Source organism: Scardinius erythrophthalmus (genome assembly GCF_964197995.2).
Source record: "Scardinius erythrophthalmus genome assembly, chromosome: 15".
Classification (NCBI taxonomy): Eukaryota; Metazoa; Chordata; class Actinopteri; order Cypriniformes; family Leuciscidae; genus Scardinius; species Scardinius erythrophthalmus.
In genome coordinates this window covers 39358853-39503031 of record NC_138235.1, presented here as the reverse complement: position 1 = coordinate 39503031, position 144179 = coordinate 39358853, and the positions used below count along the sequence as shown (strand labels likewise).

The 144179-nt window shown below is 40.6% G+C and overlaps 5 protein-coding genes and 1 long non-coding RNA gene across 6 annotated transcripts in view; 5 read left to right on the top strand and 1 right to left on the bottom strand.

Moving 5' to 3' along the window:
- The window catches only part of LOC308703260 (E3 ubiquitin-protein ligase TRIM39-like), a gene marked incomplete at both ends in the record, with an annotated part of 10067 nt that extends 4005 nt beyond the window's left edge, over window positions 1-6062 (top strand). Inside the window, 4 exons of the mRNA XM_081386581.1 lie at window positions 1-132; window positions 4883-5027; window positions 5399-5425; window positions 5524-6062. The exon at window positions 1-132 is cut by the window's left edge and continues 102 nt beyond it. Of these exons, the coding sequence (XP_081242707.1) occupies window positions 1-132; window positions 4883-5027; window positions 5399-5425; window positions 5524-6062 (843 nt within the window). The remainder of the gene's footprint in view (window positions 133-4882; window positions 5028-5398; window positions 5426-5523) is intronic.
- Window positions 6063-22718: 16656 nt separating this feature from the next.
- On the top strand, window positions 22719-52003 carry LOC308703395 (uncharacterized protein). Its single transcript, XM_081386839.1, has 7 exons — window positions 22719-22840; window positions 23350-23903; window positions 24133-24189; window positions 24310-24444; window positions 42781-43081; window positions 43533-43628; window positions 50152-52003. Exons 2-7 carry the CDS (start codon window positions 23352-23354, stop codon window positions 50208-50210), a joined length of 1200 nt encoding a protein of 399 aa, XP_081242965.1. The 5' UTR covers window positions 22719-22840; window positions 23350-23351; the 3' UTR covers window positions 50211-52003.
- A 6196-nt stretch (window positions 52004-58199) lies between these two features.
- LOC308703381 (E3 ubiquitin-protein ligase TRIM39-like) lies at window positions 58200-77471 on the top strand. Its single transcript, XM_081386821.1, has 7 exons — window positions 58200-58441; window positions 67326-67882; window positions 68788-68883; window positions 69342-69575; window positions 71253-71403; window positions 76384-76410; window positions 76530-77471. The coding sequence occupies exons 2-7, from the start codon at window positions 67328-67330 to the stop codon at window positions 77081-77083; spliced, it is 1617 nt and encodes a 538-aa protein (XP_081242947.1). The 5' UTR covers window positions 58200-58441; window positions 67326-67327; the 3' UTR covers window positions 77084-77471.
- A 4157-nt stretch (window positions 77472-81628) lies between these two features.
- LOC308703407 lies at window positions 81629-96122 on the bottom strand. Its single transcript, XR_014031714.1, has 3 exons — window positions 95855-96122; window positions 94221-94663; window positions 81629-86323 (listed from the first exon to the last, which is right to left on the bottom strand). It is a non-coding gene; the product is annotated as an uncharacterized lncRNA (long non-coding RNA).
- Window positions 96123-97905: 1783 nt separating this feature from the next.
- On the top strand, window positions 97906-109457 carry LOC308703389 (E3 ubiquitin-protein ligase TRIM39-like). The gene is made up of 9 exons (XM_081386831.1): window positions 97906-97934; window positions 98018-98150; window positions 100667-101216; window positions 101468-101524; window positions 101645-101755; window positions 103051-103155; window positions 103232-103352; window positions 106802-106828; window positions 106932-109457. The coding sequence occupies exons 3-9, from the start codon at window positions 100668-100670 to the stop codon at window positions 107465-107467; spliced, it is 1506 nt and encodes a 501-aa protein (XP_081242957.1). The 5' UTR covers window positions 97906-97934; window positions 98018-98150; window position 100667; the 3' UTR covers window positions 107468-109457.
- Window positions 109458-114639: 5182 nt separating this feature from the next.
- On the top strand, window positions 114640-141618 carry LOC308703259 (E3 ubiquitin-protein ligase TRIM39-like; the record flags this gene model as incomplete). Its single annotated transcript, XM_081386580.1, has 7 exons — window positions 114640-114711; window positions 116792-117348; window positions 122976-123071; window positions 125096-125326; window positions 139209-139356; window positions 140919-140945; window positions 141068-141618. Exons 2-7 carry the CDS (start codon window positions 116794-116796, stop codon window positions 141616-141618), a joined length of 1608 nt encoding a protein of 535 aa, XP_081242706.1. The 5' UTR covers window positions 114640-114711; window positions 116792-116793.
- Between the last annotated feature and the right edge of the window lie 2561 nt (window positions 141619-144179).

The following is a 144179-nucleotide window of genomic DNA, read 5'->3' as shown; positions in this document are numbered from 1 at the left end:
CAGCAGAAAGCAGCAGAGAAACAGGCTGAAGATCTCATTAAAGAGCTGCATCAGGAAATCACTGAGCTGAAGAGGAGAAACACTGAGCTGGAGCAGCTCTCACACACTGAAGATCATCTCCATCTCATACAGGTCTGTCAACATCTGTCTCAGTCAATATGTACAATATTACAGGACAAACAGTCTGTTCTTTAAGGTCCACCAAATTGGCCCAATGACGGTGTCCAATCGTGTGGCTAAAGGTTTCCTGTTTGTTCTGTCTTTTCAGTGCGCAAAGTGATTTAATTTCAATTACAGTTTTATTTGACTCAATTTTATCTGACTCAATTTTATCTTGACCTTGAATTTAGGTTGGAATGCCAATGGATTATTGGTCATTTATAATTTATCTAGATTTTTGATTATTCTATTTAACTCTTTACTTTAGATTGTACTTGTTAAGTCGGATTCCAATGTTGCTCAGAGTCTCACACCGGCCGTTAACGTGAATCTCACTGTCACAAACTCGCCAGTCTGATCATTAGTCAGAGGCAGGGCTTGACAAACCGGGTTGATTTCAGCAGTGGTGCAGTCACTCCTACTAGCCACTTTGGTGGGTTGAATTTTAATTTTTTTTTTCAAATGTAGTCTTTTAAAAAGGCATCTGAAATAAAATTAAAAGTAATATTGCAATCTAGTGTTGTCAAAAATATTGATTTTCCTTTCAAAGGAACTCGCGCTGCATCGAGATTAACGCTATGGGAAAGCTCTGCATGATTGAGTCGTGAGGCACGCATGAAATCGGGCACCGAATTGGTTGCTCGAGTAACACCTAGACCTTGACCTAGTCTTGAGAGACTGGTTCTCTTAGTAGGATTTTTGGCAGTGTGGGAACTTCTGCCAAACATGTCTCAAAAGAAGCAGAGTGTCTGCTCCGGAGCCCCCACTAAAAGACTGGGGGTCGGGGTGGCGCTCTCAGCTGAAGTCTTCCCGAGGTAAGATCTGAGGACCGTCATTATCTTCAATAATGAAGGCTTCGGGGAAGAGATCCTGACACCAGTAGCATCAGGCCTCTGAGGGCAGTCCCCTCCGGGGGGAAGTGGTTAACACCTCACTATACGGTGCCCATTTCCCTTCGGTGCCCCGCCACCTTGTGTGCTTAGGGGCGCAGTGGTCTTCGGCAAGCCCATATCTCAGTGTCCGCCGGAAAATTAGCGGCACTATGATGCTAACCTCCTCTGAGGAGGGTCTCAGAGAAATCAGTTCGGCTGTTCCCTGCTGCTTCGCCGCTTCAGGGCATCGAATTGCTCGCTCGTGTAACATCAGAGACCAGTCTTGAGAGACTGGTTCCCTTATTAGATTTTAGCAGCGTGATTATGGAACAAGAGATAAAGGTGTTGCTAGGGAAAGGGGCCATAGAACGTGTTCCTTCCCCCCACAGAGAGTCCACGTTTACAGCTGGTATTTTATCGTTCATAAGAAGGATGTGGGGTTGCGTCCAATTCTAGATCTGTGCGCTGAGGCGAATCGTGTCACAATCAGATACAAGGACTGGTTTGTCACGGTAGATCTTTAGGACGCATACTGCCATATTCCATTCTTCCTCAACTCAGGAAGTTCCTCAGGTTGCTTTCGGGGGCAAAACGTACCACTATTGGGTTAGATTAGATTAGATCAACCTTTATTTGTCTCACAAGTGAGAATTTTCAGCATTTACAGCAGAAAGTAGATAGCAAGGAATACAATAAAATAATAAGTGACATTAACATAATACTAACAATATCAAAATTCAAAATAAATTATACCAATACTAAAATAAAAGAATATATATTTACATCTATAAAACAAATTACCAAATATAAAAACAGTGCAAGTGAAAATATTAGCAATATAAAGTGGCATTGTGCATTGATTTCCATTGTGGTTTCTGTTTAACACTTAACAGTACTGATTATAAAGTCTTACAGCCGCAGGAAGAAAAGATGTTCTGAATCTCTCCTTCACACAGCGTGGGTGTATCAGTCTGCCACTAAAGAAGCTGCGCAGTGATGTTAGTATCCCATGAAGGGGGTGGGACGAGGTCTCCAACATGGATGAGAGCTTAGCTCTCACCCTCCTCTCTCCCACCACCTCAACTGGCTCAAGTGAGCAACCCAGGACAGAACCAGCCTTTTTAATCAGTCTGTTTAGCCTCCTCCTGTCTGCCATTGTAATGATGCTACTCCAGCATACCGCACCAAAAAAGATGGCTGACGCCACCACAGAGTCATAAAAAGTCCTCAGGAGTGGACCCTGTACTCCAAAAGACCTTAGTCTCTTGAGCAGGAACAGTCTCTTCTGGCCCTTCTGATAAAGGGCCTTACAGTGTCTGTACAGTCCAATTTATTGTTAACCTGGAAGCCAAGATACCTGTTGGAGTCAACAATCTCAATGTCCACCCCCTGAATATTCACAGGTACCGTGGAAACATGCTTACTCCTGCGGAAGTCCACCACCAGCTCCTTAGGCTTTGTAGCATTGATAAGGAGGTGGTTTAAATTGCACCAGACCACAAAGTCCTGATTCAGTTTCCTGTACATTCTGTAATCCCCATCAAAGATGAGACCAACAACGGCAGAGTCATCAGAGAACTTCTGGAGGTAGCAGTCTGAGGTGTTGAAGGTGAAGTCAGCAGTGTAGAGGGTGAAAAGGAATGGAGCCAATACTGTTCCTTCCTCCCTCAGTAAGAGCATTGAAGATGGGTCGTGGCTGGGTCTTCCAGCATGACAATGACCCGAAACACACAGCCAGGGCAACTAAGGAGTGGCTCCGTAAGAAGCATCTCAAGGTCCTGGAGTGGCCTCGCCAGTCTCCAGACCTGAACCCAATAGAAAATCTTTGGATGGAGCTGATCGTCCGTATTGCCCAGCAACAGCCCCGAAACCTGAAGGATCTGGAGAAGGTCTGTATGGAGGAGTGGACCAAAATCCCTGCTGCAGTGTGTGCAAACCTGGTCAAGAACTACAGGAAACGTATGATCTCTGTAATTGCAAACAAAGGTTTCTATACCAAATATTAAGTTCTGCTTTTCTGATGTATCTAATACTTATGTCATGCAATAAATTGCAATTACTTAAAAACCATACAATGGTGATTTTCTGGATTTTTGTTTTAGATTCCGTCACTCACAGTTGAAGAGTACATATGATAAAAATTTCAGACTTCTACATGCGTTGTAAGTGGGAAAACCTGCAAAATCGGCAGTGTATCAAATACTTGTTCTCCCCACTGTAGCTGCTTACTACGCACCTTTGGGTGGTGTCTTTTGCATCAGCTCATGTATACAGTATGGCGGCTTTGTAAGCCTTTTATTAGGGGTATCCCTACAAGTGTGTGATGCATCGGGCTAGTCCTTTCCACACACATTCATCGGGTTTACAACCTAGATTTGGGCTTTGTAACTGAAGCGTTTTCGATACTTATCGATACTGAAATATCTGAAACTCTTCCGCAGGATGTACAATACCAGCTGCGTGATCTTGCTCTCTAATCTCTCCGACATTGACACACAAACCTGCATCCCTTTACTCACTCGTTTCATTTGCTCCAGATGAATATTGTTGGTGTTACAGGGCTTGAATTTTGGCGAGGGATTGCTCATAATGAGCATAATTTTACTCATTACAGCAGACTTCGTGCTCACTCCCAAACTGTGTGTGCAGATAGACAAGGCTAAATATTGGCTAAAACAGTATAATGGGTCAGTGTGTCAGGTCTTAAAGTGACAGCAGCCTAATATACCGGCTGCCAAATTATGAGATAATATTAAAATATCTATATGGCAGTTTTTCCCTATGGTATCTATGTCAAAATTGTGGCCAGTGTAAATGCTGAGTGGTTAGTAACTTTGGAAAACCCCTAGCCACAGTGGCTGATAAGCAAAAAAGTTAATGTCAAGCCCTGGTCAGAGGTTATGACAAATACTATTTAATTGGCCACCCATGCTTGCCATTATTTAAATAGTAATTCCGTTTAGTCCCCTACAGTCGCCTATGTAACAATTTAATTAAAGCTCAAACAATGAACAGAGGTTATGGCTAATACTATGAAGGTATACCGCCCCATGCTTGCTATTATTTAAATCGTTTTTGAAAACGCTCTCCGTGTAAAAAACTAAAACGTGAATTTCTGAAGATGATGACGTCATGCACATACTTAATACGTGTTCAATCTATAGTGTTTCATTGCCATCTAATGGCCTGGCAGCAGAATACAGCGTTTTTAGTCGTTTTCGTAGATCCGTGTGAATGGGGATAGTTTTGACAACGGTGTCGTCTGCATGCGAAAAAGTTAAAGGAAGAACTTTTCAGTTTTAAGCATATCGTTGTCGTGTAAATGTAATAATTGCATCCTAGTTATTCTCCTTGGTTACTGATTACATTCAGCTGTCTGTCATTAAGTTTCCCTGAGTATTTATACTCCCACATCCACAGAGTTTTATTCCTGTCTATATTCCCGTCTTAAAAAAGTTTTATACTGAGGGGTTTGTTTGTACATAATTCACTGGATTTATACAACATTTTATTCCTAAAAACATGGTGACAAATCTTTTTTTTTCTGTCTTCAATCAATCTTTTTTATGGAGTGATAAAAAGAGAATTATTAATTATTATTATTATAATTTCAAAATCCCCTCAGTAAAAACCTTTAACTCATTTGCATATTTCAATATTTCAGAAAGGTTTTAATACAGAAAATATCGAATTGATTAATATCTAATATATTTAGAGGAAGTACGATGATATCATCCATATCCATACAGAGGTTTTGCCTCAACTGTGTTAGAAAGCTCCTAAAACATATTGAATTAACTGCTTTAAAAATAATGATCATATTTAACAGTCTTCTCTCTCTCCTGCTGTAGATGAGCTCATCCCTGAACACTCGTCCACACACCAAGAACTGGACTGAGATCAGGATTGACTCTGATGTGGACTCTCTGAAAAGAGCTCTGATTCAACTGAAGAAAACTCTGGATGGGACTCTAAATGAAAAACTCAGTCAAACTGGTATGTGAATATCAAATACAGTGTATAGATGTTTGTTAGTAACTATATTTTTCAAGATATATTGTAGGTTAAATAAAATTTAAGCACCGGTGACCTGCTGGTGATAACTTAAACTTGCCAAGTTAGTATTAGACTGACATGATAAAATCACTAACTAAACCTAGTCTATTTAAAGTTATATCCAAACTTTAACTGATGCCATAACCAGTTATTGCAGTATTACTTTAACTTACTTTAGAGACATGTAAACAACATAAAATATATCCAGTTTCACTACATGCCATTGATGCTGCTAATAGAGAGAAACTCAGTGTTAACTTGAAATTATTGCTATAAATAATTCATCATTATATTATCATCAGTTTCCACAGGGCTGAAATTTGTGCAGGAGTTTGCAGGTACAGTGTGACTGACACCATTTTCTTCAATACACTTAGAATACTGTGTTAATCTGTATTATATACTGTACACATTAATATATTTTGTTCTCTCTCAGTGGATGTGACTCTGGATCCTGATTCAGCGAATTCATATCTCATCCTGTCTGATGATGGAAAACAAGTCAGTGATGAAGACTTTGAGCAGGACGTCCCAGAAAACCCAAAGAGATTTGATGTGGGTCTTTGTGTTCTGGCAAAGCAGGGATTCAGTTCAGGGAGATTTTACTATGAGGTGCAGGTGAAGGGAAAGACTGGGTGGTGTTTAGGAGTGATCAGAGAATCCATTAAAAGGAAGGGGACGATCACACTGAAACCAGAGGATGGAGTCTGGACAGTGATTCTAAGAAATGAGAATCAATATGTAGCTTGCGAACATCCATTTGTCTTTTTATCTCTGAGAGTGAAACCTGAGAAGGTTGGTGTGTTTGTGGATTATGAGGAGGGTCTGGTCTCTTTTTATGACGTGGAGTCCAGATCTCATATCTACTCTTTCACTGGTCAGCCTTTCACTAAGAAACTCTATCCATTTTTTAGCCCATGCGATAATGATGAGGGTAAAAACTCAAACCCACTGATCATCACTCCTGTCAGATGAAACAGACAAAATAACTTTAAAGTCTGAAAAGATTAACTATGGATGCGCTGTTTTTAGAATATGTAAATAAAAACAAAAAATAATTTCTACTAACCACAATCAAGTAGATTGTACTTACAAATATAAAGAAAATTAACGTGATACTAGTGCAAAAAAGAAATGTATATTCAGGCCCTTAAAAAAAAATCAGTCATTGACAAAACATCACCTATAATAAAATATTTGTTCAAATTAGCCATTTACACGTATATATTATGTGTACGTGTAAATGGCTAATTTGTTAAAAATGCCTCATCCCCTCTTGGGATCTCTCCGTGGTCCTGACGGCCTTACAGAGAGCACCCTTTGAGCGTCTGCAGTCAGTGGAGATTAAAATCCTGTCCCTTTAAGCTACACTGTGTAATATTTTAAGTTGATTTTTAGCCAAAAACACTTTGTTCTTTCAAAATGATACATTCTCATTAATGTGTAATCACTTCAACCAACTAATTAAGTATTCTTGTAAGTGTATAATCTGCCATTTAGAATACATATGAGCGAGTCGCTCGAATGGCGGCAGCCATGTTGCGCATCCATTTTGAAAATATATTAGACAAATAATAATAATAATAATAATTCATTACATTTATATAGCGCTTTTTCTCAGCACTCAAAGCGCTTTACATAGAAGGGGGGAATCTCCTCAACCACCACCAATGTGCAGCATCCACTTGGATGATGCGACGGCAGCCATATTGCGCCAGAACGCTCACCACACACCAGCTTACTGGTGGAGAGGAGACAGTGATGAAGCCAATCAGTATATGGGGATGATTAGGAGGCCATGATAGACAGAGGCCAAGGGGCAAATTTGGCCAGGATGCCGGGGTTACACCCCTACTCTTTCGAAAGACATCCTGGGATTTTTAATGACCACAGAGAGTCAGGACCTCGGTTTTACGTCTCATCCGAAGGACAAAGAGGGACATACCTGGAAATTCAAGCTTCGCCTTTCGCGTTTTTACACTCAGTGGCACCGTGACGAATGCGAGGGGGGGATTACTCGCGACTGCCGTCAGATTTGAAATAATACGGCCACCGTAGGAGTTAAAATGCCCTCGGAATGGGAGGGGCTAGAAAGTAATATTCAGTTGGTAGTCATATACAATTTCACCGCTAGATGGGAGAGAATCCTACACAGTGTAGCTTTAAGACAGTGCTCCTGACTGCGCTCACTTCTATGATGAGGGTGGAGGAACTGTGGGCATTTTCGGTCGACAAAGTTTCAGGACTTCGCAACAGCTCTTTGTCTGCTATGGAGGACAGCTGTCTCCAAACAGAGGTTACCCCACTGGATATTGGATGCCATCTTCTTGGCGTATCAATCCCAAGATCAGCCGTGCCCATTTGGAGTGAGAGCTCACTCAACATGCGGTGTGAGCGTTTGTGCACGGCACGTCTCTGGCAGACATATGCAGAACTGCACGCTGGGTGACACACAACACATTCGCCAGATTTTATAATAATACAAGTAGATAGCCACGGGTCCTGTTTGCAGCGCCATTCCCCGCCAAGGATGGGATGCAAGCCCCTATTTTGCTCCTCAGATGAGCTCCCCAGACGGCGAACCCTGTTGGAGTTCCTCCAGCATCCTCGGCAGTCAAGTGTTGTGAAGACACAACTACTCGTGGATATGCCAGGTTTGCCGGCCCCTGTACTAGACTAGATGCCCATATGTTGTGATTCTCCTCCTTAGGTGATACAATATGTGTAAACTCCGTGGTAAGGGAGTTACTCTTTCCCTCGTCAGACCCTCTCTGCCATCTCTGTATAGCATTGAGTCCTCCCCTGAAACAGGCAGGATCTACTTCTGAGATACTCCACATGTAGTACTGTCCTGACGGTCAGTCCATACGAGTAATTCCACGTTACCTAGGGCAGGTTGTGGCATCTTCCATAGGGATCCCAATTCATCAGTCACTGACGATTATGTCAGATGTGACTGACTGATAGGGAACGTCTAGGTTACTAATTTAGTTAATACCCGTTAATACCCGTCGCAACAACTCCTGTCCCTCCGCTGACAGCTGGGACCTCGTCTCGGCTCCTCAGCGGAAACCGAATGCGAGTATTGCCCGCACGCCCTTATATACCCGGAAGCGGTGGTGCGGTTTGCAATGCAAATCTCACTTGCCAGCGTGCTATGGTAGATATCCCCCTACGCACCTGACTTAAGTTTAACCAAAAGTCCCTGACGCCTGCAAAATTATACCCAAGTGACTTCCCCTCTGACCGTGTTGGTTGATGCCGAAGTGTAGCTACTCTGACCGCATAAAATGCCTCAGAATTATAGTTTTCTAGAATTATAGAATTACCGCATCTAACCCGACCTAAGAGTCCGTCGTTCCTTTTTGAAAAGTATCATTTGGGAATAAGGTCTCTAGTGTTCCACTAACCTGCTGCGCAGTAGCCTGACATCGTCATACTCAGATTATAGTCAGAATATGAGTCTGATCTGCTCCATTGGGCTGTGATTAAGGGGCGTTTCAACCGAACCAGGAAAGAAAATGCCTCTGCACTCAATTGGATAGACCTACAACCAATCAGAGCAACGGAGTAAGTGACGTATGTTCTTCATTCATCTTTCCGATCCAATCGACAAATGCCTTGATCGCGGTTCTCTGTTCCTCTTTTAAAATTAATGCGCTGTCGATATTTTCTATAACAGACGATGGTGGAATCTACACATGATGTTGGCGGGGCTAAGTTCGGCTGGCATCCAGGCTAGCTGCACAGCATTGACTAGACAGACTCCAGTAAATGCCTTAGAACAGTGATTCTAAAACTTTTTACACCAAGTACCACCTCAGAAAATATTTGTTTTTTACAACATTTGGTTCACCATAATGACCAATATTAAAATAGAGTAGTAGGCCTAACTATTCAGCTACGCACAGCTCATAACTCTGCTTCTAACCACAGGTCGAGAGCTGTCATTCCAACCACACAACTTTGCGATGCTGTTTGTGAATGTTCATTGTGCCTTTCCCAAAAGCATCGTTAGCCAACTATGGTCGCAAGTTCTGTCGTTATCAGCAGTTCAACAAGCCTGTGTTTCCCGAAACAATTGTTCCAACGAACATTTGCCAACAGCATTGCAAAGTTGTGTGTTCGGAACGATCTGTGGTTAGAAGCAGTTTCTTGTTTGCAAGAACCAGCCTGGAAATAAAGCAAAATAACTGAGAAAAATGAGAAATAGTCCTCAGATGCCATGTCCGTAATTAATAGCAAAACATCTAGCATTAATTCGATCTCAAACAGATTCAATAAAAGTAGTTATTATTCCACCACCTGCATGACGTCAATTACCAGCGTGGTTGAATGATCAATTTGCGACCAGTTAAGCATCGAGTTACTTCATTGTACAGGAAACACACCCCTGATCCGCACTCTCTTGCCAGATTGAAGCCACGATAGCAGTTTCATTGAAATTTTCATAATTTCATCATCCACCAATAACATTAATTAAAAATGTATTCAGTGATTCCACTGCATACCACTAGAGAGAGCCTGCGTACCACACTTTGAGAATCAGTGTCTTACATTATGCTTTAATCACGACCGGAGGACCTCAGACAAATTTCAGAGAGAGTCCCACCTGAAAGAAAAGAATACAACAGTTTTTATAGAATAGGAGCATGGCAAAGGTGACATGATACATTACATAATTTTTCTGCAATATGATTGGTTCTTCTTCATATAATTTTGAGCTCTTTCTTTAGCGGTTGTACCGGCGGGTAAAATCAGATTTCCCTCAGACGGACCGCCAACATATCCGTTAAATTTAAAAGTCTGAGATTCGTGCTTTAGGATCCAAAGGATATTTTGGCAGTCCGTCTGAGGGAAATCTGATTTTACCCGCCGGTAAAACCGTGTGTGTGCACTCGTGCAGAGGTCAGACAACGGACAGCATTGCTCTTGTATTTTCTGCAATCAATTCTGGTATAATTTCCTTATAGAGGTGTGTTGTCATCAGTTGATATGCCCATAATTAACCCAACTGACACAGTATGTGGTAAAATTTGTTTTTTTACAGTCCAAAAACAATAAGAAATCTATTCGTTCTCTATTTTTAAAGGAGGTTGTCATCAAATCTTGCTCTATTGCTTATTGGACTAAATTTGTTAATGACCTTGATTGGGAAAGTGTCTGGTTATTACCTCATAAGTTTTTTGTTACAAACAAATCAAAGAAATCTTTTTAAAGATAATCATTTTTCTGCAATATGATTGGTTCTTCATATGTATAATTCAGCAAACCATTCTGTTACTTTGTTACTTGAAGTCATAAGTTGATATATTTTGAAATCTGTCTAGTTTAATTTCCCCTTTTGTTATATCCAGAGATGATTCACACACACACACACACACACACACACACACACACACACACACACACACACACACACACACACACACTAACTGACTGAATGTTTGGGGACATTTCAGGTTTCAAAAGCATATAATTGTTAATCCTGCAAGAACAATAAATGTTAGTTATGATTAATAAAAAAAAAATCCATCACAGTGCATTGACTCGTTCTGTTACCACCAGGGCTGGACTGGGACAAAAAATCGGCCCGGTCATTTTGGCCCAGACCGGCCCACTATATGATCATAAACACCACCCATCTTTGCACGCCCTTAATTATTTGCATACCAACTCCTATTCATTAAAACCACTAATGCCATGTAATGAGTGAGTATAGGAACGAGTGAGAGTTTACAGATGAAATAAGTACAAATTTGACATTTATTAGTACAGTCGAACTATACTCCAAAGTGGTGAATCCTAAAACAAGCTATAAGCGGCTCTGGCATAGCAATACAAGTGTTTCTTACAAAATTTTGTGCATTTTAATGCATGGGCGTCAGTTTGGTTTGAAATGTGCTGGGGACAGAGACGCATTCGGAAGTGCATTTTCAGAAGTGCTGGGTACAATGACGCATTCATTTTTTTCTCTCTTTCGCGCAGGTTATGTTTTGGAAGACGATGTCCTGTAGCTCAGGCACGGCCCCACTTTTCAACAGGCCCACCCAAAAAAAAAAAAAAAAAAAAAAAAAAAACGTTTACTATATTCTAATTTTGTCAATAATTATAAAAAAATCGCCAATGAGCTCATAATTTGTGCTAAAATAGTGTTTAGTTTTAAAAAAACATTTGAAAAAGCTGGTTATATTTTGATGTTTCTGCGCAAGTTCAGCAGACAGTGAGGTTCGGGTTTGTTCCGAATCCGATCAGAGCTCGTGAGTGGAGAGCGCATTTCTGAATATTCCGCTCCGCTCGTCCACTTCGTAAAAGTAATGATTATGAATGATTGTTAATAGGCTATATCTTCATAGAGATATAATTAAACAAAAACTAGTCAAAACACATCTAACAGAACATAGCCTAAGTTGTTTATTTTTTACACCTTGTGTTTTTATTTTGTTTAATTAACGAAATGTCAATCTTCGTGTTTATAACAGAAGATACAATACAATACAAAAATCTTCAAGATGTATAACGGATTGTCACCTTATAAACAGTCCCTTTTTTAATGGAATAATACACCCTTATAATAAAGAAAAAGCTTCAGTGATAAAGAATATGAACTCAATGCATTTAATTATACATTAAGCGTTTTCCTTTCGTAGAAACCCTTTATTATAAGGAAAATAGGTGGCTCTTAATGTGTCTTTCTATGGGAGGATGGCATAGCGGTGCATAGCAAATATTCAATGCATTCAATGAAAATATGCAATGGTATTCAATGCAAAACAAATAAAATAAATAAATTATTGTGGCATTAATTAGCCCATAAACAATATTTATTTTAAAGCCTAAACGAATTTGTTTAAAGAAAAACACCAGCGTTGGGCGTTTGTCTGTATAGGCTAAGTGTTTCAGCCGCCCTTTTCAAACTGCCGCAATAAAATGCAACAACATTTGATTAGTTAAACATAAAGAGGATTATCCGTCTGGCATGGCCGCTCGCTCTAACGTTAACCTAGATAAATGTTTGCTATTAGGAAGCGCATATCCAAGTGTTTGTGCGGAGTATGGAGCGCGCACTATAGCCTATGTGGATGGAGGCGCCGGTGCCATCACTCGCATTTTCATATCAACAGTGGAAACAACTTAAAATACTCAATTTCTGGTCATACAGAATATAATAATACATCAGTCGCAACTACTTTTATTTGTGTAAACTCACAACAACAAGAAAACGGTGTGCCTTTGTAAAATAAAAGAACACGAACAGGGCGCGCTTTCATGATCTCTGTGAATTGGAGCGCGCCTCAAAAATGAACTGACAAACAGTGTATAGACAAGCCTCACAGACATGAGAAATATAACTATAAAGTTACTAAAAAAATGTCCACCAACGAAAAAAAATCCAATCGAAAGCAAATACGGTAGCTACCATCTGATTATGTAATCCTGTCCGTATGAAAGGCGCATCTAGGCTACATTACAGCGGAGATGTGGAGATAAGTATGCAGGCAGCCTACACTGATTTAGAAAAGACTAGTTCATTAATAAACAATTAAAATGCATAGTTATTTTAAAACGACATAAGATCTCGTTAGTAGACATAATTGAGGTGAAAAAATAATATGTATGTGGCAGCAATGCGTCACGTATGATTCTGCTATATTTACTTTTTATAGCTATATTAAATCCATTGGTTCATGAAACATTGATTAAAATTAAGATATAATTAATACAAAACGAAATTCACTTTAAAGAAAGGCAGCTGTTCTGTTTGATGTCTCTGTGAAAGTTTTAAAGCAGTCTTTTAGTGCCGCTTTGGCGCTTTCAGAGCGCTCTGGTCCGTAACCTAAACTGACACGTTGTTTTTTCCCTCATAAATGCGAACACGGAAAATAAAATAAAATGAATATTATAATGTTTTTTTTGTTGGGTCAGACAATGATTACCAAATTTCTCTCCCATATTGCTCCTCACAACCACTGAAAACGGTCAAAAAAAATCGAACCAAAAGTCAAATTAATATGGACGGAAGTTAAAAGTGGTGGGTACAAAATGACTCATGACGAAATCTGGGGGGTACGCGTCCCCCCCGTCCCCCCCGAAATCGACGCCTATGTTTTAATGTTAAATTCATCAATCTGGTGCACTTTGAGAGTTAAAAATTAAAAGCTCCAACCCATATTCAGTGTCCAAATTAAACAAAGAAAAATTCAAACCTCTTTTAGTTACAGTGTCTATTTACATTACACCTAGGCCTACTATATAATAGTTATAATATTAATCCAATGACAGTAATAGCCATATTTTGTAAAACAAATGCACTAAAAAATAAAGGACACTTTCATAATTAGTTTTGTAACAATTTCTATACTTGAAAGAGATAAGCACATGATCTTTTATTTTGACGCAAACTGCATCAAGCTTTTATTTTGGCGGAAAACATGGTTTACAAACGCCTGTCATTAAATTTCTAGTGAATTGCGGTAATCGTCAACTATGCAGATGTGGAAATAATCTGTAACTGGGTTATGGGTTCCTACACTCCATCATGACATAGCCTAAGTGTTTTGAAAGTAGTTCTGCTTACCGCAGGCTCTACACTCTCTCATCTCTCTCCTGATCCTCCGTCCTCACTATCATCATCTGCCACAGGAGCTGACGAAGGTCAGAAAACATATATTTTGACACATAAAGCGTCTGCTTTAAGGGCCTGGTTCTATTTTTTCACGCTATTTCTCTGCACATTCCTTGCGTTTCTTCTCCATCTCGCAGACTATTCTGGCAGATATTACACACTGACACTGCTGCACGCTCGCTCACTCGTTTAAAGTTGTGATTGGGCCAGCCCAGTGTCAATCAAGGAAAGAACCAATGGGCCGCTGATCTACGTTTTTCATGGGCTGGTCTGTCAGAAAAAAAACTAACACTGACTTTTTTTGACCAATGCATTACACCGGCACAAACCCAAAACGCAAGCAAAAGAAAACAAAACGAATGGCCCGCCGATGTACACATATTATGGGCCGTAAAAAAAAAAAAAAAAAAAATAATAAAAAAAGTATTTATGAGATGTATCGGCCCAAAAAGCACGTCGGCCCACCGGGCATTTGCCCGGTATGCCCAATGGCCAGTCCAGCCGTGAGAGATTGTGCAAATAGCATACAACACACAAACAGAGTGCATGAGACTCTCAGCAGGGCACCAACGGACAAAAAGGCACCAGAGCAGAGGTAAATTGAGTGCGATATTATAATAAGGGAAATCAACATGTGCAACGAAGAGGAAAAAGCTCTGATAGTCGTGCTTTAAAAGACGTGAGAGAGATGGTGTTCTCAAGTTTCATAGTCTTTTGTAACTCATTCCAGTCGTGTGCAGCTGCAAATTGGAAGGAGCTACGGCCGAAGGAAGTATTTGCTTTATGGGTTACTAGGGAAATGTACCTACTAGAGCGCAGGTTACGGACCGGTAAGGCAATGGTGAGTAAAGAGTTCAAATACAGAGGGGTTTTGTGTAGAATTGACTTATATATCAGATGATACCAGTGGGTCAAGCGCCGAGTATGTAAAGAGGGCCAACCTACTAATGCATATAGATCGCAATGATGAGTATTAAAAGGTGCATTGGTGACAAAACGGATGGCACTGTTGTAGACCACATCTAACCTTTTCAGAAGAGAGGTAGAGGCAGTCCTATAAATGACATCACCAAAATCTAATATCGGAAGAACAGTCATTTTTACCAGCGTATGTTTGGCAGAATAAGTGAAAGAGGTTTTGTTTCTGAATAAAAAGCCAATTCTAGATTTAATTTTGGATTGAAGCTCGTTAATGTGGAACTGAAAAGAAAGTGTATTATCTAACCAGATACCTAGATATTTGTAGGTGCTAACATAATCTAGACTTGATCCATCCAGGGTCAAGATGCTAGTCAGGTTGGCAGGTACGGGCAGTGTGCGATTGAACAGCATGCATTTAGTTTTGCTGGAGTTTAGGAGCAGTTTAAGTCCGCAGAATGCATGCTGAATGGCCTCGAAGCTCTTTTGAAGATTAGTTAGCACAGTATCCAATGCAGGGCCAGATGTATATAAAATGGTTTCGTCTGCATAGAGGTGGATCTGCGAGATACCAGCGGCAAGAGCAACATCATTGATATAAACAGAAAAAAGAGTTGGTCCAAGAATCGAACCTTGTGGCACCCCAGTTGAGACAGCAATAGGTTCAGACAGACCCTCAGATTTAACATGTTGAACCCTGTCCGAGAAGTAGTTGGTGAACCAGTCAAGACAGTTTTTCGAAAAACCAAGGCTACCAAGTCTGCCAATGAGGATCTGATGATCGACCGAGTCGAAAGCCTTGGCCAGGTCAATAAATACGGCTGCACAGTAATGTCTTTTATCAATGGCAGTTGTAATATCATTTAAGACCTTGAGTGTAGCAGAGGTGCAGCCATGACCAGCTCGGAAACCTGATTGCATCGCAGAAAGCGTATTGTTTGATTCAAAATGTTTGATCATCTGTTTGTTGATTTGGCTTTCGAAAACTTTACTGAGACAGGGCAGGATAGATATGGGTCTGTAACAATTGGGGTCCAGCGTGTCACCCCCTTTAAAGAGGGGAATGACTGCTGCTGTTTTCCAGTCTTTAGGTATCTCTGAGGATACGATGGAAAGGTTGAACAGACTGGTAATAGGAGTTGCAATGATTGCTGCTGAGAGTTTCAGGAAGGACGGATCCAGATGATCTAATCCAGCTGATTTATAAGGGTCAAGCATTTGCAAATCTTTCATGACATCTGCTGATTGAATTTGCATGAATGAGAAATTAGGGGGACTAAGGCAAGGTGATGCGGGGGGTGAAGAGCTTATGGCTGCATGGGTAGCCAAGTTAAACACTTGGCCAGCCCTAGCAAAATGCTTATTGAAATGTTCAACTATAGCAGTTTTAACAGTAGTAATAGTGTTATCTAGCCACAACGCAGTAGGCAGTTGGGAGGAGGTGTTCTTATTCTCCATGGTCTTCACAGTGTCCCAGAACTTTTTTGAGTTGGTACTACAGGCCACAAATTTCTGTTTAAAGAAACTACTCTTGGCATTCCTGACTGCCTGTGTGTACCGGTTCCTTACTTTTCTGAAGAGTTGCATGTCGTGTGGGTTTTTTGAGACTATAGCAGTTCGCCACAAGGTGTTTTTGTGCTGGGCTAGAGCGGTCAGATCTTGAGTGAACCAAGGGCTGTATCTATTTTTGGTTCTAAACTTTTTGAGAGGAGCGTGTTTATTTAAGACAGACAGGAAAGCATTTTTAAAAAATGACCATGCATCCTCCACTGTCGGTATAAGGTCAACTTTCTTCCAAGGTACCCGGGCTAAGTCGATTAGGAAGGCTTGTTCACTAAAGTGCTTCATTGAACGTTTCACTCTAATGAGTGGAGGTGGTTTGATTACTGACCCATTACGGATACATGCAATAAGGCAATGGTCACTGAGATCCTGACTGAAAACAGCAGAGGTATATTTTGAGGGCATATTTGTTAAGATAATGTCAATAAGGGTTCCCTTGGTCACATTTTTCAGATTGTACCGGGTTGGTTCATTAACGATTTGTGTAAGATTTAGGTCGTCTAATTTCGATTGTACATTTGCAGGAATGTTGAACATGTCCCAGTTTAGATCACCTAATAATATGAACTCAGAGGATAGGTGGGGAGCTAACAGTTCACATATGGTGTCAAGGGCACAACTAGGGGCTGAGGGTGGTCTATAACAAACAGCAACAATAATAGACTTATTTCTGGAAAGATTGATTTTCAAGACAAGTAACTCAAATTGTTTAGCCACGGACTTGGATAGAACAATAGAACTCTGAAAACTATCCCTACAAAATACAGCGACCCCCCCTCCTTTATTAGCTCTATCTTGACGAAAGATGTTATAGTTGGGAATGATTATATCAGAGTTTTTTGTTGTTTTTCTGAGCCAAGTTTCCGAAACTGCTAAGATGCCAGGGTTAGCAGAATGTACTAGAGTAGTGAGTAGATCAAGTTTGGGCAGTAAGCTTCTAATATTCACGTGCATAAAACCCAAACTAGTATGGTCGCAAAAGTCTTTAAATGATAATATTAGAATGGGCTATTGGGCCAGGATTTGTCTCTATATCTCCAGAGGATATGAGAAGGGCTAAGATGAGTGATCGAGTAATGGCTTTAAGAACTGGTCGTTTAATACCTTTATGAAAGTAAAAGAGGGGGAATGATTTCGGGACAAATTGAGTTAGATTTATAGCATTAAAAGCAGAGAGTGATGATACATACGTATTGACCTGAGATGGTAAACCAAGGTGTTTAGTGATGAAGAAAGAGGCAGCCTCTCTGGAAAAACCAAATGAGCCCGAAGAAGTCACAAAGAAGTTTGGAGGGGGTATCATAAATTTAACTCGTGTTTGATGAAAAGGACATCTATAATAAGAATAAGCTAAAAAAGTTAACAAAAGCAACCAAAAACGGGCCATAATGTCCGGATGTAAAAATTGTCCAAAACTATCACAAAAAAAAAAAAAAAAAAAAAAAAAAAAGAGCTTCTCCCTTTCTCCTCCCCAGAGAGTATACTGCGCATGCACTCTCAGAGCGGGGAAATCAAAACAATGCTTCCTCGGAAAGGTAGATCGCAACAGTTAATATTGTCTTTAGCCTACGAAATCCAGGCAATGGTCAGACCAACAGAGCATAAGCATCACCCCGACGAAGAGGGATCGCGGTAATCGGCTGCACCAGAAATCCTTCCATCCCGTGGAGCCGACCGAAGAATGAAGACAGAGAGCCGCCGAATCGGGCCCGGGCAGGGGTGGCCAACCGAAAAAAACGGCGCCGCCACAGCAGTCAGCAATCGAGCGGGCAACGGATGAACTAGCCGCAGCACCGAAGATCACAGCACCGGAACTTCAGCAGGGGAAATCTCCCGGGACAAATTGCCTCGTTGGTCAGGTGGAAGGTACGTCGGGCTTAATGCCGTGTTGTTAGCCAGTGATGTTATTGTCAGCTCTGTTGACAACGGGGCTAGTCAATAATAGTAGCTGGTTAGCCGTGAATATTTCTGATGATGAAAAGTATGAGTCCAAAGGCACTAGAAGTAATGATACATCACGCAGGCTGGCTGGAAGTTGTATGAGATCGTATGTCGGCTAGGCATAAATAGCAAGTATATTTTGAATAGGTTCCCGATCTGGTAAATTGAATCCAGGGGAGATCCGTTGTGATTTAGGAAGGATCGTATAAAGAAATAAGTGCAAAAAATAAATAAAAGTGACAGACAGGGACTATACACTGGACAGAAAATAGCGTGACTTGCACCTTACGCCATCTTGGACATCTGCATCAAAAAAAAATAAAAAAAATAATTTGTTGTCTTTGACTCAAGTGAAACCATCTTTCTTGTTACAGGTTCTGTAATTACAAGTGTAAAATATTATGAAAAAGTAATAAAATGAAGAACTCAGTTTAACAGAGTAAAGTGAGTCCTGTGTGTCTCTGGATCTCTGTCTGTTCAGAGGGTTGATCTCTGCCGCTCCACTGAATCCTGTCCATCAGTCACACACACTCAAACCTCTTCCAGCTCCTGAGGAACACAGAATCACAGCGACTTTCAATTTATATAACAACTGTTCCTCTGAAGGAGACTATTTAAAAGAATAATAAACTGTAAGAAGACTGGATGTAACATTTATAGATATGTCAAAACAGCAGGAGAGTCCATGGAGCCGTTCTACACTTAATACACTAAATACACTAATACACTTTATTGTACATACACTGTAAAAAATAATCCTGTAAAAAAACAATAAACTACTGGCAGCTGTGGTTGCCATTATCATACTGTTAAAATATGGTGTGTTACTGTTTTTGAAATTAACAGCTAAATACCGTTTTGACAACTACAGTATAAAACTGTAATTTTACAGCCCGGTATTTAACAGCTATATGCTGTAGTTGTCAAAACGGTATTTAGCTGTTAATTTCAAAAACAGTAACACATCGTATTTTAACAGTATGATAATGGCAACCACAGCTGCCAGTAGTTTACCATTTTTTTTACAGTATCATTTTTTACAATGACACCCCAATAATTTCAATTTATAACCCTGCACATTATTTTTGTCATGGATTACAAAAAAGGAATAAAGCCAAGTTAGGATTTTTTTTATTATTCTGATACAACACCAGATCAATTCTGCTCAATTATTGTGAACTAAAACAGGCAAATAAAAAAAATATAGTAATATAGTAGTCAAGTAATATTCAGTGCATAGAAATAAGCACCCATCAAAATGCAAAAATGGCTTAAGAAAAAGCAAACAAATACACAATATATAGAATTGACTTACCTGTATATAAAATACAAATCTAGTCTCAAATGAGGTTTTAGCAAACATTAGCCCAAAAACAGTTGCACTAAAACAAAGTAATTATTTAAAATAATTAAATCATTAAAAAATAACCTCTTAAATCAGGCTTTAAAAAACACCAGGCCTTTTTAATATCTAAAGAACTATGTATAAACAAAATAATAACACCAGGCCACCATGTTTCTGAAAACAAACTGCATGTGTAGGGAGTGTCAGCTACATTTTAAATGAAGTGCCACTTGAAGTACATAAGTCTTTTTAAAAGATTTGATACTTTGGTACTGACGGTTATGGTCTTCTTCTGCACGGTTTTCCCAGATTTTTTGGACATCACTTTTCCCCTTGCAGCCTTGGTCCCCTTTTCTGGATTAATTACAACAAAACGTCTGAAAAATAAGAGGAGAATATCTTCAGTGAACAATGATTTAAAAGGAATAGTTCACCCAAAACAAGAATTTATCCCACAATTTACTCAATCTCAAAATATGGCTTTCTTCTTTCAGCCAAACACAAATAGAGTTATATTACATACATCCTTCCCAGCTTTGTAATGGCACTGAACAATGCCAAGTTTTTGAAGCTCCAATAAATGCATCAATCAATCATAAAAGTAAAAAAAAAAGTTCTTCTGAAGAAAAGCCATGCATTTTTGTAAGAAAGATATCTGTATTTTATAATTTTATAAAATATAATCACTGGCTTCTGGCATGGCCGTATGTGTGTTCATGATTGAGTTGAGTTCTGGTGGAAGGGTGACCTCTGACCTGACGTATAGCAAAGACGTAGCGAAAGATTAGGTTGGAACTGACGAATGCGGAAGTGCAGAGGATAGAGTAAAACAAAATGCAAGTCATGAATTAGAAGTCTAAAAAGAGACGTTTTGAAAGAAAAGGACTTTGATATAAGATTTCATATGTCGGGTCAGAGGTCATTCTTCTGCCGCAACTCGACTCTATCATGAACTCGTGTACGGCTGTTTCCGGAAGCCAGTGATTATAGTTTATAAAAGTTATAAACATGGATATTTTTAAGCTTCAAAAACTCGGGATCTATTTAATGCCATTGCAAAGCTGGGAAGCCAGTATATTATTTTATATAACTCTGACTGTGTTCGGCTCAAAGAAGAAAGTAATATACACATAGGATGGCTTGAGGATTCCATTGTCCATTAGACACATTTAAAGTATATAAGACAAGAATTTAAAATGTTGTTCATACCTCACTACCATTTACTGACAAAAAAGATTTGAACATGTTTCATAAACACTTATAATTCAAAACTCAAACTTTATAATTCCCTTGCATGCTTGACAGTACAAACGCGTTATGAGTGTGCGTGCAAATCTTACCCATTCACTAACCGGATTCACTGGATCTTTATATATATTGTTATTTTATAATATAGGCCTACTTGATAACAGGGCGATTAAAATAAGCGCAGAGCGGCAAATTAAGTTACACCAGCAGATAATTTGTCTATGTCTCTAGATAATGTCTCTCATGGACTGAATGTGCATGTTAACTTGCCACACAAGAAGAAAAAATATATATATTTCGTTCATTCCATTCATCTATTACTTGGATAAAGTTTGGTAATGCAGGTTGAATGAAAATTAGGTATTCTTACCTGTGTGTGTGATAAAATGGCTGTATGGCAGTCTGGGCTCAATCTCACTCCGTTGACCAATTATTTGCCTATAGTTAAAACACATAATTTAATGGAGCCATCTTATTTAAATCACAGAAGCTTCATTAGATGTTTAAGATGTTATATTTTAAAGTAATAGGTCATTTAAAGATAATAAAATAATAAATCGTTGAAAACCTACCTCATTCAGATAATCCAAAATGTCGCCTTGTGCACATTGGACGAAAATAGGGTATAATACTGTTAAATAACAGTGACAATTTGTTGTTGATCGACCACACAACCCGAAGTGAACAAGTCTTCCCATAATGCATTGTAAAAAAAAGCAAAATGCTGTTATTACATGGAAACAGCAATTTGCTGTTAAATTTCCATGTAAATTTATAGGATTTTTTTACAGTGTATAAACATTGCAGTCAAAATCTGCAGTCATATCAAGATGTTTGGATTGTGAGAATCGAATCAATGAATCAATTTGATTAGTTCATTAGCATAAAGAAAGAAAAAAACGGGGAAAGACAAACAAACACAGAGTTTCAGGTAATTCTGGTATTTAAGGATGAAGTGAATCTTTATTATGTACAAACCTCTCGATTCCTTCAGTTTCTGGTTTGTCTCCATCTTTACCTCCAGTGATGCCTTCTCTTTCTTCAGCTGACAGATTTCTGTGATGAAACTATCAATATCCAGGATGGACAGATATATTATCTACATTTAACAGGTTTACATTTTAAACATGCTATTCTCAAACTTCTACTGGTTTCTTCAGAATCTGTGAGCACTGTGTGAACTCCTTTCAAAAGTGAGCTGCTGCTGCTGCTGCTGCTTCGTTTCGTTTACAGTGGATCTTAAACTAATAAATAGTGCATTAGCGCCACCTATTGGCAGTATATGGACCAGAAAACACCCTTCATCTCTGGAGGTATCAGAGCTCTCAGTCATCGTTTCCAGCTCCTCCTGTATCCACACTGAGCCTCACACACCGTCCAGAGCAAACAACAAGCAAGCACTACACACTATAGCTACTGTTAGCATATTTGAAATGTTTATAGATATATGTTTTAACCTCCAGTGAGCTCTTTCTTTAGTGGTTTTAACAGCGGGTAAAATCAGATTTCCCTCAGACGACAGACGGCTGAGATTCGCGCTTCAGGATCGTGACGTGTGTGTGCGCACTCGTGCAGTGGCCAGACAACGGTCAGCATTTTATTATTGCTTAATATAAATGTATGCAAATCATGCACACATTTTATTATTATAAAAACAACTAACAATCTTCTTCTTCTTTTTTTTTTTACCACGTCTTCATCATTTATTTTTTGCTAACCGAAAGCCTTTAAATGTTTTATTGTTTTACCGATCCAGGAAATCAAGGCAAATTACACTAAATCATATGTTTAGTGTGTCTTTTTAAACAAACTTTTGTATAACAATTGTATAAACTGTGATAACTTTATATTTGTTCTCTTCAAAAATTAAGGAACTGAATAAAACTACACATATTCTAAAAGTTTCTTACACTGTTTACTCACTCAGCATGGATGGATTAGGAACAGTTTAATATTTATGATTATGGGCGGAGCTACAGTATATGACGTCACTGCATGTGTGTAAAGACTTCGGTGAAAATGAAACTGAACAGGTGAACTGGAAGCTTCTTCAAACAACACTTCTTTTCAGAAACCCTGAAATTAACAATCAAATCTGACATTCACTCACAGGTAAGCGATGGAAATGTAAGTTCACTAGTTTAATAGCATGATGCAGTACAAGAACGTTTGTAAAATTAAAGTCTGTGTTCATGTCACATATCAGAATCAGGAAGTATTTGAACTTCAGACAGAATAAACAAAGTTCAATGAAAACCATAACTCTATTAAACAGAAATGACTCTTGGTGGTTACAGATGTTTATTTAGTAAGTTATTTGCTTGAAAAATTACAGTTCCACTCATTTTCTGTGTTTTTTTTTATTTTATTTTATAAATCTTATGATGGTATTAAAATGTTTTTGTGAAAACCTATTATATTAGTAATTAGTAATTATACAGTACCTAGTACTGTGGCTCCTAGTTTCTGTTTAGTTTCTGTATTTAGCTTCTTCAGGTTTTTTTCTACAGGTAACATGCAACATCCACAGCCTAATTAACTATTTAGTTATAGTACATATAATTATCAAAATGCTCTCCTCAGGAATGTAGACAATTTATTGACATTACTTATCTTTTCAGTCATGGCGTCCTCCAGTGGTCCATCACTAAATGAGGAGCTTCAGTGCTCCATCTGTCTGGAAGTGTTCACTGATCCAGTCACCACTCCATGTGGACACAACTTCTGCAGAACCTGCCTGAGCAAGAGCTGGACGAACACACAGACCTGCTTCTGTCCACTCTGTAAAGAAATATTCAGCAGAAGACCTGATCTCAAGATTAATACAACACTCAGAGAGGTTGTGCAACACTTTAAGGAGAAGCTCAATCCAGGAGAATCTGAGGTGTTCTGTGACATCTGTGGTGAAAGAAAGCAGAAAGCTGTGAAGACCTGCCTGACGTGTCAAAGCTCTTACTGTGACTCTCATCTGGAGCCTCATCGCAGAGTCCCACGTCTAAAGAAACACACACTGATCAATGCTGTGGAAAATCTGGAGGATTATATATGCCAGAAACACGAGAGACCTCTGGATCTGTTCTGCACAGATGACCAGATGTGTGTTTGTCTGTCCTGTACTGAAGGAGAACACAGGACTCACAACACTGTTCCTATAGAGGAGGAGAGTCGAGAGAAGGTAAAGAAATACAGACAAAACACTTTAAACACACTGTGAAATGCATCCTAAATCAGGTAAACGTTAATTTTGTAAATCTTTGAGAATTCAAGATGTTACCTTCAAAGCTGACAGACATGGACTAAAAGACATAAAAGACATCTCAAATAAGAAGAAAACAAATTGTGTTTTCAGAAGATCGAACGCTATATTCAGTGATAAATGTGTCTGTGTTTTTCTCTGTATGTAGATGATCCAGGACAGAATTAAGAAGATTCAAGAGATCACGCGCTCAGAGCAGAGAAAAGTGAGTGTAAAAAATTATTAGAATCATTTGGCTTCTTGCAATTTGAGCCGCAACTTATCACAAGCTTTGCGATCTTTCCTCGAGAAGTGTTGCTTGAACTGAATCTTCCTCTTTTTGCAGACTCTCGCCTCCATTGATTGTTCCCTTACTTCGTCACGGGCCGTCCACATTAGAAAATGGATGATTATTGGTCTGGGTGTCCTGTTGGTAGCAACATTGATAGCAACATTGATCATCTTGCTTAAACAATATACCGTGAGTGTGAAGGAGTGTGTAAGTGTATTGGTTTAGGAGTGAGTGGTTTGGTACTTGCGGTTAAGTGTGTCTTCAGCTGCTTCTTGAACAATGTGATGGTCTCAGCAGTTCGGTTGGAGGTTAAAATAAATAAATAAAATATTTAAAATAGGGGAAAACAAAAAGTTAAAAAGAGCAGTAAAAAAATATGTTTTTTTGTTAGTGTTTGCAAATAATTTATATATATATCTATATCTATAAATAATATAATATATATATATTTTTTATATGCACCTATTCAGTCGTATTCATATACCTAATATGTTGAAAATGCAAAATGGAAAAAAATCTAGTCTTCTAGTCTCCTCACAGTCAATGAATTACATACTGTAAATCACATAACTGAAAATTTCAACAACAACAACAAAAAATTGGTTTGCATCACTTGATAATATTGTTGTTCATTTAGCATTTAAACAGTGTCAGTGTTCTGTCACTTTGGTCTGTTTATTCTTGGCTTTGATGAGAGAACTCTGAAGCCTTGTTTATACTTTTGCCTGGCTCTGTCTCCGCTGACTCCTACACTCAACGGCTGTCCGAATTCACTCACTCGTTTTCATTTACTCCAAGTGAAATGTATTAGTGGACTAATCTAGGGAATAGTGATTGAGGATTTAGGGGGCGATTTCGGATTCAGCCGATGTTTATTTTAGTACACTTCATCAAAACCAGAATACAAAGAATCGTGTAAAATATATGGATATGAGAACATATGAATAAAACGACACTCGGTTACTAACGTAACCTCGGTTATCTCTAGAGAGGGAACGAGTGTTGCGTAAGTTTATCTTACGCTACGGGAAAACTCCTTTTCTTGAGAATACTAAAGCAAAAAATTATCCTTAATTTTTAGAATGTAAAACGCATTTGCTGCAGCAGGCTACGCAACACTCGTTCCCTCTCTAGAGAGAACCGAGGTTACTTTAGTAATCAAGTGTCGCTCTCTTACGAGAGTACTCTCGTGTTGCCTTTAGCTTACGCTACGGGAACCCTATGTAAAGCGCCGTGCGTGCTAAGTTTCCAACACTTATGTCCCAAGGGCAGTAGCCCAGGGCTCATGTATAAGTGAAGTGATCGCAACGGCAGAACAGGGCGGGACGACTCTGTGTTATGAGATAGGTGCATACACATATATGTACACAGTTAACCCTCTGGGGTCTGAGCTGTTTTCTGGGCCTGGAGGTGTTCTGACATGCTCTGACATTTGTGGTTATTTCTGTTACTTGTGACATTTTCATGGCTAAAGTCTGATTACACTGTATTCAGCACAAACTCTGCTACAATAATATATCAGCAGCATGTGTGTAAAAGTTTGTAGTTTGAGATAATGACATTTATGCGTGGTTTGTGAAAATACAAAAAAAAATTCTCACTGAAATAAGGTCATGAAACCCATACTGATTATTTCTTCACAAGACTTTTGAAAATTGTATGACGTAGCCTAGAATATTTGCTCTAAAACTATGTGAAAATCACCCTGACTGCTCATTCAGAGAAGACAATATATTGATTTAAAATTTTTACGACGTGTTTTGTGTGATAAAGCTTTATGCGGGAGGGGCGGATCACCTCATTAATATGTAAGTCTTTTCACACCTGAGAAAGACAAAGACACTCCCTAATGGCCCTATCATAATAGAATTGCCATTCTGACCAACCTTGCACAAAGAATGAGGAGATTTAAAAAAGAATGGCTTTTAGATTGTTTGGATTTATTTACAACACAACATAATCCAAATATACACAACAAATGACAAAAAAGCACTCATTGAAAACAATCATCCAAAGAAAGAGACCTTTGTGCCATTCCTAAAAACATTGTACATACATACATACCTTTCATTTCCAAGGTGTTTGATTTTCACTTTACCATGTTCATGTACAGAGACTCATGTGAATGTTGAAGTCAGCAGGACTCAGTGGTATCTGGGTCCTGAAAGAAAAAAAAAAGTGAACATAATGATATCAAGAGGAAGGCCTGCACGATTTTGGGAATACATTTTAGATTTTTCTGGTTAAAATTGCCTTTTAAAATTCACAGAATACACACACACACACACACAAATGTTTCCAATAATATATAATATAATGAACACCAGGTTTGTTGTGCCTTGTAGGCATAGGCTATGCGCAGTGCTGCATAAAATAATAACAATAACCTATAGCAGCATATAAATCTTCCAAAAGATTTCAGTAACAACTAAGCTAGAGAAAAATATATTGATTATCATGTTACTTCAAATGTTTTCATTCGTTATGATGATATGAAATGAGATAATAGTAAAAACATGAAGCCGTTTGTTGCGTTTTGCTTTTCAAACGATCCAAAATATGATACATTCAAACGCGATCGCGCTCAAATATAAAAAATTATGGTTACCATATACATATCTACGTTTGAGCAGATATCCACAAACACAGTAACAGTAAACACGGGTCTAAATATTATAATATTCACCTATATCTAGCAACAGTTCAACTGCAATGTGAAATTTATGCAACAATAACAAACTAATATGTAAGAATTTCTTACCTTACATCTTTCTTGTCTTCAAATCGCGTTCTTCTTCTTCTGGGGGTAAACCCAATGTAAGCTCACGGCGCGTCTTTCAATCTCGACGAAAAGCAGAGACTGATGAAGTGTTTTGGTGTTTTGTTTTTGAGGTAATGAGCGCGTTCGCGTTCCATGTGGAGATTTGCATGTGAATATCTTTTGCGCGAGTGGGCGTGGTCAAATTAAAAAAAATTAGGAAGCGTTTGAGAAGCTGGACATCTTGTTGGTTTTATACAAATTACTTAAACAGAGAATATTTGTTTTCAGTTTGAATCTGATCATTTAAAAGTACACACTTAAATGTTTATAAAGGTATATGGCTGATAAATGTGTGATAAGTATTCGCTGTGTTTTGTTTCAGTTTATAGACGTGCTCAAGAAAAAAAAGTTCACCGCGACGGAGAGGCAGAATGCACAGCCTGTTTATTTTCTTTATTTTACAAAAGCACAATGTTTTGATTTGATTGTAAGTAGACACATACAAAAGTAGAAATATCGAAGATTCTTTTTTTATATTTCTTTTTTCTGTATGACCATAAATGACGGAGTAATTTAAGTTTAAAGTGCTACAATGTGAAGAAAATCCAACAAAACGCGCCGGCGCGTTTTTCGACCTCAGAGGGTTAAAGGTCCCGTTCTTCGTGATCCCATGTTTCAAACTTTAGTAAGTGTGTAATGTTGTTGTTAGAGTATAAATAATATCTGTCAAATTCTAAAGCTCTAAGTTCAATGCCAAGCGAGATATTTTATTTAACAGAAGTCGCCTACAGCGAACGGCCAGTTTGGACTACATCCCTCTACTTCCATCTTTAATGACGTCACTAGAATAGTTTTTTGACTAACCTCCGCCCACAGGAATACACAAAAAAGGGGGCGTGGTCTTGTTGCACTCTCACGGAGAAGAGGAAGAGTTGCGTTTGTAGAGTGTGTTTGTCGCCATGTCATCGAGACGCTGTTATTTTCATCCCGGAGTCCAATCACCTTTGTTTGGCACTGAGCGCATGCATCTCCACGTTATGGTAAGAGGCATGACCTTTTCGGGCAACGTCTGCTAAGCTACTGTCGAATCACAACACAGGAACCGCTGGCACAATCAGAACTCGTTACGTATTTCTGAAGGAGGGACTTCATAGAACAAGGAAGTCATCAGCCCATTCTTAGGACAGTGAAAACAGCGGTATACAGATAAGTAAATTGTGTGAAAAATACTGTGTTTTTTACACGCGAAACATGAACACATGTTATATTGCACACTGTAAACACAATCAAAGTTTCAAAAACACACGAAAAACGTGACCTTTAAGGCAGTATGACCACCTTCAACTGCATAAGCCCACAGGATGTTGCAGCATATCAACAGTCTAATCAAACTGGGTTGGGTAGACAATGTTAATATGGCATAATCACACTGAGAACAGCCTGGCCTGTAAGGCGGGTACTTCCAGGTTATAAAACCTTACAAATGTAGATATCGAGGCCCAGCCTGCTGCCATACAAATGTCATGAAGTGAGACCCCACTTGTCCATGCCCACAACGAGGCCATACCTCTAGTCGAGTGGGCCCTAACCCCCAAGGGGCAATCCAGGCCCTTGGACGAATAAGCTGACGCAACAGTGTCTACTATTCATCTGGACAGGGGCTGTTTCGAGACGGCTAGCCCTTTGACGCGGCCACCGAACGAAACGAAAAGTTGCCCTGTTTGCCTAAAGGCGGTAGAGCACTCCACATAAATCCTTAAAGCCCTTACTGGGCAAAGGAGGTTAACCCCAGCCTCACTGTCAAACGCAGGGAGGGCCGAGAGGGAAATAGCTTGCGCTCTAAAAGGAGTCGCAGGCACTTTTGGGACGTAACCGTGCCTTGGTTTGAGGATGACCTTAGAGTCATTAGGCCCAAATTCCAGGCACGTAGCACTCACCGAGAGCGCATGCACGTCGGCCACCCGTTTTACTGAGGCTAGTGCCAGCAGAAAAGCGGTTTTGAATGACAGGTAGTTTAGCTCCACCGCGTGTAATGGTTCGAATGGTCTCCTGCTATCCAACAGCTCTTGTAGGAAAGAAAGCACCACCGTAACCTCACCATCTAGCGAGTTTAAGTCATGAGCTGAGCATCATTCAGCGAACACTGACCATTTGGACGCATAGAGCCGTCTAGTAGGCGGAGATCTGGCCTCTGTGATCGTGTTCAGCACTCCCTCCAGGAGGTGAAATGGTGATAAGTTGATCGGCCACACATGTAGGGCCCACAGCTCGGGGTATGGATGCCAAATTGCGCCCTGGGCCTTGGACAACAGGTCCTTCCTCAGCAGAATCGGCCATGGAGCTATGTTCCCCAGTTCCGTCAGTTCTGGGAACCAGACTTGATTCTCCCATAGCGGAGCTACCAGCAGTATCGAGCATTTGCTCTCCCTGACTCGCTTGATTACCTGTGGTAACAAGGCGACCGGAGGAAACGCATAGAGAGGGTGTCAGGGCCAGTTTAGGGCCAGCGCATCTCTTTCTTTTGAAAATGGGGGAATTGGGGTGGGATTAAATAAGTTGTCTTCTTCCCACTCGCTTTCAGGCAGAATTTGATCATCATATTTGAATATTGTATATTTTGTTTTGTTTTGTTTTTTTTGCACTATGATTTAACTATATTTTGTCTACCTTGTACTTTTTTTTTGTGCCATTGCCTGAAATAAATGAATAAAAAAAAAAGAACATTGGGCAGCGAGCGTTGGTTTGTGACGCAAACAGGTCTACCTCTGCTCTGCCGAAAATGTCCCAGATGTTTCGCACCGCCAGAGGGTGCAGGGACCACTCCCCTGGGGAGAGTTTTGCCCTGGATAGCATATCTGGGTCCACGTTCAGGACGGCCGGTACATGCGCCGCTCTCAGCGAGCATAGATTGTGCTGGCCCCATTTGAGGAGGTGTTTTGCTATTGCAAGGTGGCTCCGGGACCTGAGGCCGCCCTGGCGATTTATGTAGGACACCACCGACGTGTTGTCCGTTCTGATCAGAACGTGGTGGTTCCTCAGTGTGGGGAGGAAGAACTGAAGGGCATTTTCGACCGCTTTCATCTCTAGACAGTTTGTGTAGACTCTTCTCAGCGTCTGTCCACAGACCCATTGAAGGTCTCCCTTCGTATAGGGCGCCCCAACCCGTGTAGGAAGCATCTGTCGAGACTACTTTAATTCGTTAAGCGATGCCCAGGTTCACGCCGGACTGGTACCAGCTGGCTCTCATCCACGGTTTCAGAGCTGCTACACATGTCTGATTCACTGTGAGACGAAGCAGACCTGATGTCCATGCTCGCGCTGGCACCCGCCATCTCAGCCACAGCTGAAAAGGGCGCATGTGCAGCACCGTCGAGGCTGAGGCCATGAGACCCATCATCCACTGAAACACTCTGAGCGAGCTGGCCGCCACCGCACTCTCTATGGGCGGCTGCCCTGAGTGCGAATAACTCTCAATGTCGACCCTACGGGCTCGACTTTAAGTTTTCGACCAAGCTGTCGCTCCCCCTTTCTCTGCCGGGCCGCGCAGAAAGAAGCGCCGCTCCCAGAGACCACCGGAGACCGAGGTGGCACTGAAAAACTCGCCGGAACCTTTCCCTCAAGCTTCTCTCTCGCTCTCCGCCCCCCCTCCCGGCCGCACAACCGCCGACTCTCGCCCGCGCCACCGCGTCAGGGGATGAAGCGGATGAGGTGGATGAGGACGCCGCCGCTGACAGCTGCTCCATCCTGGCCTCTGACAGTGAGGTGTGGTCTACCGCCTCCTCGTCAGTCCAGGAATCCGGCCGCACTCGAGCCGGCGAGGACGCAAAGCTTCTGCGCCTCCTCACCAAGGCCGTTGACCAGCTTGGCCTCGAGTGGTCACCGCCGAAGGAGCCGGCACTGAACAAACTCGACAGCTGCTTTCTGCAGAATCGCCGCCGCCGAACATCCCCATCCAGGATTGCACTCATGTATGTAAAAGTTTGTAGTTTTGAGATAATGACATTTATGCGTGGTTTGTCAAAATACAAAAAAAATTCTCACTGAAATAAGGTCATGAAACCCATACTGATTATTTCTTCACAAGACTTTTGAAAATTGTATGACGTAGCCTAGAATATTTGCTTTAAAACGATGTGAAAATCACCCTGACTGCTCATTCAGAGAAGACAATATATTGATTTAAAATTTTTATGACGTGTTTTGTGCCACAAAGCTTTATGCCGGAGCTCATTAATATGTAAGCTTTCCACACCTGAGAAAGACAAAGACCCTCCTCTAACTGCCCTATTAGGAGCTATCAGGCCCCTATCATTCTGAGCAACCTTTCACAAAGAATGAGGAGATTTAAAAAAGAATGGCTTTTAGATTGTTTGATTTATTTACAACACAACATAATCCAAAGATAACCAATTATCCAAAGACAGAGACCTTTGTGCCATTCCTAAAAACATTGTACATACCTTTCATTTCCAAGGTGTTTGATTTTCACTTTACCATGTTCATGTTCAGAGACTCATGTGAATGTTGAAGTCAGCAGGAGTGGCATCTGGGCCCTGAAAAAAAAAAAAAAGTGAACATACTGATATCAAGAGAAAGGCCTGCACGATTTTGGTAAAACATTTTAGATTTTTCTGGTTAAAATTGCTTTTTAAAATTTACAGAATACACACACACACACACACACAAATGTTTCCAACAATAATTAAATGAACACCAGGTTTGTTGTGCCTTGTAGGCATAGACTATGCGCAGTGCTGCATAAAATAATAACAATAACCATAGCAGCCTATAAATCTTCCAAAATATTTCAGTAACAACTAAGCTAGAGAAAAATATATTGATTATCATGTTACTTCAAATGTTTCCATTCGTTATGATGATATGAAATGAGATAACAGTAAAAACATGAAGCCGTTTGGAGCGTTTTGCTTTTCTAAAATATGATACATTCAAACGCGATCGCGATCCAAAATATGATACATTCAAACGCGATCGCGCTCAAATATAAAACATTATGGTTACCATATACATATCTACGTTTGAGCAGATATCCACAAACACAGTAACAGTAAACACGGGTCTAAATATTACAATATTCACCATATATCTAGCAACAGTTCAACTGCAATGTGAAATGTATGCAACAATAACAAACTAATATGTAAGAATTTCTTACCTTACATCTTTCTTGTCTTCAAATCGCGTTCTTCTTCTTCTGGGGGTAAACCCAATGTAAGCTCACGGCGCGTCTTTCAATCTCGACGAAAAGCAGAGACTGATGAAGTGTTTTGGTGTTTTGTTGTTGAGGTAATGAGCACGTTAGCGTTCCATGTGGAGATTTGCATGTGAATATCTTTTGCGCGAGTAGGCGTGGTCTAATTAAAAGTAATTAGGAAGCGTTTGAGAAGCTGGACATCTTGTTGGTTTTATACTAATTACTTAAACAGAGAATATTTGTTTTCAGTTTGAATCCGATCATTTAAAAGTACACACTTAAATGTTTATAAAAGTATATGGCTCATAAATGTGTGACAAGTATTCGCTGAGTTTTGTTTCAGTTTATAGACGTGCTCAAGAAAAAAAGTTCACCGCGACGGAGAGGCAGAACGCACACCCTGTTTATTTTCTTTATTTTACAAAAGCACAGTGTTTTGATTTGATTGTAAGTGGACACATACAAAAGTAGAAATATCACAGATTCTTTTTTTATATTTATTTTTTCTGTATGTCCATAAATGACGGAGTAATTTAAGTTTAAAGTGCTACAATGTGAAGAAAATCCAGCAAAACGCGCCGGTGCGTTTGTCGACCCCATAGGGTTAAATAAACGTATCACTTCATCTAAAACAAAAACATGTTTATTAGATCCTATACCCACTAAACTACTGAAAGAAGTGTTACCTATAGTGGAAGAGCCTCTCCTCAATATTATTAACTCATCTTTATCTTTAGGTCATGTTCCAAGAACATTTAAACTGGCAGTTATAACACCTCTCATTAAGAAACCACAATTAGACCCACATAATCTAGCAAATTATAGACCCATTTCAAATCTTCCTTTTATGTCTAAAATACTCTTTCTTGCAAGAAAATGACATCTATGAAAAGTTTCAGTCTGGATTCAGACCGCATCGCATCATAGCACTGAAACTGCGCTCGTTAAAATCACAAATGATTTACTCTTAGCTTCTGACCAAGGCTGTATCTCAATACTAGTTTTACTTGATCTTAGTGCTGTGTTCGATACTATAGATCACACAATACTCTTAGATCGACTACAAAATTATACTGGTGTTCAAGGACAAGCATTAAGCTGGTTCAGATCATACCTATCTGACCGCTACCATTTTGTCAATTTAAATTGAGAAAAATCGATCATAACTCCAGTAAACTATGGAGTGCGCAGGGATCTGTGTTAGGCCCTCTGTTATTCTCAATATATATGCTGCCACTTGGAAATATTATAAGGAAACATGGAATTAGTTTCCATTGTTATGCTGATGACACTCAAATCTATATTTCATCACGGCCAGATGAAAACGCTAAATTATCCAAATTGACAGAGTGTGTTAAAGATATAAAAGATTGGATGACGCGCAATTTTCTTTTATTAAATCCAGACAAGACAGAGGTACTACTTATCGGTTCAAAAAACCGCCCACAAAACCTCTCACAATACAACTTTAACCCTCTGGGGACCAAAAACGCACCCTCGCGTTTTGCTCGTTTTTTTTTAGCAATGCAAAATAAACACTAAATGCTCTGTTCATTTTGATCTTTCATTTTCGTGTTATACATCAAACGATCCTGTTCAGTTTCTATTTTTTTTCTGTATACTCACAATAAAAATAAAGTGTTTTGCTTTTTGCCAAATAAAGAAAAATTAACATGATGCGATTTCTGCACTCTCTCTGTCAGTAAACTCCAATTTGAAACGCGTTCGAAAATGATCTATAACTCCGCGAAAATTCAGTCAAACAGGCAAACATACCCACAGGCATAAAGCTTGAGATCACATCTTTTAAATGGAGTAATTTATATAAAAAACAAATATTCTCAGCTTCTGTAATCTGTATAAAAAGAGAGCGATTCCAATCGAGCTCATTAGAGCTCATTCAAATGTAATGTGACCATGCCCCGGAGAGCGCGTGCTATTCAAACGCAAATACTGAGAACCATTTCAAACCTGTGAAACTCCCACATCAGCTGTAAACACAGCGCGTCGCGAGTGAGGCATAATAAAGCCTACCTTATGGAGAAAAGGTTCCTCAGAACAGTGCTGATATGAGGAGCAATAGATCCCGCTGAGGCAGTGGCGGTTCTACATTGAATTACACCCTGGGCGAGACCCCTTTCGAGAATTTATTTTTATTTATTTCCCCAGAAAACAAGACTTAATATCTTATGTAATTTGACTACTTTAATAAAATAAGAAATGTTTGATATTTGGACTGGAAACAAGACAAAAATACTAAGTAAGAAAAGCATTTTTGCAGTGTAGTAACAATATTATGGTGAAATTAGATCTCGTGTTTGAGTTAAAAACGAATTATTATTAAGCATAGCAAGAATCATAGCAAAAAGGCTAACAAATAAAAGTTATACCCACCAATTAATATTACCCCTTCATTCATGACATGGATACCGTAATCATATAGAGAAAAGATAGTTGCATACCTTTATCTTTCGCTCGTTTCTAAATTGGGAACCTAATGGCTTTGACCTTTCTTGTCCATCTCTTATTTGGCACTCGACATCGACAATCAACCACTGTCTATGCAATCAACAGATCCCCTGATCCCCCCATAACTGTCACTCACGCTCACGAGTCACGACCAGAAGTCAAGACTAAACCAATTCACCTTGGTGGTGGTGACCAAGTAATCGTTTTGTATTACCTAATTTTATTAGCCATTCAGACCATTCAGAAAAACAAAAATGTGCAGGAAATATAGAGGCCCGTATTTATAATATTATGAATGAAATGTGCGTTATTTAGAAGAAAGTCGAGGTGTGACTGACTTCGATAACTATATGGATCCCCCCTCTTGTCCGTTCTATTTGGGAGAGACTCAGAGGTGAACTGTCATCCGCGCCTCTGCGCCTCCTCCCCTTTCCCCTTCTCAAACAAACAGCTTCTGTGCACGGCATCTTCTCAGCAACCAGGTGCGCAAATTTGCCAATTCCCCACACAGTGAATGATAGATAATAGAAACCCGCTTCGCGGCGCAGATTTTTTTTTTCTGCTCGTGCCGGCGGTGCTGCCCCCCCAAAAATGCCGCCCCGGACGATTGCCCGGTTCGCCCGTGCCTAAAACCGCTACTGCGCTGAGGAGTGAGGTAGGCTGTTATCTTTTCTCAAGTGTTAAAGGGATAGTTCACTTTGAAATAAATTTTTGATATGTTTTAGCTTACCTCAAGGGCATCCAAGATGTAGGTGTCTTTGTTTCCACAGTAGTTTCAATTTTGATATTTTTAGGTCAAACCGTTCTTGTCTGTCAGTCATATAATGCAGGTCTATGGTCACTGTCTCAAAACACAAGCACAGAGTCCAAATTAAAACAATTCCCCATCGTCCAAATGAAACAATTCCCCATCATAAGTACACATTGATGGCCTAAGACACGAAACGAGCGGTTTGTGTGAGAAAACGAACAGTATTTATATAGTTTTTAGCTCTTGAAAACAGCACACGTCCAAATGGTCTGACGGCGCGGGCGAGTATAGATGTATACATAGATGCCTCCTTGGCTACTGCAGTTCATTGGAACGAAACCGTAGCAAAGCGACATCTAGTGTATATATCTATGCGGGTATAGATGTATACACTAGATGTCGCCTTCGCTACTGCAGTTCATTGGAACGAAACCGTAGCCAAGGCGACATCTATGTATACATCTATACTCGCCCGCGCCGTCAGACCATTTGGACGTGTGCTGTTTTCAAGAGCTAAAAACTATATAAATACTGTTCGTTTTCTCACACAAACCGCTCGTTTCGTGTCTTAGGCCATCAATGTGTACTTATGATGGGGAATTGTTTCATTTGGACGATGGGGAATTGTTTTAATTTGGACTCTGTGCTTGAGTTTTGAGACAGTGACCACAGACCTGCATTATATGACTGACAGACAAGAACGGTTTGACCTAAAAATATCAAAATTGAAACTACTGCGGAAACAAAGACACCTATATCTTGGATGCCCTTGAGGTAAGCTAAAACATATCAAAAATTAATTTCAAAGTGAACTATCCCTTTAATGTGGAATAACGTTATGGAATAACGTTAGTGTAGGCCTATGTAAACTGCAAAAAGATGAATCGCATTTCTATAATATGAATCGCGTTTCTGTGAGATGAATGAAGGGTAAATATTTGTAAAGACTGTTTAGCCTAAATATGAATCGCGTGTCTGTGTGTGAAAGAATAAACCGCTTTAATCAACTAAAATGCTTTGCTATAGCCTACTGAGATGAGTAAAAATCGACTAAAATATGTTGAATTAAAATGTCTTTGCTTTAAACAACGTATTAAACTGCAAATTAACATTTATATGCCCTAATATTTCATAAAAACAACGTTACAGTCAGGCGAAATATGAAAGACAACATTTTGTTGACTAGATTTGGGTACAGTTTTTACTGTAGTATATACTGCCACATCAAATAAGCTTTTGTTTAGCAATTTCTGCTCATATGTTATATATATATATATATATATATATATATATATATATTAGGGCTGTCAAAAGATTAATCACGATTAATCCATCCAAAATAAAAGTTTGTGTTTACATAATATATGTGTGTGTACTGTGTATAATAATTTTGTATATATAAATACACACACATGCATGTATATAATTAAGAAATATTTGCATACATATACTGTATATATTTATATCTAATTTATATTATATATAAATATAATTTTTTTATATATAAATTACAAATTTTTCTTAAATATAAATACAAGCATGTGTGTGTATTGATATATACTTTTATTTTGGTGTATTTATTTTGGATGGATTAATCGTGATTAATCTTTTGACAGCCCTAATATATATATATATATATATATATATATATATATATATATATAATACTATTTTTGTCAAAAATAAAGTCATAGACTAAGATGTTAGATGTTCCAATGTTGGCTATATTCAAACTAATGAATACATATGATAAAATGTAGGCCTATAATCATTTTTTTTTTTTTACAAAGAAAGAGTACACTTGAAATATTGTTGAAATTGTAATTATTGTTGTAATTGTAACCTTTTTAATAAAATAGCAAAACAGATTTACAAGATAGATGTATGCAAAATCTTAAATGGTCAATATAAGTCTTCTTCTAAATATATCTTTTGTCCTTGCATTGTGGCTCAGTCAGTGTCACACCTGAATGAATGGCTCATTATGCAGAGTGGGTGGGACATTGTATTCTCAGGTGTAAACTACTCCTCCTTCACGTCCCCCTCGCATATTGGCTTTCCAATCAAAACCTGTTTTACACAATTTAAATCAATGTATTGTTTTATGTGAACGATAAAGCAAGACTATTTTCAGATCATTTTGAAGCCAGAACTCGAAGCGACAACATCCATTAGTCAAAAGTCTTGTGGACATATATTTAGTATGTGTTTTGTGGTCTTATTTCAGCAACTTTCATTTTTATTTTTTCCAATAACCACGCATAAACATTATTCTCTTAAAAATACAAACATCTACATACATGTTGCTGGCATATTATGGTAGCCCTGTTTGTGCTATATAGAGTGAATTTACACCTTTGCCATTAACATGTTTATAAATAACTGAAAAAAGCACAAATGTCAAGGCATGTCAGAACATCTCAAGGGCCCCAAAAACACATTGGTCCCCAGAGGGTTAACATAGTAGGATGTCCTGTTACTTTATCCTCTACAGTAAAAGACCTGGGTGTTATTCTAGACTGCAACCTGTCTTTTGAAAATCATATTTCATATGTTACAAGCACAGCCTTTTTCCACCTTAGAAACATTGCTAAGCTACGTAACATGCTATCAGTTTCTGATGCAGAAAAGTTAGTTCATGCATTCATGACCTCGAGACTAGATTACTGTAATGCTTTATTAGCCGGTTGTCCTGCATCCTTAATAAACAAGCTACAGTTAGTCCAAAATGCTTAGCTCCAGTCTATTTAATGGATCTTCTATCGCCCTATAATCCATCGCGCTCTTTAAGATCACTAAATTCAAGGCTTTTGGTCATACCTAGGATATCTAGGTCCACCAAAGGAGGGAGAGCATTTTCATATTTAGCTCCAAAACTCTGGAATAGTCTTCCTGATACTGTTCGTTGCTCAGACTCGCTCTCCCAGTTTAAAACTAGATTAAAGACGCATCTCTTCAGCCAGGCATTCATATAATACTTTAAAATTTTACAGTTAAATCCGACCTCTAGTTCATAAACGCCAGAGGAGAACTGGCCCCCAACTGAGCCTGGGCTCTCCCAAGGTTTTTTTTTTCTCCATTAGGTCACCTGATGGAGTTTTTCGGTCCCTTGCCACTGTTGCCTTTGGCTTGCTCAGTTAGGGATATTTGGGTATATTTAATTTAATGAATCAATCAACAATACTATTGATCAGCATTACCAAACGTGGACGTTTTCCACTAGAAACAAACATTGTTTGTTGTATGTATTATGATGTATTATTTTAATTTAATACTGTGAAGCTGCTTTGATACAATCTGTATTGTGAAAAGCGCTATATAAATAAACTTGACTTGACTTGACTTGACTATTGCAGCGTTCGCGGTGATGACGCGCGGCCATGCGATAGGAAGGAACAAGCTCATAATCCGTTTCCTTAGAGGAGCCGGACGGATGTATCCCCCGCGGCCCCCCTCGGTTCCTATTTGGGATCTTTCTTTGGTCCTGGAGGCCCTGAAAGCTTTTTCCTTTGAACCGCTAGAATCCGTTGATTTGAAATACCTTTCGCTCAAAACTGTTTTTCTGATAGCCCTGTCTTCAGTAAAATGCGCGGGGGATATACACGCGCTATCTGTTAGCCCCGCATGTCTCGAGTTCGGACCAAATGACTCCAAAGTCATCCTCAAACCGAGACACGGTTACATCCCCAAAGCGATTGGCACCCCCTTTAGGGCGCAGATCATCTCCCTGTCGGCTCTGCCAGCATCCGATAGCGAGGACAGTGATAACCTCTTATGCCCCGTCAGGGCGCTGAGAGTTTACATCACGCGTTCCGCCACCTTTAGGTGTTCAGAGCAGCTCTTTGTTTCGTTTAGTGGGCGCACCAGAGGTCTCGCCGCCTCGAAACAGAGCCTGTCCATGTGGATAGTGGACGCTATCGCAGCAGCCTACGCCTCCAAACACCTGCAGTGCCCTATGGGCATCAGAGCTCATTCCACTAGAGGCATGGCCTCGTCGTGGGCTTGGTCCAGCGGAATTTCTATTCACGATATTTGTATGGCGGCGGGCTGGGCATCCCCATCTACATTCGTGAGGTTTTATAACCTGGAAGTTCCCGCCTTGCAGGCTAAACTGTTGTCAGTATAAGTGATATGCATGTTCTGCCCAGTCGCTCATGTGCAGACTACGTTCATGTACTGCTAGTATTTCTGGTAAATGGCACTAAGGGAATAGTTTCTCTGTATACAGACCGGCTGAGCCACTCTGTCTTTTTTCCCCCGTCATGCGCCTGTGTACTGGTGCTGGCCTGCGCCGCTGGCCTCCTATCCTCCTCTCAGTTGCGCTGGAGATTATTCTCTCTATACATAGACCGGCGAGACCGCTCTATTCTCCCTATGATGTGCTTATGTACTGTGCTGGCCCGCGCTGCTGGCCGCATTGTCTACATTTACACATAGACCGGCAGTGCCGCTCTATTCTTATATAAAGTGCTTATTACATGCGCTGGCCCGTTTCTCCGCTGGCCACCTGGTCCAGCATGTGGTTTTCCCCGGTTACCCTGGGACTCATGCACTGGATGCTCGGCGCGCACAGCGTTGACAAAGGGTTCCCGTAGCGTAAGCAACTTACGCAATACGAGAGAACCTCTCGTAAGAGAACGTACTCGGTTACTAGGGATGTCCCGATCCGATCCACGGCATCGGTATCGTGCCGATACTGGCCCAGAACGCTAGATCGGATATCGGAGGGGAGAAAAAAATATATCCGATACCTATGATCCGATACCTATTAGGGGAGGAACGGTAGGCCTACGTGTATTCGTGTTGAATGTACGTTCGGTACGTGCGTCACGGTTCGGTGCATGGATTTACACGGAGAATACAGTATAAAAATAAATAAAACTCGCGTGCTAATTAATTAATGTAATGCGGAACTACTGTTAGATACGTGCATAGACATATGCGGGTTCTTTAGGGACACCTAATCTCTGTAAAAAAGTTCGAGCTCGGCCAGATTCGGCTCGAAGTCGTTCATCTTCGGATGCGGAGCCGCGCACGTCGTTACAAAAAAAGCCGTGCACACCGCCAAGCGAAATGGGGTCTTGCGAACCCAACGCGCACGACTAACCACACCGCAATGACGTCATTTTTGCCGCGCGCACCTTTGCGCTCGTGCGGACGCATCGAGTATAAACCTAGCTTTAACCAAGCTTTAGCCGAAGCCGGTTTCATTTTTTGTGTGCAAAGGCAAAGGCTTAATGGCCCAATGAAAAATAATGAAAACCAGGACATTTTCATCACTTTATAAAAAACAGCCAGGACGGCCAGGACAGGACGTGAAAACAGGACATGTCCTAGGAAAACAGGACGATTGGTCACCCTAATAAAACTTAATTAATAACAGCAATCTCTTAAATATTTTCTTAATCATGGATCTTTATTTTCATTAAAAAGGCTTATTTCTGCTATTGTAGGCACTTTATGTAAATGTAAGACATTAATTTGGACAAACTGGGTGTCTGATGGTAGACAACGATCCTGCTCGGACAGAATCGGCTCAAAGTTGTGTATCTTCGCAAGCAGAAAGTATTTTTTTTTTTTTTTACAAGGTTACAAACAATGCCGTGCACACCACCACGTGAAATGCGGTCTCATGCTCTCAACACACACGACCGCCCGCCCGCACCGTGATTACATAATTTTTTGCACAGGAACTTTCGTGCTTGTGCGGACATGGCCAGTATAAACCAAGCTTGACACTGCTATTCTCTTGTCTTGTCATGGTGAGCCTGTGGTTCCCTTTTAGTTGCTCACTCCTGACGTCAGGTTAGTGACCGACGAATTGGAATTTGGCTAGAGAGGCCAATCTACTTCGAGTGTAACTAAAATGAGCCAATGCATATCACAATGCGATACTTGCTATCAGCTGCGCAGCATCGTGGCACAAGCATATAATGAGCAGAAGGTGCATCGAGCTGAGCGGTTTATGTCTGCTCTCTAGGGTGCTGCAGCGGGGCCGATTTCCTCTTTGTTTGTTTGCCAGTTCACTGAGCAAAAAGGCTGTTTTCACAGCTGGTCGGGTGCGCTGTGTGAGAGGGCGCCTTTAAACAGTGAAGCACACGACAGACTGCACTATTCTCTGTCTGAGTCGCTGTGGCTGTTCCCCTGCGTGCTTCAGCACTGAGAGAGTACTCTCTAAAAGAGCTTACACAGGTTTGAGCTTGCGTCTTTTTAAAGATGACATTAAACCAGTGTGTTTCTGGATGCGGTTGTTACCTGACGCAGAGGGATGGTCACGATTGCTGTGTCACGTGTCTGGGCTTCAAAAACGCTCAAATAGCGTTCATGGATGAGTCATGCACCCATTGCGGGAAGATGATCATCGCTGAGTTGCGGTTGAGACTCCAATACCTCCAAAGAGGTTGGGTCCCCGTGTCTCTGCCTCGATTTAATCCTCCTCAGAGGGGGATGACCAGATGTTGATCGCTGCATCGGACGATGAGCCAGACTTCTTTGGAGGTGACTATTCGGCTATGTTGCCTACTTCGGGAACCATAGCATTGCCTGAGTCAGATCCAGAGATGATGGCTATGCTTTTCTGGGCCGCTCAGATGGCCAGGCTCAAGTGGAACCCACCACATTGTCCCGAGCCTGAATGATTGTCCCTTGAGGCTGGAAGATTGGTTTCTCGGGGTGGGACGCTGAGGTACCTTGCTTTCCGGAGGTGCCTGAGGAGCTCACTACATCGTGGACGGCACCTTTTACTGCCCGAATCTGTCTTGGTAATTCCTCCCCCCCTCACCCTTGATGATGCCCTTGAAGGGTTACACGTCGATTTTCACTGTGGAATGGGCCATTGCTATGCAACTGTGCCCTAACTCCACCTGGCAGGGAAGCCTGTAAGAACTCGTTTGATTTAACCAGCAAGGCCGCCTCTGCCATACACATCATGGCGTGGTTGCAGGTCCGTCAGGCCAAGGCACTGAAGGAACTGCATGAGGGAGGTGCACAAACTTCATTCCGCAACGGACCTCGTGCTTCACGTCACGTCCTGTCGCCACATCTGCTATGCCCTGCTGGTTCAGTTCACCGGCTCGGCTCCTCAGTGAAAACCTTAAAATGCGATACACCTTCTGCTCATTATATGCTCGTACATTGGCATTGCATTGGCTCGTTTTAGTTACACTCAAAGTAGATTGGCCTCTCTAGCAAGATTCCAATTCGTCGGTCGTGATGTCCGGAGTGACCGACTGAAAGGGAACCACACGCTCACCATGACAAGACAAGAGAATAGCAGTGTCAAGCTTGGTTTATACTGAGCTCTTCACTGATCTGATCCGCTCCGTTTAGATATGTCAGTCTGAGCTGCTGAAGATGGAGGAACAGCAGAAAGCAGCAGAGAAACAGGCTGAAGATCTTATTAAAGAGCTGCAGCAGGAAAACACTGAGCTGAGGAGGAGAAACACTGAGCTGGAGCAGGAAAACACTGAGCAGAAGAGGAGAAACACTGAGCTGGAGCAGGAAAACACTGAGCAGAAGAGGAGAAACACTGAGCTGGAGCAGGAAAACACTGAGCAGAAGAGGAGAAACACTGAGCTGGAGCAGGAAAACACTGAGCAGAAGAGGAGAAACACTGACCTCACTCAAACTGGTGAGTTAAAAATTATGTAACTATCCTTGTATAAACTTTATTTGAATTTATATATCTTTATTGTCCACTGGATGTAAATAGACTCACTTGCGATGTAAATCTCACTCACATTGTGCATTGACCTGTTCTGTTACCACTCAAAGGCTCTCAGGCGAGATCCCAATACATCAGTTCAGTCCGACTTTAAGTCTCCGTTCCCTCCTTAAGGGAATGGGGGTTACATTAGTTACCTAGATGTTTTCTTTCCTGTGTCCTGAAGAACCTGTCCCTTTTTTTAAAACAGCTTCATCCAATAGTGTTTCATTACATCTCATAAAAGCTAATTTTGTTACCCTCAAAACTATCAGACATGAATTAAAAGATTAAAAACTATCATTTTAAATGTTTTTTTAATAAGACAGTCAAAGCTATATTCAGTGATAAATGTGTCTGTGTTTTTCTCTGTATGTAGAATCAGCTGGTTCAGACACAGACAGACGCTCATCAGATGATCCAGGACAGAATGAAGAAGATTCAAGAGATCCAGCACTCAGTAGAGCTGAGAAAGGTTTGTGCTTCGATCAACCCAAATTCATATGGTCATTTCACTAATGGTCATTTCACTCATGGGTCCTATCTTGCACCCAACGCAACTGACTTTGTACATAACGCATGCATCATTCCTATTTTGTACCCGACGCACAGCAGATTTTTCCCTCCACAAACGCACGCTGGTAAATTCGGGAATGAACTTGCGCTTCCGGGGTGGTTCAGTGAAAAGAGGCGTGTTCCGGCGTAAACGTTCCCTGGTGCTATTTTGCAGTTCCAGAAAACAATTCCGCCACAGACCAGGAAAAACCTTGTCTAAAGTCAGTGGTGCGTTGAGATGCTATTTTACCCCTCTGGGGTCTGAGGTTTTTTCTGGTCCTGGAGGTGTTCTGACATGCTCTGACATTTGTGCTTATTTCTGTTACTTGTGACATTTTCATGGCTAAAGTCTGATTACACTGTATTCAGCACAAACTCTGCTACAATAATATGTCAGCAGCATGTGCTGCATTTATGCGTAGTTTGTGAAAATACAAAAAAATTAATTGTCACTGAAATATATATAGATATATAACCCATATAAACCATAATCAATATGGGTTTTATGGCTATATGGGTTATGGGTTATATGGGTTATATATGTATATATAACCCATAATATTTGCTCCAAAACTGGTGATTTGCTGAAAATCACCCTGACTGCTCATTCAGATAAGACAATATATTGATTTAAAAACTGTAAGACATGTTGGAACAAGCGCGCCTGCTCTTAAAGGGAATGTGAGATGATGCTCTGATTGGTTTATTTCATGTTACACCCAAACCACACCTATGAGTAATGAAGCTACTTCAGACCAACACATTTTAGATTTGCGTCGGGCGCAAGAGGCATAATTTATTTTCGTCTGTGTTTATTAATTGTATTAATTTTGAAATGTGAGAGATGGCAGAAGGCAGTAGATGTGGCTTGAATTAGGCAGACTAACACTGAGAAAAATCTGGAAAATCATCATGTCCTTTTACGTGCTGTGTCTAGATAACACTAGTTCCCTTTCGTTGTCACTCCGAGTTACGTCGGATGACGACGAATGGGGTTTCGCTTAGAAAGCCTATCATCTTCGAGTATATAAAAACGAGCCAATGGCAATGAAATGCCATGGGTCTGCGGAATTTGCATAGCGTAACTCCGCCCCACCCTGGGGGTATATAAGGAAGTGCGCTGGCAACATGCAGATATGTTTTCGCTTCGGAGCCAAGTTCATTACTTCACTCCACAGCCAATTCTGAGTTATCATTTCTTTCTCTTCGAGACGAGCCTCTCTCCAAGTGTTGGTGTGACAGCGAGTTCCAGCGAGTGCACATTCCCTGCTTATCTGTGCAGTGATTTGCCAGTGTGTGTGTGTTCTCTCCCTGGTCGCTTCAACATTTGCGGAGAAATCTCCTTTCTAAAAGAGCTTACACGGTGCACGTCTTTTTAAAGATGCCTCGCCCGTGTACTTCTGGTTGCGGTCTATTTGTTTCTGATTCTGATGGGCACAATCTCTGCCTTGTGTGTCTGGGTGTCGAGCACGCTAAGGCAGCGTTTGTGGATGAGTCATGTTCCCACTGCGGGAACATGCCCATCGCACGGTTACGGTCGAGACTCAATGATCTGTATAGTAGAGTCCCCTCATCCGCACCCCGATCTACGAGCTCCGCGAGTACAGTCCTCTGACTTGCCGCGGGTCTCATTCGGCGCTCCAGATGAGGATTCAATGTCGATCGCTGCATCTCAAGGTGGGCAGGAGTCCTCGGGAAGTGATGGTTCGGCTGTGCTGCCACCCTCGGGTGTGCCAGCATTGCCCGAGTCAGATCCCGAGCTGACGGCCATGCTTTCCCGGGCAGCCGCGGCCATTGGACTAGAGTGGTCCCCGCCACCTGGTCCAGTGCGCTCGCGGCTGGACGATTGGTTTTTGGGTGCGGCCGCCGACCCCCGTCGGCGTCCAACCCCAATGCCTTTCTTCCCGGATGTGCATGAGGAGGTCACGAGGTCCTGGAAGGCACCCCTGTCTTCCCGTGATCGCTCGGCGACCTCCTCCGCCTTGCCTCCTCTCGATCAGGCGGCCGCCAAAGGGTACACTGGGGTTTCCCAGGTTGAACGCTCTGTTGCGATGCAACTGTGTCCTCAGAGTGCTTCTTCCCGCAGTGACCCTAAGCACCCCTCCAAGGCCTGTAGGTTCTCCTCCACGCTTGTGGCGAAGGCCTATAGAGCTGCAGGGCTGGCGGCCTCCTCACTGCATGCCATGGCGACACTCCAGGTCTACCAGGCCCAGATGTTGCGTGACATGCACGAGGGGAGGTCTGACCCAGGGCTCTTTGATGAGCTGCATGCCGCCACCGACCTCGCTCTCCGGGCGACGAAGGTGACCGCACGCTCCCTGGGTCAGGTGATGTCCACCTGTGTGGTCCAGGAGCAACACCTGTGGCTCAACCTGGCTGATATGCGGGAGGCAGAGCGGACCAGGTTCCTCGACACCCCCATATCCCAGGCTGGCCTCTTCGGCGGAGCAGTCGAGGACTTTGCCCAGCAGTTCTCGACTGCGCAGAAGCAGACTGAGGCTCTAAAACATGTCCTGCCCCGGCGGCCCGCTGCTCCGGCAGCGCAGCCGTCGGCACAGGTGCCTCAGCCTGCGCGCCGCCGAGGACGCCCTCCTACGGCTCCCGCCCCTCCCGATCGGCCCCAGCAGTCCGCTGCTCCCGAGTCGCGTCGTGGAGGAAGCCGTAGGAAGGCGTCACAGCCCCCTCCATCCCCGCCCCCTCGCTAAACGCCAGGCCAAGCGGCGCTCCTGAGGGTGGCTGCTCAGAGATGACACCCAGTTCTGTGCAGGAGACGGTAGCAGGGCCGCTCCTTCCCCCGGTGGAGGGCCGGGGGAGAATCCTTGGTTTTCCCACTCCCGCTGCTCGTCCCTCGACGGGCAGCACCCTAATGTGGTTAAAGACAGAACTGACTCACTCATCTCTGAGCACACAGAGTTCTCGGATGACAGCATGCGCCGCCCACAGGCCACGCTCCTCTCATCCCCCTCTGTCGCCAGTCCCCTGCCAGAGCACGCCCCCGTGGGACGCTGGTCCTCCTCTGGCCTCCTCTGGCTGGACACGGCAAATGACCGTGCCCCCGCACAGGGCCGCTATGCCACCCTCGCCTGGGCCGGTCATTTTGCCTCGCTGCACCACCGACGGTACGTCTGTGGTTCGTATGACCCCGCTGGTATAGTTTCTAGGGGCCTGGCTAGAGCTCCCCAGGCTGTCCCGCTGGGTCGCGAGAACCATCAGGCTCGGCTACGCGATTCAGTTCGCGCGGTCTCCTCCCCGCTTCGCGGGAGTCCGCTCCACTATGGTCGGTGGCAATGCCCCTATCATGAGAGCGGAGGTCGCCACCCTACTGGCGAAGGGTGCGATCGAGACTGTCCCTCCAGCCGAAATGAGGTCCGGCTTCTACAGCCCCTACTTCATTGTACCGAAGAAATGCCGTGGATTACGACCTATCCTGGACCTGCGCGTCTTGAACCGCTCCCTTCACAGGCTGCCGTTCAAGATGCTCATGGCCAAACGCCTTTTCGAATGCGTACGGCCACAGGATTGGTTTGCAGCGATCGACCTGAAGGACGCCTACTTTCATGTCTCCATTCTTCCTCGACACAGACCGTTTCTTCGGTTTGCTCTCCGGGAACACGGGGTTTGCATCCTGAACTATCTCGACGACTGGCTGATTCTAGCTCACTCTCGAGATCAGGTTTGCGAACACAGGGACCTTGTGCTCCGGCACCTAGCTCGTCTGGGCCTTCGGGTCAACTGGGAGAAGAGCAAACTCTGCCCAGTGCAGAGGATCTCTTTTCTCGGTATGGAAATCGACTCGGTCGCCATGTCCGCGCAGCTTACGAGCGAGCGCGCGCAGTCACTGCTGACTTGTCTTCGTCAGTTCGAAGGCAAGAGTGCGGTCCCACTGAAACGTTTTCAGAGGCTCCTGGGGCATATGGCATCCGCAGCCGCTGTAACGCCGCTCGGTTTGCTTCATATGAGACCGCTTCAGCTTTGGCTTCGAGATTGAGTCCCGAGGTGGGCATGGCAACACGGCACGCTCCGAGTCCCAGCGACTCCGACCTGCCATCAGACCTTCACCCCGTGGTCGAACCTCAGTTTTCTATGGGCCGGAGTGCCTTTTGAACGAGCTTCCAGGCATGTTGTTGTGTCAACAGATGCCTCCACCACGGGCTGGGGTGCCATGTGCAATGGACATGCTGCCGCGGGCTCCTGGACAGGACCCCAGCGCCTTTGGCATGTCAATTGCCTCGAGTTGCTGGCCGTACGCCTTGCCCTGCACCGCTTTCGGGCGTTGCTCAAGGGTCAACACGTACTAGTCCGATCAGACAATACCGCCACAGTAGCGTACATCAACCGTCAAGGTGGTCTACGCTCCCGCCGTATGTTGCAACTCGCCCGCCACCTCCTCATATGGAGTCAGAAGCATCTGAGGTCGCTTTGAGCCATTTATATTCCGGGACACCTGAACCAGGCGGCCGACGAGCTGTCTCGAGTTCGGCCTCTCGCTGGAGAATGGCGACTCCATCCCCAGTCGGTCCAGCTGATTTGGGATCAGTTCGGGGACGCTCAGGTAGATCTGTTTGCCTCCCACGACTCGTCCCACTGCGACCTGTTTCATTCCCTGACCGAGGGCACGCTCGGCACGGATGCACTGGCGCACAGCTGGCCGCGGGGCCTCCGCAAATATGCGTTTCCCCCAGTGAGCCTTCTTGCGCAGACCTTGCGCAAGATCAGGGAGGACGAGGAGCAGGTCATTTTGGTTGCCCCATATTGGCACAACCGCCCCTGGTTCCCAGAACTAGTACTGGATATGTGCCCAAGGTTTCTACCACTCCCTTTCGAGACCAGGTAGTGAACCTGCAAGCGCTGCCCTCGGAGGAGGCAGACCCAGCCTTGGCACTGCTCTGTCCAGTACGCGCCCTCCGTGCTTATGTAGACAGAACGCAGTGTTTCAGGACCTCAGACCAGCTCTTTGTCTGTTATGGTGGGAAGCTGAAGGGAAAGGCTCTCTCCAAGCAAAGGTTGTCTCACTGGATAGTGGACGCCATTGCTTTGGCATACCAGCAGCAAGGTCGACCGTGCCCCCTTGGTGTGAAGGCTCACTCCACTCGTGGTGTGGCCTCCTCTTGGGCTCTAGCGCATGGCGCCTCGCTAACAGAGCTGCAGGCTGGGCGACACCAAACACATTTGCGAGATTCTATAATCTCCGAGTAGAGCCAGTTTCTTCTCATGTACTCGCTTCAACTAGCCGGTACTAGATTCTGCTCAGGTGTCTTCACTTGCTCGCCATTCCTCTCCACGGACGGGATACGTGCGATATTCTCCTCAGGTGAGCCTAATAAGCCCTGAGTCTCATCCAGCACTGTTGACGTCAACGCCAGAGTTATGCCACCGGCAGCTCTCGCGCTTGGCTAGGTGCCTCCGTGTGCATGGTTCCCCCTCTGGGCGACCCCCACATGTGTATTCCACTGTAAGCCTCTCTGAGCATGTGTCTTTCCCTCGGCAAGCCACCTTGCCACCCCTGGGGTTGAAATATTCCACCTGCGGCTGGACACCCCAGTGTTTCTCCATATGCAGCCCCTCTGGGTCATATGTGTATTCCAAGTCCCCCCCTTCGGGCTGGGCGTGATTGCATATTCCACTGGGATATGCTTCCCAGTGTACCTTGGTATTCCTGTGTTAAGTAGGAGTCCTTCGTCCGTGCCAGTCTCACGACAGGGAGCTCAGACTTACGCAGGGCACTGGAAGACAGTCGAGAGGTGGCGTGATTACACTGGGAACCCCATTCGTCGTCATCCGACGTAACTCGGAGTGACAACGAAAGGGAACGTCTCGGTTACGTATGTAACCCTCGTTCCCTGAGTAGGGAACGGAGACGTTACGTCTCCCTGCCATTTCCGCTGTACCGCTGTACCGCCTGAGTTCAGTCTCGGCTCCTCAGCGAAGACATATCTGCATGTTGCCAGCGCACTTCCTTATATACCCCCAGGGTGGGGCGGAGTTACGCTATGCAAATTCCGCAGACCCATGGCATTTCATTGCCATTGGCTCGTTTTTATATACTCGAAGATGATAGGCTTTCTAAGCGAAACCCCATTCGTCGTCATCCGACGTAACGTCTCCGTTCCCTACTCAGGGAATGAGGGTTACATACGTAACCGAGACGATATGTGTTGTTAAATGTCTGCGCTTCATAACACAGAGTCAGTTCCCTTGCAGAACTGCTGTAGCTTAAAATAATTATCGCAAATAAAAAGTGCACATGTTAAAAGGTGACTGAGAACTTTTGAAGCTATAATAAAAATCACACTTTTTAGTTTTTTTGAATTGTTCTCTTTGACTCAAATTGCTTCTTGTTACAGGTTCTGAAATTACAAATGTAAAATATTATGAAAAAGTAATAAAATGAAGAAACATACCGGAATGAATTAAATTATCATCATCACTCTGCTCTTCCTCAGCTGTGGTTTCTCTCCTTATCTTCACCATCATCATCATCATCCCTCTGCTCTTTCTTTAGCTGTGGTTTCTCTCCTCATCTTCATCATCTTAAGTGGCGTCTGCTACATCTGCTGTTCTCCAGCATTGCAGTCTGAACCCAGAGACTCTGCAGGTTTGATCGGTGGATCCATGACTGTCACACACACACACACACACACACACACACACACACACACACACACACACACACACACTCTCTCTCTTCTGATCTTTCAATTTATATAACAACTGTTCCTCTGAAGGAGACTATTTTAAAGAATAATAAACTGTAAGCAGACTGGATGTAACATTTTATGATATGTCAAAATAGCAGTATCTATCATAGACCATGGAGCCGTTCTAATATGTCACAACAAGCAGAAAACATTTTCCATTATAACAGAGTTAAGGTGCAGTAAAATGAGCTGTTGTTCTGTGAATTTTCACTGGTGAATTCCAGTCATTTCCATAAGAATCTACAAGATCTGCAATTTCGTGTGTGGTCAGAAATGTGTAAACCCTAACGCTCAAAATAATGAATTGGTTTGAGTAGGACAAACTTAAATTAAACTAGTTAGTTCAGTCAAATGAACTTTTATGAGTATTTAGCACTTTCTTTTTCTTTCAAGTTCACAGAACTGATATATTTTAAGTAAACTGTTTCATTGTTTTGTGTTTTATGAAATTATTTCTTTTAATTTAGACAAACTTAAGTTTAACGGAAACGGCTGGGATATATTACGGCTAAAATTAAGTGTAATATAATGGGTTTTTTTTGTGCAAGATTAATGTTAAGTGGGAGATTTAGTAGTGATTAATGTTTTGTTATGCTAATTTAGGAGAATTTCTGTTAATGTTGGTTTTAGGATAGTTATCATCATGGTGACAAGTGGTGCATGCAGCTTGATTTGAGAGCAAATGAAACCTTTATATTCCTACACTCATACAGCAAGTGCTACTGTATAACATACTATTGTTGACATGTCTACAAACTCGTGTGTTAGCAAACTAGCTTGTTAAAGCTAGCTAAGTTTATACTAATCAAATTGTTCACATTGAGATTGCGTGAAAGTTTTAAGTTAAAGGTGCAATGTGTGATATTTCTGAGGATCTATTGACAGAAATGCAATATAAGATCCTATCTCCCCTTACCTAGCTGCTTTGATGCTCTTATCCATAGCTCTTATCTTATACTAACTAGCATGGAAACAAGCTATGGTAAAGTCAGTGAATAAAAGACTAACTCAGTGATAAACAAGTAAAAATAACAAATCGCAATAACATGTGGTTTTACTGAATAATTAAGTAAATATAATATAGAAAAAACCTCATTGCTTGACTTGCTACTCTCTGCTGACTCAGACGACGACATCTTCCGATCATACGTTGGCCACCGTAGCCTCTCATTCAAGTTTGAAATGTCAAGGAAAGGCCGCGAATTATTGACCGGTTGCAATTCGCAATTCTCACCACTAGATGCCGCTAAAAATCACACACTACACCTTTAAATGTATGAATTTGTGTACTCAAACATTTAAAGTTAAGAACAATTAAAAATCTGCCAGTTCTGCTTAAACTTTGAATTTCTTAACTTAAAGTTTAGGCAACTGATTGCCTTACATTTTTGGGCTTTTGCCAACTTATTCAGGTTTACTGCTTTTGTTGTCAAGGAAAGAAAAGTTGCTGAATGAATTGCTTAAGGGATTACAAAATAATATCTGAATGCATTCAAGTTCTCCAGCATGCATGTATGTTTATAGCACTGTTATTTTAATTGAATCATGTTGCAAAACGGACCAACTGGAGTGAAATGTTCAATAAAGACAGAACTGTAAACTGCTCGTCTGAATTTATTTATTATATATATTTTGAAATGAGTGAAAAACAATGGAATTATACACCAGAAACTTGAAATAGTACAAATAAACGTGTGATGGTAAAGAGAGCTTCAGAAATCAGAATCAAGGCAGATCCAGTGGAAAAAGGTGAAGGCTGATTTGAAAAAGACTACTAGTTAATAGAAGATTATGATGGCAAGGCAGCGCAGGCTTGCATGGACAACTCGATCCGATGGTCAGACGTGAAGTGATGAACCCAGTGTTGGTGAAGACAAGAGTGAAGACATAAACTGCAACGGCGAACTTCCAGACGAAGACAAAGCAGGAAACACGAGGAGCCGAAGAAACGAGGAGCTGAAGAAACAGGAACACAACAAGCAACATCCACAAAACAACGATCTGACAAACACAAGACGCATGAGGTGAGTATAAATAGGCAGTGGTAATGCACACCACCTGTCGCTGATTTCCCCGAAGGATAATCAGCGACCACGCCCACACACACACACACACACACATTCATTCACAAATACACACACACAGCGAAAGGGAGCGTCAATGAATTCCTCAACCATGACAATTATTCATTGTTTTGATCAATTGGCATCCATAAAACGTAGTTATAATCTGCATTCTCATGTATGTATGTGCGCTGAACGCTAACCGGAAACTCCCGATATGCAAGTAGAACGCGGAAGTAGTTGTGCAAGTAGCCCATTGTAATTTGACTAGTAATAAATTAGTTTCAGATATCCTCAAATGTATTTTGGATATCTTTAAAAATGATAAATTAAAGATATCTTCAATTTGATTACAACTAGTCAAAAAAGATAGAGATATCTTGAATTATAATTTTTAGTAGAAATAATTCAGTTAGAGATTTAATTATCACTAGTAAAATTGTAATTCAAAATATCTCTAATTAGAATTATGCCTAGGACAAAATCAATTATTGATATCTTTAATTACAATTTCTACTAATCAATACTCATTTGAAGATATCTGGAAATATTTTCCAATGGAAGTCAATTTAAGAATATGACTAGTCATAATCACATTGTAGATACAGTACCTACAGCGAGGTGGAGGGTAGGGACCCGACTCAGGAGGCATAGCGTTTCGAAGTGGGGTGTGAGTGTGCGGAGCAACACTTACCTGACTCCACGGTTGTGCAGAGGGTGTGTGAGAGAAGGATTGAGAATCTGGGTACCGCTGACTGAGACGCCAGAGATGGAACAGAATTTTGATTCAACAAAAGATTCTCCGCCCTCCGGGAAAAGAGCAGGTGTGTTCAACTCCGGGTCGCCCGTCTCAGGGGTGGCTGAGAAGGGTGCTGCCGTCTTCATGCGAAGGCTCGACGTCACAGTAGAGCTGGCTGTGGCAGAGGTTTGTTTTTAATTGACACCCTTTGCGACGAACAGACTGAGGAGCAGCCCACGAGTGACTCTGATAGCACATCAGGGCAAGTTCTTGGTTGCCTCAGCCTGCTTCTGAACTGCGGAGAACAGCTGGGCACAGTCCTCAACAGTGTCGCCGAAAAGGCCGTCTCGTGAGATGGGAACATCGAGAAAGCAAATGTTGGTGATATCTAGGGTTGGGAACCGAAAACCGGTTCTTATCCAGAACCGGTAGTGTTTTTTGAAAAATACCGGAACCGTGCGAAATTCCTAAGTTTCGGTTCCAAAAACTGTTCTGGGCCGATTTGTGGGCGAAGTGCTGGAAGCTTATAGTTTAATAGCGACGTCTCACATTCACCTCATGAATATTAAAGGAGTAATGAAAGCACTCGTGCTACTCATATACGTTTTAAGAGAGAGAGAGAGAGAGAGAGAGAGAGAGAGACCCACGCGATCTTCACACAGGAACATTCAAATCTGTTTGCGGCGCTGTCGCTGAGAGAGCAGTTGTCAATATGAAACAGCTTTACTTTCACAATCTTTTCAACAACACAGCATCGGTATTTCGGTGTTACAAATATTCAAATGATCACAGAAGTACTGAAATAAAAGTTTAGAGTTCGAGAATAAACACTGATGTCTACAGTAGCAAGCAACCAAAACAGAGTAAATCACCTTTTGAAAGTCTCTTCAAATAACGAAAATTCGCTTCAGAATTTACTAAATGTAGCTATATAATGATGTAACATCATGAATGCCTTTTTTCAAACCGTGTTTTTGTCTTTTCCTGAATCACTACGTTAAGCCTGTAATAAGCGTTTATACTCGGACTACTTTACACCGGCACCGCTGCGGAGTAGCACAGTGCCTGAGTGACTCACGCGCGTCATAGAAATAAACATAGAGAAGTAGCTCCGGCTTCAATGTTCTTCCGCAAGACGCATGCAGTTCTGTTTATTTAACTGCTAGAGAGCTGATTCATCCAGTAATGAAGTGAAGTCTTTATGAATCAATCATTCAAATCGAAATATTATGTTTCACCTGTCTGGATCTTACATGTGTGTTCAAATATATTCTACCCCTTCTGAGAGGGTATTCTCCACTGCTGGAGATACAATAAGCTGTTCAGTTCTGCTCGCAGTTCAACCCCGACTCAGAACTACCCTCGTGCATTATGAGTGTTTTGGCCGTCACATGCAGGGAAGAGGCGGTCTACAGTAGCACTGCAGCCCCACCACTGAGGGTAGTGAGAGAAGAAAAACTTTTTCTGCAGATTTAGGCATGTTTGCCTTGCCATATTGGCACCAATATAACCCTCTCTCAGATGCAGCGATCGACATCTGATCCTCAGCTGGAGCCCCGAATGAAATGCTAGGTCCATCATGAGAAGGACCAACAATCCCATCCGGAAGCTGCCAGGCATGCGAGACAGAGATCGTGGCCATCAAACTCGACAGCACACGGCGCGCTGAACGCTCAAGCGTTAATGAGAAAGGCAAGACGAACAATGTGCCAACAAGGTAATGCTCTCATGAGAGAACATGAACCACCCACGAATGCAGTCTCAGCATGTTTGCGATGCGATAAGAGGAGTGAGGGATCCACAGGTATTGGTTACCGGATGGGGAGGCCCTCACTGTGATCCTCAGGTCACCCTGGCTATTCGCCGAAGAAGCCGTTTTCACAAGTTTACGAGAAAGGTGAGGCGAACAACGTGCCGACGTGGTCGTGGCAGTCACAGCACGTTTAAGCCGAGGCATAGGAAACGACCGCATCCAGAAACACACGGGCGGAATGACATCTTTATAAAGACAGAACATATGAACTGGTCGGCTCTGAAGCGAAAGGCAAATATGAAAATAAATAAATAAAAGGCAGATACAAATTTCGCCAGTCTAACCCGACGTGACGTGGGGAGTGACCGACTGAAAGGGAACACAGAAGATTTCACTGTGAAACATGTTTAGCATGTCGTTTCTATCAAGCTGCAATCGTGTAAACTGTGATACATAAATGTGATAAAATGAGAATATAAACTTGATATTCTAAAACTTTCTTACACTATGTTTGTGATGTGATAAGAGGAGTGAGGGGTCCACAGGGATTGGTTACTGGGTGGGGAGGCCCTCACTGTGATCCTCAGGTCACCCTGGCTATTCGCCGAAGAAGCCATTTTCACAAGTTTACGAGAAAGGTGAGGTGAACAACGTGCCGACGTGCTCGTGCTCTCTTGAGAGAACTTGAACCACCCACGAACGCAGTCACAGCACGTTTAAGCCAAGGCATGTGAAACAGTAATCGTGGCCGTCAAATGAGGATAGGAAACGACCGCATCCAGAAACACACGGGTGGAACGACATCTTTAAAAAAGACGCAACGTCACACTCATGTTTGCTCTCCCTTTACTGGAGCAGCAGAAGAGGAACTAGATCGGAGCATAGGCGAAGGGACTCCACCTCGTTTGAGGAAATCCCCGCTTTCAAATGGTGCTTGACTCCCACACCTTATTAGCCCGCTGTATACTCACACACTCTTTGAAAGCACAACCTCTCTCTCAGGCTTGTAAAACAGCAACTCTTTGAAGGTGCAACAATCTCGAAGAACTGTGAAAACTGCTGTTTATGCAGCTCTCTGAAGTCCCAATCTCCACTGTGAGCGCTGTCACATCAACACCAACTCGAGAGGCTCCTACAAAAAGAGCAACAGACTCGTCTTGGTAAACTCGTCTGTGAATTCGCGGAGCAGAACATATGAACTGCTAGGCTCTGAAGCGAGGCAAATGTGGCAATAAATAAATAAATTTGCATAAATACCAAAACAGATCTAAACATTGGGTATAGCCAGGTGAAAATATCTTGTTGAATCTTGTTGACATTTAACAGTAAAAGACTTAGGGCCCTATTTTAACGATCTGAAACGCAAGTGTCAAAGCGCAAAGTGCAAGTAAATTTGTGGGCGGGTCTTGGCGCTGTTGCTATTTTCCCGGCGGGATAAATGACTCTTGCGCCCGGCGCAAATCTAAAATGGGTTGGTCTGAAGAAGCTTCAATTTTCATAGGTGTGGTTTGGGCGTAACGTGAAATAAACCTATCAGAGCTTTTTCCATGGCAGATTGCTATTATAACGGCGGATTTGCCAGGCGCGCGCCAGGAGCGGTTCACAGCCGAGGACAGCAACGCTCTCGTCATGGCCGTAAAAGAGAGAGAAGTGGCATTGGGGATGGAGAAAGACACCCAAATTAGCTTCGGTTAAACAGGTATATAATAATGTGGGTAAATGTGTAAGCTAGATGTATGCTTTTATAATAAATTGTCTGTCTATCTATCTATCTATCTATCTATCTATCTGTCTATCTATCGTTTGTAATAATATGATTTGCAAAAATGAAAACTGCTGCTTCTGTGTAGATTAGAGAATCAAAGTGTATGTGCGTTGTGCACGCTATACATTATGGTCAAGCATGCACCCTTAAAATAGCATAATGAACAACGCCACTGACTTTAGACTAGGTTTTTTTCTGGCCAGTGGCCCAATTGTTTTATGTAACAGTAAAATCGCACCAGGGATTGTTTGCGCCGGAACACGCCTCCTTTTTTGCGCTGAACCGCCCAGGGAGCGCAAGTTCATTCCCTAGTTTAGCGACGTGCTTCTGTGGAGGGAAAAGCGCGCTTTGCGCGGGTGCAAAATAGGAATGAAACATGCGTCGGTGTACAAAGTCAATTGCGCTGGGTGCAAGATAGGGCCCTTAATGTTAAGGTCTGAATGGACCCATTTAGGCGACCCATGAGCATTAATACATAGGGGCAGGAAGAATTACTTTAAACCAGCCTTTATTAATTATTATTGCAGAGATTAGTTCACCAATAGCAGTCGTACCACAGCTCAATACACATCCAGATGTTCCCAATAAATTTTAGTTGATCACCAGGTATGTTTTATTAATGTAGGTTGAATAATCCATGTAGGAGAAACAAAAGGAAATCTTTCTTACCTGAGTGACAGCTTAGTGACAGTTGATTGACAGTTGAGTGGACCTTGAATGAATGACTGAATCTCTGCCCCTTATGGTGACATTTGTTTGTCTCTATAGTCTTTTACTGAAAGATGGCAACAAAATTCAACAAGACATTTTCACCTGGCTATATCCAATGTTTAGATATGTTGTGTTATTTATGCAAATTAGCGCATACATTATTATGCACCGTTTGTTACCAAAAAATGTCAAAAAACTTGTAATACATTTTTTGTTTGTCTTAATGTAAGTAATCAACTCAGTCATTTTCATGGTGATATCTAAAGGTTAAATTTTTTATCCTATTCACGTGAGAAAGAGAATGAATAGGCGTATGAATAGGGTATATTTGGGTCTTTTTGAAAAAACTTTCCCCTAATGGGATTCTTTGGGGCTTTTTCTTTCTTACTCAGGACATATTGAGTATACAAATTCAGTTGAGTTTGCATCTGTTGCAATTTGTCCTAGGTTGACCCCCATTTTGGCTTAAAATCACTGGATTATATAGTACCGCTGCAAGTGTGTAAAGACTTAAGAGAAAGTGAAGCTAAACATATGAACAGGAAGCTTCATCAAACAGCATTTCATTTCAGAAACTCTGAAATCAACGACCAGATCTGATATTCACTCACAGGTAAGTGATGGAAATGTAAGAGCTAGTTCAGTAGATTCATCAGATTGTTGGTAAAAGTACTGTATGTCTTTTTTTTTGTGGCTGTAAATCAAAGTTTGATTATTTGTGGTCATGTCACACTTAAGATACTTTAGAAACAGGAAGTACTTGAATTGGCGGCAGAATGAACAAATGAAAAATCAGAATGATGACTTCTCTAGTAAAAGTCACGTCTATTAACCCTCTACAGCACAGCGCTGAAAGTTTTCTTAAGCTCTATGTTCAGTATGTTTCTATAAAGATTGCAACCAATTAGAATGGACAAAAAAATAATCAAAGAGCAGTGTAATAACGTGTGGGAGTCGAGCAGCATTTGAAAGCAGGATTTGAGAAGATTTGATATGAGAAGAAAGTAAGTTTATTTGCTTTAGTAATCTTATTTAAAATGACATGAACTGTACATAAAAACGTGTGTGTGAATGAAGGTATAGAGAAGGTTATATGAAGTTTTTTTATTTATTTTGCATGTTCAGTTCATTTAGTCTTTCCTATTGTTGCCTCAGTGCAACATTGTGTGTTAAGGGGTACTTTTCAAGGATGTCTTTGCTAACAATGTGTTTGGACGTTATCACATATTATCACGTATTAGTGCACAATATAAGCTCTAAATATAGTTAGCAGATTTCTTGACATTTTTTTAAAAGATTTGTGATTTTGTATTGCTCTCTTACCATTTTCTTGTAATATGTCAATTAATCATTAGGCAACGAAAAAATGTTCCTAAATGAACCAAGAAATGATGTGGAACACATTTTTATCATGTGCCATCAATGTGTGCAGTAGAGGGTTGAACAAAACTGACACGTGGTATTTACAGATGTTTATTTAGTGGGTTATTTGTTTGAAAAATACACTTTCACCCCTTTCTGTGTTGTCTTTTATTTATATATACATACCTTTTCATGATTGTATAATATGGTGTTGTAAAAACCAGTTACATTTGCTGTACAGTTTCTGTATTTAGATTCTTCTTCTGCAGCCTAAATAGATCTAACTACAGCACATGGTCTCAGACTGGCAGTCAGAGGCGGAGCTTATAGGCTCAGTGAGGTTAGATTTAGAGGTGGAGGAACTTCCTGTCAGAAACTGCTGTCTCACAAGATGACTGCATGTCATCTTCTCCTCTTATTGTTACTTGCACTTCATGCCACATGTTTAGCATAGCCTTCACCGTCAGCACAGGATTTACATGTGATAAATGCAGGGAGATAGACAAGTTGACGGGGAAGATTTCAGAACTAGAGACACGCATCCAAGCTTTAATCAAGGTTAATTGTAAGGGCGTAAGGGCTTTAGATACTGCTTTGGATGCGACTAGCTTAGTGAACTCTTTACATTGTTCAGTTCCGGCTGAAGTAGAGCCCGTGCAGCCAGGGCAACTGGGTGACGGTGAGATGCTGTAGTCGCGGGACAAAACACCGCTCTTCCGTTCCGATTACAACTTCAAATAGATTCTCCCCTCTCAGTGAAACACCCACTGAGAATCCTGTTGATTGTGCCCTAGTTATTGGCGATTCTATTACACGGAACGTGAAAATAGAGACATCAGCCACCATAGTCTCATGTTTGCCGGGAGCCAGAGCACCTGACATCAAAGCAAATTTAAAAGTGCTGGCTAATGCTAATCGTAAATCCTCTAAGATTATTATTCATGTCGGCATTAATGATGTTCGACTCCTCCAGTCGGAGATCACTAAAATTAATGTTAAAGAGGTGTGTGAATTCGCAAGTACGATGTCAGGCACAGTAATTTGCTCTGGCCCCCTTCCTGTTCGCAGGAGTGATGAGATACTTAGTAGATTGTCCTCACTCAATGGCTGGCTGTTTAAGTGGAGTCTGCAAAATAATATAGAATTTATAGACAATTGGAAAAGTTTTTGGGGCAGACCTGACCTGTTGAAAAGAGATGGTATTCATCTCTCCTGGGATGGTGCAGCTCTTCTCTCTAGTAATATGGCACATGGGGCCCTATTTTAACGATCTGAAACAAAGTATCAAGCACGAAATGCAAGTAACTTTGTGGGCGGGTCTCGGCGCTGTTGCTATTATACCGGCGGGATAAATGACTCTTGCGCCCGACGCAAATCTAAAATGGGTTGGTCTGAAGTAGCTTCATTATTCATAGGTGTGGTTTGGGCGTAACGTGAAATAAACCAATCAGAGCGTCATTTCACATTCCCTTTAAGAGCAGGCGTGCTTGTTCTATAGCGGATTCCTATTATAACGGCGGATTTGCCAGGCGCACGCCAGGAGCGGTTCAAGGCCGAGGAGACCGACGTTCTCGTCAGGGACGTTGGGGATGGAGAAACACACCCAAATTAACTTCGGTTAAACAGGCATATGATAATTTGGGTAAATGTGTAAGCTAGATGTATGCTTTTATAATAAAATATCTATCTATCTATCTATCTATCTATCTATCTATCTATCTATCTATCTATCTATCTATCGTAATAATGTATGATTTGCAAAAATGATAACTGCTGCGTCTGTGTGTAGATGAGAGAATCAAAGTGTATGCGCGTTGAGCACATACTGTTTTTTTTTTCGGCCAGTGGCGGAATTGTTTTCTAAACCTGCAAAATAGCATGAGGGAACGTTTGCGCCGGAACACGCCTCCTCTTTGCACTGAACCGCACCGGGGAGCGCAAGTGTATTTCTTAGTTAACCGACGTGCGTCTGTGGAGGGAAAAGTCCGCTTTGCGCGGGTGCAAAATAGGAATGATACATGCGTCGGTGTACAAAGTCAATTGGGCTGGGTGCAAGATAGGGCTCATAGTCTTAGAGCTCAAACATGAATTGGGGCTCAGGTCAGGAAGCAGACAGACTGGCTAAATTGACCGTCTGCTAGCTGTCTCACGTCACCAAGGTCAGATAAATCCCATCACATAGAGCCTCTTTCACCTAGATATCATCATATAGAGATTGTGTCTGTTCCCCGAATTAGGACATACAAAAAACTTCCAAACCCAAGGGTAAAAATGTAATTGATGTTCAACAAATAAAAAAACAGATAAAATACAAATGAGCAAATGATAAAGCTTGGGTTGCTGAATATTAGATCCCTTACTTCAAAAGCACTTATTGTTAGTGATATGATTACAGACTATAATCTAGATGCGCTGTGTTTGACAGAAACCTGGCTAAAACCAAATGATTACATTACTTTAAATGAGTCCACCCCGCAAGATTACTGTTATAAACATGAACCTCGTCTGAAAGGCAAAGCGGGAGGTGTTGCTGTAATTTATAGTCATATTTTCAGAATTACTAAGAAGTCTAGTTTCAAATATAATTCTTTTGAAGTGTTGGTGCTTAATATCGCAATATATAGTGTAAATGACAAATCACATTTGAGATTTGTGCTGGCTACTGTATACAGACTTTACCACAGAATTTGCTGACTTTCTATCAGAGTTAATTTGGCTGCAGATAAAGTCCTAATTGTTGGTGATTTTAATATACATGTGGATAACAAAAAAGATGCATTGGGATTGGCATTTAATTAATATTAATAATTTTAAAATGTATTAATAATCTTCCTGATAAGTTTCATCATCTCAGCATCCCAGATAGCTTAGAAGAACTTGATATTGCGACAGAAACTTTTAACTCTCTCTTTTCCAGCACTTTAGACACAGTTGCTCCGATGTGCTTAAAGAAGATTATATACATTCCAACGTCGTGGTACAACGAGCGCACTCGGGCCCTTAAGAGAGCAGCCAGAAAATTGGAGCTCAACTGGAAGAAAACAAAACTAGAGGTATTTCGCATTTCATTGAAAGAAAGCTTGATTGCATACAGAGAGGCCTTAAAATCTGCTAGATCTGCTTATTTTTCAACCCTATTAGAAGAAAATAAACAAAACCCTAGGTATTTATTTGAAACGGTGGCTAAACTAACGAAAAATAAAGCTTCAATCCCAGAAGTTTCCTATCAGCACAGCAGTAATGACTTAATGAACTTCTTCACTTATAAGATTGATAATATCAGGGAGAAAATTATAACCATGCAACCGGCTACTGCAGTATCGCATCAGGCAGTGCATTATCGTCTCCCTGAGGAAAAATTTGATTCATTCATTGCTATAGAAGAGAAAGAATATCGCTAAACTCGTTAAATCATCTAAATCGACAACATGTATGTTAGACCCTATACCGACTAAGCTACTGAAAGAGATGCTTCCAGAGGTCATAGATCCTCTTCTTAATATCATTCATTCATATTTGTCATTAGGATACGTACCAAAAACTTTTAAGCTGGCTATGTTTAAACCGCTTGTTAAAAAAACGCAAATAGATCGTACAGAAGTAGTCAATTACAGGCCGATCTCGAATCTACCTTTTCTGTAAAAGATACTAGAAAAGGCGGTATCCTCACAACTATGTTCCTTTTTAGACAGAAATGATATTTGCAAGGATTTCCAGTCAGGATTTAGACCGTACCATAGTACTGAGACAGCTCTCATCAGAGTCACGAATGATTTGCTCTTATCATCCAATCGTGGTTGTACTGTATCTCGCTATTAGTGTTACTCGATCTTAATGCTGCATTTGATACTATTGACCACAACATTCTTTTAAATAGACTCAAAAATTATGTTGGCATTAGTGGAATTGCATTAGCATGGTTTAAATCATACTTATCTGACCGTTATCAGTTTGTAGCAGTAAATGAAGAGATGTCTCATCGATCACAGTATGGTGTACCACAAGGCTCAGTACTAGGACCGTTGCTTTTCACTCTGTACATGCTACCCTTGGGAGATTTCATTAGCAAGCATGGCATTAGTTTTCACTGTTATTCTGATGATACTCAGCTCTATATTTCTTCATGCCCTGACGAAAATTACCAATTCACAAAATTAACGGAATGCATAGCTGATCTAAAAAATTGGATGACTAGTAATTTCCCACTACTTAATTCTGAAAAAACAGAGATTCTAATTATTGGACAAAAAACGTCCTCACGTAATAACCTAGAATACTGTCTAACACTTGATGGCTGCTCTGTCAATTCTTCGTCGGTTATGAACCTGGGTGTGCTCTTGGATACCAATCTTTCATTTGAAAGTCACGTGTCTAGTATCTGTAAAACCACATTTTTCCATCTTGAAAATATATCTAAAATACGTCATATGCTATCATTGACAAATGCAGAACAATTAGTTAATGTGTTCATGATATCAAGGCTAGATTATTTTAATGCTATTATGGGTGGTTGCCCTGCACACTTAATACACAAACTACAGCTTGTCAAAAATGCAGCAGCTCGAAATCTTACTAGAACCAGGAAGTATGACCATATTAGCCCTGTTCTGTCAACACTGCATTGGCTCCCTATTAAACATAGTAAACATTCTAAAATATTGCTGATTACTTATGTGGCAGGATAAGTGATGCTGCCCTTCTATTGGCTCTGGTTAAGTGTGGCTTTTGTTTGTTTTGCTTCCTGGCAACATTATCTTTGTTTTGTTTGTTTTGCTTCTCGCCAACATTTTATTAGTTTTGTTTGTTTTGCTTCCCGGAAACATTTTCTTTGTTTTGGTTGCTTTGCTTCCCGGCAACATTTTCTTTGTTAATGTGTGTCTCTTCCCTCTATCTCCAGGAGCCAGTGAGGACTAGGTGTGGAGCAAGGGAGGCTAGCTGCTTCATTCAGTAGTGTGTGCTTCACCGTGTGCTGTGTGTGCTGACAACACTTCTTTATGGTGTGGGCGATTGATGTTTGATCTGTTGTGATTTGAGGTGGGTTTGGACGACCTCCTGAGTTGCAGCCGGCCTGCCTTGTTCCCACTACGCCTGGCCCTGGAGACTTATTTTTGTCATGTTGGGAAATTCCTGAGAGCGAGAATTTGATTGACGCTGTTGATTTTATAATAAAGTGTATTTTTGTATTCTTCCTCACGTCTCACGTCATCTCTGTCTTCAAATGGTAAAACTTACCTGTATGTCCTTATTGGGAGTTATTTCCCTGGCTCTCCACCAGGGTGGCGTAGTCGGATTAATTTAATAGTGAATCACTTTACCCTCCACTCGAGTCTTGCCACATTTTGGCATAGTCGGCAGGGTTTACCGGGTAAGGCAGAGATTATTTTAGGTGAGACGTGGGTGTAATTCTGTGTTTAATTTAATATTGGTTTGTTTTTATTTCTTTTTTCTTTTCAGAAGCAAAACAGCAGCGTGTGTCTCGACCTTGTGAGCAAGCTGTATTTCTCTCTCGGTGGCCCTTTCTATTTTTTGGGGTGAGTGCAGCTAGGACCAGTATGGAGGACAAGATGCAGGAGTTGCGAGAAATAGTGGCTTTGTTGAGAGCAGATAATGACTGTTGTTGTCGTGAACATGAGCAGGTGCCAGGTGAGCTACCTGGTCCTGACACTGTTCCGGTGGTTGCCCCCGCAGCAGTGCCTGACCCTCCCTAGCCAGTCGAAACTGATTTTGTCGTGCCGGAACGCTTTGTTTGGGTTCCCGGGGACAGACAATGTCCAAAATTTAGTGGCAAATCTGGCACCGGTATTGACGAGTGGGTGGAGGAGGCTGAGGCATGCATGCGGGCTCGTTATTTGTCTAAGGCGGACAAAGCGTTTTTTTTTTCACTTCGACCACTTGGAAGGTGAAGCACGGGAGGGGATTAGGCACTGTCCCAGTGAGGAACAGGGGGATCCAGATCAGGTTATCACGATTTTATGTGAATTGTATGGTTGCTCTCAATCATTTGTAGCACTTGCAACAAGTGTCTTTCTCTTGTGTTTTTTCGTAGTGTAGCCGTCATGGCAGAGGACTTGTAACCAGTATCTCTCTCGTGTTTCTCGTTGTGTAGCCGTCATGGCAAGAGGACTTGTAACAAGTATCTCTCTCGTGTTTCTTGTTGTCTAGCCGTCATGGCAAGAGGACTTGTAACAAGTATCTCTCTCGTGTTTCTTGTTGTCTAGCCGTCATGGCAAGAGGACTTGTAACAAGTATCTCTCTCGTGTTTCTTGTTGTCTAGCCGTCATGGCAAGAGGACTTGTAACAAGTATCTCTCTCGTGTTTCTTGTTGTCTAGCCGTCATGGCAAGAGGACTTGTAACAAGTATCTCTCTCGTGTTTCTTGTTGTGTAGCCGTCATGGCAAGAGGACTTGTAACAAGTATCTCTCTCGTGTTTATTGTTGTGTAGCCGTCATGGCAAGAGGACTTGTAACAAGTATCTCTCTCGTGTTTCTTGTTGTGTAGCCGTCATGGCAAGAGGACTTGTAACAAGTATCTCTCGTGTTTCTCGTTGTGTAGCCGTCATGGCAAGAGGACTTGTAACAAGTATCTCTCTCGTGTTTCTCGTTGTGTAGCCGTCATGGCAAGAGGACTTGTAACAAGTATCTCTCTCGTGTTTCTTGTTGTGTAGCCGTCATGGCAAGAGGACTTGTAACAAGTATCTCTCTCGTGTTTCTTGTTGTGTAGCCGTCATGGCAAGAGGACTTGTAACAAGTATCTCTCGTGTTTCTCGTTGTGTAGCTGTCATGGCAAGAGAACTTGTAACAAGTATCTCTCGTGTTTCTCGTTGTGTAGCCGTCATGGCAAGAGGACTTGTAACAAGTATCTCTCGTGTTTCTCGTTGTGTAGCCGTCATGGCAAGAGGACTTGTAACAAGTATCTCTCTCGTGTTTCTCGTTGTGTAGCCGTCATGGCAAGAGGACTTGTAACAAGTATCTCTCTCGTGTTTCTTGTTGTGTAGCCGTCATGGCAAGAGGACTTGTAACAAGTATATCTCTCGTGTTTCTTGTTGTGTAGCCGTCATGGCAAGAGGACTTGTAACAAGTATCTCTCTCGTGTTTCTCGTTGTGTAGCTGTCATGGCAAGAGAACTTGTAACAAGTATCTCTCGTGTTTCTCGTTGTGTAGCCGTCATGGCAAGAGGACTTGTAACAAGTATCTCTCGTGTTTCTCGTTGTGTAGCTGTCATGGCAAGAGAACTTGTAACAAGTATCTCTCGTGTTTCTCGTTGTGTAGCCGTCATGGCAAAGGACTTGAAACAAGTATCTCTCTCGTGTTTCTAGTTGTGTAGCCCTCATGGCAAGAGGACTTGTAACAAGTATCTCTCTTGTGTTTCTCGTCATGTAGCCGTCATGGCAGAGCAATTGTAACAAGTGTCTCTCTTGTGTTTCTTGTTGTGTTGCCGTCATGGCAGAGCACTTGTTGCAGACGACCTCCTGAGTTGCAGCCGGCAACAGACACACTCTGTCAGTTCAAAGCTAGACTAAAAACACATCTCTTTGACCTAGCATACACATAACACATTATAGACTTCTATAATTCAAGGTTAGGCTGCATAGTTTAGGTCAGCCGGGAACCGGGAACACTTCCCATAAATCCTGATGTACTTGTTACATCATAAGAAGAACAGCGTCTACGCTAATATTAGTCTCTCTGTTTATCTCGAGGTTAGCTGCAGTCTGCTGGATCCCGGGCGTATCCAGATCTGATGAAGGACCTGCGCCTGGACGCGACGACAACACAGTCCTGAAGTGTCAACTAGTCTCTCCCCTGTGAAGGCCTCCTTCCCTTCTCTTTACCTCTGTACAGATAAAGCTTTGTCGGGATGATTCCGGTTCGCGTGGCTACGCGGAAGCGATAGAAATTCTGAATTAAAATTTTTAAGGCCAGACAAGTTGTTTGTTGAGGGTTGGTTTGTAGGGAAGGACTACACGCCTGCACACATATATATTCAAATGCACATACTTATAGACTGAACTCATAATGTGCATGTGCACGCCATCAGCGTTCTCACGGGTTCACGTTTTTGAAGTTTGCGCAGAAAGAACTTAGAGTTTTCTGTTAAAACAGTGTTGTGTTAGTGGTCGCTAAGTTAATAACCAATGATCGCGGCGACGGAAGTGAATCAATCATAACTAACTTTAGCTGGACAAAAACTTTATTCTTGAGCTGCTGTAAAGCCAAAACAATCTCTGTTACTTTAATTTCCTATTATCAATGTAAAGCCGATTTGGAACAATCTACATTGTTAAAGCGCTATATAAGTGAAGATTACTTGACTTGACTTGACTTATATGCCAGTTTATGGCACGTATAGCGGCTTTGACTGCTGGACAGTGGTTCAAAGTACAGATTTTAGTTATAATCATTTTTAACCATGCAACATACATTTTAGAACACAAACTAATTTACTCAGTGAACAGTTCTTGCATTATGAAAGTTGCTCTCTTCAGCAATGCAGATGATATATTGTCATCATTACTTATCTTTTCAGCCATGGCATCCTCCAGTGGTCCATCACTAAATGAGGAGCTCCAGTGCTCCATCTGTCTGGAGGTGTTCACTGATCCAGTCACCACTCCATGTGGACACAACTTCTGCAGAACCTGCCTGAGCAAGAGCTGGCCGAACTCACATACCTGCTTCTGTCCACTCTGTAAAGAAAAATTCAGCAGAAGACCTAAGCTCAAGATTAATACAACACTCAGAGAAGTTATGCAACACTTTAAGGAGAAACTCAATCTAGGAGAAACTGTGGTGTTCTGTGATGTCTGTGATGGAAGAAAGCAGAAAGCAGTGAAGACCTGCCTGACGTGTCAAAGCTCTTACTGTGACTCTCATCTGGAGCCTCATCGCAGAGTCCCACGTCTAAAGAAACACACACTGATCAACGCTGTGGAAAAACTGGAGGATTATATATGCCAGAAACACGAGAGACCTCTGGAGCTGTTCTGCAGAGATGACCAGACGTGTGTTTGTTTGTCCTGCACTGAAGGAGAACACAGGACTCACAACACTGTTCCTATAGAGGAGGAGAGTCGAGAGAAGAAGGCAAGAGTTACAAACAAAGCACTTTAAACACCCCATGAAATCCCTATCAGTCAGTCACGTTCGACGTTACATCGGACTGAACTGACGTATAGGGATCGCCTGAGAGCCCAATCACCATCGAGTGGTAACAGAACAAGCCAATGCACATTGGCGAAAGAGATTTGCATCGCAAGCCACTTCCAGCTTCCAGTTACATAAGGCAGTGTGCAAACTCACACATTAAGCTTATGCTTCGGAGCAGAGCAGATGTTGTTTCACTCTGCTCTTCAATCATCGTTCAGTGAGTGAGTTGTTCCTTTGTTGGTGTGACACTCCTGCCGGGTGAATCCCAGCATCTCATTCGGGGCTCCAGCAGAGGACCGGATGTCGAGTGGAATCCTCCAACCATGTCCCGCGGCTGGATTACTGGGAACGTCGAACGTGACTGACTGATGTAACCTAGACACCTGTACACAACGCCTGTACTTCCGCTGAAACGGCCGGGATCCCGTCTCAGCCCCTCAGCAGAAAACTTAATGTCAGAGAGAGAAGCGGAGAGTGGCTTGCAATGCAAATCTCACATTAACTTGTTCTGTTACCACTCAAAGGTGATTGGGCTCTAATGCGAGATCGCAATACATCAGTTCAGTCCAACGTAACATCTCCATTCCTTTCTTCAGGGAATGGGTGTTACATTAGTAACCTAGACATTTTCTTTCCTGTGTCTTGACATGTTGAAGAACCTTTCATTACATCTGATAAAAGCTGATTTTGTCACTCTCAAAACAGTCAGACATGGACTAAAAGATTCAAACTATAATTTTGAATTCATTTGATCTTTAAATGGTTGTAAAAAAAATAAGATAGTCAGAAGATGGAAAGCTATTTTCAGTGATAAATGTGTCTGTGTTTTTCTCTGTATGTAGAATCAGCTGGTTCAGACACAGACAGACGTTCATCAGATGATCCAGGACAGAATGAAGAAGATTCAAGAGATCAAACATTCAGTAGAGCTGAGAAAGGTTTGTGCTTCGATCAACCCGAGTTCATATCCTGACTCACGGTCGTTTCCGATCCCCTTTTCACTTTGTGTTCACTCTCTAACTATCCTAGCAAAAAAATACATTTTAATTATATGCATCATAATAGTTATTTACATATAGTTAAATCTATTTAATAAAAGCGTTGAATTAAATTGTGAGTTCTGCCATCATCTAGTAACCCTCATGTTGCTCCAAACACATATGATTTTTTCCCATAGAGCACAAATCTGTTGTATGAGTTCTATTGGAGTTCTTCAACAGCTCGTCCTCAAGAGCAGCATGCAAAACATTATTTTGTGTTACACTGAAAATCACACATTTCAGGTGACATAAGGCTAATTAAAGATGATAGAATTTTCATTTTGGGGTGAACTATCCCTGTAAATAATATGTGAATACGGAATAGATTAACAATTAGAACTGTTCTCCTTCATCAGAGAAACACAGAGAAAGAGAAATCCTCCAGTGTTGAGATCTTCACTGATTTGATCCGCTCCATTGAGAGATGTCAGTCTGATCTGCTGAAGATGATGGAGGAACAGCAGAAAGCAGCAGAGAAACAGGCTGAAGATCTCATTAAAGAGCTGCATCAGGAAATCACTGAGCTGAAGAGGAGAAACACTGAGCTGGAGCAGCTCTCACACATTAGAGATCATCTCCATCTCATACAGGTCTGTCAACAATGTTAAAGGACAAACAGTCTGTTCTGTAAGGTCCACCCAATTGACCCAACGATGGTATCCAATGGTGTGGCTGAAGGTTTTCTGTGTGTTCTGTCCAGTGGATTATTGGTAATTTATATTTATCTAGATATTTTATTATTCTGTTTAACTCTTTACTTTAGATTGTACTTGTTCATTCGGATTCCAATGTTGTTCAGAGTCTCACACCGGCCGTTAACGTGAATCTCACGGTCACAAACTCGCCAGTCTGATCATTAGTCAGAGCAGAGGTTATGACTAATACTATTTGATTATTCCGTTTGGTCCCTTACAGCCGCCTATATAACAACATAGTTAAAGCTCAAACAATAACCAGAGGTTATGGCTAATACTATGAAGTAATGTTGCTTGCTATTATTTAAATTGCATTTTTGTCTAGCCCCCTATAGTGAATGCAACTATATAGCCACTTAACTAAAGTCAAACAGTTAGTCAGACATCTAGAATCTCACCTGATGTGCTACATGCTCAATCTAACCCGAGATCTATTACGTACTCAACCCTGGACACAGATTAGCAGAAACATGGATACAACATAATCTAGTAGAGTCAATAGTTTCAAAGTAGGACAGAATAAAATTAGACATAATTTCTTTTTAGTCAGGTAAATCTATAATGGCAATTACATAATCATTTTGAAGATAATCAATACAAAACATAAAATGCTCAGAAATAAAGAGTAAAATATGCATACCTGACATCTGAAAGATACATAATGCTGAGTGTATGGAAGACCTTCAGCATTACAGGCTGATCTGAATACAGAATCACTCTGAGCCGTTTGCAAAATTTCTTTAAATACTCAGAACAAGACAAAACATCCTCCAAATGGAGGCACGAACTAACAATTGAAATTTGCATTAATCAAGATCCCAGACTTCGGTAGTTTAGACCTTATTGAGGACAGAAGGTAATTTGCATGAAATACACTGTTAAAGGGCTCTCCCTCCACAGTAAGCAAAGTATTTCTAAACTCTCTAACTTGTAGCTTTTGGTCTATTTCTCTGGACTTGAGACCATTGTACCAATCACACTGAAACATTTCAAATGATACCAAACATGACTGTAAATTCACTTGCATTGACAGAACATTATATTTGTCATGTAATCATTCTGATTGAACAGAGTGAAGGGAAGAATGGGTGAAGGGAAGGGATAAATTGTGAAGAAAGGACAAGAGTGAAAGAAGCTTTCCCACATATTCACTCTGTGGGGTGTGGAGACGGATGCCGGCATGTGTTTGTTTCTTGTGCTTGAGGATGCGTTTACACGACACCGATATGCTGAAAATGGAGAAGTTTTTCCTTTGAGTTTTCTTCGACACCATTATCAAAACAATCCTCATTCACACGGATCCGCCAAAGTGACTAAAAACCCTGTATTCTTCTGCCAGGCAATTAGATGACGATGAAACACTGTAGACTGAACATAAGACAATGCTTTTTAATAGTGACGATATAAGCAATTCTTCCTGTAATCAATCAACTAGAGGAAGTACGGTGATATCCATCCATATTCATACAGAGGTTTTGCCTCAACTGTGTTAGAAAGCTCCTGTGTAAAACAAATTGAACTGCTTTAAAAATAATGATCATATTTAACAGTCTTCTCTCTCTCCTGCTGTAGATGAGCTCATCCCTGAACACTCGTCCACACACCAAGAACTGGACTGAAATCAGGATTGACTCTGATGTGAATGTGAACTCTCTGAAAAGAGCTCTGACTAAACTGAAGAAAACTCTAGATGAGACACTGAATGAAAAACTCACTCAAACTGGTATGTGAATATTGTTTATGCAGCAGTATAATCATAAAATAAGAAGCAGACATGCGAGTGCAGCTCAGCAACTGTATTGACAACAGAACAGCCAGAGAACAAGGCAAAAGCAATCGACTGCCGATCGCACGATTCATTACATTCCGTAACATCCCCCTTTACAAATATAACTTCCCTTCTAAAATAAGAAGTAAATAAGAACAAAATACTATATAAACTTTAGACCACATAACATTTAAAGCAACTGCAATAAACTTCAAATTAGGCACTAATGACCTGAAGTATCGCTGACTGTAGAGTCCTTGTTACACTAACTGTTCTTTTCCTTTCCAAAAACTGCCACAGCAGCATTTATAACCTATTACAAATCAAGCCTCTTGGGTGGCTTGGACAATCGGCCAGCCCTAGTGTAAGTGTGTCCATCTGATGATGAGGGTTTGACAGGGCCAAGTGAAGCCTGTGGCATGGGCTTCGCAGGAGGTGAGTCAGCGGATGGAAGGGCCTCTGCAACAATCCCTTCCAGCATAAGAGGCAATTCGGGTTCAGTACTGTCCAATGCTTGTGTGGTGTTTGACTCTGCCGTTCTTAGGTGCACTCTGTTTCGTCTATATAGGGATCCACCCACATTCACAAGATAAGAGCGCATGCCACTTTCATCCATAGCGCAGGGTTTTCCCCTGGAAGGGGCTTCATGCGTATCCTCTCTACCAAGGGTCAGTTCCTTCGTGCATAGCTTTGTGCCGAAGGTTCTTAGCAATCTTGACGGCTGACTCAGCCTTTCCATTTGATTTAGGATGTCTTGGTGAAGAAGTGACATGCTCAAATTCCCAGCTTGAGGCAAAACGCTTAAACAGAGCACCAAACTGAGGGCCATTATCTGTGATCACTCTATCTGGCTGACCATGTCGAGCAAACTGAGCCTATCAGTGCTTAATGACCGTCTCTGCAGATAGATCAGTAAGCAGTTCAATCTCCCAAAAATCTGAGAAATGATCCACAATTAGAAGATAGTCCTTTTGCCGGTGACTAAACAAGTCCATGCTGACGATCTGCCATGGCCTGCCTGGGTTGTCATGAGATAGCATGGTTTCCTTCTGTTAGTTGTTCGCAAATTCAATTCAAGTCGAGCAGTTACTCACCAAGTCTTTGATTTCTGCTTGCATACTAGGCCAATACAGTGTGTCACAGGCTTGACGATAACATGCGTCACCTCCTATATGGCTTGAATGTATGCGCTTGAGCATCTCTGGACGTAGTGACTTGGGGATAATAGCTTACTGTCCATGGTACAAAATACCATCTTGCACACTAATTTCATCTTGATAAGGCCAGAATTCTCAGATGATGTGTGTTGTTTTTTCTTTCTTATCAGGCCAGCCTGCAAGGACAGTGGCCTTAAGGGCCTGTAGTGCATCATCTCTTTCAGTGTGCTCCCTGATTGTCTTCAGCCGCTGGTCCGTCACATTCAAGAATTCTGCTTGGTTGATGAGTTGTACATCATCTTGCTCTTTCTGCAGATGGCATATGGCGTGCCGCTGGTAAACTGATCCCTTGCCTGTACAGTCAGCAGCGGCCCTGCTCAACATGTCACTGATGAACATTTTAGGCCCCGGCTTGTAGACAACCTTGAGACTGTAGTTTTGAAGTGTCATGAGCATGCTTTGAAGTCGCTTGGGTGCACTGAGAAGTGGTTTGCTGAATATAGTGATCAAGGGTTTGTGGTCAGTCTCTGCTGTGACCAACTCTCGTCCGTACAGGCAATGGTGAAATCTTTGGCATGCGAAAACGATACTGAGACACTCTTTCTCGATTTGAGCATAATTTTTTTCTGTGGGAGTGAGGGCTCTTGAAGCGAAGACGACAGGCTGTCCTCACCCAAGACATCACCCAAGACCACTCTGGCTGGAGTCACTTTGTACTGTGATAGGCTTAGTAACATCATAATAGCGCAGCACAGGCATCGATGTGGCCATGGATTTAAGCTTGCGAACTGCATCGTCATGTTTGTGTAGCCAGTGCCAAGGTGTGTTTTTGTCTAGCAAGCGCCGAAGTGGCTTGCAAACAGTCGATAAGTGGGGCATGAACTTGGCTAAAAAATTATTAGCAAAGCCGATGAGACGCTGCACACCTTTTGCATCTGTGGGGTTTGGCATGTCCATGATAGCCCTCACAGGCTTCAACTTCACTTCAGTGACCTTGAATTTCAATTTTTTTAAGCAGAGTCGTAGCTTGACCTCTCTGCAACGCTCCAACATGGCCCGAAGCTTGAGATCATGATTACTTTCAGCTTGCTGGTCTGTGTCACCGCAACCAACAACAAGAATATCATCAATCCCCTTTAAACCTGTTAACAGTTCATGCTGTTTCCGCTGATACACCTCAGGTGCCACTGAGACACCAAATGGGAGCTTTAGCCACCGTTTCCTGCTCCATGGGGTCCAGAATGTGGTCATGAAGCTGCTCTCTTGGTCCAGCTTGCACTGTAAGAATGCATCTTTGGTATCAACCAAGGTGAAGATCCTTGCTTTAGGCAGTTTGTATAGCACATCCTCCAGAGTTGGCATTATATAATGAGAGCGTTTCAGAGCTTTTTTCAGGAACATTGGGTCCAAGCAAATCCTCAGCTTGTCTGTTTTTTTTACGATCACCATGTTGCTGATCCAATCTGTTGGCTCTGTAACATCTGCAATATGACCCTATGCCTGATACACATCCAGTTGGGCTTTGATGGCTGCTTTCATAGCGGTTGGAACATTCCGGGGGGCACACTGTACCGGTGTAACACTGGTATCCAGCTCAAAGTGGACCTCACCAGGCAGAGATTCCACAGGCAAGTTGAACACATCACTGTATGTGTCAATTAACTGTTCCTTAGTCAGAGGCTTACACCGTTCATGTTCCATTTTGAGCATGTCATCTGGGATTGTAAACTGCATCAGACCTAGCTGTTCACAAGTAGATCCTGAGAGAAGTGGACTTTGATTTGTCTCTACTATCTCAAATGACAGTTGATATCTCTCTCCTTTGACCAAACATTCTGTTTCAAAAACACCCATGGAGTCCAGCACCTCGCCTGAGTACAGCCGTAATATGACGTTACTGGGGCGGAGTGGTGTGTGCGGTGCCACCTTTACTTTATCCTTGTAGCTCATCACATTGCATGTTGCCCCTGAATCTAACTGACAACGCAGTGACTTGCCATGTAATCGCAGGAAACAAACCATTTCTTCCCTTTCATGTGCACCATGCTAATGGACTCAACTGTGTAAATATCCTCATTACTGCCTCCACCCGGCACCTCCGTGGAATATTCCATGCAGTGAAGCTTTCCCTCTGTAGATCTGCTTTTGCTTTTAAGGCACACTTTAGCAAAGTGATTGTCAGTTCCACAGAGTCTGCATGTTTTGCCGTATGCTGGACAATGATCCCTGCCTCTTGAATGCACATTACCACAATATCGGCATGTCTTGCTTGTGTCTAAGAGTCTTGGTGATTTACTCTGCTTCCACTGGTTAGGCTTGAATGGTTTCCTAGCAACAGCGTGAACCGTTTCGGCTGGGGGCATGCACTTCATTTGTAATGCCCAGTACGATTTTGTCACGAATCATTTCATCCTTCAATCCACCATAATCACAAGTTGCAGCTTTTTCTCTCAATCTGGTCACAAAATTATCTATGGATTCCCCTTCGTCCTGTCTACTACAGCCGAACACATACCTCTCATAAATTACATTCCTGGCAGGCTTGAAGTATGCGTCCAATGCATCTAGGATGGTTTTAATGTCTATTTGTTGTGCGTCTGTGAGATTCAAATTGTGCCGGTGAACATGTCTGCATTCAGATCCCATCATAGGCCTACTTCTCAACGTGGCAGCCTGGACCTCCCTGTTCTTTTCAGCCATATTACACATGATATTTTTTGAGTAGTTTTTAAGGCTTGATTTCTTTAATGAAATCTACCTGAATAAATAATGTAAAATCTCCTAAATTATTTAATATATATGACACAATGAATTTAATATAATTTAATCATAAAAAATTTTTCGTTGTGAAATGTGTTTTTGTTTTATTTTTATTTAAGTTGGCACTCAAAAGTGTGTGATTTTTAGTGAACGGAAATGACCTGTTTGAAATGGACTTGTATTGTATTTGACAGTGATCCTGGTTTCTCCAAAGGTTTTTTTTTTCTTCTTCTTCTTTTTTTCTCCATTCTGTCACTGACGGAGTTTTGGTTCATTGCCACTGTCTCCTTTGGCTTTTGGTTTGCTTAGTTGGGGACATTTAATATTCAACAATATTACTGATCTCCTGCATTGACACCATTATATGAGAACTGAACTGAGCTCAACATCACTGTTTTCTCCAGAGCGGCTTTATATATAAATTAACTAAATTAATAACTTTTTACAACAAAAAATAACTTCAATGAACTTAAGCTGGACTGTAACGCTATTTTCTTCAAGACATTTTGTTTTGTTGCATTATTTTCCTGTTATCTCTGTAAAGCTGCTTTGAAACAATCTGTTTTGTAAAAAGCACTGTATAAATAAAGGTGACTTGACTTTAAGTTGTGTTGTACAAGTAAAAGACTGTATCTGCTCAGCACAGCACAATACACACACTTGTTACTGCACTGGCATTAGCAAAGCTATTACTTATTGAACAAAGCAACATATTATTAGTACATGCAGTTATTCATAACCTATCCATAAGCTCTACTCTTCAATGGAAACTATCAAAACATCAATATAACAGAAACTCTTTCACATGTCAAACATAACTGAACATTAAACATTAACTGATGTTTCCCTTCACTCAAAAACACATAAAATAACACTTAACTTCAATATTTACTCTCCATTTCCAGCCATGTGCAAAGCATGCTGGGAACTAACAATGGTGTCTCTAAATAAAACTCACTGTTAAACTCAAACTATTGCTATAAATAATTCATCATTATATTGTCATCTGTGTCCACAGGGTTGAGGTTTGTGCAGAAGTTTGCAGGTACAGTGTGACTGACACCATTTTCTTCAATACACTACATTGTTTATAATCTGTATTATATACTGTACATCTGAAACTGTTTGTTCTGAAGTTGATTGATAATGTCTGTTCTCTCTCAGTGGATGTGACTCTGGATCCTGAAACAGCAGATCCATATCTCATCCTGTCTGATGATGGAAAACAAGTCAGTGAAGGAGACATTGAGCAGGACGTCCCAAAAAACCCAAAGAGATTTGATGAGTTTTTGTGTGTTCTGGCAAAGCAGGGATTCAGTTCAGGGAGATTTTACTATGAGGTGCAGGTGAAGGGAAAGACTGAGTGGGATCTAGGAGTCGCCAGAGAATCCATTAACAGGAAGAAGAAGACGATCACACTGACTCCTGAGGATGGAGTCTGGACTGTGGCTCTGAGGAACGAGAATCAATATAAAGCTTGTGAACGTCCACCTGTCTCTTTATCTCTGAGAGTGAAACCTGAGAAGGTTGGTGTGTTTGTGGATTATGAGGAGGGTCTGGTCTCTTTTTATGACGTGGAGTCCAGATCTCATATCTACTCTTTCACTGGTCAGACTTTTACTGACAAACTCTATCCATATTTCAGCCCAGGGTTTAATGATGAAGGTAAAAACTCAAACCCACTGATCATCACTCCTGTCTCACCTTTAATGGATTAGAAAATGTAAATGAAAACCAAAAAAGAGTTTGCACAAACCAAAATCAAGTAGATTTTACCAGAACACTTTATAATAATACAGTAATAAAGAACTTAAGTCATTTACAAACTATTAGTTTATAATGAATTAATAGTTAATAAACTGTAGTAAATACATTAATAAACTATATACAAATAGTGAGTTCTTCATTCATTGTCAATGTAATTAACAAAGTGTTATTGTAATTCACTCATATTTAAAGAGTTAAATAATGAAAAATGGAAATCTCTTAAGCCATTTTCTCTCTCTCCTCTCCAGCTGTAAACATTGAATTACTTGTGAAATATTGAGGTTCTTGTTTTATATTGTAATAACTGCAGCATCTGAATAAAGACAAGTGTTCAATTCTAAAACTGATTTTGAGTATAATCTAAACTGCTTGCTAATATCTGCTCACAACGGCATTTGCATTTGACATTGCATTTGTAGGGGAAAGCAACCGTTCCGGGAAAGCTGTAGTTTTAGGTTTGACATTCGCTACATATTCGCCGAGGCTGCTAAAGACACCGTCTGCAAATTCCTCTCACAGTCCAAAAATATAAACGTATAATCATTTATTCCAAAGAACGATATTTACAAGGTTATAGTAAATGCCTACAGACTGACATACTGCATGAGCTTCTGCCAATATATGACTTGTAAATTAAAATAATAATAATAATAATGAATTTCTGTAACTCACCAAAAGTGTTTTTCCTCATGTTCCAAAAGTTGTAGTCAGGGCTGTAGACATGGTTTAATAATCACAGAGGTCCCAAATGTGAGCTAGTTAGGGGGGTTCGGGGGCATGGTCCCCCGAGAAAAGTTTGAGTTCTAGGACCTATACAGAATGTGCAATTTAAGACTTTTAAATTGCACATACTCAGGAATTGAGTTCCCCCCCTCCCCCCTCCCTCCCCTATTTTGTTTGTTACACAGTACTTAAAAAAAGTGTAAGGATCTACACATTGAAAACAAGCACACAACTGCATGCCCACATTTCGACCCCAATTGGTTAACAGGGCTTTAAACTCACAGTTTCACAATTGTCAGTCAGGCTACTCAGTTCCCACCACATTAAGGTAATTGACCATTGATTTAAATAAACATATACAGAAAAAATAAAAAAGGAAACAGAGAGTAAATTGTAAAATAAAAAGGAATCTCATACTTCGGGCAATACTTTGAGATTCTCAAAACATGTCACAAAGGGTTGCCATTTTAAGTAAAATTTCTGGACTGACCCTTTCAACGTGAATTTAACTTTTTCTAGTTTAAGAAAAAATAAAACATCCCTTAACCATGCAGCCACCGCTGGTGGAGTAGCGGATGTCCAAACCAATAAGATTCTACGACGGGCAAGAAGTGATGTAAAAGCGATAATGTCCGATTGGTCCCGGGTTAAAGTTAAGGTCTCCTTTGGAATACCAAATATTGCAATCAACGGACAGGGCTTAATTTGAATTTTTATGACTTCGGATAAAGTTTGAAAAACAGATGACCAATATTGATTTAGACAGGGGCACAACCAAAATGTGTGTTAAATCAGCTGGAGAGAGGGAGCATCTATCACAACTCCCGTCCGTTCCTGGATATACAGTGCAATGCATAAGTGAATACACCCATGCTAAAGTTGACTAAAAAGAGGAATAAAAAATCATATTTTGGAAATTGAACTTAATGCCTTAATTTAAAAAATTAGGAAAAATCCAACCTTTAAGGACACCAATTTTCTTTGTGAATGAATAATGTATCGTAAATAAATAAATGTTCTTCCTTAAAATACATGGTGCATAAGTGAGTACACCCCTATGTTAAATTCCCATAGAGGCAGGCAGATTTTAATTTTTAAGTGTTTTTAAAAAATTTTTTTTAGGATACTATGCATCCTGATAAAGTTCCCTTGGCCTTTGGAATTAAAATAGCCCCACATCATCACATAGCCTTCACCATACCTAGGGATTGGCATGGGGTACTTTCCATAAGATCATCTCTCAATGCAAATCAAACTAGCTTTTAGGCTAACTGAAATAAAACCATGCCAATCTCTAGGTATGGTGAAGGCTATGTGATGATGTGGGGCTATTTTAATTATTTTAATTAATTGGTAAGAGCCACAGTTAGTAGGATCCTTGTCCTTTTTGAGGAGTAGTGTAATCTTAGCTTGTGTGAGGGTTTGGGGCAAGGAACCGTTTCCCAATGATTCGTTAAATACTGGGGGGGGGGGGTTTGCAGTTTGCACGTCTCCGATGGCTGCAGCGATCTCTGTCAGTGCAAGAGGTTGATCTAACACTTCCCTGTCTCCAGGCTCAATAGTAGGTAATTCTAAATTATCTAAAAAACTGTTCATATTCGTAACATCTGATGGTAATTCAGATGTGTAAAGTGTAGAGTAAAATGTTGCAAAAGTATTATTGATTTCCTTTGGGTTGGTGACTATGTTTTGACCCTGATCTCTCACTTGGGGTATAAACAATGAAGCAGCCTGACGTTTCAGCTGGTGAGCCAGCAATCGACTAGCTTTTTCTCCGTACTCATAGTAAGTGCTCTGGGTCCGCAGTAATAAGTATTCAGCCTGGTTGGTGGATAGAAGATTAAGCTTAGACTGTAGAGCTATCCATTCTTTATATAATTCTGGGGAGGGGCTTTCAGAATATTTGTGGTCTAAATTAAAAACTAAATCCGTCAGGTCTTGTATTTGTTTGTGGCGTTCCTTATTGACATGTGCTACATAGGAGATAATTTGTCCTCTTAAGTATGCTTTTAAGGTTTCCCAAAGTAGGGAATATGATATACCTTCCTTCTTGTTTACTTCAAGAAAAGTATCTATATTAGTAGCCACATGTTCGCAAAATTTCTCATTTGAAAGCAGCAGCGAATTAAGTCTCCAGAAGGATTGCTCTCTAACGTTCAAAGTGAAAGAAAGGTCTAAGATGAGTGGTGCATGATCTGAAATGATGATGGCCAAGTATTCAACCGATTTCACTGCAGGGATGAACGAGCTATCTATAAAAAAGTAATCTATCCTTGAGAAAGAATGGTGAACATGAGAAAAGAAAGAGAATTGTTTGGAGGTCGGATTTTGAAACCTCCATGGGTCTACACAGCCATTTTGTCTCATAAAGTCTGAAAAGACCCTCGACATTGCAGAAGGTGAGGTAGATTTAGGGCTAGATTTATCGAGCAATGGGTTAATTGTACAATTAAGATCTCCTGCAAGGATCAGTCTTTGTGTATCTAAATTAGGGAGAGATGACAGAAGCTTATTGGCAAATTCAGTATCGTCCCAGTTAGGGGCATACACATTTACCAAAAGAACAGGTGTTTGAAATAGGAAGCCCGAGACAATGACATATCGACCATTCGGGTCTGCAATAATTGCATTTAGTGAGAATTGAATTCGTTTATTAATCAAAATTGCCACCCCTCGTGATCTGTTATTAAATTTGGAATGGAAGATATGATTAAGCCATGATTTACAGAGTCTGGTGTGATCTTCTAGCCGTAAATGAGTCTCCTGCAAAAACAAAACATCAGTTTTCAATTGTTTAAGATGGGAAAAAATCCTAGAACGTTTCACAGGACCGTTCATCCGCTTAACATTCCAGGACATAAACCTAACTGCAGCTCCCCCTACTGGGCGTGTACCGCCTGCGTTATTTATCATAGGAGACATCCAAAATGTGTATGATTAGCCTGAACCACATTATGGAAGTGCATTTGTGGTCATAAGTGATGTCAACACACACTGCATGCAGTTGTGTAGAAGTAAAATGAAATGGTAATAATAATCAACTAAAAATACAGTTTAACATAGCTGTGTGCATCCTTAGAAGATAAGGTTTTGCCATGTAAATAAAATGTTCCCCAGTTCTCATGAAACTTAAGTTGAAATAGAAGAAGAAAAAAAAATCCCATTGAACACCCCAAACCAAGATCTTCTTCCCCAAACAAAGAAAACCGCAGGAATTCCCAGACGGAAAACTTCCAAGACATCTAGCGTTGTCTATAACTCCTATCCTAACTTGAGGATGGCTCCTCTCTCAGTAAGTGATTTGTATTCTACCTATATACAATTATCTATTCGGCTCACCTTCAGAAAAAAGAAAAAAGGGACCAAACTAAATCAATAAATAAAATTGAAAGTAATATTATATATCCCTGATTTGCATCTGGATCACCAGTGCTCACTGTGCAATTACACAGAGAACGATTGGCTGACCTAGTTAAAATAAAATGTATCCAGCTCACTTGGGACAGATATTGTCAGTTAATTTACCTTACTAAAATTGACCAGTCTGTGAAATGGTCATATGCCAGTTATGTGTTAAAGCCACACTAACTAAAACAACCCTGCCATGCTTTTAAAAAAAAAAAAAAAAAAAAAAAAAAACCTTAGCTGTTGTATATTTAAATCACAGAGGCCACTGTGTTGTTATTGTGCCTTAAACATGTACGAAAACCACATCAACGTAGGTTGATGAAAAAAGGTTTGAATTTTTTTTTTTTTTTTTCTTGTTTACATAGATCCCCTATATATTAACCAAGCAAACAAATAGTCCCAAGGAATCAAAGTGTCTAAGCTGAAAGTTAGGCTTACTTTCACCTTCTCGTAAATATTCTGTGCTCCAGCATCATTTAGGCTACTTTCCCCAGTGAAGCTCGTAAAACTCTCTGGCCTTCTCCGGAGTCTCGAAGATCAGCGTCTGTCCGTCGTGAAGGTACGGGACGGGATAGATAAGAGCAAACCTGACGTTCTTCTTATACAGGAGGGATTTCACTTCTTTAAAAGCAGCTTGTTTTTGCCGAGTTCCGCGCTGACATCCTCGTGGAAAAATACCTTATGTCCCCTGAAGAACAGCTGCACTCGTTTCCTCGTTATTATGCGGTGTTTGTTTTGGAAGTTGTGGAAGAGAACGAGGAATATCCTGTGCCGTTTGGAGCTAGCGCTGGAGTCGGCGGTCGGTTTGGGTCCCACTCGGTGCGCGCGGGAGATAATGAGGGGATGCGGGAAGAATTCCTTACCCAGGACTTCTTCGAAAAATTCAGTCATGAACTTAACTGTGTCTGGCCCCTCCATATGCTCCGGGATACCGATAACTTGCAGATTGGACCTACGGGAGCGATTTTCCAAATCCTCCACTTTGTTTTTGAGCCTCTCGTTTTCAGTTAGAAGTGTAAGGACCACCCATTGGCCCAACGACGGAATCCAACGGCCTGGCGCAGGTTTAAAGCGTGTATGTCTTTTCAGCGCTCCAGTGAAGTTCACTTAATTTATTGGAACTTAGTTTTAGTATTACTTTAGCTCTATGCGTAATCTGACTCCAATTTCAAATGATAATCAAATTTAGATCGTATTTCTGATTAGAAAATAATCATACACATTGATTATGAATTAATTTAGATCTTTGATTATTCTGAGTATCCCATATTTTCAGTTATTAATTCATTATGGACCCAATGCCGCACAGAGATCACGTCGGCCAATTCGTGTTTCTCACGGACACAAACTTGTTAAAGTAACACTAAGTAACTTTTCAACCTTCATAATATATTTCCAAAATCCTTGTGATGGTACATCGACTTAAAATAGGTTGAATGACACGTCTGCCATAGCCTGACGGGGTTTGTATAGTTTTTAATCGTACTTTTAAACTTCGGGGTTCGGGTAGTAACACCCGCGCACAAAAAGAACTACAAAATTCGACTGCTTTACGGCATAGGCTACCTCACTTCCCCCAACACGTCCTCACATGCTGTTGGACTTGTAAGTATATTGCTTATATTGTATATCACTCGGACAAGCACCTGGCGTTCTTGTTGATGGATTAGTAGACTTCTTCGGAGGCTAGCTGTGCTTGTTCAATGTCCGACGATTTGTAACGCGTTGTGTTTATTCCCCAATCGAACTCGTGTAACTGTCTGTCACATGTTCTACCGTCCACAGCATTACTTGATAGACAAAAATAGGACAAGAATGAGCGTCAAACAGAAACAACCCGCTTACGGGGTGTTCGAGGCGCACATACAATACAGACTGCCGAAAGTTAAACAGGGCGTGCGCAGCTCTTAAAGGGGCAACGCCTTATTTCCACTCGTTACAGCTTCCATCCGACTGAACAGGGACCGGTATACAGGGGGGAGGGAATCAGGCCGTGAGTGAAGAGACTGCTGCGTGAGTGGTATTTACGACAGTAACGTTAAATACAAGTAGTCCACAGCGACTCTAGGGGTCGTTGTTTGACCAAAACGGAAATCCTACATAGTGGGGCTTTAATTCTGATTTTAGTCAGAGGATGTAGGGTTTGCTAATACCTCTAAAGTCGGTCGCCTACTGCTTACTCGGACTAGAGAGTGTAGTTTAATTTAGCCATTTCCAATTTCCATACAACTTGCTAAACCAGTGATAGACAGAAATCAAAAGATCTCCAGATGACGTGCCTACTGCTCCGTTCATACATGTGCCTTTAGTTTGACCTACCTTAACTAAGATTTGCGGTAGCACCAGCCTCCTTAAATATACTAAAATAATGATTTCAGAATACTTCAGAATAAATCAAGATGTAACATTTATTTGTCAGGCAAAATATATATCATGCCAATTACAGAAGTAAATTATTAAAAGCGAATTCAGAAAATACATGACATAATTTACTCAAAGATGACTCTAAAAGTAAGTAATGTTTTCCTGACAAAGACACAGTAATGCGTCAGGGCTTCCCAACCAGAAAGCACTGAAACATTACTATGGGGGCTGGTAAAAAGTCCCAAAGGTTGCTCTGTTCCCTCACCTTAAATACCAGATCAGAACAAAAGGGGGTTATACAAATGTTGTTTAGAGTTGGTTGGGCCAATCCATGTACCCCAGGGGGGTAGCACCTGGTTTCTTGAGATACTGTAAAGAGATATCAACCAGAGATACAGGATTCTCCTGAGTTCTCAATCTTTCTCATTAAACCAATGACTGCAATGAAATTAAGACCATTTTACCAATCGCACGGTGCCCTTTAAAATGACACCAAACATGAAAAGGAAAAACAACATATTCACAAGATACACCATATGTGTTAAATAGACATTCCTTGAGGAAGGAGAGGGGGGATGAGTTGAAGTCAAACAAGGGGACAATGAGATAAGTTTGGGCAGGACAAGGTTCTGTGCTCTGCCTTTGTTATCTGTTGTCCAGGGTGCATTTTATGGCGTTATTGCAGGGTGAGTTTTGTTTTAACAGGAAAATCAGTTCTTACAGAAGTGCGGTGCATGTTGTTTCGATAGCCTCAATCCTGTTGCTGTGGTCGTTTAGCCCTTCCTCCATGTCATGGATACGTTCTTCGTGGGAGTCAAGCGACGATTTTACCAGTTCCAGGGATGCCGAAATTGGTGCCAGTGCATCGCCAAGTGCTTTATTCAGGAGGGTGTCCGTTTGCTGTGCAAGGTCGGACAGAAGCACCGAGTGAAGCTTATCAAGATCAGCAGGTTACTCCGAGCTTGGGCTAGCTTGTGTAGCCATGTTGTCTTCACTTGTGGCATCTTCGTCCATCTCGGTCGTTTTTTGCCCTCGGTCACGTCTCTTTGGTCTCATTTAGTTGTGCAAAGTTATGTCTTACCGTTCACATAATCAACTTAAGGTGCGCCAAACTTTATGCCGAAAAAATGAGGGAGAAAATAAAAAAGTAGTTTGGGAGCCACTTCTCACACGTCTGTTCGCTACATGCTCAAACCGGAAGTCCTAATACCATCTTCATTACTCTTTCCTTTTCTCTCTGTCTCCTTATCCTGCCCCATCTCTTCCCCTCCTAAAGCTGAGCTTTTACTGATAGTATTTTCATTTTTGTCTGTGTCAGTTTAGCAAGTAAACACAGGGTCAACTGATACTTATATGTTTTGTGAATCATTTTCTTAGACAAGTTAATTTACTGAAGGCTACCAGGAAAGCTAACAAAGTTTATTAAATTCATTCACAATATGTATACATTCATTATTAATCTCATGCCCAATATGATTAAAAAGAAGGCTTCATTAAGGTCTCTTGTTCTCTCACATTGACAGTTTCTAAAATTATTACATACATGGATGTTACGTAAATTATATAGGCCTATTTTTAATCCAAAATGATGAAATTAGTCAAAAGTTTATTAGTTTGCCTGATTATTTTTGTTGGTCTTTTAACATTTCTATCTTAAAACAGCTGTCAATTATTAAATGTTTACTTTAGCTACTTGCATCTTACCTCACACTTTATGACCATTAATAAATTATCTTGATGCTGTGCAATATCCTTGCAGCTCTAAAGTTGAGTTAATACTATATGAGGCAATTATTTTACAACCTTTATTATATACACCATTATTATTCAGACCTCTGAGAGCTCATACCTGGCTACAGCCATGGTTGTAGTACGTTCCCAGTGACCAGAATGACTTACTACTTGTAAATCATGCAAAATCTCACCTGTAGTAAATCACCAAAAACCCTTGTGGTGAATTACAGTATTTTTTATAAAAGTAATTGTTTACTGTAAATACATGAAAGGAGGTATTAGGGACAATTTCACCTGTATCAAGTCAGTCTGGTCAAAACCTTCTACAAGCTTTGGAATTTGAAAATGTCTGTTTTTAAATGTTAAAAGTCATTTTAAATAATACAAACTATAGGCTCTGTTTAACGCAGTTGGTGGATTTGGCAGACGTTCCTAGCCTGGCAAGCTAGACCCACATCAAGATGTTGGGTCTGGGAACACAGCATTGGCAGGGCTCAATCTGAGGGGCGGGATAAACGGTTGTCTTTCAAATTCCCTCTGCACGCAATAGGATAGTGCTACAACCAACCAGAGCAACGAAGAAGGTTGCAACGGTGGCAAGGGAAAACAAATGACCGGCGAATATCGAACCTACAACTAACTTTACTGCGCTCAACCATTTCACGCATTTGTACTTTGAAAATTGCTCGCGTTCGGTGGGGGGGCACAGTAACTCGTTAGGGTGGGCATGGCCCTCGAATGCAGATGATCCTTAAATCTAGTACATATTCTTCAAGAGAAGCGAGAGCATTAGAAGGCTTCACAATGACAGTGTTTTTGACTTTGGTTTGAGCACAATATCAGTGAATCCGTGCACCTGAGTGAGCTGACGGCAGTCCATCGATGCCAGGAGCTTCTGAGAGCCGGAGACGGTGGGAACAAACTTCTCCATCAGTGTAACCGTCGCAAGCTTCTCCACATCACTGACAGACACAAAGACAATATCAACTCTCTGGAAGCTTCACTCTTTAAATATCATATTTAATGCAGTACAATTTATGTTTTGAAGCAAATCTTATGGAGCTTAAAATATGACAATATGATCTGAATTTGAATTGTGTAAATTTGAATTATTTACAAGTGAAATCTAACAAAATTGAATTTTAGGTGGTAGTTTAAATAGTTCTGAATTTTATTTTTTTAAACGAATATTGAACATTTTAAATTTAACAAACTGAAATGTTTTTATGGCAGAATTTTATAGACATGTATTTTCAAAGAGCTAGTTTTTTTGTTCTGAATTCTTATTTTGCAAATATTCAGTTTAAAAAAATACAGATTAAAGTTTTCAAGATGAAGAAAAGATGAAGAAATTCGGAACTTCAAATTCAGTTTTCTAAAATTCAATCTCAAAAATTCAGATCTTACAGAAAGTAGGTCACAGGGAAGAGTAACTCGATCTGGATTTTATTTTTTATGATGGACGAATGTTTCGGAGGCGGTGTGTAAACGTGATTGACACAAGGTGGTTGCATTTCATTTTTAAAGTACACGCAGTTACAAAATCCTCGCGTCCGCATAAAAGAGAAGAATATTTTGGCCTTTAGCTCAATTCTCCTCAGACGGACCGTAATTTTTAAATTGTAGAGATTTGCACTTCAGGATAGTGACGTGTGCACTCGTACAGTGACAACAGTTTTATTAAAGCTCACAGATTATTATTATTATTATTATTATATGAAGGTCTTAGAAACTTTTTTAGTATGCTTTCATCGTTTATTTTTTACTTTTAAATGCCATATTGGTTTACCCTTGTACAATATGCAGGAAATCAATGAAGATTAATGACACTATTAACACACTGCTCAATATTCATGAAATATGAGCTTTATGACATCACTGCAGGCGAGTGAAAGACTTTCGTGAAGGTGAAACTTCAGGTAAACTGAAAGCTTCTTCAGACAACAACCTTTTTATTCTGAAACTAGTGATTTACATCTGATATTCACTCACAGGTAAGTGACAGAAATGTAAGAGTTTAGTAGAGTTTACCAGAAAGCAGTATTATCAAAAGCAGTCTGCTATTAAAAGTGCATTTGATTTGTGTATTTTCATGTCAGACTTCAGAAACAGGAAGAACTTGAATAGATAGACAGAATGAACAAAGTCCAATGAAAACTAGACTACTCCATAAAATGAGAATTGCATAATGTTTAGAAGATTTTTTATTTATTGGGTTATTTATCTGTAAAATAAATACTTTGCTGTGTTGTCTGTCATATATAGAAAGATCCTTTCTTGATGGTATTAAATGCTGTTGGCTAGTACCCGTGCATCACCGTGGCTAGTAGAGACATAACTAGTTTCTTTTACGATGCAGAGAGAGATGATAATCAAATACTTTGACATAAACAGCTGTTCATATTTACATTGGTATAACAGATTTTATGAATACACTGGAATATGTCACTATAATGATGGATTTTGTCCCCACTATTGGTGTTTGTGTGACAATTCCTTAACAACAATTCCTTATAATCAATTTCATGTATTTCTCTGTGATATTGTCACGGGTGGTTGAAGCAGATGAGGAAGTAGGATCCATTTGCAGTATTCCTTTATTACACAATCTCAGACTCAGGAAACAAGGCACGGGAACAGAACAACCAGCAAACAAACATTAAGGATTGACAAAGACTGACCAAGACACACAGGCTTAAATACAAGGGCAAACAAGCTAAACAAGATAACAAGGGGGTGTGGCTAATAGGAAGCACCTGGGAAGACTAATAAACATAACTGGGAGCTGCTAAACATGAAACAAGACAGAAACACAGACTAGACTTATGACAGATATAGCAAAGGCATTTTTTAAATGAAAATACACAAATTACCCAGAACTAGAAAGAATGATACGAGTTGACCTTCTGAAGTGCTGCCCTGCCTGTGGGGGTGTAGCCTAGCAGTTTAAGGCCTGGAATAACTGACGGAATAATACATAGTTTCTATACCTAAGTATAGTTTTGAAGAATTTTTACCTACTCGTGTAGCCTAAACTTTAGAGCAAAACTATGGAAAAACCTTGTCTTCCTTGCAGTCTCTTTTAGACTTAGGCCTGTTCACACCGGGACGAATTTCGCGCGATATTCGCCGACGTTTAACGCCTCGTGACTAAACAAAGGGCGCCAATGTGAGTGTGCACACCGGCGTGAAAAACGCCACGCGTAAAAGCGTCCTTTTTGAAACCTCTGAGGTCGACAAACGCGCGGGCGCGTTTTGCTGGATTTTCTCCACATTGTAGCACTATAAACTTAAATTACTCCGTCATTTATGGTCATACAGAAAAAAGAAATATAAAAAAAGAATCTGTGATATTTCTCCTTTTGTATGTGTCCACTTACAATCAAATCAAAACATTGTGCTTTTGTAAAATAAAGAAAATAAACAGGGTGTGCGTTCTGCCTCTCCGTCGCGGTGAACTTTTTTTTCTTGAGCACGTCTATAAACTGAAACAAAACTCAGCGAATACTTGTCACACATTTATGAGCCATATACCTTTATAAACATTTAAGTGTGTACTTTTAAATGATCGGATTCAAAACGAAAACAAATATTCTCTGTTTAAGTAATTTGTATAAAACCAACAAGATGTCCAGCTTCTCAAACGCTTGCTCATTACAGTTAATTTGGCCACGCCCACTCGCGCAAAAGATATTCAGATGCAAATCTCCACATGGAACGCGGACTCGTTCATTACCTCAACAACAAAACAGTTCACTTCACTTTTCGTCGAGTTTGAAAGACGTGCCTGAGCTTACATTGGATTTAGGCTAACTCAGAAGAAGAAGAACGCGATTTGAAGACAAGAAAGATGTAAGGTAAGACATTCTTACATATTAGTTTGTTATTGTTGCATAAATTTCACATTGCAGTTGAACTGTTGCTAGATATATGGGGAATATTATAATATTTAGACCCGTGTTTACTGTTACTGTGTTTGTGGATATCTGCTCAAACGTAGATATCGTCGCTGTCCGATGAAAACCGCGTATGTCCATTTTGCCGATTTTGAGATTTTTCGACGGATAGAATGTCCAGGTTCATTTCCGTATACAGTATGCTTCACATATCTAAATGACCAATGAAAAGTTGTGAAATCATGTCATCTGATTTTCACGTATATCCATTTGGTGTCAAAGCTGTCAATCACGCCGCGTATCTCCCGCCCTGTGGAGGCATCTCGCCGGTCTAAAAGCGTCTCTGGTAGCTCAGCATTGGACAGCCGAATATCTCTGTGAGGTGAAGTATCAGCAAACGTTTGTGTTTGACAACTGTTCAAGTTTATAATATATATTCGCAATATATTCACAACTGTTATTTACCGGTAAATGGTCAAGACGAAGTAATTGTCACTGTTTATTGTGGAGATGTTAACGCACGGGTCTGTTATTTTTAAATACTTTTAAGGTAGTCTAACATTTTTCTGACTAATAAATTACTGACACAGTAAAGGGGAGATTTAAATAAAGAAAAACAAAATTTAAATAAAGAAAAAAACCCGAAATTTAAATAAAGAAAAAACGAAATTTAAATAAAGAAAAAACGAAATTTAAATTAAAAAAATGACATTTAAATAAAGAAAAAACTCAAATTAAATAAAGAAAAACCCGAAATTTAAATAAAGATAAACTAAATTTAAATAAAGAAAAACGAAATTAAGTTAAATTAAAAACGAGATTAATTTAGATTGATAACGGGTAAAAAGGCTAATAGCCTACATGTTGGGTCCGTGTACTTTTTCGTTCATTCATTATTCTATTTCGGAATGATAGATGAAATGTAAAAAAAAGGGTGCAGCTTGTTTTTTTGTTTAAAAGAAAAAAACAGAAATGGCTGTATTTTTTTTTTTTTGTACATAGCATAGCCTACTTTGTTATGATTTTAGTATCATAATGATTAATAAATGCATGCACAATTATCCGTGAACTTGATTTGAAGCCTTTCAACTTGTGTGTGCAAAATGCAGAATTAAATGAATGTGCAACAATTTGTACAAATAGAGTCTGTAGGTCTACTATACTGTTGAAAGTATGAAAAGTGAACAGCACGAGTAATAGGATGCACAATTTGAGACGGGTCAGACATGATTTTGACCAATTCATTAAGTTTTGTTTTGTAGAAAACCTTTCTTTAAAGTGAGTTTTGTTTTGTATAAATTGTATCTTAATTTTAATTAATTTTGCATCAACCAATCGCCTGGAGTGGATTTAATAAATAAGAAGCAAATATATAGCAGACAATATAATCATGGAGGCGCCCGCGCGGTCACTTGCATTGCACGTTAACGAAACTCAGTGTATGCCTCACACAGACATGAGAAAGACATCAAATACACAAAGCTTGAAAAGTCTTTAAACAAAATAATTCTAAACGAAAAGAAAAGGCTACTCTCTGATTATGTATGATTATATGATCATAGAGCCTATAGCCTATTTTGTGAATTGTTCATTCCCGGTTGGCACACATTTTGCTGCCCTTACAAAAGTGCCGCTCTAGGCAATTGCCTAGGTCGCCTATATGGACGCGCCGGCCCTGGGGTCAGCAATGAGTGTATTGATTCATTGTCCCTTCATAGTTTGCAAGAGACATTTAATAAACTGAGACGTAGGCTATTTAATAAACTGAGCGTAGCCTATTCATCTGTCAATATGAAACGCGACTTGGCCATTCTAATTAATGATCGGAAGAACGCGTATCGACCACCGTTACTGTAAAATATGCACGTATGTCCATTTAAACTCGATTTTGGTCAAATGTGGATTATATCATTACACTGGCAAGAATATGGTTACATTTAAAGATGCCGTACAAAGTATGACAACGCTACGTTCAACTGCTTTTGAAATTACGGTGTTTATTTTCACTTCCTGAAAAGTAACCGTTTTGGACATACGTGAGTTTCATCGGGCAGCGACGATATGTATATGGTAACCATTATGTTTTATATTTGAGCGCGATCGCGTTTGAATGTATCATATTTTGGATAGCGATCGCGTTTGAATGTATCATATTTTGCAGCGCGATCGCGTTTGAATGTATCATATTTTGGATAGCGATCGCGTTTGAATGTATCATATTTTGCAACGCGATCGCGTTTGAATGTATCATATTTTGCAGCGCGATCGCGTTTGAATGTACTGTATCATATTTTGGATGAAAGCAAAAAGCACCAAACGGCTTCATGTTTTTATTATTATCTCATTTCATATCATCATAACAGATGGAAACATTTGAAGTAACATGATAATCAATATATTTTTCTCTGGCTTAGTTGTTACTGAAATCTTTTGGAAGATTTATACTGCTATAGGTTATCTATTGTTATTATTATTTTATCCGGCACTGCGCATATACCTTATGCCTACAAGGCACAACAAACCTGGTGTTCATTATATTATATATTGTTGGAAACATTTGTGTGTGTGTGTGTGTGTGTGTGTATTCTGTGAATTTTAAAAAGGAAATTTTTTTTTTTCAGGGCCCAGATGCCACTAGGGTGACCACCCGTCCCGCGTAGCGCGTGCGCGCACAGCGTTTGAAGCCCAATTCACGCGTCACGCAAATTGAGACCGTGTGTCACGCATAATCTATGCTTGCTCAAAAAAAAGTTGGTCGCTCTATATACTCGAGCCCCAAGCAGACAAACGAACATTACTTGACATTTCAGCACGCCACACAAACCCCTCAGTTGAACTGCTGACTAGGTTGTTGTCAACTTTTTCGTTGTTGTCATGACAGCGCACGCACGCGCATACCAGACACACTGGGAAGGAAGGAACTTTTAGATGCGCGCTTTCCAATTCGAAAAATTCGAGAAAGAGACTGAGTCTGAGAGGCAACGCCATCATCAATTAAAAAGAGAAGGTGTGAGTACAAGAAACAAGAATGGGGAAATGAATATTTGTGGCTGAAAGGTTTTGAGGGGGATACCGAGAGGGCTTTTTGTGACCTTTGCAAAACGACCTTCTCAATCGAACATGGAGGGAGGGGAATACTTTTTTTTTTAAATACTTTTTTTTAAATTGTTCCTGTGGTGTTGAGCAACTACAATTCCTGTTAATCCTATACATTTATATTATAATTTATTAATTTATTTAAAGTAAATAAATTGTAATGAAAAATAAATAAAATTAAATAGTAAATCTTAAGTGGAAGTACATCTGTCAATTCATTGAATGTTCAAAATATTATGAGTCTTTATTTAGAAAAAAAAACACACATTGGTTGGCCTATTCATGAGCATACATCAAAAATTACACGTTTAGGAGAATAGGGCATTATTAATACTATGCAAGGTGGTATGTGCTAGAAATGGGTAAACCACTATCAGTGAGTCTGCCAGTGGGGCTCCGCCGCGCCAGGCAGTGTCCCACATTGTCCCTCAGAAACATACCCATTGTCCCCCCTTGGGCTTATTAGCAGGTGGTCACCCTAGATGCCACTGAGGACTTCAACATTCACATGAGTCTCTGTACGTGAACATGGTAAAGTGAAAATCTTGGAAATGAAAGGTATGTACAATGTTTTTAGGAATGGCACAAAGGTCTCTGTCTTTGAAGTGCTTTTTGGCATTTGTTGTGTATCTTTGGATTATGTTGTGTTGTAAATAAATCCAAACAATCTAAAAGCCATTCTTTTTTAAATCTCCTCATTCTTTGTGCAAGGTTGCTCAGAATGACAGGGCCTGATAGCTCCTAATAGGGCCGTTAGGGGAGGGTCTTTGTCTTTCTCAGGTGTAAAAAGCCATACATATTAATGAGCTCCCGCATAAAGCTTTTTCACACAAAACACGTCGTAAAATTTTTAAATCAATATATTGTCTTATCTGAATGAGCAGTCAGGGTGATTTTCACATAGTTTTGCAGCAAATATTCTAGGCTACGTCATACAATTTTCAAAAGTCTTGTGAAGAAATAATCAGTATGGGTTTCATGGGCTTATTTCAGTGAGAATTTTTTTTTGTATTTTCACAAACCACGCATAAATGTCATTATCTCAAAACTACAAACTTTTACATACATGCTGCTGATATATTATTGTAGCAGAGTTTGTGCTGAATACAGTGTAATTAGACTTTAGCCATGAAAATGTCACAAGTAACAGAAATAACCAGAAATGTCAGAGCATGTCAGAACACCTCCAGGGCCCAGAAAACAGCTCAGACCTCAGAGGGTTAAGAGCTGCGCGCGCCCTGTTGAACTGTCGTCGGCAGTTTGTATTGTATGTGCACCTCGAACACCCGTATGCGGGTTATTTCAGTTTGATGCTCATTCTTATCCTACTTTTGTTTATCAAGTAAAGCTGTGGACGGTAGAACGGGTGACAGACAGTTACACGAGTTCGACTGGGGAATAAAGTGCAAGTTGTGAGATGCCAATCGCCTCCGTGAGTCTGTCTGGCCTCGGTAATAACTTCATCTGTGAGCTATCCCTATTTCTCCTCCTGACAGAACGCGTTACAAAGCGTTGGACATCGAACAGGCACAGATAACCTCTGAAGATGTCTACTAGGCCCAAAGTTGCAAGGGTGGTTTTTCTGCTCACAGGCGCTTGGGGGCTGCGCAACGACCACCATTCAACCCGAAAAAAGTCATATAACTATTCCAATGACTCCGAAGCTGTTCGGTTAAGGTAAAAAAGTTACTTAGTGCACCTTTAAAAGGGGACTGAGAACTTTTTAAGCTACAACAAAAAAAAATCACACTTTTTAGCCTTTTTTAAATTGTTGTCTTTGACTCACGTGAAAAATTGTTTCTTGTTACAGGTTCTGAAATTACAAATGTAAAATATTATGAAAAAGTAATAAAATGAAGAAACATACCTGATGGAATATAATCATCATCATCGCTCTGTTCTTCCTCAGCTGTGGTTTCTCTCCTCATCTTCATCTTCATCATCATCATCATCATCATCGCTCTGTTCTTCCTCAGCTGTGGTTTCTCTCCTCATCTTCATCATCATCGCTCTATTCTTCCTCAGCTGTGGTTTCTCCCCTCATCTTCATCATCTTCAGTGGCGTCTGCAGCATCTGCTGTTCTTCAGCGTTACAGTCTGAACCCAGAGACTCTGTGCAGGTTTGATCGGTGGATCCATGACTGTCACACACACACACACACACACACACACACACTCTCCTGAGCATCAGTGAAACAGAGTAAAGTGAGTCCTGTGTGTCTCTGGATCTCTGTGTGTTCAGAGAGTTGATCTCTGACGCTCCACTGAATCCTGTCCATCAGTCACACACACTCAAACCTCTTCCAGCTCCTGAGGAACACAGAATCACAGCGACTTTCAATTTATATAACAACTGTTCAGGCCATTGCACACTGAGTCCGAAATTCGTATCCGAAATTTTCGCACGTTAAAAAAAAAATTCGACCTCACGTTATGTCAATCACGCTTGCACACTGTCTACGAAACTTTCGTCCGTAATAAAAAAAATCGGATCGGGTTCAATTTTCTGCGTTTTTCGCATCCACAGCCAGTATTTTGAGAGTTTTTTTGACAATTCAGAGCCACCGTACAAGCGAACGACAAAATCCAGAATGGATAAAATATAACCTGTGTATAGGCTACAGCTGTTCTGTCTGCCTAGCGCTTCCGCTGGCCGTGTGTGTGTGTGTGTGTGTGTGTGTGTGTGTGTGTGTGTGTGTGTCCATAGTCTCTGTTCAGGATCGATTGGTTCAGGGAAATTGGTGGTCTTCTTTTTAATATGTGGCTCCAGTATCGCTAGCAAAGCATCAAACTGTTCCACTGACATTCTGAGGTAAATTTTGAATCGCTCAAGATAGTTTCGCAACTCCTTGATAAGTGAAACTCTCCTTCCTCTCGGCGCAATCTCAGGATTGGATGGACCCAATATTTCCTCTTCCTTTTTCTCTTTTTAAGAAGAAAGAGGGCAACAAAATCATCCTTACTGCTTGACGAATCCATTTTGTATTTTTTGCGTTTTTTTTCCGCAAAGGTTTAATAACGCATCGGACTCAGTGTGCAAGGTTCCTGTGCGTGACAAATTTTTAAGGCTGACGAACACGAAAAAACGCATACGAAAATTTCGGACTCAGTGTGCAATGGCCTTTCCTCTGAAGGAGACTATTTTAAAGAATAATAAACTGTAAGCAGACTGGATGTAACATTAACATTTTTAGATATGTCAAAATTGCAGTATCTATAATGGAGCTCGTCACACTAATGCTGGAAGCTTATCGTTGTTCTGGTAATACACTAATACACTTATATTGTACATATAAACATTTCAGTCAGAATCTGCAGTCATATCAAGATATTTGAATTGTGAGAATCAAATGAATTAATCAATCTGATTACTTCATTACTCAGCAGAAAGAAAGAAAGAAAAAAAAACGAGGAAAAGATATAGGCTAACAAACAAACAGATGTTTCAGGTAAGTTAATTCAGGTATTAAAGGATGAAGTGAATCTTTATCATGTACAAACCTCTCAATCCCTTCAGTTTCTGGTTTCTCTCCATCATCTTTATTTCCTCCAGTGACGCCTTCTCTTTCTTCAGCTGACAGATCTCTGTGATGAAACTATCAATATCCATCATGGACAGATATATTATCAACATTTAACAGATTTACATTTTAAACATGCTATTCTCAAACTTCTACTGGTTTCTTCTGAATCTGTGAGCACCAAGGGGGCATGGATTTGTATTATTTTGAAGGTACCCCCGGACGCCGCCATTGGCTAACGGAACCCCACCTGCAGTTAGCATCCCATTGACTCCCATTCATTTTGGCGTCACTTTGACAGCGAATAACTTCACATCTGAGGCGTTTAAAAACTCCATTTGTCCATTATTTATTTCTAAAGAAACACGACAATGTATAAAATGCTCCATTACCTTGTAGCTTATGTTATGGCCCTGTAGAAGCAGTTTTTGTAAAAGTAGGCTAATGATTGCGTCATAGCCACGCGACTCTCTGTCGCACAGAAGCTCGCAGGCAATATTTTATGAGCATAGACGTCTATGAGGCAATCGGGGGGACGTAGAGTCAAGGGAGAAGCCCATATAGAGTCCATAAAAGCAACGGGGAAAAATTGTGCAACAACGTTTTGAGGAATTGGAAATAATTCGGTATGTGGCAAGTATACATGAAGTAGCCTAACATTTATCCACGATCTTTAAATAATGTATCTACTTAATTAAATAATGAAGTATGGGTAACGGGGTATTAACGGGGATGGAGAAATTATCATGAAATTATGCAATGAAAAAAAAAAAACATCTCAATGTCAATCGCGGTTAACTTTATTCCTTTATTTATTTACAGATATGCTTGAAGATGAATGTGATCCCTTTCATCCTGGTCGGAAGCCATATACAACATGTCCTATCCTAATGTAAAAAATAAAGAAAACCGTTTCTATTCAAGTGTGTTTGTCCATGATTTATTAGCCAAAACTGCATGATTTAACAGCTCATCATTTTTTATAAATTTGAATATTATATGGTCAATGTATTACGTGAAGAGATGAACTGTACAATGAGTCATTTTAAGAGACTATTTAAAATTAATATTGAATGGATACGAAAATGACTCGAGGGGATAGTATATTGTATAGGCCTACTTACAGTATGGTTCCTTGGCTTATATAGTATTGTTTTGAATGGGTTATTATTCGGTTTAATGTAGATAGAGGGAAACGGAGAAGATGGAATTTTTTTGGTAAATGTGCTTTTTGGTAAATTTTTTTGAAAAAATTCAAATATGATTCAAATAGGAATTTTTGGAATTCAAATTAAAAAAATTAGACCCGTTTATGCACACATATAAGATAGCGTACTGGCGTTAAATTTTAAAATAAAGAAATAAATACTACGCAAAATGACAAAATAATTAATCAGAATACTTACTAAAATTTGCTGCTGTTCACGTTCGCCGTCTCTGCAAGATTCGGTGGGTGATTCAGATTGATTTCTCTTGGCACAGCTTTTAGAAGACTTACAATTGTCAGACGGGTTGCTCACGTCACTTCTACGTCATCAAGCTCAGTTTGAGTCTGCGCAGTACGCTGGACCCCCAGGAAGTAAGAGTTTCTAATGGGCTTCACTTTGTCTCCGTTGAATCCAATGGGGTCGCTGTGTCCATTTCTTTTACTGTCTATGGTAAGCACTGTGTGAACTCCTTTCAAAAGTGATGCTGCTGCTGCTGCTTCGTTTCATTTACCGTGGATATTAAACTACTAAACAGTGCATTAGCGCCACCTATTGGCAGTATGGACCAGAAAACACCCTTCATCTCTTCATATCCACACTGAGCCTCACACACCGTCCAGAGCAAAAGCACTGCACACTATAGCTACTGTTAGCATATTTAAAATATGTTTATAGATATATGTGTAGCAGTATGAGTTAACTCATAACGAGCTGGCGTTCTTTTTACCAATTACTGCCACAGGCTCCCCCTATAAATACAGGTAGTAGTCCTTCTGACTGCCCTCTTGCTCGCTGGTGACGGAAGTGCGTCATACTTCCGAGTCACTCACTCCGGGTGTTGCTCTGCTGTAGGTAAAGTAGCGGCTTTGTTGTCTTTGCCCTTATTCCATTGGTATCGGCTGCCGTTATGTTTACTATGCATTGAATGCTTATAGATCTCCGGTTGGCGGGCCAGCCCTTTGTTCCGTCGTTCAACGCATTTAAAAGCGGATGTTACTGAAAGCTGCCTGTACTGTTTGTACCCTTTGAGCTGCCTCCTCCTGGGTGATACAAAACGCTGCTTGATCGGTATGTAGGATACATGATGTAGGATTTATTTGTTTGATTTGGGGCTAATTCATTTTTATTTTATAAATAACAGGAACTGGGCTGGTTCAACTGGAGATTGACGTCAGCCGCAGAGTATTTATTCACTAGCTGCTGTTTTGCCTGGATTGCTGTTTGTTTAACGCACATTTTGAATATTGTACAATCAACTTTAACGTCATCTGATTTCTGCACGTCCGTCCTGGAGTGTTGCTTGTTAACGAGTATATTTTGAATATGGTATCATCAACTCTACTTGATCGCTGCATGCCTGCCCTGGACAGCTGTTAATGTGTACGTTTTGAACATTCATACCAGCACTTGTACGCGATCGCGCTACCTGCTCGTCCTGGACAGCTGTTTCCTTGTGTGTTTTGAACATTACGTACCAGAAATTCTAACGTCACTCGATCACTGTACAGCTGTCTTTTTAATGCAGATTTTGAACATTGCATCATAAACTCTATTCGATCGCTGCCCGCCCGTTCTGCCTTCACGGCTACTGGGCAATCACGGCCACTGGACTCTCACGGCCGTACGTTTGACTGTGCGAGCCTCTAGGTTGACGTTGGGCCAGTGTTTTAACTGTTTGGATGCAGTTGAAGGGGTTGGCTCTTTACAGTTATAATTTGAGTTAAGTGTCTATTTCTTTTCTATTACTTTGTTTTCAATTTAGTTAATTTGTGCTTCTAGTTTGTTTCTTTATCAGTGATTTGTTTCTTTATCAGTGATTTTAGTTTATCTCGTTAGATAAACTAATCCAGTTAATGTTTATTTATATTTTGTCTTATCCTGTTTTATTGTTGAATTTGTCTTCCTTGGCCAAGGTTTCATTGTACTTTATTCAATATTATATTGACTTTTCTTTTTTTCTGTTGAGTGAATCCCCCTTGATCGTGTGTGTCTGTTTCAGTGGCTGAGAGCCGAAGGTGGGGGTATTGGTGTCCGGGTGGTGGTTTCCCCTTCCTGCGTGCTGTGTCGTCTATTCTGTTTTACTTTGCTGTGTCCACTGTTGTGTTTTTTTTAGTGTTTGTGTGTTCACGTGGTGACCTTTCCTGGGATTTCTTCGTGCCGTTGTGACTCCTTTCTCCTCCACCGGTAGGCCTCGCAGCAAGTATGAATGTGTTTCGAATTGTGTTTTAAATTATTGAATAAAATTTGTTATTTCTTTTAAAATTGAACCTCGTCTCTGGCTGAATTGTTTACTTACCTGTGTGTCCTTAAGTGAATCAATAGTATTGCAATTAGGAAATAAAGAAGAATCATTCTCTGGGTGAAATTCCCAGGGTGGCGTAGTCGGTGTTTTTGGAGCAGGTTCCACTTAGACTGTAACCTCCTCCGTACTGTTTGGCTCTCTGTATCGCCACATTTGTTTTATCCTCCTGTGAGCTCTTTCTTTAGTGTTTTTTTTTGGCGGATAAAATCAGATTTCCCTCAGACGGACCGCCAAAATAACGGCTGAGATTCGCGCTTCAGGATCGTGACGTGAGTGTGCACTCGTACAGTGGCCAGACAACGGTCAGCATTTTATCTCATGGGGTTGATTTTAAAAACAACTACCAATCTTTTTTTTTTATTTTTTTATAATTAATTAAACAATAATCATAATTTATTTTTAGCTACCCGGAAGCCTTTATATGTTTTATTGTTTTACCGATCCTCCTGGAAATCAAGGCAAATTACACTGAATCATATGTTTAGTGTGTGCCTTTTCAAACAAACTTCAGTTGTATAAACTGTGATAACTTGATATTTGCCACTGCTCTCTTAAAAAATTAAGGAACTAAATAAAACTACACATATTCTAAAAGTTTCTTACACTGTTTACTCACTCATCATGGATGGATTAGGAACAGTTTCATATTTATGATTATGGGCGGAGCTACAGTATATGACATCACTGCAGGTGTGTAAAGTCTTTGTTGAAAGTGAAACTGAACAGATGAGCTGGAAGCTTCTTCAAACAACACTTCTTTTCCGAAACCCTGAAATTAACGATCAAATCTGACATTCACTCACAGGTAAGCGATGGAAATGTAAGTTCACTAGTTTAATAGCATGATGCAGTACAAGAACGTTTGTAAAATTAAAGTATGTGTTCATGCAACATATATCAGAATCAGGAAGTATTTGAACTGCAGACAGAATAAACAAAGTTCAATGAAAACCATAACTCTATTAAACAGAAATGACTCTTGGAGTTTCTTTCAAATTTGTTATTTGCTTGAAAAAGTACAGTTCCACTCATTTTTTTTTTTTTTTTTTTTTTAAATCTCATGATTGTATTAAAATGAAAACCTATTACATTTGCTGTACTGTGTTTCTTCCCTAGTTTAGTGTCTGTATTTAGTTTCTTCAGATTTTTTCTACAGGTATTTAACATGCAACATCCATAGCCTAATTTACTCAGTACATATAATTATCAAAATTTCTCTCGTCAGGAATGTAGAAGATATATTGATATTATTTATCTTATTACTACTTAATTATCTTTTCAGCATGGCATCCTCCAGTGGTCCATCACTAAATGAGAAGCTCCAGTGCTCCATCTGTCTGAAAGTGTTCACTGATCCAGTCACCACTCCATGTGGACACAACTTCTGCAGAACCTGCCTGAGCAGGTGCTGGCCAAACTCACCGATCTGCTTCTGTCCACTCTGTAACGAAAAATTCAGCAGAAGACCTGAGCTCAAGATTAATACAACACTCGGAAAGCTTGTGCAACACTTTAAGAAGCTTAATCAAGAATCTGAGGTGTTCTGTGACTTCTGTGAGGAAAGAAAGCAGAAAGCTGTGAAGACCTGCCTGACATGTGAAAGCTCTTACTGTGAGACTCATCTGGAGCCTCATCGCAGAGTCCCACGTCTAAAGAAACACAAACTCATCAACGCTGTGGAAAATCTGGAGGATTATATATGCCAGAAACACGAGAGACCTCTGGAGCTGTTCTGCAGAGATGACCAGACGTGTGTTTGTCTGTCCTGCACTGAAGGACAACACAGGACTCACAACACTGTTCCTATAGAGGAGGAGAGTCGAGAGAAGAAGGTAAAGAGTTACAGACAAAACACTTTAAACACACTGTGAAATGCATCCTAAACCAGCTAAAAGTTAATTTTGTAAATTTTTGAGAATGCAATATAAGTTTCCTTCAAAGCTGACAGACACGGACTAAAAGAAAACGGAAAAAAATTAATTCATGGGGTCTAACATTTATTATTCAAATAAGATTTTCTTTTGTCAGAAGATTGAACGCTAAATTCAGTGATAAATGTGTCTGTGTTTTTCTCTGTATGTAGATGATCCAGGACAGAATGAAGAAGATTCAAGAGATCACGCGCTCAGAGCAGAGAAAAGTGAGTGAAAAAAATTATTAAAATCATTTGTGTTCTTGCACTTTGAGCCACAACTTATCACAAGCTTTGCAATCTTTCTTCGAGAAGTGTTGCTTGAACTGAATCTTACTCTTTTTGCAGACTCGCGCCTCCAATGATTGTTTCCTTACTTCGTCTCAGACCCTCCACATTTCAAACTGGATGATTATTGGTCTGGGTGTCCTGTTGGTAGCAACATTGATATATACCAGCGTAAGTGAGTATGTGAGAGTGTGTAAGTGCATTGGTTTAGGAGTGAGTGGTTTGGTACTTGCGGTTAAGTGTGTCTTCAGCTGCTTCTTGAACAATGTGATGGTCTCAGCAGTTCGGTTGGAGGTTAAAATAAATAAATAAAGGATTCAAATGGATTTACGGGAAAGAAAAAAGAACAGTAAAATTTTTTTTTGAAAATGTTTGAAAATAATATTAAAGTCGTATTCATATACCTAATATGTTGAAAATGCAAAATGGAAAAATGCTTCTAGTCTCCTCACAGTCAATGAATTACATAAATCACGTATAGAAAATTTTCAAATTTTTTTTTTTTTTTTTAGTTTGCATTACTGGATATTACTGTTGGTCATTTAACATTAAAACAGTGTCAGGGTTCTGTCACTTTAGTCTGTTTGTTCTTGAACTCTGACACTGCTATTCTCTTGTCTTGTCATGGTGAGTGTGCGGTTCGATCGGGCCGAATGCTCTTCTGTCCATGTGAGTTGCTTTGTGTGTGGAGCGTAGTGTTCAGATCCCGACACTTCAGTCTAGTTTTGTTTCGGTTCTGTGTCGAGGTTTGGACATTTATGCTCCATGTGTTTGTCTTCTGTTGTGAGAGCACGGGATGAGCATTCCCTCATTCTCCAGGAGCTCTGTCTAGTTGTGTTAGCGTGCGGTTTCGAGTTCACTTCGGCCATACGCTATTCTGTTCGCTTGTGTTGTTGTGTTTTGTGCAGAACACGGGTCAAGTTTTCATCGGCCACTTGTTTTCATGTTGTGTCTTGTGTGAACATGCGGTGAGTGTTCTCGTCAGTTGCCCACATGCTCTCCCTCCTTACCTGCCTTGTTTGCTACCAATTTATTCTTGTGTTTTCAGTCCTGTGACAGTTTGTTGTCTTACATTCCTTGTGTCCTGATCCCTGAAGCCATGTCATGTCCCAAGTCTTGTCCTGCCAAGGCAAGCTGACCGGTCCTGTTTTCTCCTACGGGGAACAAACAAAAGCCCATTTCTCGCCTCATCCCTCAACCTTGACAAACAGTTGTCAGATACTAGTATTAAATGTTTAGGCACTTCTTATGTTGATTCTTTGACCATTAAAAACTGAAGCTCCTTGCTGAAATTCAAGCTCAGCATCTGTGAACAGTAAAGCCTGTCTTCATTGATTTGATTGGCCATCTCAGTAATTTTGGCATTGATGAGTGATGTTTGAACTAGAGGAAAACCAGCTTAAAATGTAACTGTTGGGGGGTAATTCAGTGTTGAGCTCTTCACTGATCTGATCCGCTCTATTTAGAGATGTCAGTCTGATCAGCTGAAGATGATGGAGGAAATCACTGAGCTGAAGAGGAGAAACACTGAGCTGGAGAAGCTCTCACACACTGAAGATCATCTCATACAGGTCTGTCAACATCCGTCTCATCAGTGATAATGTGGAATATAATTAATATTTAATAGTCTTCTCTCTCCTGCTGTAGATGTACTCATCCCTGTACAGCAAGAACTGGATTGAGATCGATAGCGACTCTGATGTGGACGTGCTGAAAATAGCTCTGACTGAACTGAAGAAGCAGCTTATAGAAAAACTCACTCAAACTGGTATGTGAATATCAAATACAGTTAAAAGCGTTAACTTAATTGTAAGCTTCTGTGATGTGCTGTTGATCACCACATTATTATAAAATCACTTAAAGTTATATCTTCAACTCAAGAGAACGCAGCGTTGTGGACCAATAACCCTTTATTAATATTGAGATCAATCAGCATTTTCAGGAGAATGTGTGTCTTCGTTGAATTGAAAGCTGAGCTAAAATCTATGAATAAAACCCTGGCATATCCTTTAGGATGCATAAGATGTTTAGTAACTGTATTGATCAGGGTCAGCACAGAATCATCTATCTCTCTGTCTATCTTATATGTGAACTGGAGTGGATCTAGTAAAGACGCCACAGTGGAAGTCAAATGACTGGCCTTGTTATTGAAAGCTTGTTATTTGGGGAGATTTTCAGTTTTAGTTTCAGACAATATCTTCTGAATCTATCTATCAAAATTTGATATCCAACGTAATACAATCGATCAATAGTCCAGTTTAAACGAGTGGGACAGTCCATATATTGCTTAAGACTAGCTCGATATTCAGATAAGTCACATAAATGAAAGTCTCCAAGAATTAAAACAGGTTGACCTGCAGAGCGAGTGCATCATTGTAGCTCTTCGCTATTCTCTCTCCTGCAGCATCAACGTTCGGTCCGAGTACATTAGTAAATCTGACCGTGATCTTGCCGATCTCCCTTGAGAGATAAAATCTCAAAGTCCGGTGTGCACACTCCCTCCCGTACACAGTATTGTGTGGCCCAGCTGTTGTCAGCAAACACACACAGCCCTCCAATGGATTTAAATGATCTGCGCTCGTCTCTGTCCGCTCGTATTGTTGTTAATCTGTTAGGCACAGGGTTGAATGATGATCTTTGAGCCGAGTTTCTGTAAGGCAAACGAGGTCGCTCTGTCCGTTTACATTAATCCGGATAGATTTGAAAACTGAGTTTTCGTTTCAAAATGCTCTCCGCCCACACTAGCATTTTCAAGCATTTTCCAAAGGTTTTTCATACACACTGAAACGACAGAAAACACTAAATTCACCTTACAGTACATGCGTAAACCCTCATAAAAGCTCACTGAGATGATACAGACAGAACAAGACATAATCAAGTTATTACGCAATTCTTCTCAGCATTATATGTTTGGTCTAAAATGCGACTGCTCTCATGTTTCGCCGCAGGACAGCAAATGCGAGTGAATTTTCTGTCATCTTTGCAAGACTGTGACATAAAAAGTGTGCAAAAAAAACATATTTTAGCAACTGTGTGAAAGTGAATAGCACATAACAGGCACAATACTGGTATAAACATGAATATCTATGGTTTCAATATGCGTCACATTGTAACAAGTAGAATTAGGTACTGCTCCTTTAAGGTGGAACTCTTATGCCGAGTTCACATTGAATAATTTTAGGCCCGATTTTCGCTCGCCGACAGGTTTTGTGAGATCGCCGACAAATGGACGAAATCACAGGCATATCAGTGCTCGTTCACGAAAGTGACAATCACACAGTGTGAATTATCAAAGACGGGATCTGAGAGAATCGCCGATGAGTCGCCGACGCCTGTGAGATATTTGGCATGATAAATATCTTCAAAATCCTGCTGTGTGAATGTGTTCTGACTGAAAACTACGTCGGCGAAGACCTACAGCCAATGAGAGAACAAGATACAGGGCAGCGGGAGTTCGGGAGGAGTTATAGATCACAGTATCAGTATTTTTAATTGATATTTACATTAATATCAATAAAAAATAAAGCACAAACATTTGCTTGACCAGCAGCAACAGCAGCACATTGTGAAATTATTTATTTACCCCCAACTCTCTTTGCAGAAACACAATCCTTGCTCCCCTCGCCTCCCCAACCATTCCCTCCGGCATAATCTGTTTTTTTTTTCTTCTTTTCGCTGCAAATCAGCGCACAGACAATTTGGATCGTAAATCTTCTTGCAGGCTATCATTTTTAATAACAAGTTATGTCTCATGCACGCGTGATCTTGCGTTATTTCCTTATCACTTCTCGCGCATGTTTGGTTGTGAAACGTAGTTTGCGGATTCTGTCGCCGATCCATCGCGCAACAGCAGCAACTCAATGATACCCCAGATAGTCGTGCAGTGTGAAAAGAACAGTGAAAATCATTCAGTGTGAACTCGGCATTACTCCCTCACTGATGAGTATGTCATTCGGTATGAGGAGCGCGAGCTGTGAACATCGTATGTATGCATGTAAAGCCTGTTTTATTTTTCTGTTGCTCTTATCATGTTTTATGTCTATTCAGTAATGCAGCTGTTAGTGGAGTGTTTTGCAAACTGCCCCATGTGTGTGTGGGATCGACAACGCTGATAATACATAACCACTGTGGAATATCAGATACATCAGTCGTTGTTTACACTTGGCTACAACCATTCAGGCACTCCTGGTTAAAGCGTTACAACATGACTAAACTTACATCATCGGTTTGAAATACCTCTGTTCTGACAGTCCACACTACAACACGGAAACAGCTTTTTCAAAGGTATCCACTTTGGAGAGCGTTTTTGAAAAGCTTCGTTTTCATTGCTAAAAACAAGTTCTTAGTGTGGACGAAAAAAACAAAACGGAGAGAAAGTTGTGTTTTCAAACAAAAACGTATTAGTGTGGACAAGGCCTGAATTCACAATCATGTTCAGCTCTAAGCATAAGTTCATTACCGAACGCAGGTTTGACAGGGTAATGATGGGCAAAGGAAACCTGTACCAGTGTTTCCAGAGTCTGTGTCTCACACCTCCTCTTTTTCCTCTCTTTCACCTCTTCAACAATCTGTCATGACGCCGGATTGCATAACAATCCTCAAGGTTTACAGATGAAGAGCCGCCAGTAGGGCGTAGTGAATAAGTGACAACAGGTGAGGGCGTCTTGTCGGTCTTCCATCAGTTATTGCCAGGCACGAATGCCGTAAGGCAAAATAATATCATAGTAGTGTGAAATTCATGGCAGCATAACCCTGGGTAAAATACCGTTTCCAGCAAGTGTAATTCACATCAGACCAAAAGAACTGTTCGAAACAAACTTAAGATCTCACACGAGCAAACAAAACACACGCGGTGAACAGAGATCCCGTCACTGACACACAACCAGAAGTCTGACTATAAAATAAACTGTCTAAAAGGTTTCCTCACTTCACAAGGACAATATAGACACAAAAATAACACTTTTTTTTACACTGAATAATTATTATTACAGCTTTAATAAAAATACAACTTGATATTTCTGCTTTTAAACCCTCTGTTATGATTGTCTCATAGACCTCCATCGTACGTATATTTACTGCAGTAACATTCTGCATTTTGTTTTACAAACTGATGGACGAACAACATTTCCATGATGCTGCCAGTAGAGAGAAACTCACTGTTAACCTGAAATTACTGCTATGAATAATTCATCATTATATTGTCATCTGTGTCCACAGGGTTGAAGTTTGTGCAGAAGTTTGCAGGTACAGTGTGACTGACACAGATACACTCACAATACTTTTGTTTATAATGTAGACATGAAAATGTTTGTTCTGAAGTTGATTGATAATGTCTGATCTCTCTCAGTGGATGTGACTCTGGATCCTGAGACAGCAGATCCACGTCTGATCCTGTCTAATGATGGAAAACAAGTCAGGCATGGAGATGTTAAGCAGAACGTCCCAGAAAACCCAAAGAGATTTAATTTCTGTTTCAATATTCTGGCAAAGCAGGGATTCAGTTCAGGGAGATTTTACTATGAGGTGCAGGTGAAGGGAAAGACTGAGTGGGATTTAGGAGTGGCCAGAGAATCCATTGACAGGAAGGAGGCGATCACACTGACTCCTGAGGATGGAGTCTGGACTCTGTTGCTGATGAATGAAAATTATATACTTTTTGATAGTCCATTTGTCTCTTTATCTCTGAGAGTGAAACCTGAGAAGGTTGGTGTGTTTGTGGATTATGAGGAGGGTCTGGTCTCTTTTTATGACGTGGAGTCCAGATCTCATATCTACTCTTTCACTGGTCAGACTTTCACTGACAAACTCTATCCATATTTCAACCCAGGCCTTGATGATGAAGGTAAAAACTCAAACCCACTGATCATCACTCCTGTCAGATGAAACGTACAAAATAACATAAAATCTCAAAAGATTAACTATGGATGTGCTGTTTTTAGAATATGTAAACAAAAAACAAAAATAATGTACACTAACCAATCAAGTTTTTACTTACAATTAAGAAAATGAATATGTGATACAAGCGGAAAATGTTTTTTTTTTTTTTTATATTCAGGCCCTTAAAAATTATAATGAAATATTTGTGTTATACTGAATACACACGTGTAAATGGCTAATTTGTTACACATCTATACATTTCTTTTGTTTTACATTAATACTTTGCTTTTCAAATCTACTATGAAATTTTACATAATATGCTTTCATATTATATGGTGGATTCTACAAAATACTAAATTTCCAAACTTTCCAGTGTTTCTACAAACATTTCTGAAGCCATTTTCTCTCTCTTCTCTCCAGCTGTAAACATTGAATTACTTGTGAAATGTTGAGGTTCTTGGTTCATGTAAATAAAGACAAATTTTCAATTCTATAACTGATAGAGGAGAGCGGGGCACAACCGAACACTCTCTGACTTTCTCAGTTTGTGTAAATCCACCTGGGGTTCAGGGAATTATTATTTTCCCACATTAATTTCACAAATTATTAAATTATGTGGTTTTGTTTAATTAATACGGTGTATTTTTTTTTCTTGATTTACCCCGAAAGAATGGAAGTGAAATGTGACAACATGCCCCATAGTAACATGACCATATGACAGATTACAATTTTATCTAATCAAAAAAATTGACAAGACAAACTAAAATATATTGTGAATAAAATACAATTATTCACCTTTTCATATAAAATAATGCCATTTTTTTAATAAATAAAAATAGTTATTTTTAATTATTCATATAAAATAAGTTATTTTTGAGTTTGACAAAACAAACACCACAAAACACAGCTATAGAGCACAGTTCAAAACATAATAATCATTAATAATTTCTGAACATTGAATCTCAGTCTTTATTCACCTTTTTCTCATGTTTTTTTTTCTCAATAGAATTAATAAAAGTATAGTATAGAATAGCGTAGTTCTAATAGGGGCTCATTGTAATGCAGTGTGACAACATGCCCCGCCTGCACAACTGGGATCTAAACCCGGCTAGTGTCTTCTGCTAGCGAAGCATTAAAGAACTATCTCAACTGTTGAATAACAGATATAAGATTAAAATAATATCAGATTGGTCTCATTTTAAATAAACACAAAAAATGCTGCATGTGTGGAAGTATTTAAAACATGTGTGTTAAAACGAGCCCTGAGTTAGTTTGTGCCCCGCTCACCCCTACATTTATCAATTAACTTTAAACTTCAAGATTAATAAAACACTGCTCACATTACTTCACAATTGCTAGATTGACCATATTGTTAATGTGATAAATAAACGAGTTTACACAATACAATTTATATACACATACGTATATAACAGATTAGTTAACATACTTGTTTTAAAGGCTTACAAATGAGCAGGAATACCGTAGTAAAACCCTGCTATCATCAGACCAGAAACACACAAAGGGACTAACACGTCAGGTCACGTCTCCACGTCAATAAAAGGAAAAACAAAGAGAAATGCATTTTGCATAAAGAAAATTATTCTTATTTTATGTCTATTACTGTAATCCAAAAAATAGTCTGGAGACACGAGATGGCACAGATCTGTTTCCCAATGTTCCCATTTATATGTATTGTTTCTTTTGTTTTACAACTGATGGATAAGTCAAATCATAACCGTGATGTATAAATTATATTTAACTAGAATACATCTTTAACAAATTTACAATTCAGTTTGAAAAGGACCTGAATGTAGTTTATTAAATTTGGAAACTGAGTATATATGGGATAAGCGGAAGAAGATGGTATGGTATGGGAGTATATATGGGATGCCAGTAATGACCAATGAATGTGTTTTTGAAAAAAGCTGTAGTTAAAAATGTTTTATTTAGAAATAGAACTCATTAAAAACTGGAATCTGAGATCTTAAACTCATTCCTGAACAAACTGAATCTGAAATGTCTTCATTAAAATGTTAATTTTGTTAACTGTAGCTGTTTTTATAAATGGTGTGTGTGTGTATGTGTTTGTGAGCACTGACCAAATCTGACCGGCGTTGATGGTTATCAGATCCGTTATCAGTCCAACATCACTGTCATAAACCACTGCCAGATCAAACCTGCAAGAGACAGAAAACATATTGTCAGGAAAGATGAGTGAAAACCAGTGTGTGTGTTGTGGTCAGTGAGCGAGTGAGGAAGGTGACGTGGTGGCGCTGCTCTGCAAGCGACCCGGGCTTGTTTGCTGCTATTCCTTTAATAGCTCTGTTTTTTATTTAATTTTTTATTAGTCTATTTAGTAGCCTATTATTTACTGGTTTTATTAGTTTTATTTCTTTTGATTGTGACAGCAATATGGGACTTTATTGTGACGTGCTCGGGACGCCGTTTTTGTGGACTCCTGTTTCTGTTTCTGTGGATTACTCTCATCATGTGCCTGCTAACACCGGGAATGGGAGCCATGGACTCCCTACCGATCTCCTATACCAGAGATATGCTTCTGTCACTCCGCTGTGCAGAATTTCCATTCACCGTTGCCCTGCCTGATACTATTAAACTTCGGCCAGAGAGGCGCAGAAGGCAGTGGAGGAGAAGCAGACGGGGGGAGACGACAGCGACTCCGATGGAGGAAGACCCGACCACCTTTACCCTCCATGATATTGTGCAACGCCAGGTCAACATTAACATCAGAGGCTGCTTTGAGGATCGGGAATCAAGTCTAATGGTGTTCACAGAAACTCGGCTCCAAAAGGACATTCCCGACTCGGCGGTTGAAATAGAGGGGTTCTCCCTCATCCGGGCTGACAGGACTGATTCATCGGGGAAAAACAGAAGAGGAGGATTGTGCATGTTTGTGAGTAACCGATGGTGCACACAATATACACAGAGAGAGACAGTCTGTAACCCAGATGTTAAACTCCTGTGTGTTAGCCTCCGACCATCTTGCCTCCCTAGGGAGTTTGGGACATTATTTGTGCAGCTTTTGTTCCACCAAGTGGGAATGCAGCGAAAGCCCTGGTGCCCCCGTTTTTATTTTGGGTGACTTTAACCACTGTTAAGACTTAAGACTTAAGACAAATGTTATGGTGACATTAAAAATGCCTACATTGCTAAATCTAAGCCACCTTTAGCTAATTCTGATCACAACACCATACATTTAATTCCATCTTATAAGACTGTGCTTAAGCAAAATAAACCACGACTAAAACAGTGGCGGTGTGGTCAGAAGACAGCATTGAAACACTTAAAGGATGTTTTGCCAGCACTGACTGGAGCATCTTCCAGAGCACAAACATAGATGATGCCTCTGAGTCAATAACTAGTTACATTTTTTTGTGCAGATAATGTTGTGGGGAAAACAAGACATTATTGTGTGACATTATTTCTCTGCAAGATTTGTAAAAGGTGTTTTTATGCATGTTTGGCCTGAGTTTTTGTTGCATTTACACTGTTCTACCACTAGGGGTCACTGTGGAGACAGGTGTCAGATTGTTTCGAAGCCTTGACACACACAATACAGCACATTTGCTTCTGTTTCAGTGTTTCACAAAGCCTCAATCTGCTCACCACTAAAAAAAAAAAAAACTACCCCTGAGGGAAACCAGGACAGGTAGCAAGACTAGACAGGATAATAACTTAGCAGGGTCAGGACACACGATGACAAACTCACACAGGACTGCAAACACAAGGAGAACAAATAGGGAGCAGGCAATGAGAGAGGACAGGTGGGGCAAATTAACCAAATAATCAGGTAACAAGATGGGCGGGGATAGACAATTGACAGGAGAGCACATAGATATCATATATAAACGCTAGATGTCTCGTGCGCACTGCTGGCCAATGGAGGTCGACGTCCGCACGTGGCGGCCATCTTGCCACAGTGTACTCGCTCACTACTTCAATGGTGCATGTACTTTTAAATAAGCATAACTTGCTAATTTTTCTACCGATTTTCAAACGGTTTGGTTTGTTATAAACGTCAGAGATGTAGTTATGACACTGCATACATACACTGCATACATATGAAAAATTATAACATACATGTTCAAGCATTCGGAATTATAGCCACGTTAATAACGTTTGTAAGAAACCAAACCGTTTGTAAATCCGTCAAGATTTCAGCGAGATAAGAGGATTTGTGTGCGTGCTGATCATTCACCTTAACGCACAGAGCACTGTCACAAGATGGCCGAACGATGATGCCGGAAGTGACTGCGCCATAAGACATCTAGCGTTTATATATGATATCTATGGGAGAGCACATGGCACAAGGAAACATGACAAGCCATGTGCTCACAACAAACATGACAAAAACACAAGCACATGACCACCAAAAACAAATCACAAGCCATGAGCTCACACAAAGGAGACGAACACGCAGCTAATGAGAACTCATAAGCCACGTGTTCACACAGAACATGACAACATGAAAGCACACGGCCAGAGTAAAACACAAGCTGCATTGCTAAACAGCACAAGACAAAACAACATGAAAGCACGCGGCCGATGTAATCACTAACTGTGTGCTAAACAGAACACAACAACACATCGATACACATCGATACTTAAAAAAAACCCAAAACCTCAAACCGATGATGATGATTTTACCGGCACTAAAATCGACACTATATTGTTACAAGGATTTCATAAATTCTATGATGAAGACTAATAAACACTTTTCCCGCTTATAAAAGTCCCAACATGGATGTTTTGTGTAGTTATTTAAAAAACAAATTTACATGAAAAAACTATACTCAAATCTTTGCTCGATAAACCTACAGATTCTTCTCCTCAAAAAACATTGCACTTTACTGTCACCCAATAAGGGAATCTTAAGCAAAGATAGAGATGTGTGAGAGCATGAATTGAGCGCTGCAAATCATCTCACATCTTCTCTGGGAAGATTTTGTAAAGAAACTCATACGTAGGCATCATTTATATTCGTCTGTGTTTATTAATTTTATTAATTTTGAAATGTGAGAGATGGCAGAAGGCAGTAGATGTGGCTTGAGTTAGGCAGAATAACACTGAGTACGTGCTGTGTCTAGATAACACTAGTTATGTGTTGTTAAATGTCTGCGCTTCATAACTCAGAGTCAGTTCACTTGCAGATCTGCTGTAGCTTAAAATAATTATCACAAATAAAAAATGCACATGTTAAAAGGGGACTGAGAACTTTTGAAGCTACAATAAAAATCACACTTTTTAGCTTTTTTTAAATTGTTGTCTTTGACTAAAGAGAAAAATGTCTTGTTACAGGTTCTGAAATTACAAATGTAAAATATTATGAAAAGGTAATAAAAGGAAGAAACAGACCTGATGGAATATAATCATCCTCATCGCTCTGTTCTTCCTCAGCTGTGGTTTCTCTCCTCATCTTCATCATCTTCAGTGGCGTCTGCAGCATCTGCTGTTCTCCAGCGTTATAGTCTGAACCCAGAGACTCTGTGCAGGTTTGATCAGTGGATCCATGACTGTCACACACACACACACACACACACACACACACACACACACACACACACACTCTCTCCTGAGCATCAGGGTAACAGAGTAAAGTGAGTCCTGTGTGTCTCTGGATCTCTGTGTGTTCAGAGAGTTGAACTCTGACGCTCCACTGAATCCTGTCCATCAGTCACACACACTCAAACCTCTTCCAGCTCCTGAGGAACACAGAATCACAGCGACTTTCAATTTATATAACAACTGTTCCTCTGAAGGAGACTATTTTAAAGAATAATAAACTGTAAGCAGACTGGATGTAACATTTTTAGATATGTCAAAATAGCAGTAGAGACCATGGAGCCGTTCTCAGTCACTAATGTCTGACAGGAATGCTGGAAGCTTCTCGTTGTTCTGGTAATACACTAAATACGCTAATACACTTTATTGTACATATAAACATTGCAGTCAGAATCTGCAGTCATATCAATATATTTTAATTGTAAGAATCGAATCAACTAATCAATTTGATTAGTTCATTAGTCAGCAGAAAGAAAAGAAAAACGGGGAAAAGACTAACAAACTGAGTTTCAGGTAATTCGGGTATTAAAGGATGAAGTGAATCTTTATCATGTACAAACCTCTCGATCCCTTCAGTTTCTGGTTTCTCTCCATCATCTTTACCTCCAGTGACGCCTTCTCTTTCTTCAGCTGACAGATTTCTGTGATGAAACTATCAATATCCATCATGGACAGACATATATTATCTACATTTAACAGGTTTAACTGTTACATTTTAAACATGCTATTCTCAAACTTCTACTGGTTTCTTCAGAATCTGTGAACACTGTGTGAAGTCCTTTCAAAAGTGATGCTGCTGCTGCTGCTTCGTTTCATTTACCGTGGATATTAAACTACTAAACAGTCCATTAGCGCCACCTATTGGCAGAATATGGACCAGAAAACACCCTTCATCTCTGGAGGTATCAGGGCTCTCGCCTCTCAGTCATCGTTTTCAGCTCCAGTATCCACACTGAGCCTCACACACCGTCCACAGCAAAAGCACTGCACACTATAGCGACTGTTAGCATATTTGAAATATGTTTATAGATATATGTTTAACTTTTATCCTCCTGTGAGCTCTTTTCTTTAGAGGTTTTGCCGGCGGGTAAAATCAGATTTCCCTCAGAGACCGACAAAATATCCGTTGAAATTTAAATGGCTGAGATTCGCGCTTCAGGATCGTGACGTGTGTGTGTGCGCACTCGTACAGTGGCCAGACAACGGTCAGCATTACAAACAACTACCAATCTTTTTTTTTTTTTTTTTTTTTTTTACCACGCCTTCATAATTTTTAGCTATTAGAAAGCCTTTATATGTTTTATTGTTTTACCGATCCAGGAAATCAAGGCAAATTACACTGAATCATATGTTTAGTGTATGTCTTTTCAAACAAACTTCAGTTGTATAAACTGTGATAACTTTATATTTGCTCTCTTAAAAAATTAAGGAACTAAACAAAAATACACACATTCTAAAAGTTTATTACACTGTTTACTCACTCATCATGGATGGATTAGGAACAGTTTCATATTTATGATTATGGGCGGAGCTACAGTATATGACATCACTGCATGTGTGTAAAGACTTCAGTGAAAGTGAAACTGAACAGATGAACTGGAAGCTTCTTCAAACAACACTTCTTTTCCGAAACCCTGAAATTAACGATCAAATCTGACATTCACTCACAGGTAAGCGATGGAAATGTAAGTTAGTTTAATAGCATGATGCAGTAAGAACGTTTGTAAAATGAAAGTCTGTGTTCATGCAACATATATCAGAATCAGGAAGTATTAGAACTGCAGACAAAATAAACAAAGTTCAATGAAAATCATAACTCTATTAAACAGAAATGACTCTTGGTGGTTACAGATGTTTATTTAGCAAGTTATTTGCTTGAAAAAGTACAGTTCTGCTCATTTTCTGTGTTTTTTATTTATTTATAAATCTCATGGTTGTATTAAAATGTTGTTGTGAAATCCTATTACATTTGTTGTACTGTGTTTTTTCCCTAGTTTAGTGTCTGTATTTAGTTTCTTCAGATTTTTTCTACAGGTATTTAACATGCAACATCCATAGCCTAATTTACTCAGTACATACAATTAGAGGTCGACCGATTCATCGGTCGGCCGATTAATCGGCCGTTTTTTTTTGCATTTTTTACATAATCGGCATCGGCCAATATCCAAGTGTATCAAGCCGATTATTAGGTGGGCGCATCTGTGGGCAGCCTAGTGTTGTTGTTGTTGTTGTTGTTGTTGTGGAACACGTGTTCGACGCACGCTGCGCCTGGAGTCATTTTCCAGCAGAATGAGCAGACCTCATCCAGTGCTTAAGGAAGAAGCTAAGTTCCTTGGAGAAAACTCCTTTATATTTAATTAAAAACTTTTGATGTGTTACTGCCAACTTAGAGAAAAAACATGAATAGGCGATATGACGTTCGGCTACTTTGAAATTGATAGCGTAGTTGAGGTTGCATTATAAGTAAGCAAGAATTTACAGACAGTGAATCTGATACCTTTTATTTGTTCTGTTTGTGTGTCTTATATTTGAGAGGGTTGTCACTCAATGCAGAGAAATAAGTAATAAAAAATAGAGACCAACTATAGGCTAGTGAAGGACTGGCTTTGCTTTGCTAGCGTCGTCGTTACAAGGGTTGGGTAGCTACAGACAGACCCAGTGCTAATACGGCACTGGTGTCTTAACGACCGTTATCTGCCGGACCGAATATCAACGCGGATTTCTGTGCTTCATTTCGGTGCTACTGTTATGCCTGTGCTTCTCTTGGATGCTTTGAAAACGGACGTTAGAATAACAGAAACATCGCTTCGCTGCTCGTGACGCTAGTCAGAAGTTAACTTTATACCGTTTGCTAGTACCTGGATTAAACGGTTAAAATGCTGGCCAAACAGTGTAATGTGTGACTGTATTTCACTGTAGATTAGGGGTGGAACGGTACATGTATTCGTATTGAACCGAATCGGTACAGGCGTCACGGTTCGGTGTATAAATTTCCACGGAGAATACACGCTATAAAAATAAATAAAACTTGCGTGCAAAGTAATGCGGAACTACTGTTAGATATGCGGGTTCTTTAGGGACACCTAAATCTGGAGGCCCGCCTTAGCTCAGGCTGCGATGTAAAGATTGCAGTGCTGGAATATGTTGTGTGTATGTGTGTGTGTGTGAGAGAGAGAGAGAGAGAGGCGCGCGGGCGCGATCGAAAAGTCGCGTGTGTTTAAAGTCACAAAGTGTTTACTTATATTTGTGTGCGCGCGCGTGTGTGTGAGGCGAACAGTAGAAACATAAAAACATACTCCGTCATTTTGTTTATCAGGACATCACTCAAACTGCAAAGTGTTTAAGTTACTGTTAATTAAAATGTTTAGGAAAACAAATATATTAATCTTAAAAGTAGCAAATTCATTTTCAATTCATTCAGGTACAATTACCAAACATATCTCAAGGTCTTTTTGTAGATTGGTAAAGTGTTCAATAAATGTTTTTGTTGAGAAATTTGGTCTATCTTAAGTAATTATTTGTGTTACATTTTATCTTTCAAATAGAGGTTAAAAACAAGCGCATAATCGGCCAAAATAAATCGGCAGCATTTATCGGCCATCGGCCGACCCAGATTTCAAAAGATCGGCATCGGCCTGAAAAAAACCATATCGGTCGACCTCTACATATAATTATCAAAATTGCTCTCTTCAGGAATGTAGAAGATATATTGACATTATTTATCTTATTACTACTTACTTCTTTTTTCAGCCATGGCGTCCTCCAGTGGTCCAGCACTAAATGAGGAGCTCCAGTGCTCCATCTGTCTGGAAGTGTTCACTGATCCAGTCACCACTCCATGTGGACACAACTTCTGCAGAACCTGCCTGAGTAAGTGCTGGACGAACACACAGACCTGCTTCTGTCCACTCTGTAAAGAAAAATTCAGCAAAAGACCTGATCTCAAGATTAATACAACACTCAGAGAGGTTGTGCAACACTTTAAGGAGAAGCTCAATCCAGGAGAATCTGAAGTGTTCTGTGACGTCTGTGGTGAAAGAAAGCAGAAAGCTGTGAAGACCTGCCTGACGTGTCCAAGCTCTTACTGTGAGACTCATCTGGAGCCTCATCTCAGTGTCCCACGTCTAAAGAAACACAAACTCATCAATCCTGTGGAAAATCTGGAGGATTATATATGCCAGAAACACGAGAGACCTCTGGAGCTGTTCTGCAGAGATGACCAGACCTGTGTTTGTCTGTTCTGTACTGAAGGAGAACACAGGGCTCACAACACTGTTCCTATAGAGGAGGAGAGTCGAGAGAAGAAGGTAAAGAGATACAAACAAAGCACTTTAAACACCCCATGAAATTCAGTTACCTATCAGTCAGTCACGTTCGACGTTACATCGGACTGAACTGACGTATAGGGATCTCGCCTGAGAGCCCAATCACCATCGAGTGGTAACAGAACAAGCCAATGCACATTGCCACTTCCAGCTTCCAGTTATATTAGGCAGCGTGCAAACTCACACATTAAGCTTTTGCTTCTGAGCAGAGCAGATGTTGTTTCATTCTGCTCTTCAATCATCGTTCAGTGAGTGAGTTGTTCCTTTGTTGGTGTGACTCTCCTGCCGGGTGAATCCCCGCGGTCCCATGGGTGACCCAGCATCTCATTCGGGGCTCCAGCAGAGGACCGGATGTCGATCGCTGCATCAGAGAGCGGGTTTGAGTCCTCTGGGGATGAAGATTCGACTGCGCTGCCCCCTTCGCGGAGAGTAGCATTGTTCGAGTCCAACCCAGAGTTGACTGCCATGATTTCCCAGGCTGTTGCGAGCATTGGACTGACGATGTCCAAGCTAGTGGTCCAGGAATGCCATCTCTGGCTGAAACTGGCTGAGATGAAGGAAGTCGACAAAGTTCACTTTCTCAACTCCCCCATCTCCTAGGCCAGCCTCTTTGGCGATGCTGTCGAGAACTTTGCCCAACAGTTCTCGGCAGTACAAAAGCAGACAAAGGCGATCAAACACATCCTGCCCCTTGGCGGGATGCTGCTGCTGTCTGCAGTTCAAGGACGCAATGCCTTCTCACACATCTCCAGCCTCTCCTTTACGGGAACTGTAGAGCCAGGTAAGTGTGCCACCACACTTACAGCCCCCAAAGCCTCAGTACCTCAGTGGCAGATAAGTATGCTCCTGTGCTGCATGAGGAGATCGCAGTCTTACTGAATCAAGATTCCATTCAAGATGCTGACACAGAAATGCATCCTCATGTGCGTTCGCCTCCAAGATTGGTTTGCAATGATCAACCTGAAGGACACATACTTATCTCGACGTATCTCGATGACTGGCTAATTCTGGCTAAAGTCGCGAGATCAGTTATGCGAACACAGGGACCTGGTGCTCAGGCACCTCAGACGCTTGGGTCTTCGGGTCAACTGGGAAAATATCAAACTCTCCCCCACCCAGAGAATCTCTTTTCTCGGTTTGGAGTTGGACTTGGTTGACATGACAACGCGTCTCACAAACGAGTGCGCACAGTCAGTGGTGAACTGCTTGAATTTGTTCAGGAGCAGTACAGCAGTTCATGAGACCGCTTCAGCACTGGCTTCACAACCGGGTACACATAGAAATCACTCCGATCTGTCACCGTACTTTCAGCCCGTGGTTGGACCATGTTTTTCTAGAGACAGGAGTTTCCCTAGAACAAGTGTTCAGGCATGTTGTTGTGTCAACAGATGCCTCGAGTACGGGTTGGGATGCTGTATGCGACGGGCACGGCGTAGCCTTAGTTTCCTGGACAGGTCCACAACTTCAATGGCATATCAATTTCCTCGAGTTGCCGTACTGTTGGCTGGTTTCTGTCGTTGTTGCGGGGCAAACATTTGCTGTTGTTTTAGGGGAATAAAACAACAAGCTGGGCCTACACAAGTATCCGTTTTCCCCAGTGAGCCTGCTAGCACAGACACTGTTCAAGGTCAGGGAGGATGAGAAGCAGGTTGCAACTTACTGGTCCACCTGGACCTGGTTCACAGATCTCATGCTCCTCAAAACAGCCCCTCCTTGGCGGATCCTACTGAGGAAGGAGCTGCTTTCTTAGGGATGGGGGACCCGCGTCCAGACCTCTGGAACCTTCACATGTAGCCTCTGTACAGGACGCGGAGGACTTAAGTGGCCTACCTCCAGCAGTAGTTGACACTATCACTTCAGCTAGAGCCCCTCTACGAGGCGTGCTTATGCTTTTAAGTGGAGCCCCTTTGTTGATTGGTGTTCTTCTCGCAGGGAAGACCCCTGTAGATGTCCTGCAAAAAGGGTTGGAGCGAAGGCTGTCTCCCTCCACTCTGAAAGTGTATGTTGCCGCTATCACCGTACATCACAACGCAGTAGACAGTAAGTCTCTTGGGAAACACAACTTGGTCATCAGATTCCTGAGAGGCGCCAGGAGGTTGAATTCTCCTCAGCAATACCTCATCCCCTCTTGGGACATCTCTCTGGTCTTAACGGCCCTACAAAGAGCATCTTTTGAGCCCTTGCAGTCAGTAGAGATCTAAAGACAGTGCTCCTGACTTCATTCACATCCATTAAGAGGGTGGGAGACCTGCAGGCATTTTCGGTCAGCGAAGCCTGCCTGGAATACGGGCCAGCCAACTATCACAGAGCTTCAGAACCTCAGAACAGCTCTTTGTCTGCAATGGAAACAGAATGGAAAGGCTGTCTCCAAGCAGAGGTTGGCCCACTGGAAAGTGGATGGCAATGTCTTGGCTTACCAATCCCAAGGCGAGCCGTGCCCCCTTGGAGTGAGAGCTCACTCGACACGGAGGGTTGCTTCCTCCTAGGCGTTGGTGCACGGCACCTCTCTGGCAGACATATGCAGAGCTGCGGGCTAGGCAAAACCTAAATGGAGCCAGTTTCTTCCTGTGTGTTGGGTACAAACAGGTAATATGCGGATAGGCTGGCTCTGTGTCTTGCTTGCTGCACCATTCTCCTCTGAGGACGGGATACGAGCGCCTATTCTGCTCCTCAGGTGAATTCCCCCAACAGTTAAACTTTGGTGAAGTTCCTCCAGCATCCTTGGCAGTCAGGATGTGGTCTCTGTAGCATTCCTTTCTGGTTGGAATAAGCACACTTTCCCAGTGTTATCAAGTAGTCTCATTGTATAGGGTCAGAAGGAACACCAGTGATTGACATTCTCTGTGCAAATCTCTGTCCTTTCTTCTGCCCCAACAGGTGCAGGGATACTAGGCAGCTTACTCAAGGCAGCTGTTGTGGCACTTTCCATAGGGATCCCAATATGTCAGTTCAGTCCGATGTAGCATCGAACATGACTGACTGATAGGGAATGTCTAGGTTACTAATGTAACCCTCGTTCCCGGAAGGAGGAAACAAAAACTTTACATCCCATTGCCCCAACTCTTGTACCACCACTGAAACGGCCAGGACCCCGTCTCGGCTCCTCAGCAGAAAACTTAATGTGTGAGTTTGCACGCTGCCTTATATACCCGGACGCGGGGACTGGCTTGCGATGCAAATCTCACTCGCATTGTGCATTGACCTGTTCTGTTACCCCTCAAAGGCTCTCAGACGAGATCCCAATACATCAGTTCAGTCCAACGTAAAGTCTCGGTTTCATTAGTTACCTAGATGTTTTCTTTCCTGTGTCCTGAAGAACCTGTCCTTTTTTAAAAAGAAAAACAGCTTAATCAATAGTGTTTCATTACACTGTAAAACCTGATGAGTTAGTTCAACTCAAACCGTTTGAAGAAAACCGATTGCCTTAAATCATTGCCTTAAATCATTTAAGTTTATTAACTCAAACAATTTAAGCATAAAAAAATATTTGATTTGTGTCCAAGTAACTCAATATCTTATTGTTAAGATAACTTGGGTAAATAAAGCTAATAGTAGTAATTCCATTCAGTTAATAAAACTTAAATCTATGAAGTACTCTGTAAACCCGAATAAGTTGGCAGAACTCAAAGCAATCAATTGCCTCAAATTTTTGAAGTTCTGAAATTCCAGACTGATCTCATGAAATGGTGTATGTATGACACGCCAATTCGTATTTCCATTTTTCCATCATAGACATACACGCGGAAGATGACGGCGTGGACATACACGCAGATAGCTCAAAATGCATATAGATAACACGCCACTTGACTTGAAAGTGGCGTGTATGTTTACGCAAAGTCATGATGTCATGTTGGAAATTCAAAGTTTAAGTAAGCAGAACTAGCAGATTTTTATTTTGTACTTAAAGGGATACTTCACCTCTGGGAAGATGAATGTGTATTTAAAATAGGTCATTTATGTAGAAGAAATGTGAAATTATTTTTGAATTTGGAGCTTTCTAGACTGAGAAAAGCCAGAAAATGTATTTTTGGCTCATGTGGATGAAAGACAACAACTCCCAGAATGCACTTGCTTCGCTGCCCTAGGAGGCCACGCCTACCGGTAAGAGAGCGCTCAGCGCAGTTGAAAACAACAATAAGGCTAGGCTACTAGTGAGACTCCGTGACGAGTTTGCTCGGGATTTCGAGATCGCCCAAAATGTCCGGGATTCGGCTTTTGCGTTCTACAATCGCCATTCATTATGTTTACTGTGGTGAGCAGGACGAGGCTGAGGGCCACTGGAGAACGGCGCGAGGCCGGTGGCGTGATTACTGAGACGCAGCGGTCTCGTATCTCTCACGGAGGAGCGGGAATTTTCTTAGCAATGTTAAAACGCACATCAACCGATCACTTGTTTAGCGTTCATGTAAACACTACATTCAGATTCACCAATCGGAATGAATTCAGTTAGATTGATACAAAAGGTGTGCATGTAAACAATGAATGGTGACCGCAGAAAGCAAAAGCCGAATCCCGGACATTTTGGACGATCTCGACGGCCGGACATGTCCGGGGAAAAGAGGATGGTAACCCCTACTACTCAGCTTTCTCCACAGAATAAGAACTCGATAGCTTAGCTTCCAAAGAAAGACGGCTGACACTGTGTACACTCTGTGAGTGAGATCCCACCTCCTATGGGCAGGTTGAAAACATGCGGAACAGCTCCTCCTACTGGCTGTAGTCTTTAGCCTCTGGCCAAAAAATCCTCCAATGACGCAAAATGACGATTTTTGCGTCATCGGAGGATTTTTTCCAGACAAAAAAATACATAAATCTCTGGTCTCAGGGGGATATGAGGGGGGAAAGCATGGTAATTCGAAAATACTACAGGTTTTCTACAAGTATCCCTTTAAACATTTCAAGTTAAGAACAATTAAAATGTATGAGTACATTAATTCATATATTTAACTTAAAACTTTAATGTAATCTCAATGTTAACACTTTTATTAGTATAAACTTAGTTAGCTTTAAAAAGCGAATCTGCTAACATACTAATTTGCTAACATATTTGCAATAGTTTGTTATACAGAAGCACTTGCTGTATGAGCGCAACAATATAAAGGGATTATTTGCTCTCAAATCAAGCTGCATGCACCACTTGTCACCATGATGGTAACTATCCTAAAGCCAACATTAACAGAGCATTTACTCTCCCTTTCGAGTGCCATCGGCAAAGCATGCTGGGAAATAGACATCCCATCCGTTTCAGTTAAACTTAAATTTGTCTAAATTAAAATAAATAATTTCATAAAACTCAAAATAATTAAACAGTTCAGTTTACTTAAAATATATCAGTTCTGTAAACTTGAAAGAAAAGAAAGTGCTAAATACTCATAAAAGTTAATTTGACTGAACTAATTAGTTTAATTTAAGTTTGTCCTACTCAAACCAATTAATTATTTTGAGCGTTAGGGTTTACAGTGTACATCTGATAAAAGCTAATTTTGTTACCCTCAAAACTGTCAGACATGAAATCAAAAGATTCAAAACTATTTTTTTTTTATAAGACAGTCAGAAGATGGAAAGCTATATTCAGTGATAAATGTGTCTGTGTTTTTCTCTGTATGTAGAATCAGCTGGTTCAGACACAGACAGACGTTTATCAGATGATCCAGGACAGAATGAAGAAGATTCAAGAGATCCAGCACTCAGTAGAGCTGAGAAAGGTTTGTGCTTCGATCAGCCCGAGTTGATATGGTCGTTTCACTCATGGTCGTTTCTGACGGCAGATTATGCTGGAGGGAATGGTTGGGGAGACGAGGGGAGCAAGGATTGTGTGTTCTGCAAGGAGAGTTGGGGGTAAATAAATAATTTTACAATGTGCTGCTGTTGCTGCTGGTCAAGCAATTGTTTGTGATTTTTTTCTGTTTGATTTAATTGCAAATCTATTAAAATAATATCATGGTCTATAACTCCTCCATGAACATCCCGCTGTCCTGTTTCTTGCTCTGTCTCATTGGCTGTAGGTCTTCTCAGATGTAGTTTTCAGTCAGAACACATTCACACAGCAGGATTGTGATTCGCCAACAGATCCATATATTTAGCATGTCAAATATCTAACGAGTGTTGGCGACTCATCTGCGATTCTCTCAGATCACATCTTTGATAATTCACACTGCATGACTGTCACTCACGTGAATGAGCACTGATTTGCCTATGATTTCGGGCATTTGTCGGCGATCTCACAAAACCTGTCAACGAGCGAAAATCGGGCCTAAAATCGTTCAGTGTGATCTCGACATTAGTTCCACAGAAGATGAAGACGATGATTCAATAACATAAGATTTAATATGATAATCTAATTAAAGGAGAAGTTCACTTTTAAAAAAACTTTTGCTGATTATTTACTCACCCCCATGTCATCCAAGATGTCCATGTCTTTCTTTCTTCAGTCGAAAAGAAATTAAGGTTTTTGATGAAAACATTCCAGGATTTTTTCACATATTATGGATTCCATTGGGACCCAAACGGTTCAAGGTCCAAATGACAGTTTCATTGCAGCTTCAAAGGGCTTTAAACGATACCAGACGATGAATAAGGGTCTTATCTAGCGAAACGATCGGTCATTTAAAAAATAAAATAAAAAGTTTACGTTTTATAAGCACAAATGTTCGCCTTGCTCTGTTCTGTGATGCGCGTTCGTGACGTCAAGTAATACGCAATTACGTTGAAAAGGTCACGCTTGAAAAATTGAAGAAAATGTTCTTTTTGGCTTTTTAATATTAAAACACTCAGGATGCGCACACGAAATGGGCATTTTAAACGATAAACTGACACAAATACATTTGAAAATGTTTATATGGTCCTCCTTCCGCACATTTGTAAACACATCAAACTTGACCTTTTCAACGTAATTGCGTATTACGTGACGTCACGAACGCGCATCACAGAACAGAGCAAGGCGAACATTTGTGCTTATAAAACTTAAACTTTTTTATTTATTTTTGAAATGACCGATCGTTTCGCTAGATAAGACCCTTATTCATCGTCTGGTATCGTTTAAAGCCCTTTGAAGCGGCAATGAAACTGTCATTTGGACCTTGAACCGTTTGGGTCCCAATGGAATCCATAATATGTGGAAAAATCCTGGAATGTTTTCATCAAAAACCTTAATTTCTTTTCGACTGAAGAAAGAAAGACATGGACATCTTGGATGACATGGGGGTGAGTAAATTATCAGCAAAAGTTTTTTCAAAAGTGAACTTCTCCTTTAAACAGCCAAACAGACAGTGTGCTGTGCACAAATAATAACCGACAAATGAACAGAACAAAGGGAGGAACTTAAATATACAGAGATGATTAACTAGAAGACGAACAGCTGTGATGATTAGTGTTAATGTCCATAGTAACTGATGAGTGGCGGAAAATGAGAACAAGGAACACAAGTGACGAATGAAAGCAAACTGAGAATCCATGAAAACAGAAACTAACAGAACATAACGGTGACATCATGTTGCTCCAAAACACATATGATTTTTTCCCATAGAGCACAAATCTGTTGTATGAGTTCTATTGGAGTTCTTCAACAGCTCGTCCTCAAGAGTGCAAAACATTTATTTTGTTCCACTGTAAAACAAGTGATATAAGGTTAATTAAAGATGATATAATTTTCATTCTGGGGTGAACTATCCCTGTAAATAATATGTGAATATGGAATAGATTGACTAATATAACTGTTCTCGTTCATCAGAGAAACACAGAGAAAGAGAAATCCTCCAGTGTTGAGATCTTCACTGATCTGATCCGCTCCATTGAGAGATGTCAGTCTGAGCAGCTGAAGATGATGGAGGAACAGCAGAAAGCAGCAGAGAAACAGGCTGAAGATCTCATTAAAGAGCTGCATCAGGAAATCACTGAGCTGAAGAGGAGAAACACTGAGCTGGAGCAGCTCTCACACACTGACGATCTCCATCTCATACAGGTCTGTCAACATCTGTCTCAGTCAATATGTACAATATTACAGGACAAACAGTCTGTTCTTTAATGTTCACCCAATTGACCCAACGATGGTGTCCAATGGTGTGGCTGAAGGTTTTCTGTTTGTTCTGTCTTTTCAGTGCATAAAGTGATTTAATTTCAATTACACTTTTATCTGACTCAATTTTATCTTGACCTCGCATTTAGGTTGGAATGCCAATGGATTACTGGTCATTTATATTTATCTAGATATTTTATTATTCTGTTTTAACTCTTTACTTTAGATTGTACTTGTTCATTCGGATTCCAATGTTGTTCAGAGTCTCACACCGGATGTTAACGTGAATCTCACGGTCACAAATTCGCCAGTCTGGGGCCGTATTCACAAAGCATTTTATCTTACCACTAGGAGTACTCCTAAATCGCACTAAAAGATTTTAGCTAGGAGTTTTCTCTTAAAAGTTATTCAACGCCTTTCAGACCTACTCTTAGTAAAGAAAAATGACAACTCCTAAACTAAGAGTGAGTATTCGTTGCTATGGATGACGTCATTACTCATGCACGAGCTTGACTGAAGTGACCACCTTGATTGGCTGATGATTGTAACGCGGGAATGATTCCAAACACCTCCCCTACGATGATGAGTGACAGGTGACAGGTCTGAGAATGCGTGCGCTTCACAAGTAGTGCGAAGGACGGAAGATGATGAATAACTGAATAAATAGCCTAAATGAACAAAGAGTAAGGCAAAACAAATAGCCTAGTAGCCTAATATGGATTGATGCAATATCTTTGCAACATTATTGAATTAATCTGTCACTATATGCCTCTGCCTACGTTTGCAAAGAGAAGAACATTTTAATTTGATTCACAATGAAACGTTACAATTAGTTTACAATGAAACGTTACAATTAGTTTACATGCAATGAGTAGCCTAGTTTTGGTTGTTGTTGGTGGCGTTATTGCATCCCTAGTTATGCCTACAATGCAAAATTGTTCCCTCGCGATTGGAAGCTCCTGTAGCCGCCGCATACGCATTTCAAAACATCGCAACGTGAAATGCCACAAAAAGCGGTTTGTGAATAGGTCTTAGTGAGTTAGGAGTCCTCTCGACTTCTTTTAAGCTGTCCCAGGCTTATGTAACGGGTCCCGGCCAGGGGTCCGCTAGCAGATGTATATTGATACTCCTGGTCGAAGTGCTCTGAAAATGTTGCAAATATAACAAAGTTATAAGAGACGCGGGACAACTGTTGCTCTCTTTCCATTCAACCGGAATATCTTTTATTAACAACTTCATTTCAACTTTATATCTGCATTCAAGAATTATTACGGTTATCTTTTGTTGCTCTGTATTGAAACACAGGTAATATCCACAATTGGATAACATGAAGTCACATTCTCTTCAAAAGTACATTTCCACATAAATGTATCTTCACATATTTCCACAACATTCACTTATCACAGTTTTATCTTACTGTAAACACATTTTTCCTCTAACCATATTCTCTGGTATCTATCATCAACCGAGTATTTCTGTATTCATTATACTTTTTCTAAGTGTTCACTTAATATAACAGAATAAATCCCATTTGCAGTTAAGTTAAATTGTATTTACATTACATGAGTACAAACTTCAATATTAAACATTTGTCTCATAACTTTTACACTTACTTCCTATGAACCGAAATAAAATGATAGTCTTATATTACCACGTGCGTTTAATACTACCACGTGCGTTTCACCCAAAGCTACATCTGTAAACTGCTATTTATTTATCTGTAAACGTAATTTATTACCCGTAATGCATGGTCTTCCGCACACAGTTACTTTACACATACACAGTAATAAACTCAGAAATATCCCTGAGCAGTTAGGAATAGATCAAAGAAAACATTAGTGCGAGCGTCGGCCGCCATTTCCTCTCAACTCCACAACGTTATCATTGAACTTGACTATTTACACACTTAACATACCTTTAGCTTATTAAACACACATCACTGAGGATTCATATTAGCTTATAACCCTTTGCAAGTCATATAAAAGATGTACAACAAACCTGAAAATGTTGCAAATATAACAAAGTTATAAGAGACGCGGGACAACTGTTGCTCTCTTTCCATTCAACCGGAATATGAGCTTCTCTTCCTCCGCGCCTCGCTAAGGGTCCCAGAGTGACGCGGCTGAAAGGTACTGCCACCTTGTGTCTGTTCTGTGAAACAGCATGTCATAGCGCGCTTCTGTGCATTCTCTCAACAATATTTAATTTGTAATAAAATAAAATAAAACAAAAGACAATCATCTCAACAAAACCTATTTTTGTGAGTGTCACATCCACCCCGACAAACAAAAATGGCTCCCGACATTTTCCCATGAAAACAAAACTAAAACTCATTCTCTGTTTGGTTTCTAGTAAACTTGTGTAGTGACGGGCATGTAATACGTGTAAGGCATGTACATATGAGGTGTATAAGCAGTAGGTACAATGAACTGGCTATGCAGATGTGGCATGAAAGGTAGGGGGGGTGAGGTAGACTGTGAGGAAATGGACTCTACATGGGTTTGTAAGGAAGGTTGGCCCAGTGACTCATAAGTGAATATTGGTTTAGGTCTTTTCTCTCTAACTGACCTCCTAACTTCTCCATGTGTCTCTCTTTCAGGCCAAGTCATAGTAGAGGGAGGACTCGGTCTTTCCACTTGTACTTGCTCCTCATGTCCATTTGTCTCATCTTCTTCAAGCTGAGGTAGGTAAGTATCTTCAAGATGTTTACTTGTCTGTGTTTCTTCCACTACTTCCACTTCCCTGTCCCCTGCATTCAGTTCATCCTCTTCAGGCTGCGGTAGGTAAGTATCATCAGATGGTTCGCTTGTCTGTGATTCTTTTCCCACTACTCCTATTCCTCTATCCTCTGACTGTTGTTCTTCTACTTCGGGAAGGTGTACCTCTCGCCCCTCGGGTAAGTATGTGTCCATCGATACAGTTTTCCTTGTAGGTAATGTGCTTGAACAGTCTTTACGAATCATTGTCTGTTTCTTTGGAGTCTGATCAGGTGCTTTTGCAGGAGATAACTTTGACATTGGACTTTGCTCTCTCCTTGAGATCACTGATCTGTTATGTCGAGCTTGATCACTGTCCATCCTGACTACAGGTCTTCTCAGCCAATAACCTCCTGTCCACTCATCCTCATCATCAGTGTCTGATATTCCATCCTTGTCAACAGAGTTCGCCCTCTGTTGAGGCTGCTTTTGCCTCTGATGGGGGGTTACAACAGAGTCAGCTGGCTGTACTGGGTTCTCAACTGGCAAGTCATTCACTAACAGCAGCAAGTTCCTGTGTATGGTTCTGTTTTTTGTATTTGAGTCTCCCTCAGGATGAATGACATACACCGGATTGTCTGAGATTTGCTCCTTCACCACATAGATCCTCTTCTCCCAGTATGAGCGTAGCTTACCAGGTCCACCTCGTTCACCCATGTTTCGAACCAGTACTCGATCTCCTGGTTTGAGGACCACGCCCCTCGCCTTCTGATCATAGTAGGACTTGTTCTTTGCACTTGATGACAGGCTGGATTTGTTTGCAATCTTGTATGCTTCCGTCATCCTTTTTGACCATTTCTCCACATACCCTTTGTGTGTCACTGATTCAGTGTTTTCCATTAATCCAAACAAAAGATCCACGGGCAGACGGGGATGTTGTCCATACAGTAGGTAATGAGGTGAGTATCCTGTGGACTCGTGGCGAGTACAGTTATATGCATGTATCATTTGTGGCAAATGTTCTTTCCATCTCTCCTTTTCTCTGTCTGTCAATGTCCGTAACATTTGCAGCAGTGTACGGTTGAACCTCTCAGCAGGGTTACACTGTGGGTGGTATGGAGATGTTCGTGAGTGTCCGACCCCTGACAGCCGTCCAAGAGTGCGAAACAGATTGTTCTCGAACTCACGTCCTTGATCATGGTGGAGACGATTTGGATAACCCAGACGAGGTATGTAGTCATTGTATATCCGTTCAGCTGCAGTTTGTCCTGATTTGTTTTTGGTGGGGTAAGCCTGGGCAAATCTGGTAAAGTGGTCTATTACTACCAGAATGTACTCATAACCTCCTTTGCTTTTCTCCAGATGTAGGTAGTCTATGCAAACCAGATCAAGAGGGGAAGTAGAAGTCAGACCACCCATTGGCGCACGCACATGTACGGTGGGTTTCTTTTGCTTTATACAGCTGCATTTCCTGGTGACATACTCCTCTATACACCTCTTCATGTGTGGCCAATAGAAACGTTCTCTGGCGAGATGAAGCACACGTTCAGTGCCAACGTGTCCCATGTTGTCATGGAGATGCTTTAGGGCAACCGACCGATACTTGGTAGGTAAGACTAACTGTTTTCGCTCTGATGTTTGGCGGTACAGGACTCCATTCTCCACATGTAGTTGATTCCACTCATGAAGAAGCTTGCGAGTGAGCCCACTCACTGAACTTTTTACCTCATCAGTAAGAACATTATTTGCCTCTTTCAATCTCATTATTTCCCCTATTTCAGGGTCCTCTCGTTGGGCTTTTGCCAGCTCTTCGTGGCCTATTTCGGGCAAGAGTGAATGAGGCTGTGGTATCACATCAGCAGAGGAGGTGTAAAGTGCAGCTATCCATGCTACATCTTTCTTTTGGGCTGCCCGACCCCCTTCCCAAGTCGCATGCAGCACATCCTGAGACAGCTCCTCCGTGCATGTAGCTACATAGTTGTCAATATCGAGTGGGATGCGTGAGAGTGTGTCGGCATCTATATTGTTTTTCCCAGGTCTGTATTTAATATTGAAGTGGAACTCTGACAATTCTCCAACCCAGCGATGTCCAACTGCATTGAGTTTCGCAGTGCTCATGACATAAGTAAGCGGATTGTTGTCAGTGTAAATGGTGAAATGTGGAGCATAGAAGAGATAGTCTCTAAATTTCTCACACACTGCCCACTTCAGAGCAAGGAACTCGAGTTTTCCGCTGTGGAGACGGTAATTCTTCTCCGCCGGTGTCAGAGTTCGTGATCCATATCCGATGACTCGCATCTTCCCATCTTGTCGTTGATAGAGGATTGCACCAAGTCCTTTCTCCGATGCATCCGTGTGTAAGACGAATGGTTCCTCGAAGTTAGGGTATGCAAGTACTGGAGGTTTGGTCAGCATACTAACAAGTCTTTCCAAAGTACTCTGATGCTCACCTGTCCATAAGATGGGTGTTTTGGACGGAAGTTGTGGACCCTTGGACTTGTGGTGATGTGGAAGAGGTTGGGGCATGGAGGACTTCACTTGTAGCAATTCATACAACGGCTTTGCTATTTTGGCGAAATCCTGTATGTAGGAACGATAGTAACTCAGGAAGCCGAGAATCCGTCGGAGGTCACCAACTGTTTGGGGTGTTTTGGTTTTTAAAGCCATCACTGCCTCGAGGTCTTTAGGGTCAATTCGAACTCCCTCAGCCGATACCAAGCGTCCAACATAGCGAACCTCCTTCTGGAACATTTCGCACTTCTCTGCTCGTAGCTTCACTCCATGATGCTGCAGCGCTCTGAGGACTTTGCGGATCACGTCCACATGGTCACTGAAAGATCTAGAGTAGCACAGAAGATCATCCAGGTACGGGATGCAGCACTCATCTCTCAGAGAGCCTAACATTTCCTCCATGCTTCTTTGAAACGCTGCAGGTGCGTTTGATAGTCCAAACGGAATCCTTACCCATTCGTAAAGACCCCAGGGGGTGATGAAGGCCGTGAGATGACGTGACCCTTCTGCCATGAACCCCTGGTGGTAAGCTTTACCTTGGTCCAGTATGCTGAACATGGAATATCCTCCTAGCGTGTCTATCAAATCCCGTATTCGTGGCAGCGGATGTCTGTCGGGTACGGTCTTTTGATTCAGAAGACGATAGTCTATGCAAAGACGAAGTGTGCCGTCTTTCTTCCGTACACACACCACTGGTGCAGAATAGGCAGACTTAGATTTCACTATCCAACCCTTCACCAGAAGATCTTGAATGTATTCTTTCACTTCTTTAAACAAAGGTTTGGGAATGGATGTGTATGCTCTTTGCACCGGAATATCGTCGTTGAGATTGATCACCATCTGTAGGTTTGGGATACAGCCAAGGTCATTTCCGTTTCTTGCAAAGGCGTTTGACTCCTCGTGAAGCATCTTCCTAGCAGCCTCTTGCTGTTCTTCCTCCAGATGGTCAAGGCTTACAGGTGGGTCCCACAGTGGTGAGTCTGAGTTGCTGTCTTGAGTGGTGGTGACCTGACTGATAGTCGCTGCAGGCTGTGACCTGTCCAGGATATCTGCCTCCACCACATTTTCAACACGCTGCAGGATCCCTAAAGCTGTTTTACGTGGTATTGTGATGTCATGATTGGTGTTATTACCAATTGGGATGGTGACATAGGGCTTTGTCGGGTTCTGGATTTCAAACAACCCTGGCCCTGTATCCCACTGTCCAGGAGATAAGCTATCTTCATCTGTCTCGAACAACATTAGTCGGGTGGAGGCGTCCATGTTTGACGGAACCCGACACCTCACCCACAACACTTGACCAGCTGGGAGAACTATCTCCTTGGCACCTGTTCTTAAGCGTCCTTGTCGTGTGACTGGCTTTGCTGTCTGAATAAAGTTGACAAGAGCTTCAGCTTTCTCTTTGGGAACAGATATGGCATTGCTAAGCAAGTTAGCGAATATTGGCACTAGTCTCTCTGGTTTGCCACAAATGAGTACTTCCAACACGTTAAAGCCAATCAATGGTTTATCCATGGGGTAGCTGCTAATGAGGAATGGAACACTAATGGACAGGTTGGGGTCCAAGTTCCCTGGCAAGTTTATTGTAATAGCTACCCACCCATCATATGGAATGATACTGCCATTTGCCGCAATAACTTTCAGCTCCTCCTCTCCCAAGATCTCAGAGACTGAGTGGATACTGAGGTCAGGTAGGTACTCTTCTTTCCAGGCACGACTGACTATACTGACTTGTGACCCAGAGTCGAGCAAAGAAGTGACTGCTAAACCATTTAGATAGCTCTGAACTAGGGCCTTTTTGCCAATCAGACCAGCAACTGCTCTAGCTTTAGCTACACGTGGTGACTGGGGAGGGACCTGACATACTTGGCTACACTGACTTAATGGACTTGTCGTTACTGGGGTTGAGGGTGAAGAACGGTGCGACTTGTCATTTCCGACCTCACTTTCTGGTTGGGACTTGCTTCCCGACTCGGCCACTAGATGTCCCTCTCCAGTGCCCGATTGAAGTTTCCCTGCCTCCTTGGTCGTTTTAAACAGCCCGCTGCACGGTGTCCTTCTTCCCCACATGTGAAACAGTGTTTACAGTCTTGTTTGTCTTGTTCCACGCAGCTTGGACAACCATAAGGTTTCCCCCATTTTGTTTGTGCCCTCTTCTGATTATACTGACGCCCATGATGAGCCGATTGTTGTTGGTTTTGTTTTTGCATGGCTTCAACCAGCTTAGTGAGTTCCTCTACTTTGGTCGTGAGATCTTTCAGAGGATCTGGCTTTGTTTGATTTGGCTTGGACGCAGCACTCTCTGACTTTGTGCTAGTTGTCTTCACCACCTCCGACCCAAGCTGTGTACTGTGTACATTGGTTACGGTTTGTCGGCGTGAAGGACCCAGTCTTTTCATTCTCTCACTTTCCTCACTAGTGATTTTCATCACATGACGCAGAATCATATCGTCAGTGATCTCTCTGTTTGCCAACAACGGTTTGAGTTCTCTGCGTATGTCGGTGTGCTTGTGCCCAAAGCCTTGGTACACTGTATGTAGGAAAACATCTTGCACTGTAGCTGTAGTGTACTTGATGTCGGTATCAGCTAATCTTGATGTCAATAGAACACGTTGTTTTAGACCGATCACACGATAAAGGAACTGTTGTGGTGTCTCGTTCTCGTCTTGTTTCGTGCACATCAACTCTTGAAATAACTCTGTGCTGTTTTTTTCTCTTAGGTGAGTTTGAAGAAACCCCTTGAGTTCAGTCACTGTCATGTCGTCTTTGTTTATCAACATTTCTTTGAATATGCCTGGTTTCATGATTCTTAGCACACCACGAACAATCTCTGAGTCGGGGAATCCTTCTTTGATTCCATCATCAATTTGTCTACAGACATTATTGTAGCTGATGTCTGAAGATTGGTCACCGATCTGTCCGCCTTGCACTTTGAACTCTCTCCGAGGCAGGTAGCTGAGTTCCCTTAAGGACACCATCCCCTCACGCGCCGACTGAGAGACAAGTTCACTCGGTGGTTTTCTGTCTGGCTGTTGAAGAGGGCCTGAGGATTGAGTTAACTGTGCCTGTGGCGATACAGCATGTGTTGGTAAGCACTGCATGAGTTTCTTACTAACCTCTTCATAGCTAGCTAGCACTTTAAGTAACTCAGTGTTAGCTGGGTCAGGTGTGTTTAACATTGCTGGTGCTATTGGGCCTGAATCTAGTTCAGCAATATCACTAGGTGACGCAGCCCTAGCTACATTGAATGTGTGGTGGCTCTGTTTGTGAGTGTCTGTGGTGTTTTCAGGGGCTGTTTGGGTAATGACTGAACCTTCAATAAAATCAACATGGTCATCAAGCTTACCCCAAACCTGCTCAGTATGTAACTCAGAATCACCTTTTACATTTGACATCGACACATCATCATCACGACATTTCACCACATCGTCAATAGCGTCTTTCAATATCAACAACTGAACCATTCCCTCGTCCTCCGTGTCAAGTAACTGCTTACTGTACATGAACGAGTTGATGTAATCGTAACATCCTTCCTCGTCTCCCTCCACAGGCTCTGACTGGTCCTCGCTCGACCCTGGCTCCACCGCTCTGGCGACCTGAAGAAGCTCTCCAGCTGACAGGGTGAGTAAGCTTTTCCTAATGTCCCACACTAGGCTTTTCCTCCCACCACGCGACATGATGGCTCCTCGTCTCCCTCACGGCTGGCAACACAGTTTGACGATGATGCAGTCAGCTCCGATTCGTAGACCTCCACTCGTTCGCAATCGCAGTTCCACGGCTGGACAGGGTTAATCACTGGTCAGCGTTGTCATCATTCGGCCCCCGCTCCACTAGGGGGCGCCGAAGAATCCCGGACGAGCCCCCAAGAATCTGTAACGGGTCCCGGCCAGGGGTCCGCTAGCAGATGTATATTGATACTCCTGGTCGAAGTGCTCTGAAAATGTTGCAAATATAACAAAGTTATAAGAGACGCGGGACAACTGTTGCTCTCTTTCCATTCAACCGGAATATCTTTTATTAACAACTTCATTTCAACTTTATATCTGCATTCAAGAATTATTACGGTTATCTTTTGTTGCTCTGTATTGAAACACAGGTAATATCCACAATTGGATAACATGAAGTCACATTCTCTTCAAAAGTACATTTCCACATAAATGTATCTTCACATATTTCCACAACATTCACTTATCACAGTTTTATCTTACTGTAAACACATTTTTCCTCTAACCATATTCTCTGGTATCTATCATCAACCGAGTATTTCTGTATTCATTATACTTTTTCTAAGTGTTCACTTAATATAACAGAATAAATCCCATTTGCAGTTAAGTTAAATTGTATTTACATTACATGAGTACAAACTTCAATATTAAACATTTGTCTCATAACTTTTACACTTACTTCCTATGAACCGAAATAAAATGATAGTCTTATATTACCACGTGCGTTTAATACTACCACGTGCGTTTCACCCAAAGCTACATCTGTAAACTGCTATTTATTTATCTGTAAACGTAATTTATTACCCGTAATGCATGGTCTTCCGCACACAGTTACTTTACACATACACAGTAATAAACTCAGAAATATCCCTGAGCAGTTAGGAATAGATCAAAGAAAACATTAGTGCGAGCGTCGGCCGCCATTTCCTCTCAACTCCACAACGTTATCATTGAACTTGACTATTTACACACTTAACATACCTTTAGCTTATTAAACACACATCACTGAGGATTCATATTAGCTTATAACCCTTTGCAAGTCATATAAAAGATGTACAACAAACCTGAAAATGTTGCAAATATAACAAAGTTATAAGAGACGCGGGACAACTGTTGCTCTCTTTCCATTCAACCGGAATATGAGCTTCTCTTCCTCCGCGCCTCGCTAAGGGTCCCAGAGTGACGCGGCTGAAAGGTACTGCCACCTTGTGTCTGTTCTGTGAAACAGCATGTCATAGCGCGCTTCTGTGCATTCTCTCAACAATATTTAATTTGTAATAAAATAAAATAAAACAAAAGACAATCATCTCAACAAAACCTATTTTTGTGAGTGTCACACTTAGGTGCTACTTTTAGGGCTAAAATGCTTTGTGAATTACTCTTAGTCAAAAAAATTAGGAGTCCTAAAGTTACGAGTGACACGCCCATTATTTTTAGGAGTTGCTCCTAAATTCGCCAGTTAGGAGCTACTTTTAGCCTTAAAATTCTTTGTGAATACGGCCCCAGATCATTAGTCAGAGCAGAGATTATGACTAATAATATTTAATAGGCCGCCCATGCTTGCCATTATTTAAATAGTAATTCCGTTTGGTCCCTTACAGTCGCCTATATAACAACTTAATTAAAGCTCAAACAATAACCAGAGGTTATGGCTAATACTATGAAGTAATGTTGCTTGCTATTATTTAAATTGTATTGTCTAGCACCCTATAGTGAATGCAACTATATAACCACTTAACTAAAGTCAAGCAGTTAGTCAGACATCTAGAATCTCGCCTGATGTTCTGCATGCTCAATCTAACCTGAGATCTATTACGTACTCAACCCTGGACACAGATTAGCAGAAACATGGATACAACATAATCTAGTAGAGTCAATAATCTCAGGTAAATCAGGTAAATCTATAATTAAAATTTCATAATTATGTTGAAGATAATTAATACAAAACAATACAAAATACTCAGAAATAAAGAGTAAAAGATGCATACCTGACATCTGAAAGATACATAATGCTGAGTGTATGGAAGAACTTCAGCATTACGGGCTGATCAGACGACAGAATCACTCTGAGCCTTTTGCAACATTTCTTTAAATACTCAGACAAAGACAAAACATCCTCCAAATGGAGGCACAAACTAACAATTGGAATTTGCATTAATCAAGATCCCAGACTTGGTGGTTTAGACCTTATTGAGGACAGAAGGTAATTTGCATGAAATACACTGGTAAAGGGTTCTCCCTCCACAGTAAGCAAAGTATTTCTAAACTCTCTAACTTGTAGCTTTTGGTCTATTTCTCTGGACTTGAGACCATTGTACCAATCACACTGAAACATTTCAAATGATACCAAACATGACTGTCAATTCACTTGCATTGACAGAACATTGTATTTTTCATGTAATTCTGATTGAACTGAGTGAAGGGAAGGGATAAATTGTGAAGGAAGGACAAGAGTTAAAGAAGCTTTCCCACATATTCACTCTGTGGGGTGTGGAGACGGATGCCGGCATGTGTTTGTTTCTTGTGCTTGAGGATACGTTTACACGACACCGATATGCTTAAAAACCCTCTGAGGTCTGAGCTGTTTTCTGGGCCCTGGAGGTGTTCTGACATGCTCTGACATTTGTGCTTATTTCTGTTACTTGTGACATTTTCATGGCTAAAGTCTAATTACACTGTATTCAGCACAAACTCTGCTACAATAATATATCAGCAGCATGTGTGTAAAAGTTTGTAGTTTTGAGATAATGACATTTATGCGTGGTTTGTGAAAATACAAAAAAAAATTCTCACTGAAATAAGGCCATGAAACCCATACTGATTATTTCTTCACAAGACTTTTGAAAATTGTATGGCGTAGCCTAGAATATTTGCTCCAAAACGATGTGAAAATCACCCTGACTGCTCATTCAGATAAGACAATATATTGATTTAAAAATTTTACGACGTGTTTTGTGCCACAAAGCTTTATGCGGGAGCTCATTAATATGTAAGCTTTTCACACCTGAGAAAGACAAAGACCCTCCTCTAACTGCCCTATTAGGAGCTATCAGGCCCCTATCATTCTGACCAACCTTGCACAAAGAATGAGGAGATTTAAAAAAGAATGGCTTTTAGATGGTTTGATTTATTTACAACACAACATAATCCAAAGATAACCAATGATCCAAAGACAGAGACCTTTGTGCCATTACTAAAAACATTGTACATACCTTTCATTTCCAAGGTGTTTGATTTTCACTTTACCATGTTCATGTACAGAGAAAGTTGAAGTCAGCAGGACTCAGTGGCATCTGGGCCCTGAAAAAAAAAGAAAAAGCGAACATACTGATATCAAGAGAAAGGCCTGCACGATTTGGGGAATACATTTTAGATTTTTCTGGTTAAAATTGCTTTTTAAAATTCACAGAATACACACACACACACACACACACAAATGTTTCCAACAATAATATAATGAACACCAGGTTTGTTGTGCCTTGTAAGCATAGGCTATGTGCAGTGCTGCATAAAATAATAATAACAATAACCATAGCAGCCTATAAATCTTCCAAAAATATTTCAGTAACTAAGCTAGAGAAAAATATATAGATTATCATGTTACTTCAAATGTTTCTATTCGTTATGATGATATGAAATGATAATAGTAAAAACATGAAGCCCTTTGGTGCGTTTTGCTTTTCGAATGTATCAAATGATACATTCAAACGCGATCGCGATCATATGATACATTCAAACGCGATCGCGCTCAAATATAAAACATTATGGTTACCATATAGCCTACATATCTACTTTTGAGCAGATATCCACAAACACAGTAACAGTAAACACGGGTCTAAATATTACAATATTCACCATATATCTAGCAACAGTTCAACTGCAATGTGAAATTTATGCAACAATAACAAACTAATATGTAAGAATTTCTTACCTTGTACATCTTTCTTGTCTTCAAATCGCGTTCTTCTTCTTCTGAGGTAGCCTAAATCCAATGTAAGCTCCAAACGTGCGCCTTTCAAACTCGACGAAAAGCAGAGACTTGTGAAGTGTTTTGCTGCTTTGTTTTTGAGGTAATGAGCGCGTTCGCGTTCCATGTGGAGATTTGCATGTGAATATCTTTTGCGCGAGTGGGCGTGTTCAAATTAAAAGTAATTAGGAAGCGTTTGAGAAGCTGGACATCTTGTTGGTTTTATGCAAATTACTTAAACAGAGAATATTTGTTTTCGTTTTGAATCCGATCATTTAAAAGTACACACTTAAATGTTTATAAAGGTATATGGCTCATAAATGTGTGACAAGTATTCGCTGAGTTTTGTTTCAGTTTATAGACGTGCTCAAGAAAAAAAAGTTCACCGCGACCGAGAGGCAGAACGCACACCCTGTTTATTTTCTTTATTTTACAAAAGCACAATGTTTTGATTTGATTGTAAGTGGACACATACAAAAGTAAAAATATCACAGATTCTTTTTTTATATTTCTTTTTTCTGTATGACCATAAATGATGGAGAAATTTAAGTTTATAGTTCTACAATGTGAAGAAAATCCAGCAAAACGCGTGGGCGCGTTTGCCCAACTCAGAGGGTTAAAATAGAGAAGTTTTTCCTTTGAGTTTTCTTCGACACCATTATCAAAACGATCCTCATTCACACGGATCTGTGAAAGCGATAAGACAATGCTTAATTTGCATATTTAAATATTTCAAAAATGTTTTAATAGAGAAAATATAAGCAATTCTTCCTGTAATCAATCAACTAGAGGAAGTACGGTGATATCATCCATATTCATACAGAGGTTTTGCCTCAACTGTGTTAGAAAGCTCCTGTGTAAAACATATTGAATTTACTGCTTTAATAATAATGATCATATTTAACAGTCTTCTCTCTCTCCTGCTGTAGATGAGCTCATCACTGAACACTCGTCCACACACCAAGAACTGGACTGAGATCAGGATTGACTCTGATGTGAACGTGAACTCTCTGTATAGAGCCCTGACTGAACTGAAGAAAACTCATGAGACACTGAATGAAAAACTCAGTCTAACTGGTATGTGAATATCAAATACAGTGTATAGATTTTTTGTTGTTGTTATAAACTTAGAAATTACGTTTTTCAAGGAATATTATGGTTTGAATAAAAAGTTGGTGATCACCACAATTATTTTGTCTCAGTCTGCAAAAGATCACACTGTTTGAATAATATAATCATAACATAACTTAAACTTGCCATGTTAGCATTAGACTGGTATGATAAAATCACTTACTAAACGTATGTGTAAAGTTATATCCAAACTTTACCATAACCAGTTATTGCAGTATTACTTTAACTTTAGAGACATGTGAGTGATATGATGTGACTATTCATGAACAAACACTAATACAAATCACTGTAAAAATTGTAACATGCTATTTAAATAAAATACTATTTTAATATAACAATATTATATTGTAATATTATAATAATATAATATTATGTTTTTTGAGTAGTTTTTAAGGCTTGATTTCTTTAATGAAATCTACCTGAATAAATAATGTAAAATCTCCTAAATTATTTAATATATATGACACAATGAATTTAATAATAATTTCTTTGTGAAATGTCTCAATGAACTCTCAAAAGTGTGTGATTTTTAGTGAACGGAAATGACCTGTTTGAAATGGACTTGTATTGTATTTTGACAGTGATCCTGGTTTATCCAAAGGTTTTTTCTTTTCTCTCCATTCTGTCACTGACGGAGTTTTGGTTCATTGCCTCTGTCGCCTTTGGCTTTTGGCTTGCTTTGTTGGGGACATTTAATATTCAACAATATCATTGATCTCCTGCATTGACACCATTATATGAGAACTGAACTGAGCTGGACAATGACATCACTGTTTTCTCCAGAGCGGCTTTATATATAAATCAACTAAATTAATAACTTTTTACAACAAGAATTAACTTTAGTGAACTTACTTAATCTGGACTGTGATGCTATTTTCTTTTAGAAACAAATTTTGTTGCATTATTTTCCTGTTATCTCTGTAAAGCTGCTTTGAAACAATCTGTTTTGTAAAAAGCGTTATATAAATAAAGGTGACTTGACTTTAAGTTATGTTGTACAAGTAAAAGACTGTATCTGCTCAGCACAGCACAATACACACACTTGTTACTGCACTGGCATTAGCAAAGCTATTACTTATTGAACAAAGAAACATATTATTAGTACATGCAGTTATTCATAACCTATCCATAAGCTCTACTCTTCAATGGAAATGATCAAAACATCAACATAACAGAAACTCTTTCACATGTCAAACATAACTGAACATTAAACATTAACTGATGTTTCCCTTCACTCAAAAACACATAAAATAACACTTAATTTCAATATTTACTCTCCATTTTCAGCCATCTGCAAAGCATGCTGGGAACTAACAATGGTGTCTCTAAATCAAACTGCAAAATTGAACTAATTCTCTTAAAATAAATAGGCAGCCTTCTTTCCTTAATTTAATCAGCTTAATCGGTTCCTCAATTCAAGCCTCAAAACTGCTGAAGTTTCCTTAAAAAAATAGGAAAATGTCTCCCTTGATCATAATTCATCATTATATTGTCATCTGTGTCCACAGGGTTGAAGTTTGTGCAGAAGTTTGCAGGTACAGTGTGACTGACTCCATTTTCTTCAATACACTCACAAAACTGTGTTAATCTATATTATATACTGTACATCTGAAAATGTTTGTTCTGAAGTTGATTGATAATGTCTGATCTCTCTCAGTGGATGTGACTCTGGATCCTGATACAGCGGATCCACGTCTCATCCTGTCTGATGATGGAAAACAAGTCAGTTATGGAGACATTGAGCAGGACGTCCCAGAAAACCAAAAGAGATTTGATGAGGGTCTTTGTGTTCTGGCAAAGCAGGGATTCAGTTCAGGAAGATTTTACTATGAGGTGCAGGTGAAGGGAAAGACTGAGTGGACTTTAGGAGTGGCCAGAGAATCCATTAACAGGAAGGAGGAGATCACACTGAGTCCTGAGGATGGATACTGGACTGTGATTCTGAGGAATGAAAATGAATATGATGCTTGTGAAAGTTCATCTGTCTCTTTATCTCTGAGAGTGAAACCTGAGAAGGTTGGTGTGTTTGTGGATTATGAGGAGGGTCTGGTCTCTTTTTATGACGTGGAGTCCAGATCTCATATCTACTCTTTCACTGGTCAGACTTTCACTGACAAACTCTATCCATATTTTAACCCAGGGTTTAATAATGAAGGTGAAAACTCAAACCCACTGATCATCACTCCTGTCTCACCTTTAATTGATTAGAATATGTAAATGAAAACCAAAAATAAATCATGTAGATTTTACCAGAACACTTTATAATAATACAGTAACAAAGCAGTTAAGTCATTTACAAACTATTAATTTATAGTTAATTAATAGTTTATAAACTGTTGTTAATACATTATTATATACAAATATAATAATAAGTGTTTAATTTGCTCATATATAAAGAGTTAGATTATGCTTTGTTAACAATTTATTAATCATAAATAGTTCTCACTTTACACTGTAAAAATAAAAAGTGCCTGGAGGAACTTTCGGGGTTCTTCACTTCACCGGCGGAACCGTCTGTAGATCCTCTAGACACGCTTTAAAGGGTCGGTTCTCTGAGGAACCACACAGGTTTCCTGAGGAACTCTTATATTACTGTGTGGAACCGGTTTTATTTACTTATTAATTTATTGTTGTTACTATGGTTACCAATTAACTTATATTATAATAAACAAACTGAACCAAAATACAAAAATAAGAATGTTTTATTACATATTTTAGATCCATTTGAATACATACACTTCCATGCACTTGAAAAAAAAAAGGTAGTAATAGATTAATATAAATGAATAGGATACACAACAAAAATAGTATAATACATAAGCAACATGAATAATTAACCATGTATATACAATAGGCTATACAAGAAAAGACATCTCAACAAAATGAATGGAAACACATGTTCCATGTAATAAATCAATGTAAAAAAGAATTGATATTAACATTTTGACTATCCTAATTAAAAATGTGCATCTTCACTTAACTAAAGTTTTGTTAAGCTTGTTAAGTCTGACGTCACTGTTTCCAAATCCAAAAGTTCTATCAGATGCAAACAAACAATGCTAATATACACCCATTGTGCTGTAATATTCCTGAAAATTATGATCCTAACTTTGATCTCTATACTGAAATCTCAGATGGTTAGTTATTCAGCTATTTTGAATAGTAAAATATTGAAGTCTGGGATGTCGTGAGACTGGAGACTGTAATGTACACTATGGCTTTTGAAAAGCTTAAATGTGTGACTTGAATCATCAGTGCTCATTAATGGTTGATAGGGTATTCTCACTAGAAACAAGATAGAGGAAGTAGAAGTAGAGGCTTCGACCCGGAAACAGTATTCCTAATATGTCACAACAAGCAGAAAACATTTTCCATTATAACAGAGTTAAAGTGCAGTAAAATGAGCTGTTGTTCTGTGAATTTTCACTGGTGAATTCCAGTCATTTCCATAATAATCCACACAATCTGCAATTTCGTGTGTGGTCAAAAATGTCACTGTAAATCGTAACGCTCAAAATAATGAATTGGTTTGAGTAGGACAAACTTAAATTAAACTAGTTAGTTCAGTCAAATGAACTTCTATGAGTATTTAGCACTTTCTTTTTCTTTCAAGTTCACAGAACTGATATATTTTAAGTAAACTGAACCGTTTCATTTTTTTTAGTTTTATGAAATTATTTCTTTCAATTTAGACAATCTTAAGTTTGACGGAAACGGCTGGGATCTCTATTTCCCAGCATGCTTTGCCGATGGCACTCGAAAGGGAGAGTAAATGCTAAAATTTAGTGTAATATAATGTTTTTTTTTTGTTTTGTTTTTTTTGTGCAAGATTAATGTTAAGTGGGAGATTTAGTAGTGATTAATGTTTTGTTATGCTAATTTAGGAGAATTTCTGTTAATGTTGGTTTTAGGATAGTTACCATCATGGTGACAAGTGGTGCATGCGGCTTGATTTGAGAGCAAAGAAAACCTTTATAATGCTGCACTCATACAGCAAGTGCTTCTGTATAACACACTGTTGTTAACATGTCTACAAACTCGTATGCTAGCAAACTAGCTCGTTAAAGCAAGCTAAGTTTATACTAATCAAATTGTTCACACTGAGATTGCATGAAAGTTTTAAGTTAAATATATGAATTAGTGTACTCAAACTTTTCAAGTTAAGAACAATTAAAATGTATAAGTACAAAATAAAAATCTGCTGCTGGATGAATTGCTAACTAATACTAAATCATTACTAAATAATATCTGAATGCCTTCATGTGGTAAAAGTTCTCCAGCATGTATGTATGTGTGTATGTGTATAGCGCTGTTATTTTAATTGAATCATGTTGCAAACCGGACCAACTGGAGTGAAATGTTCAATAAAGAGAGAGAACCGTAAACTGCTCGTCTGAATTTATTTATTATATATTTTGAAAAGACATCAGTGAAGAACAATGGAATTTTACACCAGAAACGTGATGTGTGATGTCAAGAGAGCTTCAGAAATCAGAATCAAGGCAGATCCAGTGAAAAAAGGTGAAGGCTGATTTGAAAAAGATTACAAGTTAATAGAAGTTTAAGTGGCATTAATGACATTGATTAGAACATTGTTATGTATGGATTGTGCTTTCTGTGTTGATGCAGGTTTACTCGTGTCATACGGTAATAAACCACAAGGTGGGTGTATTGTATTGTATTATATTGTACAAGATATATTTTGCTGTGTTCAGTGCCGAGCACCAGTGCATTGAAAAGTTGTTTTATTTTTTATTATACCAAATGTT

What these genes read in the sequence shown, in the direction of transcription:
- LOC308703395 (XM_081386839.1), top strand. Translation starts at nt 23,352, where the DNA reads ATGGCGTCCTCCAGTGGTCCATCACTAAATGAGGAGCTTCAGTGCTCC. An exon ending in CACTGACCTCACTCAAACTG is followed by an intron (nt 43,082 to 43,532) that starts GTGAGTTAAAAA and finishes CTCTGTATGTAG; the next exon opens with AATCAGCTGGTTCAGACACA. An exon ending in ACTCAGTAGAGCTGAGAAAG is followed by an intron (nt 43,629 to 50,151) that starts GTTTGTGCTTCG and finishes GCTCTTCCTCAG; the next exon opens with CTGTGGTTTCTCTCCTTATC.
- LOC308703389 (XM_081386831.1), top strand. Translation starts at nt 100,668, where the DNA reads ATGGCATCCTCCAGTGGTCCATCACTAAATGAGAAGCTCCAGTGCTCC. An exon ending in CAACATTGATATATACCAGC is followed by an intron (nt 101,756 to 103,050) that starts GTAAGTGAGTAT and finishes CGCTCTATTTAG; the next exon opens with AGATGTCAGTCTGATCAGCT. An exon ending in AGAAAAACTCACTCAAACTG is followed by an intron (nt 103,353 to 106,801) that starts GTATGTGAATAT and finishes CTGTGTCCACAG; the next exon opens with GGTTGAAGTTTGTGCAGAAG.
- LOC308703381 (XM_081386821.1), top strand. Translation starts at nt 67,328, where the DNA reads ATGGCATCCTCCAGTGGTCCATCACTAAATGAGGAGCTCCAGTGCTCC. An exon ending in AGGAGAGTCGAGAGAAGAAG is followed by an intron (nt 67,883 to 68,787) that starts GCAAGAGTTACA and finishes CTCTGTATGTAG; the next exon opens with AATCAGCTGGTTCAGACACA. An exon ending in TGAAAAACTCACTCAAACTG is followed by an intron (nt 71,404 to 76,383) that starts GTATGTGAATAT and finishes CTGTGTCCACAG; the next exon opens with GGTTGAGGTTTGTGCAGAAG.